This window comes from Cydia pomonella, chromosome 6, assembly GCF_033807575.1.
Source record: "Cydia pomonella isolate Wapato2018A chromosome 6, ilCydPomo1, whole genome shotgun sequence".
NCBI classification, from domain to species: domain Eukaryota; kingdom Metazoa; phylum Arthropoda; class Insecta; order Lepidoptera; family Tortricidae; genus Cydia; species Cydia pomonella.
In genome coordinates, this window is record NC_084708.1 from 17091544 (window position 1) to 17222296 (window position 130753).

The following is a 130753-nucleotide window of genomic DNA, read 5'->3' on the forward strand; positions in this document are numbered from 1 at the left end:
TATAGGCAACGAGCCGGCAGACTAAGGCGAAAATAGTGGGCTCAACATAGGGTCTCAAATATGACTATAATGACGATATTTCGATTTTCTAAGTGCATGGTAGACCCTCCACGGTAGAGCGAAACGGCCAAGCCACATATTTTGACTAAGGTGTAGAGTTTGTAAAATTATTTAGCTTGTAGAGTTTCTAAGCTTGGCTCTACATGAGATCTCATAAGTTGTTGACAGTGCGAGCCTTGTGGTTTCGTCATGGTAACATCTTACATGAAAATATTTTTAGTGGGATTTCACTTCTTTTGTAAGTTTATTTTATGAGAAACTTCCATCCCCTAATTTAAAGTAGGCGGGGGGGCTGATTTACTAAAAATCCTAAAACACATATTTTTTATTTATAACCCGAGGAGTCCCTATGTCAATTTTCGGACCAGGGGGCGATTTTTTAATTTCGATCGCTTGATTTCGTGTTCGCCCTTTAATAATTTATTTATTTATTTTTATTTATATATATATGTATGCATTATTTTATGGTTATTTTTCTATCTATGTATATTTGTATCAATGTGTATTCAAAACGTGCATTTCATTAATTTCAGTGATTGTACACTTTTGTTTGTGTTTGTCATTCATTCACCGTTACTTCTGTTTTACTCATTTCCTCAAAGGTTAACTGGAAGAGATCCCATACAGGGATAAGTTCGCCTTTGTTGTATTTAATTTACTTTGTGTTTTTCGTGTTTTTATTTCTATGTACAATAAAGTATATACATACATACATACATTGTATAATATCTCCACTACTAGGTATTTAAATTCTACTAATAGAATTGAAAACGAGTGGTAATTTTCACTGGATTCCCAATTTTTATCGCTTCTACGTCAAAAATATTATTTCGCCGTTTTGTATTTTCGAGTGACGAAATCAAGCGCTCGAAATTCAAACCCCTCCCCCCCCCCCAGGGGGCCTACCACAAAAACCGAAATCCACTAACATGTAACTCACTAAGACGTAATTAGAGTGACAGAGAAAAATGCCCGCAATTGACGAACTTTGAACAAAAAATACATGTTATTAGAATGTGAGAGCAATCATGTGAGCGTTTATGAAAATTTATCCCCTAAGGAGTTGATTTTTTTCTAAAAGGGTTGAGACTTTGAGAGGGATTATATCGAGATCATATGTGACATTATCTATGAAAAGGGACCTTATTGTCAGTGGCGCTTACACCATTATCAACGATGCTCTCATATTATAAACAACGCCGCGCTACGCAGTGCGCCATCGACAATAAGGTCCCTCTTCATAGAGAATGTCACATATTTCGTAGGTTCTAACCAGTGGCTCTAACAGACAAATGTCATGCGTTGTATAATTCCTTCCTTCTATCTTTTGCTGCATAATGTTCTATGCTCATTTAGAATCTGAGTGTAGAATATACAACCACCATCATGCAAATCTACGCGTACGAAGTTGCAGGCAACAGCTAATAGGTATATTCATAATTTCAAAACATTAGTTCGAATTTAAACAATGTGTTAAGTATCGAAAAACTTTTAAAATTAAATGAGATTATAGACTCTGAAAGCAAAGTATACCTAAGTTACAGCAGTTCTATTAAACTAAAAATACTGAACGTATTTATAAGACTAAAACCACGCGTAATTATCCCAAGAGAAAGGGTAATATAAAGTTAGTGGCTTTTAACATGTTCAAGCGTTCAGCAAACTGCGGCTCGCTGGAACTTCAAATGTAAACTCCGCGTTAGAGTTATCGCACGCGAAACAAAGATAATTTGAATAATTTTCAAGGGGAATTTAATTTATCTTATAAAACTTAAATTCACGAATTGAGCACAGACCAAACAAAAATATTTATACTACAAATGTACGAAAGGAACGGATTCTGAATAATTTATTAGAGCGTAGGTTTTGTTTAGCTGCTAGGTAACTAATTCGATGTGTTTCTACGAGAGGCTTTTCCGATGACTTGGAGGATGTGATGAACTGTTCATTTCCGTCAATATTAAACATTGTATTTTAGTAAAGCTTTCTAATAAACTGGAACCTATCTACATCTATATATGGCATGAGCCATTAATCGAATAAAATTTTAACTACATATTTATGTAACGCATTCACTGCCAACGTTTTCGTAGCGCTACACGCAGCAGCTGATTCTAGCGTTTTCCCAGTTTGTAGCGGAAAGCTACTACGAACAAAGCGCCCGCCAAGCGGGTTCCCGGGACTTAATGTGATAATATATGCAGATGTTTCAGTTACAAAGTTTGGGTTCCACTAAGATTCGAATCTTATAAGTGATTATCAAAATAACTAACATTTATGATATGGCTTTCAAAATTCGATTTCACAGTCGAATTGTGTAATTTTATAATTTACTTTTATAATAAGTAGGGCATAATTGCATGATGGTGTTGAATACGAATATTGATTTTTCGGAATTAAAAAGTAATGTTATTATTTGGAAGAAGTTTATTTACGAGTATACTAAAATAAAATAAAAATACTAATAGAGTATACATATATAGCAGAAATAGTGTATCAATTTTTGATAGGGTCGTCATGATCGTTCTTTAGTAGCGTTCGGGGTATTTGTTGTAATACTTAATAACATAACAATAACTCTTAAATCTACTTACCCGTAGACTTTTCAGGGCGGGAACTTGTATGTAGCCGCTGAATGGTCTGTAAACAGACTACGGAAACATTTGAATAAGTTGAATCAAGAACAAATCCTTTTCCCCTCGCTCCATAGTTTTTTATATCATTTTATAAAGTACCATTTTCATTGTTTTTATCGTAGCAAATGTCTAAGTCGAGAAGCCTGTTTGGAAATTCCTGCTTATTTTTCTATCCAGCCCAACGATATGATGTAACCGTATGAACATTTAATCAAATCAAATAGAAATAAAAATAATTGTCTAACCTGAAACACCTACATGTAACACGCTGTAAATATAATGTACCTATTTTGACCAATATAACTTTGGGAGTCAGTAGTTCCAGTTGTTCTTGCCCCTTATGTGGCTCATTGGAAGTACCTTAAGAAATATTTATAAAAGCACTCAGTAAATTATAACGAATACAAGTTCCTCATGTTCATAACTTTACGTCTAGCAAGACATTCTGCCATATGCTCTTTGTAGGAACTCGCAAAAGCAGCGCAATTTATTTAATGGACCGGATAGTTTGTTTCTCCACAATTTTCACGACATACGAGGTGTTGCGGTGTTCTATACTTAGCTACCGTGGCTTATTTTCAAGAAAATATTTTATTGCCCACGCAGTAAGTTGAATGGTATACTTTGAAATATTTCACAAGTGTTGCTCGAGTCATTTAATTGTTATATATGCAACAAGAGAGCAAAGTTAGTTTTTTTATAGCGCTGATAGCCTAACGGAGCGTGTGACTTGTAATCCGGCGTTCGCGATTTCAAACTATGGCTCGTGTGACCAATGAGTTTTTCGGAACTTAAGTACGAAATGTCATTTGATATTTACCAATCGCTCTTTCGGTGAAGAACAATCGGGAGGAAACCGGACTAATCCCAATGAGGCCTAGTTTACCCTCTGGGATAGAACAAGACGAGCAAAATTCGTTTTTGCTGTGAGTACTGATTTAGAATCCCGAAGTAGCGAAAGAAGAATAGAATTTTGAACAAAAAAACATTGCTATGGTGTAGCACAAACAACTATTCATCTCAACAGTGACTTCGCTTTCTATTCTCTGTCCCACTGCAATCCCATTTCCATTCATGTTACCTTTTTAAATCGAGAGTGAATAGACATCTTAGACTACATCGGCACTTACCATCAGGTGAGATTGTGGTCAAATGCTTACCTTTTCCTAATTAAAAAAAAACTGCCCAAGAGGGTTTGACAATTTAGCAACAATGCCACAAGGGGACTATTATATAATATGTACATTATACGCCTGTACTTCAAATCAAATTCAAAATATACATACGTGGTACCTAAATCGGAATCCAGAGAGAGTTTACTTGAGTTTTGTATCTTTTACAAATAGACATCGTCAATACATTCGTGTTAGATTTACAAAAGCTACCCTAGTAATGATGAAAACCCTTAATAGCGGAAATTTTTAGAAATATCGTTGGTGTCTGAAATACATGAATAAATACTTACATCAAGCGCATGTCAACCGTGCATCTTGCATGCACGTTTTGCCGCGGGCGGTTTATTCCACATTATTTCTCCCGGTGCGCGGTTAATATTCCGGACCAGTCTCCAGAACATCCCAACGGGGAATACAAATTCATACAATTCCACACTAAGAGTATGAAATGGTTTGGCAAACGTCGCGAATGCAGTTGCACACGAAAGGTGCAGTTGAGCTAAAGACTTAAGTTACGTGTTCGGTTCTATTCAGAACTTTGTTCGTACTCGTACTTATATTTAGTGTAACAGAATTCTGAACCGTTCGTAAAATAGAGGGAGTGTCTTCCTTTCAGGCTGTGAGTAGGTAGGTAAAAGGATGGAGTCTGCTTATCTAATTAATAGAGGATATTACGCAAAACTCTGTGTAGGGGGCGCCACTAACACATACTAAGGGCCTACCGGAAAACATGAAGATCGAAATTTCGTTATCTTTCCAACTCTATCTATACTTTGTCAAGCCATTTCCTTTAGTAGAAAAAACCGGCAAATTTATAAATGTAGGCGCGATTGGTAATCGTCCCATTGAAAAATTGCATTTCGCGCCTTTTTCTACTGACAAAGTGGTTTGATTGCATATTCGAGCGATAAAGAGGCAGATAATGAAACTTCGATTTTTTCGTTTCGCTGTAAGCCTCTGTAAACAAACCGCCTTGATGCATCAATATCATTGTGAAAACTTCTCAAAAAACTGATTAAGGAATACGGCCCAATAAATGTCACACCGATAAGATAGTCAGTGTCAAAAGTGGCGTTTTTGGTTTAAGAAATGTCACTTTTGACACTGACAGATCTGAGGGCCTACCTCGAACACTGAATACGCAAATTGCGGGCATCTGTCTCTTTTACTCCAATGAAAGCGTAATTATAGAGTAGCAGAGAAAAATGCTCGCGATTTGTGAACTTCGATTTTCGCGGTTATAATCCAGAATCGTATCAATGTGACATCTTATATAAACATTGTTCGAATTGGGCCGATAGTATGTAAGTATACATAAGTTACTTTATAGTTTTCAATATGTGCTAGTGCTGCTCTCTGGCGGCAGAACATTGCAGTAAAACCCCTTATTATCAAAATACACGTCATCATTACTTACATTAACATAGTCACATAGTACAATAAAAATCGGCCAAGAGCATGCCGGGCCATGCTCAGTGTAGGGTTTCGTATTCACCATTCTGTTATTATTAAGTATCATGTAGTCTCATATGCGCTATCTAGACTTGCAAAGATAGTCAGTAGGGATGCGGTTATGGCTGCGTATCATGATTATGTTGTGTCTACTTTGAGGTATGGAATTATCTTTTAGGACAACCCTACAAATAGAGAATTAGTCATTAAAACCGAAAAAATATGTCTAAAAGCAATTTGTAGCGTAAAAACACTCGATAGCTGCGCCCCACATTTCAAAAGTCTAAAAATTATCTCTTTATTTATGAAATTGCTGTCTTTGTTAAAACAAATCCCACACTTTAAAAAAAAGCATCGCATTCATGAAATAAAAGAGTAGTAAAAATCGACTTTCATACAGAATAAGCTTATACTGCCCTTAAACTAAAGAGTTGCAAGTATCTTTTTTCAGGTTTTTGCCCATATCTCAAATATCTTTACCAATAGCATTATAATAACTTTGGAGATAAGTTGCCATAAAATTTTCTACACATTTGGTTATGTTTATTTGTATTCTACTCGTACGATTAATACTTTAGGAGCTACAGGTTGTTTAAGTCAACAAATAGTTACTCAAATGTTCAAGCATGTCGGGCCGTGCTCAGTGTAGGATTCCATAGATAGGGCCGTATGCTTGTTTTCCACCGACGTAGTATGCAATAACTCAAAAACGGCTAAACCGATCAGGTACGCTATAGATTTCTTTGAAAGTATTTCCTAAACTTTAGTTTTACGATTTTTACGGTTCAGAAGTTAGGGGAAATAAAGGGGCAAACATAGTTTTTATTTCTTTTCAGAGCGATATTTCCGAAAATATTACGCTTATCATAAATGGTTATTGAAGGGTTTATTAGTTTTGAATGATCTATCTAACGACACTCCACACTATAGTGTTAAACCGAAAAAAAAACAATCCCAATTTTTGGTGTTGCGGAACCACTCTAAAAAAAATTGGTCTAGTTTTTATTTTACGATTTTGTCGGCGTTGTTAGGGTTCCGTAGTCAAATATTCCTTATAGTTTCTCCATGTCTGTCTGACTGCCTGTCCGTCAGCGGCTTTTCTCCATGATTGTTAGTGCCAGAGAGCTCAAATTTAGCAAAAATATAGTAATCAGTTACACCGACAAAGTCGTAAAATAAAAACTAGAAGATTTTTTTTTAAAGATGGGTCCCCTACATGGAATGTGGGTATGATTTGTTTTTTTCGGTTCAACCCTCTAGTGTGGGGGGAGTCGTTAGTTAGGTTTTCAAAACTAATAAGGGTCTTCAAAAACCGAACTGAAAGAAAAAAAATATACCTCTCTACTTACCCTAAGTTCTGACCCATGGATCCAAAAACCATCACAAAAATCGTAAAGGTAAAGCTTTTTGATATTTAACAAATCCAACACATATCAGTGAAAGAATGAGGATCAAAGTCAAATGGCGTTCTAAAAGTTTAAATCATGTGTCGAAAGATGGCAGTAAATTTACTATGGCTACAAAGTTTTCTTTAACAATCCACCTCTATTTCAAATTCTCTTTGGCATGACGCATCTGTCACTACCCTTCGATGACATTATATGTGGATTCCCCTGTACGGAAGGTGGAGGTAAGGAAATAAATCTCCATGTACCAAAAAGTGTCATCAAAAAACCTTAAATAGGTGGCGCTACAATACCTAGAATACTTGAACAAAAAAATCAAATCATAGACAGCGCACTTCACTCCGTCAATAGCGCCTAGGTTCTTAGCTACTCTAGCGCTACTCTGGAGAGATTTGGAACTATTATTTATAGCTGACAGCTGGACACTTTTGCAACAGTTCTACCATAAGAGATGTCACTCCTCTTAATTCCACACTCCATATTCCCCTGTATCAAAAAATAATAAAAAAGATGTAGACCGAAACTAATTCTGTTTGCAACCCCAAGGCTAAAGGCACCTTTAAACGCTCTACATACCCCATGTTCAATCAATCCCTTTCTTACTCGAACTCGAACCCTGCGGCCGCGGTGTCAACGAGCAAACGAGATGTTTGATGTAAAATATGTAAATAAGGAAGGAAACGAAATTCAATCACACAAAAATACGCCCTGAGATTTAACGTTTATTCAAAATTAGGCGATGTTAATTCTGGCATAAAGAGAGCGCAAGGAGAAAAAATAAAAGTCACAACCTTGTTGTTTTCTATTAATTAACATTTTGACTTAAAAATAAATATAATTCTACCTTGTATAAAATGAGCAAGTATCAGTAGGTATTATTACGTGGGTCTTAAACGCTATCGATATTTTTGTGGGTCAAAAGTACACAGATTTTACAAGTTCTCTTTCCTGTGGGCTTTCGTTAGTGTGCATATATTTTAAGTGATAATTTTATCTCAGAATTAATGCAAATCCAATCAGAAAATCAAACTTTATAGCTCTTAACTTTGACCGTCTCCACAAACGTAAATCTAAATGGTGTGTTAACCCATGTATGTATTACGCAAGTTCTTTTGTTTTAACTATACCACAAGTTGAATTTACTTTTGAATAAGACAAAGTGTTTCTGGTTGTCCCCTAATATTATTTAACCAATCGCCTATGACGGCTATGACTTTACAAGATAATAAAAATCTATAACATAGGAACTACTATCTTATTTTATTCTAGCTTAGTACAAATGATAACATCTAAGTATAATTTGTTACAATAACAAATCCCAAAATTCTAGCAAGATCTAAAGCGCTTCACACACCTTACTTATATCAAAGAGAATTTATTGTAGTAGAGAGGTAAAGTCTAAGAAAAAAACGTGCCCCTTAGTTTGACATCCAAAACAAATGGCGCTGTACTGCGCCATATGTTTTGCGGTCACTGAATTGTCAAACGTCAACTTTTGACAATTGAGTTACCGAAAAATGTATGGAGCTGTACAGCGCCATCTCGTTTACCTGTCAAATCCGAAACACGAAATTGTCTTAGATTTTACGCATCTTGCTCAATCAATGTATCTTATAGCTTATACCGGGTGTTTCCTGTAACACGAGCAACAAATTAAACTGTAGGGTGTACTCCTCAAACTCACCAACATTTGTTCAGCAACTTTTAAAAATAACTTATGTTTTAATTTTTATTACACATTCAAGTTAATTCTAAGACGCAATGTATTGCGAATTTTGTTACGTTTAAAGCGTGACAACTTGACAAGCAACGTCAAACACACTGATGTCAGCGTACATTGAAAATAATATTTAACTTGTATGAAAAAGATAAAATCTTAAGGATTCATAATTTTAAAAAGTTGTTAATCAAAAGTTATATCGTTTTAGGAGTACAATATATGGTTTAATTATTTGCTCGAGTTACAGGAAACACGCGGTATATACAGCAATACGTAGAAGTGAGATGCAAATATCTCTACCGTGTCTGACGTATAGCTGCCTCCCTGTCGGCACTTACTAAATTAAGAGGTGTGTGAAACGCATAAGAGCCAAAATTCAAGTGTCACAGGCACCATAGAGAAAAAAATAAGCTTTGAGTGCTCCTTCCATACATAGATAAAACCCCATTTATAACAAGTCTAAAGGTCTTAAGCGAGCTCTTCGAAAACTTATTTGTGTTAAAATTTTAGTTTGATAACTATGAAGTTTTAAGCGAGTGTAAAACGTATTAATAATAAGTTTTAACATACCTGAGTGCATGAGGACTCCAAGCTTACTTATTTTTTTATGTATATATATGTATGTATATATGGCACCAAGCAAACAAAATCATAATGGATAGTGAGATAAGTACACACATAAACATTTTTGACGACCGGTTTGGCCTAGTGGGTAGTGACCCTGCCTACGAAGCTGATGGTCCTTATAGATATTTATATATTATATATATCGTTGTCTAAGTACCCTCAACACAAGCCTTATTGAGCTTACTGCGGGACTTAGTCAATTTATGTAATAATGTCCTATAATATTTATTTTACAAAAAAAAAAATATAAAAAAAAAAAAGTGTGTAGAACTCCGAGCACCAACACAAAATTGTTGTTTGAGCTGCAACATATAATGATGACTTATTTGTCGATACTATCTAATTTCAGGATACAGCGCGGCTTATCCTACAACTGGTTCCCAAAAACCAGTGGAACGGCGGGGTCCCGAATTAAATATACATTTACTTTTAGACAGCCTTAATATACTAGCTATAAGGCGTAAAAATGCTTAAAAATACTCTTGTCTATATTTAATATTACTAAGTATAGGTATTTCGCAAAGTTTTTAATGAAAAAAAAAAACAATATTAGGCTAAGTAGGTAATTTTTTTTCTACAATGAGTTAGTTTTCTTACATAATTTACACTTGTTTTTACAGGCGTTATAAAAACTTTTTCTTTTGAAGTTGAATGAATAAGTTACATCGGATCTTGCTTGTACCAACATAACTTATACAACAAAAATACATTGGTAAGTGGGATTTTCACTCTCGTGATACCTTGAGATAAAAACAAGGTAACACTGAAAATTATATTTGTATAAAAATATCAGTCCACGTATATCAGATTTTACATTATATAAAAAACCATCCCAGAGTTATGAGTCATGTGATGAGCTTCAAGTAGTGTCATTGAGCAACTGCCGCTTCATACAAGATTAAATTTTCCTGGTCGTGTCTTGGTAGAAATCACATAACATATACCTTTTCGTTTAGGCACGTCCTGACGTCCCAGCTCCTGTCGCTAACAAATCGTCAAATGACAATCAAAACTCACTAATTACTAGTAATATGGTTCATAATGCCTATGAACATGTAATTAGTGAGTTTTGCTTGTCACCTGACAAAATTATGTAAAACGGCACCTTGCAATAATTCTCATGAAAATATAATTTATAGGCGAAGTTGGCAAAGCAAAGAATTAGTATTTTATCGTATTTCACGTCGGTTCCCCGAGAGCGTAGGGTTTTTCTGCGTTGGTCTTGAGGTAGTAAATTCCATCTTTCCTGGAATGAAACAATGGACCTTGATCTCAAAGATTTAAACTAATGCTGTTACTGTTTTACAAACGAGTGTTCTTTGTTAATTTAAACGAAAGTTACCACCGTTCATGAATACTTAAACTTACTTCTTTTGTTGTCAACGGCTTTCAAGTAAAACCGGATGACAGGGGAGGGACGCGTGGTGTTGTTCTTGATTAAACCATAAATTATGCAAGTTTGGAAAGCTTTTGTAGGTAATTGTTTCAGGTTACCACACATTATAAGGGTTGTGATAGTATGAGAAGTAGGAACGGTCACATTAAGTTTACTTAAATTGCACACTGCCTCTTAACCTTTTCAACGCTTTCTCCCTCGCATCAAAATGTGGCATACACGATGCATACACGCCAATATGTCAACTATTGAGAAACGAATTTAAACCTTATCTGTCAACAGTAAAATTGCTTTGACAGCGTCTGCCATGACCTCTTTAGTGGTCGTTGGGTTGGCGTGGTAGGCACGACAGCACACGACCACTTTAGTGGCTCTTGGCGTTCAAAAGGTTAATACGGGATCCAAAAAAGGGATTCGCAACTTGGCACAAGCTTACGAGTATGTCATCCTCGAGTTACCACTTTGTAATATCAAACAAATAACGTGGAAAAGATTTTCCGCCTTCATTTATATGGAACAATTAAATACCACTGTAGCATTTATTTATGCATTAAGATACAGTGGCAATTGTTTGTCTTAGCAAACAAAATATGTAGGTCAAAAATCTTTAAATCAGAGATCAATAATTTAATAAAAGCATCCCCTCTTCTATCGATTTCATACAGATTTCATGGGAGTCAACTCTCGAAAAAAAAACGAATTTGGGAAACAGTCACTTGATGGATCAAATAACTTATCCTCGTAATTAATGGATCCTAACTCACCCGTAATCTATGTCGAAGCCTCCCCCATGATGATGGTCTCGCGGATGCCCTCACACGAGCCACTGTAGTACAGCTGGTCGCAATCGCGGCACCGGACTGCCGTGAATGGCACGTCCGATGTGATGGACTCGAAATAGTTGATGAATCAAAGATATCCGCAGAGGCATAAAGTTAATGGATCCTAGCTCACCCGTAGTGTATGTCGAAGCCTCCCATGATGAGGGTCTCGCCGGTGCCCTCGCACGAACCGTTGTAGTAGAGCTCGTCGTAATCGCGGCACCGGACCGCCGTGAATGGGACGTCGGATATGATGGATTCCGCGAAATACATGTGCGCCCGATTGTGGGCACATAGACCTTGGAAAAAGATTATATCTATTTACAGTCTTTACATTTAATTATACAACAAATGGTGAAGATGCAATTTCCTTTTGAGGAGTTGGCTTTTTCGAAGGGGAGCCAATAAAGTTTTTGATACGGAATTTAGACACAAAGCGAAGGCAAGTTTTGCTATGCGGTCAACTCTGCAAAAGGAACCATTTGCCGTATATTGCACTTTTTGTCGTGTACAGATGCCAATTCAATTAGGCTGCACTGTAATAAGCTTGACCAACTGCATTAATAATCGCATTAATAACATGAAATGAGATACACTCAGAAAAGCGGGCCTGTTGATTGCATTCAGACGCATATAGATACAAGTATATACACCGTGTTTTTATTGCATTCCGTTAACTTCGGGGCATGAGTAAGTACATTAATAGAAACTAAATGGCAATGGTAATAAAAAAAAAAAAAAAAAAATCTTTTATTTTTAGAGGTTTTTATAAAAAGTAATTAAATGTTGCATATAGCGTTGTTGTAACAAGGGCATTACATTGAACTCAATCAAACAATTGAAAACTGTGACCTATCAATGTCATATCGAACATCGCTCGTCCGAGATAGTATACTTACGTTTACTAGCAAATGTATCGTACTAAACACTAATCAATATGTAAATAAGCCCTAAATTAAGTGTACACGCTCGTAGCCTTATAAGATAAAAAAAAAACTATTGACTATCTCCGAAATGGAGTTAATTAGAATACCGGTGTCTTTGAGACTGCACCCTTGAAATTAACGGAAATAAAAAAAAACACGGTGTGTATAATATATATATTGAAAAAAGTAAGATGTAACATGACAGTAGAACAAGCAAAATCACTTCAGAATTTAAAATTAAAACTAACTTAGTTACTAAAGTTGGCCTGGTATGTAAAAGGAGGTTAGACCAGCGTTCCGGACACTTCACATAAAGGATGACTCACGCTAGAACGGTCCGGGCCCGGGCGTCCGAACCTTCAGTTTTCTATAGAAACTATCACGTACTCACCGATCACCTAGCTGTCATAGAAAATGAAGCTTCGGAAGCCTCAGTCATGGCCGATATCCTGGACTACCCAAAGTACCTACATGTTGCACCCGGCATTTTAACCCTTTGAACGCTTTATCTCATAAACACAAACATCACTCAAACGCCAAGATTCCGGGCGCAAGGGAACTAATGTAAACCTTACTCGAAAATGTGAAGGTTACTCTGACACCTATAGGTGTCCTTGGCGCTATGAGCACGGATAGTAACGACGCCTTTAGGTGTTCTTGGCGTTCAAAAGGACAAAGTACATTTGCAATAATTTTTTTGACACTTTCACTAATATTTTATACTAAATAAAAAGTAATGCACCGATTAAAAACATGAAGGTTTCTAAGGTCATCAATGTTATTTGATCTGGCCGTACTTAAAGACTTGTACCTATTGGTATACTACTTTCAAATGAACACCCGAAAATTTGCAGTTTATGTACCTACCTGCCTACCCATTTATATATGGAACGTAAATATGTTCTTAGACGTAATTTCTGACAGTGGGATCAAACGCACAGTGCGTCTTTGTAGTCAGCGTACCACTGCCGAAATGGTTAACGACGGGAACGGGTTATGCTCGCTTTGTGCCTCTCCACATAATTGACCTCATATTGAGAGCTACATTGACGTAGAATTATGCACATAAATATATGAAGTAGAGTAAAATGCCAAAACAGTTATTACCATACAGTCCATTCATTTACTAATTATGTTGAAACCAATTTCAGTATCTTTCAGTAAACTCGTCGAAAACATAAAAGACGAATAGGGTTATCAATTTTTAACACATTCACCGCTGAGCTACGATCGTAACCGATAACATGGGTTTCCCGGTATGTAGCGAAAATTAAATGCACCGTAGAGGCAGAACGATATTGTTGTCAACTTGATACTTCCAAAATTCCACTCCACTGATGTGAAATGTCAAAAATATTCCAAATATTCTCTTAAATCTCTAGCGCTTTATGCGTTAAAAGTTGAATGTCCTATTCGTCCTTTATGTTTTCGGTGTAAAATGTGAATTATTTTGATGTATAATATGAATTATAGATACTACAATTTTATTGGTTTCAATATTATTAACAAATTAATAATATGTGTTTTTTCTCCAGTCATGGGATTTATGGCGCTAGCGCCATTTATTTGAAACCTAACAGAAATCAATGAAAAATTAAACTTAAGCATCTCTATGGCTCTTGTTCATGGTAAAATGTTGCCAGTGCTTAAAAAATGATGATTAATACTTATTTTAAAAGATTTCCATACCATCCCATTACTGGTACCACGTCCATTATAGGGGTGTATACTATATCTGCCACTGAATTTATTACACTGTATGTTTACATGTCGACCTATGCAGGATTTTATTATTGCAATCCAGCATTAGACATAGTTAAGTATCTGTGACAACGGTCGGACAGGATATGAAATGGTTACTTTCTGAACCTCGTATCCTCGTATTCTATACTTGCGAAAGCAAACATGTCTATTACAGGACAGAGTCCATTTTCTGAAAAATATGATTCAGTTATAAGATGGTTAATATACTTGTTCGATATTATGAGGGTTCACTCGTACATTTAACATGAAGTCAGGACTAATTTAACGAGTAATTCGGTTCACATGACTTGTGAAATACTCATAAAAATGGGAACAAAGTAGCATTCGAAACGGAATGTTGTTGTAACGTTTATTTTTTGTAACATGTCTACATCAAAAGATTAAAAATCGCAATTGAGTATGAGTGCATCAATGGTTAATTCACTGGCTTATCCTCGGATCCTCGCTCGTTGCACGGATGGGATTTGTTGCGAAATAAAATGAAATTACTTACAGACTTTTCCTCATTTTTTCCGATTTTTGTACCTACTTTTGTCTACCACCTTTAAAATAATTTTTAACAACATAACAACAACACGCACAACCAGAGCCCGTACATTTCATGCCGCTGAAGTAAAAATGACGTATGTATAGCCGTCCTATGAATAGCGTCAGCGAAATCATAAATTTAGAACGGTCTGGGCCCGGGGCGAACGAGGCTTCCGACACTTCTATTTCTATGATATGAGATCAGGGATCACGTGATGCTTTTTCTATAGAAAACCGAAGTTTCAGACGCCCCGGCGCGGGCCCGGACTGTTGTGGCGTGAGTTGTTGCTGCTTCAAGTTCCAGTTCCAGTACAGTGAGCAAGGCGATTCCGTTCAGTGGTTCCTAACCTGGGGGTAATTACCCCCGTGGGGGTAAAACTGGTATTTCACGGGGGTAATAAGCTTAATTAAAGATAACAAAGATTAGACCTATAAGAAAGACTATTGGTGATTATTGGGAGGAGGGGTAAAATCAAGATCCCTATTTAGTCTTAGGGGTGACAGGACTGAAAAGGTTAGGAACCACTAATTTAAACATACCTCTATAATCAAACCCGCAGCCCGGCTGCCGCGTGCCACCGTTCGGGTAGAAGTCGATGTGCCCCAAAGGGTCGGAAAATCCCAAATAACCGCCGCAAGTGTGGATGACCTCGACGTGTCGCGCGTCGTGCTTGTCCAAGCGCGCGTCTTTGTTACTCAGCGAGAACAACGGCTTCGCAGGATCTAGACCTGAGGCAGTAAATAATTAGGAACGCAGAAAACTTAGACCTAGGTAGATAAGAGAACCTCTTTTTTTAACCCGGTTAAAAATATTATATGGATAAGGGGACCATTGTCAAATAAAATACTGCGAAAATCTAAATTTCGTTATCTGCCTCTCTATCACTCTTGCATATTCAAGCGATAGGGAGGGAAATAAATGCTGAGTTAACTTGTAGGAGTCTACGTTCAAGCTCCGAGCATTTCAGAGCTAAGGAAGCGGGAATACAATGCGTGAGGCCCTCACTGCATGGCGCGATGTACTTACTCACTCTCGCTTTTTTAGCTCAGAAATGCTTGGAGCCTAAGCGTGGGCTATGCTAAACATGAGTAGAATATTTAAACGGCCTTCATTACTCTACCTATAGACTCCTTCACTAAGAATTCAGATGTCCATAACTATAACACTAGAAATAAAAATAAGCTTTCTATAAGAAAGTTTTGTGTCCGCAAAGTACAAAAGTCATTCGTTAGACAATGCATTCATTTTTATAACAAGTTACCTGACGATGCTTTAAGATTACCCTTGCCAGCTCTTAATAATTACTTAAAAAAGTCATTGATGTTGAAGGCTTATTACAGAGTCGAGGACTACTTGACAGACAAACATGCATGGTCCAAACCAGAAACTGTAAAAACAAGTATAGCAATTAAAATCATTGTATTATGTGTATACAATGTAAAATCATTGTATTTACCTATACAACACAGCTCAGGTAAGAAAGCACATCAATTTTTTTGTGTAGGTATAGCAATCTGTCAGATTTATATAATGTATATTCTCATTTCTTTATGAATTTTATTTTTCTTTTCCTCTTGTAAGAATTCGATATGTTTTCTGAAAGAGCTACGTATTCATATGATTTGAATGACATACATGTTTTTTTATATCAAATTTCTATAAAGAAAAGTAGCTACTGTATGTAATTGCATGATTTCTATAGTAATCTAAATTGTATTTTTTTTCTTATTTAATGCATGTTAATTATAAGATGTAATGTTTTGAAAAGATGTGTCCCGCCGAGTTTCTTGCCGGTCCACATTGGGATACCCTCCTCCAATTGAGGGGGGATTTAAATCTTCTCGGGTCAGAGGTGTAGGGTTAGAGCCGATGTAGCTTTATTTGACCTTCATAAGCGCATTGTAATATGCATACCTGAATAATAAACTATCTTTATCTTTATTAATACCTCTACTGTTGTTGGCAGGTATTTGACGACGTCATTAGTCAGGAAATCGTCTTTTTCATAACTATTTGCGGACTGTTTTAGAGGTCTGCATTATGTTTTATCTTTTATCAATGATGTGTCTTTTATGGTCGTCAAATTACAATGGGTTTAAAAAACTGCTTGGTCAAACTGCCTAGATTTCCATATATGGATCGGCAATCTCCTTTGCATATAATTTTTCACACGCAGTCGCTACACGAAACGAAATCACTGGTGTTTTTTCTTTGCAGAATAAAATATCAGTTATCTATCCTGTTAATGTTCTACTACACTTAAGAAAATTTAGACTGTTTAAAAAACCGAGCCATCTTGTTCTTGTTGCTCAGCGTAAACGTGTGCGCTGGATCGAGACTTGAGGAAACAATGGATTAGGGAAGAGGAAAACTTTAGATATACATAGATTAGGCAGGTACTTTGCTACAGTAGATATAACATCATTAAAAAACATGTTAGGCTGGGGAATTAATATTCATACAGTTTGGGCAAGTAACAGGTATTAAAATTATATATTTTATAAAATATATGTTTTCATGTTTTTAGGGTTCCGTACCTCAAATGGAAAAGACGGAACCCATATAGGATCACTTTGTTGTCCATTCCCTTTATGTTGGGAACGCGTGGAAGTATCGAGTTGAAATTAAGACCATATTATTAAACTAAACTCTGCAGCCCCTTGAAGCTGTGAAAAAAACAAACTTCTAATTTAACGTAAAAAAAAGATAGGGCCGTTTATGTTGCAAAAAAACGTACATTTTGTTTCTCAAGGAAAACAAAATTCATATGGTTCTTTCCGTTGACCTGGAACTATGAAATTTAGCAAATAATATCTTTTTACACAACAAATACAGGGAACAATCTCAAAACTATAGTTTTGTAAAAAATAACTAAGAAAATATATTTAAATTTGTACGGAACCCTCGGTGGGCGAGTCCGCCTTCACTTTCACTTTTTTATTGTAATATAGCACTTGGGGTCAGCAATGAAATAATGTCAGACAAATGTCCAACTACTATGGTAGTACCCTTTAGTATGTACCCTTTTCATTGCAATTACATTTTTAACTACATATTTCCTACGTTATCACAGCATGTCTCTGATACTTTGTTTGGTTCATGGGCCTGTTACCTGTAAATTAGCATAGACACGTCCCAGGGCGCGTAGCCAACATGCCAATCGTTAACGGTCCGTCTTCCTCTCTCTATCATTCTTCCATATTAGTACAACAGTGACAGTTCCGTTTCGTTCGCTACGGAGCGTTAACGATTGGCATGTTGGCTACGCGCCCTGGGTTCTTGAGGGCCTGCCTGCTACTACTAAATGCAATTTTCTCATTAGTTTTTGAATAATAAAGTCTTAAGACACGTTAAACTACCTTGTTCAGTCATAAAACGCTCCATAACAAATTTGCCATTTCTGCATAAAATAATGTTCCGTGTCATATTTGGCGCCAAATAAAAATTTCGTCAAAAAGTTGTAAGTATATAGGTGCCTCCAAATTGCCCATTCTGTATTTTTCTCCTAACACGCCTTAGCCACGCTGCTGTAACTGTTTTTGCCATCTTAATTTTTAAACTTGCATTTAATGTTGAATTTGTATTTTTGTTAGAAAGTGGCGTATCTGTTTGTGGTAAGTGTGCTTTAATCAGTACTTTAGCCTACAAGGTGTTCGTAGAGTTTCGTTTTAAACCATTATAGATAAAGCTTAGCTTACGTTACACAGTTTTCTCTTTATACAGGAGGTGTCTTAGGTTCTCGTGTAAACTTCCAAACTTTATCACGCGATTTTTACAGTATAATATTACAGTCTATTTTTATATCTTAAGCTTCCTTATTCTTCCTCCTTACTTTAACCTAAAAAAATGCGCATAGTTGAAGTTTTAACTAAATACTTCAGTTCCGGTACCTTTAAGTTCCTTTTAAAGGTCAAACAATACTTGCCAACTATTGGAAATTGATTATATAATACATAAAATATATTCAGTATTATACAAGTCATTTAAACTGCCGTTTACAGCTGCTGCTTTAGTTATGTTCCAAAACAGTGAAAAAAAAAAAAAAGTCATTTTTTGTCGCAAAAAATAAATAAATAGTACATACAGCAAGCAGCAGCAAACATTATTGACTAATCGTTTTGACTGAGCAACTTGATTCGACTAAACAATCAACCACTCTATAAGCATTAATTACAGCACAGTAGCAATAACTATACAGCTTTTTAGTATATAGGTACCTAGCATGTTTATGTTTCCACTGTTAAAATAACGATCTATGTAACGATAATATACAATGTGGTTATACACGTATAATGGAGCCGTTAACCACGTATAGTCCGATATCACGTGTATCGTCATCTCGTTCCTATTTAACCATATTTTGTTCACTCTATGTTATTTTTAGTATCTCTTCTTCTTGTCTGTTACCTTTCGTGATAGCGTAGCCGTTAGCCACGTATAGTACGATTAATATTATTGACAAATCACCCCCCACCTATGTTTTTTTCCAACCGTTTTAAATAAATAAATAAATATTATATGATAACGGCACCAATCATGGGATATTTAAGAGAAAATTTGGAGTATTTTTGATATTCCACCGACACCTGTAAAATTTCTACCGCTTTACGCTTTAAAAGGTAAATGTCCAATTCGTCCTTTATGTTTTCTATGTATTTAATGAAAGCTACTGCTATCAATGAAAAATTAAACTTAAGCACCTCTTTGGCTCTTGTTTATGGTAAAGTGTTGCTGGTGCCTGTTCCATTATAGGGGTGTTTACTATATATACTTAAATACATAGAAAACACCCATGACTCGGGAACAAATATCCGTGCTCATCTTACAAATAAATGCCCTTACCAGGATTTGAACCCGGGACCATCGGCTTCATAGGGAGGGTCACTACCCACTAGGCCAGACCGGTCGTGTCGGTCGCTTTAAAAATGCACTCTTTTGATGGCACCAAAACACGATTTTGGTTAATGTACCATTTACGTAACTCCTAAGACCTAAGAAGATAAGTCCTAGAGAAAGTCATCTCGGTAGTGTCATGCAAAACTTACTAAGTACCTGACGAATATATATCTGAATTAAACTAAGACCGCATATTTATCTCAGTCCAAGTAGGTCGTAGACTTCTACTCTGAAAGTTAAGTCGTTGTTGTTCTAAGAAGGCGTTTTAAATGGATTTATTGTAGAATTTCCATTCTGATACGAGTATTTAACTCTCCATAAAAAACTAAATTGTCCTAAATTGTCAATTGAAAGTACCCTCGTGAAATACTATTAAAATTTATACAGACATGTTTTTTTTAATTCACATGTTATCCTTTCCTTTTGTTCAAAATGAAAAGTAGAGTGTTTAACTCGGGTGGTAGATAGCATTTCAGTGTCGTCAGGCGTTCGAGCGCCAAACTACCTCGACAGAAATGGGTGCCTTTCTGCCTTTCATCCCTTGGTTAACAATGATTCTACTTTTGAGAATTAAATAATTTGGAATTTGAATTTTTTAAGGTTTAAAGAGTAATATGTAGTTACTTTATTTGTAAGTTATGGCTTTCCACTCATACCCACTATATATTAACATAATCCCCAAGGCGTTGAAGACGAGGGTAGAGGTTTTTATGCAATACAAGCGCAATTCTTAGGTAAAAATTAGCGACATAACAGGCTAAATTAAGTGTTGCTATCGCCACGTCTCGAGAAAACCGGCAAGTTACATATAAAAAATAAAAATAGGTAAAAAATATCTGGCTAGGTCGCCTCTGCCTCGGCCCGGTAAAATGGAAAGAGGAAAGCCCTGTAGGTGATGGGTGGACATTGCGAGATAATGGCATGCGTGCTATGGTATAACGGTCTTACAAAAAAGGCACTACGATTGAGAAAAAGTCGGAAAGCCGATCCATTTTAATATGTAGGTGACCGAAAGAACTAGAAAGACCGAAATAGCTAGAACTATATCGAGTTTGCTTCTTTGTCAGATTCTATAATAATTTCATCAAAATTTCATACATTTTAGAAAACTGATCTAGTAAGTAAACTAATTAGTATTAACATAATACAATCAACGCTCGTTTAATAATAGGTACGAGTATACCTACTGTAAAAATATTTTTAGAACAGCTGATTTATCGCCTGTCTGTTATTGAAGTTATATGAATCACACTAAATTTAATTGGATTCGGTTAAGCGTGAAACAACATACTCGGGACTCTATTAAAATTTAGTCAAATACCCGAGTGTTCGTGGTTCAAGAAAATTTTGTGCTGAATAAATAAATACACCAAACGAATAGCTAACAAAATGTGAAAAATACACCTCGGTATTTTTAAAACAAGTCATCAGATCAACCCACTTTGTTTGATAAAATTGGGAGTATTTGTTCTGAACAGTTTTTATTAACAACGGAGAACGAAACCGGAGAATGGAGGTGGAGTGTGTGTGTTTGTACGAATGTCAAAACGGACCCTTGGATTCCGTTACAATTTTTGCATGATCTTTTTTAGTGACATTGAAACGGCACCTGCGGCTGCGTTATGTAGTTGTAACATTACTGCTGCACTTGCTGCAGCGTTTAGGTTGCGCAGCCGATAACTTCAAAGGGTCATCTCATTTGGTGTTACTGGCTGCGCATCCTTGTATGATTACAATTTTTTATGTAAAGTTGCAGAGGCATGCAACGAATAGTTTGTACACTCTGTTGTCTGAATAAGGTGCATAAATTATGCATAATTATAGGTAGGTAAGTATCAGTGGGTCTTTATTTTTTTTTTTTTATTTCCTGAGGGTTTAATACAACTGACTGCGCTACTTCTTGTCCTGTAAAAAAAGATCTTACTTCTTTCTAATTAGCATCGGATAAGAAAGACAGAAGATGGCGGTGCTACTCGCAACGTCGATTTTAGTCTTCATATGTATGTATAAACTCCACATGTGAGTTTGCTTAAGCACAGCCTGTTCCAAGACCCTATTTTTCACGCCTTCCGAATTGAGGTGTTACATGCATATTATACAATATAGATAGGAACATTATAGTATTTCGTCTATAAGTATAATTATAATAAATAAAACCGGCCAAGAGCATGTCGGGCCACGCTCAGTGTAGGGTTCCGTAGTTACTCTTCCGTCACAATAAGCTAAACTGGAGCTTAAAGTATAGTAAATTGTTAACCAAGAGATGAAACGGTACCTTTCACCCGAGTTAAACAAATAGGCAAATTTGCATAATCAGTACCTAATTAAAGTAAGTCTTTTTACTATAAAGGGAAAACTTTTTGCGATTACTCAAAAACAGCTAAACTGATCATGTCCGCTATAGTTTTCATTTAATGTCTTTCTTAAGCTCTACTTCCACGATTTTTTTCATATTTTTTGGACCTATGGTTCAAAAGTTAGAGGGGGGGGACACATTTTTTTTTTCTTTCGGAGCTATTATCTCCGAATATATTCACTTTATCAAAAAATGTTTCTTGAAAACCCCTATTAGTTTTGAAAGACCTTTCCAACGATATCCCACACTCTAGGGTTAAAGCGAAAAAAAAAATTCACCCCCACTTTACGTGTAGGGAAGGTAGCCTAAAAAAAATTAAATTTTTAGATTTTATTATACGACTTTGTCGGCTTTATTGATTTATATATCCATGCTAAATTTCAGCTTTCTAGCACTAACGACCACGGAGCAAAGCCTCGGACAGACAGACAGACAGACGGACATGGCGAAACTATAAGGGTTCCTAGTTGACTACGGAATCCTACAAAGCGCGCAGGTTACTTATGCAAAAACCAAAGTTAATTAAATGCTAACAAATTACTGAAACCGGTACTGGTTCACACACTAACTAATTAATACCTACAAACCGAATCTGTTTGTTTTTGGAACTAAAAATGAATCCCAAAATTCCTGCGCGCAGAAATGTTAGATAACTTTTCGAACAAGTTTGGGATTTAGATTCACTGTGACGAAATTCACATGTTGATTTTTGGAACGCTTGTTTTCTAGGTTATAACCGTATACTTTTGCAAATTGTTTAAACGCTCTCTCGCTCGGATTTGGTGTAGGCTATAATAAGGACGAGACGCGGGCAAGGGCAACATCCGCTAGGTGTACCCCTTACATTTCATTTAAGTGTCAAAAGGGCCTCTACGTGTTGGCTTCGGCTCCGCGCACGCCTCCCAAAGGTCATAATAATACACACACACACACAAGGCGCACACCTCTCCACACCCTGAGCCTCTCACGCAATGTTATCCCCTTGTCGCTTCGTGCGAGCGGCCGTTTTCGGGGACCCATATTGTGAGTTGGCGAGTCACCACCTGTGCACTTTTTTTTCATGTTTTTTAACATATGATTAGGGCAGGTGCCATAGTCTTCTTCATAGTCCCGGTTACCAGTCCACTAGTATTTCAACCCAATAGCCCTGTTTCTTTTTGTCTAGGGATTGCAATCCGGTCCGGCGGATCCGGTAATCCGGCCGGCACTTTTCAGGAGCTGCCGGATCCGGTAAAAACCACCGGATCCGGTAAAATTAAAATACGCCTAAATACAGCACGCGCTGTGCGTTTTAGATGAAGAAAAAGCGACGGATGAGAGGTATGAAGTTGAATAGAACAAAAAACGAATGAAGAAGTTTTAATTTTGTGAGATGAAAATATATTTATTATGACGATAAATGGGAACAGGAGAGAATTTCTTCTTGTTTCACGTTGGTGGCATGATATGACGACTACATAAATACTGTAATAGAAGGAAAAATTTAAGGATGGAGATGCCATGGAAGGCATTTGTAATTTATGCTATAGAGAAGGCTAATGTTATGTCATTATGTTGTGATAAGAGATTAAAACTAAACAAATGAACAGGATTAAATCGCCGGTACTCAACCGACTTGAGTCGAGCTCATCAATATGTGTGAATAATTATATGATAATATTATTGATAATCTTTAGTTTACTCCGATATATATATGATAAAATATAGATTCTTTTCTATTCAAATTTAAGAGAGAATCTTTTGTCTTCTCAATTTCATCCAATTTTATGCAATTTCCTTCATCTTCGTAGTTCTAGCAAATTATTTATTTGATCCATGTAACTTTTCTTAGGGAGTCCCTTTCCGCATTGGTTTTAATCCTACACTCTATTATTTTTGCACGAGATCGTCGTGTCGTGTTTCGTTCCCTATAATTTGCCCTTCTATCCCTAAAAATCATTTTTTTTTAAATCATACATTCTACTACTTTCTCGCACAAAAAAATTAGAGCAAGATAATATTGGAGCGCATTTAATATCATTTTGGTTAAAAGTAAAATATCTTCTTTTGTTACTAGAATGCATGTCAACGTTACAAAGAATTCAATCAAAGAACAGTTACGAAAACTTGTCCTTTCAAGGAGTTCCATTCCCCACCCCACATCCCATCATCAGGCTTTGGAAACTAATCAAATTCATAATTATAATAGAAAATTCGAGTACTTGTGAATGGTTGAATTTAATAAAAAACCGATTTCATATTTTATTTTTAAAGTGATATTGACATTGTAACACTTTTTACTACTAAGTTCTATTTTATTGTTAAGAAGTTATTTATTAACTTCAAATTATAGATTTAGGAATACGTATAACGCAAAAAACTAGAAAAATATGTCATTTAATTAACTTTAATATCCCTTTACCAATCCGGATCCGGTCCGGCCGGATCCGGCCGGATCATGGCCAAAATCCGGCCGGATCCGGCCGGATTGAAAATCAAGCCGGTTTGCAATCCCTATTTTTGTCCCTTTTTAGGGTTCCGTAGCCAAATGGCATAAAACGGAACCCTTATAGTTTCGCCATGTCCGTCTGTCTGTCTGTCTGTCTGTCTGTCTGTCCGAGGCTTTGCTCCGTGGTCGTTAGTGCTAGAAAGCTGAAATTTGGCATGGATATATAAATCAATAAAGCCGACAAAGTCGTACAATAAAATCTAAAAATTTAATTTTTTTTAGGGTACCTCCCCTACACGTAAAGTGGGGGTGAAATTATTTTTCGCTTCTACCCTAGAGTGTGGGGTATCGTTGGAAAGGTCTTTCAAAACTAATAGGGGTTTTCAAGAAACATTTTTTGATAAAGTGAATATATTCGGATATAATCGCTCCGAAAGAAAAAAAATATGTGTCCCCCCCCCCTCTAACTTTTGAACCATAGGTCCAAAAAATATGAAAAAAATCGTGGAAGTAGAGCTTAAGAAAGACATTAAATGAAAACTATAGCGGACATGATTAGTTTAGCTGTTTTTGAGTTATCGCAAAAAGTTTTCCCTTCATAGTAAAAAGACTTACTTTAATTAGGTACTGATTATGCAAATTTGCCTATTTGTTTAACTCGGGTGAAAGGTACCGTTTCATCCCTTGGTTAACAATTTACTATACTTTAAGCTCCAGTTTAGCTTATTGTGACGGAAGAGTAACTACGGAACCCTACACTGAGCGTGGCCCGACATGCTCTTGGCCGGTTATTTATTTACAATAGCCCTACACTAACCGGGGCTTATCCTTGGGTGCATTGCTATAGTGCATACAGGGATAATCGTCGGTTGGTGTCACATCACATTTAGTAAATTGTCTATTACAAAGGGCCTACGTGTTGGCTTCGGCCCCACGCACGCCTTCCAAATGTCCGGGACCCCATGGTCCCGAGATAAAGTAAAGACAGACAATAATAATAATAAAGTTTTTATGTGGGGGTCCATCTTGTGGAGACGAGTCACCGTCTGCCGGAAATAAAATTGTATACTATTATATTAGACAGACGTCCAGTTTTATATCCCATAGCCTAGTTCACTTTAGATTCCATCAATTTTCAATAGTTCTTACACCCTGGCGGATGCTGCCCAGCGGCCGTCCGTCCCATGAAACGGGCAAGGGCAGTACCCTGCTCGGTGTATTTACCCCTTACATTTCATTAAAGTGTCAAAAGTCTCTAAGCCAACAGGCTTCGGCTCTGCGCACGCCTCCCAACGGTCCGTAACACCATTGTTCCGTAATGGGACAGACAAATTAAAGTTTCACCTTAGCCTGCTTGAACGTTCGACTCGCCAGTCTTCTAGGGCGCTGTAAGCATTAAAGCGCCATAGAAGACTGACGTCTTCTCCAACTTCTCATACAATGTCAAGAAGAGATTGGAACAATAGCCAACACCCGCGCATCGCAACTGCGACATATCCTGATAACTTAACTTTTAAAATTCATCCGAGTCCTCTTTCTGTTTACTGCCACAGTTATAAAACCTAGCCTTTTAGTGCCGTATAAAACTAGGTGCAATAAAAATGTTATCTACTACATTCCGTTCATGATAGTCGTTATGGATAATCGTATAACTAAGTGGTCGTATTAAATTGCATACGTACTCGTAGTATATTCTACAAGTACACTTGCAAGATTTAACTTTATACCTACATTACAACGCCACAGAATGGGTAACAAAAAAGGTTTCTTCTAATAAGTAGTAAGAGTAGTAATTTGGATTTGAGATTTAATACGAATACCTACCTCAGCCTTCTTACAGAAAGTTATAATAATTTGAAGTAGGTAATAAATAAATAATAAATTATCATTTATTTCAGATCCTTTCAATCCATAGATTTTGTTAATTTACCTAAGCTAAGTACCTAATAACTAGTGTTAATATTTATTTAGTTATAAGTATACCTACTTCTAGAGAGATGGAATAAAAAAGCTAGCTAATAAAAAATATCATTCGATAGCATATGAATTAGTGCAAACATTTCTAGCATAAATGTTACAGTGAATTTTCCACATTTATTCGAGAATTGCGTAAATGGTACAAAACCAACACAGGGACCCACGTCTTATTTGCTTTTAGGATTACAGAGGCTTATTTATTGTATACATAAATAAATTAAGAAACTAGTACCTATTGCCTTACACTGTATTGTTATTGCCTAATGATATAGGTATCGCGGAAGGTAAAATATACATGTGTTGGAAGACTAAAATTAGAATTGAAGGATAATTAATGTAAGTACTGTTTGCAGTAGCAAAATGTCACCCCGCTTGCCCCCCAAGCCTTCGCGACACATACTCCGCCCGCAGCGCAAACCCTGCCACTTCCTCAGGCCCCGAATCCACGGCTTGTGTATTCGAACTACATGTACGTATTTTGTTTCGTGTAAATACATACCTGTAATCGTATCTACAGGTCCATATTTGACGTGATCGCCCGCGATGCCAACAACATGAGCCCCGAGACTGTGCCCGATGAGATGCACGTCGTCCATGGACACCCCCTCTTCGATGAGAAAATTCAGAAACTCAGTCAGCAGGCGCCCCACCATGGCAACGTTGTAGCTAGCCAAGACGTAGTTCACGTTGGCCGCGTTGCCCCAATCCACCACTATAATGTTCAAGTCGCTTATGTTGAGATATGCTGGAAAATGTGAAGTTATAAATAAATAAATATAAATAAATATTATAGGACATTATGACACACATTGACTAAGTCCCACAGTAAGCTCAATAAGGCTTGTGTTGAGGGTACTTAGATAACGATATATATTATATAATATAAATATTTATAAATACTTAAATACATAGAAAACACCCATGACTCAGGCACAAATATCCATGCTCATCACACAAATAAATGCCCGTACCAGGATTTGAACCCGGAACCATCGGCTTCATAGGCAGGGTCACTACCCACTAGGCCAGATCGGTCGTCAACTAGTCGGTAGTTGATAGTTAATGACTGGTCGGTAAACGGTAACCCTCTGGTCATACTCACATTTCAGTTTTTTTTCTGTTCCTGAAAGTCGTGGAACACTCTCAATTTGTAGTAGTGAAAAAAGGTGATCATTGATTTTTGGCCCACTTGGTACTATTGCGTTTAAAAGTGTATGAACTTCTATTAACGAAATACGCATTTTATTACGCAAATTAGATATAGGTAATTTTCTTTTAAAAAGCCATTATAATTTTACAGTATAGTAAACGCGTATTTGTGTATAAAAGTTTTTCTTGTCAAGTTCGAGTTTTTATTATAGGATTTCTCCAAATTCCCGTTATATTTTGTAATTCTGTTATACATTCAATTTGTCGAGGGGGCTCAATCACTTTAGAAAATTGACGAACTCCTTTAGGCGCCAGCATTGCATTGTTAACTTTCGGAGTTATGACCTAAGATATTTCTAAATCAGGGGTCTCAAATTCTAATAAAATATCTAATTGGTATTTTAACTTAAAACAATTTAACCAGTTGATCAAACATATACGTACGTAAGCAACTAAAGTTAACATTAAGATAAAGTTCCTTACCTTCTTTAATCGATTCTGGCATAGGACCATCGGCGTTGTTAAGCCATCCGTGGGCGAGAACTTTAACTTTGTTATTAAAGTCGAAATTAGAGTCCCATAAAGATAATGAATCGTTAGTCTTCAGAACTTGGAACTCGTAAGGGTTACGCCTGAAAACAAGGTAAGATATTAATGCCTACGGAATCATTACATTTGTGTAAGCACCCACAGTAGGTAAGTACAGTCGAGTTCATAAATATGTAGACATTTTTTTTACCTTATTGCAGTGGATTAAGGTGAAGAAATGTATACATATTAATGAACTCGACTGTACCTACAATCGGAATCATCTACATGAATCCAAAATAGTAAAACCACCCCAGTTTAGTCCAGCACTACAACAATGGTCCACAACTCCACAAGTTCAATTCATACTCAAGTATCAATACTAATCTTCCTTTTAGTTTTGTCTATTTTTTTTTCTTTTGATTATACAAATACGAGTATTTTGCCTTGGAACTACAAGATTCAGAAGATACATGAGTTAATTTTGGACATTAAGCTTTCAGACAATAGTGGTTTAACGGAACTCGTTTTGTGTTACGCCTTACTTTGTCATATTTGAGATTTTTTTATACCACGACGGTGGCAAACAAGCATACGGCCCGCCTGATGGTAAGCAGTCACCGCAGCCTATGAACGTCTGCAACTACAGAGGTGTTACATGCGCGTTGCTGACCCTTTAAAAACCTGTACACTCCTTTTTTGAAGAACCCCATCCTGTAGACCCTCTGAAAAACCTCGGAAGGGAGCTCATTCCACAGCCGGAGCGTCCGCGGGAGGAAATTCCTCTGGAACCGCACAGTACGCGACCATTTAGGTTCTAAAGTGTGAGGACGAACACCCTGCCGACGGCGAGCGGTGCGGTGATAGAAAGTGGCCGTTGGCCATCATGTCAAACAATTTCTCAGAGCACAGCCCATTGTACAAGCGGTAGAACACACACAAGGAGGCAAAGTCTCTCCTTAGACTTAAAGGTTCAATACCGCTTGTGAGTTTGGGTCCCAAACTTTGGGATCGTCAACGACTCGTACAGCGCGCCTTTGGATTCAGTCGAAGGGTCCAAGCTGGCATGCAGGTGCTCCTGCCCAGAGGTGACAGCAATACTCCATATGGGGTCTGACTTACGATTTATATAGCAGCAGTCAGTATTCAGTATTTATTTCTTGCAAACCATGGTACATATTTAGTTCTTATACATATCATATGGTATCACATGGGACCCTGAATAGGGTATAGCAAATATCAGATATTCTAACTCTCTTAAATATCTGAAGATACTTAATATTATTATTAAATAGTACAATCTTTAAACAGCTTAAACTAATAACATTAGATTATACTTAACGAGATAGTAGGTATGAGTATTATATATGTATGTGCATTACGTGACAGTGTGCCATATGGGTCTGAAAGTTACGATTTTTTCTCTTCTATGAATTCTGCTATTGAATAGTATGCTTTTTTTATTAAATGATGCTTCAACTTTGTTTCAAATAAATGGTAATTTTCCTCTAATTTAATTAAACTAGGGATATTGTTGTAAATTTGTATGGATGTGTAGTATGGGCCTTTTTTGAAAATATCAACTTTTGGTTCCGGTAGAATTAAATCAAGTTTACGGCGGGGGTTTTTATTGAATTTGAACAAGTCGATATTTTTCTTTGCCCCGGAGTAAAGTATCGCCTCGCTTTATTGAGCACACCGAGTTTTTTGGATGCTAAAGCAGCCTTCCCTTCCAGGTGGCTACAGAATTATTATAGACCTTAAATGAAAAAGAGTCACAACACTAATAAGCACCGAATTTGATCGAATAATTAATAATGGGAAACTGCCGTATCCTACAAGTGGGACGCAATAGACAAACTTGTCGGCAAAAAGATTTTTTTTATTTTGTAAAATTATAATTACTGTAGGTATGGTTAATCTTACTTATTTATGCAACATATTTATGACATCAAATCGCCTCATCCTCTCTAGAATCACGCCATACTTATATGCTGTTATCCCACCAGAGCAAGCGGGTTTTAGAAGAGGAAGGAGCTGCACGGACCAAGTATTGGTACTGACCACACATATTGAAGCTGGGTTTCAGAAACAACTAAAGTCTACTGCAGTATTTGTGGACCTGACTGTGGCATATGATACAGTCTGGAAGCACAGCTTAATGTGTAAGATTCTCAAAGCGATCCCAAGCAGAGAAATGATAGACATAATCATGAGTAGGCTTAGCGATAGAGAATTTGAGGTCTACCTTGGAGATACCAAAAGTCGAAAGAGAAGACTGAACTGCCTGCCTCAGGGCTCTGTCGACTCTGTCTGCCTCGACTTTCCATTAACTGAGTCCACTAAATTCATTTACGCTGATGATATAGGGTAAAGGCACCTATTACCGTGGTAGTTAAGGAACTTTTTAAAAGAGATCCAAAAATTAAGGGTATCAATGCTGTCTAACAGCCAGGAATATTTTTTTTTCATCAGAGCATTTAATGAACTTTCCGTTTCACACGTTTTTGGATTCATTTTGGGTTATTATATGTATTAAAATATTTTTTGAAGCCAAAATGACCAAATCTTCTATTACCGTGGCAAGGGACAGACTGTGATTCTATTATCGCGAATTGAGCTTTCATTACCGAGGGTACAATTGGCATGATTTTTCTGCACTCGTTAATAGAAACCAAACTCAAAATTCGAAACCTAATACCGAGGGTTAAAACAATAATAACGACGTGGGTTCTGTATATTATTTTTGTGTCATTAAGTTTAATAATGACACAAAAATAAAAAATAAAACTATAGGAGTATGTTTAAAAATAAGAGATATATTATATTCGAAGAGATTATAATTACACTTTGGCACAATCAAATACTATTAAATAGTTAACTTACCAAGTACCCACGAGTACTTGTATAACAAGTTATAAGTTTATTGTTTATTATTATTGTTTATTGTTGAATGTTTTACATGTAAAACAACAAAAATTATTGTTAGTAAAGTTTTACTAAGGACGTATATGACAAATAGGCCTGCCTGTTATTAAATAAAGTAGTTTTTAAATGCTATAAAGATTGATAAGAATTTGTCTTACTGACATAATTAGCTGCACAAAAAAAACAAGTAAGTAACATTTTCTCATAAGGCACAGCGTAAATTATAGTCGAAATTTTATAAGCTGGACGTTTACCACCTGAGTGACAGTTTACCACACTGAAATGGTAAACGTGCACCTTATAAAATTTCGACTATATATAAAAACATGTTTTTTTTTATTTCTAATATTTTTGATAAGGTAATGAAGTTAAATAAAGTCTCTCACATATTATGTGTTATAATTTACCCGTTTATAACTAACAAATCACAGTACTTATCTTATTGCTGATTCTTATAGCTAAAAAAAATCATGTGTGAGATTTTGGACTACTGTATAAATAAAATTATATAAAAAAAAAATCTAATCGGAATTGTCCGGCAGTTGGGTACCCTTCCTTGTCAGAGTAATAACTGAATCAGAAAACAGAAGAATTTAAATCTGATAATGATAACTGAAGTCTAAATTTTATCAACGAAATCTGTACTTGCGGTACCCTAAATGCGATATTTCAATACAATACCAAATAGTCACTCGGTAATAGATAACTCTTTAAGAGCCTATTACCGACCCATTCGATATTTCTCTGGGTCGATAATAGATTTCTATACATTCTATTACCGAGGGTAATCTGATCATACCATCGGTAATAGGCTTAATTTGGAGTTTAATCAAACCTAATTCCGACCCATAAAAAGAATAAAACACAGATGGTTATTCAAATCAAATCAAACACGTATATTACAAGCTTCTTGTTAAGACAAAATCACATAACTGGCAAGTAAATTTAGGGTTTTAACTCAAAATAAAAAAAAGTTGACAGATTAAGGGTTCCCATAGAAACAAGGAAATCGGTGCTGAAGTTTTTGTTAAAAATTAAGGGTTAGTTGAATACTTTCCATACCACGGAAATAGCTCTTTAATAGCGTGAATAGATCAAGATTGGAATAAATAAAAGAAATTTTAAATTGATAATTTGTACCAAAACTAAAGAGTAAATAACAAAACTACCACTTTTTCTATTACCGTGGCTTACCACGGAATTACTTACCATAGAAGTAATTGGCGCCTATCACCGCTGTATTTTATTTTCAATTTTAAACGTATTTCCCGGTCAAAAACTAAGTTAAAAGTAATTCAAAATCGTGTAGAAAACAATACACAACCTCTTAAAAGGCATTGCACTAGTTTATTTGCCATAACTATTACGTAAAACACTAAGTAAGCTTGGAGTGCACTTACCTGTGGTGTCACGCGTCTGTATGGAACAACCGGTTCTTGCGCCGCCGTCGCACAAACTGACGAATCGCGAGTTTTTTGTTACACTCACACAAATGCACACTAATGGGCACAATAGACCAATGAATGAGCTTGTTTTGTGTATTCTTTATTTCTTAGGGAATAGATCTATTTGCTTGCAAAATGCGTATTTGTAAACACCGCGGTGTTAGACGTCGATTTTGATACCCGCGTTAATAGCCGCCGTTACCCTAGCACTTGTTTACCAGAGTAAAGATTTCAAGTCAGGCGAGAAAGTATTGTCGTCGGATTTAGTGAAACTCGGTAAGTACTTCAGCGCTTAATACCCAGTTCAACCAAGACGGAAGTGGCATGTTTTCACCTTAACAACCGGTTTGCCGACTACCAGCCCGCTGTATATTTCAATGGAAATCAGTTGAAGCACAACCCGTATCCGAAGTACCTTGGAGTTGCGTTGGATAGGACGTTGACCTACAAAGATCTCCATAAAGTAGGTTTAAAGGTTGCCTCGCGGAACAATATCCTCCACAAACTCTGCGGCACTACTTGGGGCGCATCCGCTGATTTCCTACGTACGTCGGCTACGGACCTGGTCTTCTCGGCTGCAGAATATTGTGCTCCAGTATGGCTAGAGAGCGCACATATTCAGAAAGTGGACACTAAGCTGAATGAAGCTATGCGATGTGTATCAGGTACAATTAAATCAACGCCACTTCATTGGCTCCCGGTGCTCAGCCATATAGCGCCGCCGCATCTACGGAGACTGCAAGCGCTAAACAGATAAGCGGCAAAAATACAAGCGCAACAGTCTTTACCTTGCCACCAGCCCTTCTGCTACCCTCCCCCCCAACGCTTTAAGTCTCGCCACCCAGCATGCATTACAGCCCAAAATCTGAAGAATTTTGACGTCAAACAGAGCTGAAAGTGCGAGTGGAGCAAAATTAATGATGGAACTAACCCTACAAGCCATAGATTCCACAGCGAAACCAGGCGGTTTTGACCTGTCACGAAAACTCTGGTGCCGTGTAAACAGACTGAGGACAGGTCACGGGCACTGTAACTATTTTCGCTATACATGGGGCTGGCGGGACTCTGCGCTCTGCGACTGTGGTGAAGAAGTTCAAACCATCGAGCATATTATAGAGCGCTACCCTTTGCACTCTTTTCCAGGCCCCCGGGAAGATCTGTTTATATTAACACCTGATGCAATCTCGTGGCTGAGACCCTGAATGTGGATTTATAATTATTTTACTTATCTATATATTGTTTGAAATAACAAATTGGAATCTAGCTTTAATACTGGGGCTATTCTCATATCACCTTAATTCGAGATTGTTGGTTGGCTTGCCTATGTAAACTAAATACCTAAGTAAGAACTTATCAAGGGATCTTTTCGGCTGGTGGAGTAAAAAAAGTTCACCTGATATGAACTCACCTACCTGTAGGTATTCAAAATAGTACATATTTCGGCCGGACGGCTGTGTTTTTAAATTCTTTTGTTGTCAACTGAAAAGGCCTACACCGCAAAAACAAAGAAAAAATGCGCAACGCTGTCACTTGCCATGCATCGCTGTAGGTATTGATATGAGGGGCGAGGGATTTTTAAGTAAATGCCTATGCCTACTCTGTCTAAATATATATCTGACTGTCTCATTGACATATTTATATACAATCTTGGACAAGTTATACAATGTAGATGGTAAACAATCCACCGGTCAAGTAATATAGTCGCGCTCATGCCCCAAGGGTTCTGTAATCTGTAATCGCACTTTTTTTTACAAAATACACTTGTAGACCCTTAAGATCGACTCACCCTTGATATTTCTTACATATTTTCCTGTAATCTGTGGATAATAAACTATATTATGTATAGGTTTTCCAAACATTAGGCCCCGTAGTTTCGGGCATGACAGGGGAATAGTCAATCAATTTAAACTTATTTTCTTAAATAGCTTCATAATTATCTAAAATCGAAAATCGAAAATTTGTCCCGACCTAGACCCCAATAGGGTCAATAAAATCATAAGAGCGGGAGGTAGAAAATGTCGAAAATGAGCATCCGAGTGTACAACGCCAAATCGGCTCACTAAATTGCGCGATAATTTGTGTGCAGCGATTTCTACTTTATATAATAGAACGTGTTTTCAGCCTTATCTCTAAGACGTAACCAAATTATAATTGTAATAAATTGTAAACGAAGCTTGGAAATGTTTTTTGTTGAAAAAAAAAACAATACTGCGGTGTAAAAAAAAAAACATTTTCGTAATATTGTATGATAATAAAGTTCTCATCTTGTTAACGGCGAGTACTTTCACAGGCATAATCTTGTAGTCAGGATTATTCACCAGCAACTTGCTCTTCTATACAGCCTTGTGGACCGCGAAGTATCGTACTACACGTACTCACCAGCGCAAGTTCTCGAAAATGGTCTTGCCACGCTCTATTGGGATTGATATATCATCACTGACAGGACTATTGTAGCCAATAAGCCTGACATTGTTCTGATAGATCGATCGCAGCGCCGGGCCTTGTTCGTCGACATCACCATCCCCCATGATGAGAATCTCGTGAAAGCCGAGAAGGACAAATCTAGTAATTACCTAGACTTGGCATACGAGATAACCGCCATGTGGAATGTTGATTCGACGATCATTGTCCCGATAGTCATTTCAGTGAACGGTCTCATGGCGAAGACTCTCGACCAACATCTTGAGAGACTCTCGCTAGGTGGTTGGATCAAGGGTCAGATGCAGAAGGCGTAGGCGGTTGTCTTGGACACGGCGCGGATAGTCCGTTGGTTTCTCTCTGCGGCCCTGACCACCAGCAGCTTATTGGGACCTGCCCCGCTGCCAGCGACACCCTAGGTTAGGTTTCTTATAATGTGTTTATAAGTATTTTTTATTGTTTTTTATGTATTTCAATATTTTAATTTTATAATCATATTGTAAAGAACTAACCTAGAGAAGAAAGATGAATAAAGAAATAATGTATAGCCCAGTATTTAGTCCATCGGTTTTACCCAGTAGCCTAGTCCATTATATGTAGATTCGACCAACTCTCAATAGCCCTTACGGGTGTAATTAATTAGCTTTTTGAATCTAACGAAGTAACGGTAATTTTTCTATGAAATTCCATTTTGGGAGAAAATGTTTTCCACTAACTAAATCTTAACAAATCACTTTGATTTTTATGTCGATCGCTTCATATACAGGATGTTTATTTAATCACCTGCAATCAGTTACGGGGTGTATATATAGGTCATACTAAGCAACTTTTACTATGGGACCAACCCCGAAATCGCGAAAAAAAGATTTACTCTCCCATACTAAATATCAAGGTCCCACAGCCAAAATGTACGAAACAGACAATTTTTTCTTTTCCGAGATCACGGTAATTCGTCAACCTTACCTATAAGCAATGGTTATTCCGAAACTCGTGTAGGTATCTGAATTTAAATCCCGGAAAGACAAATGTGTTCCATAGCTCACTGTGCTAATAGATTCTGCTGATTTGTGCTCGAGTGATGGGTGTCTCTATATTATGGAGGTCACTGTACGTGCATGACCATATTTAATAAAATTAGTATGAGTCAGCGCTATGCGTTAGTACTGTGGGTATAATAAAATAAACGTACAGTAAAATAATTTAAATCCCGCACCATTTTGTACCTTGTCACGGTGACAATCAATATGAAAGTTGCTAGGGATCTATAACTATAGGTATTTGTCCCTGTATCAAAGTACGAAATGGTACTGAAATTAAATTCCTTGGCCGTGTAAGTACCTACTTTAAAGCCTAATTTTCCTACTGCATACCTTCTGCTTTTTAAAGGCTGTTAGTATGGTGAACGCCTTAGTATATATATGCTCTTGACCGTTTTCGGCCACGGTGACTGCTTCAACTCCTTTGTTGGCGTTCATGTGCTCTCGTGTGGCAGACGTAGCTGATCTTGTTGGCAAAGACCCGTAAGGTACGTACAACGGGCACGAGAGAAGACCATCTACATAATTATACTTGATCACCGCTGGTGGTCGGGCTTTCAGCTCATCCCTCTTGTCATCCAGTTCTGTTCGACGACGGGATTAAAAAATATCAATTTGTTTCCTGACCAAAGATCTCCACCCAGGGCAATTGGTGGCCTGCTTCTCCCACTGTAGGGGCTCAATATCGCAAGAAAGCTTTAGTACAATGTGTCCAGATCATTAAGAATCCTGAACGTTATTGACCTAAGCAGATTTTAGGTTTTTTCCGGTTCTCAAAATTTAAAGCATTGGTCAAACCAATCCCCAAAATTTTTATAGGGCCTAAAACTAGATTGAGACCAGGTTAGAGCGGTATACCTAAATCACAAATAAAAATTAGCACAATTTAAAAGTGGGATAACTGAAAAAACTATCTCGCGATCACAAAGTTGATAGGACCGAAATGTAGAATTAAAAAAAACCTTACCTAGTAAAGAGCTTGAACTGCACATCTTCTTCCTTAAACCAACTCCAACTCCATCCCCAAAACCAGAACCTAGTCTCATTTAGGGAGGGCACAGAGCCAAATTGCTCCACGCTGGCCAGCCACACAGGGTCATAGGGCGACGGCGCGTCCCATTGAATCGCCGACACTAGAAAAAAATGCGCGTAGTATTGATACCGTTCACATCCAAGTCACAGTCGGCAACTATCACATTTACGAACTTGCTCATGGCTCGTCGTAGGTAAGCCTGCAATCAGGAGCCTAAACGTATAATGTGGCCTTATTTCACGCAATTGTGGCCATTACACACAAATGCGCGGTATCTTCTGTCTTAATTTGCATTTAAGATTTTTTTCTCCATAAGTACTCTTCATTGTATAGGTATTTGACTCCAATTGCAACTTTAAGTGCTGAGTAAAGCCTTTTTGTCATTGTCAGGCCACTTCTAGGCATACTTATTCATTTCCCTTTTTTGTACTCAACGGCCTGACAGCCACGACCTTTAACACATCGTCGGTCCGTTGTTTTGTTTGTACTATTGTTTATTCTTTATTATAATACTATAGACGGTTTCCCTTTACTTAACTCTTAAATCAAATTGTCTTACCCTACTACCATTTACTACTTTCATGACTACACACAAACATCTTGAGTCAAATTGCTTGCAACTGTTTCGTTTCCTTCCAGTGATTACTGGACATGTTCCATAAACTTCTAAAGTTAATTTCAACGAAAGCTTATACTCCAGAACTCGCCTGGACGTGCACTAACACGGTAAAGAAGTTAGAACTGGAAATTCCAGACAACACAGCTGACCGACTTGCTCATCAGCGGTTGCGGACTCGAGGTGAATTAGTTGCCGTTATTTAAACTTAGGCAACTTTTATACGCGAAATTGTAAAACTAGTTGTAGCTAGCTTATTCAGTTTAGTTGCAAACCTACGTCAGAACTAAGCTAAAGGTAGTACCAACTAAAGCGTACATTCTGTGAATCACGCTTATATATTAAAATAAATAATTGCATTGCCTGCCGCGGAGCTTATTTTGGAGTTATTTTACACTCGAGATACTTATCTTATGTAAGTTCGATTTTATTTATAGCAAGAGTCTACTTTTAAGATATAAGAGTAGAAATATTTACTAACCTCTAGGTGTTTTCTTTTAATATTTTTACAGAATTTGTAGATACTTTTTCACTCAGTACATTTAAACTAGTTTTCTTAGTGTTCCACGGCACTCACGAAGCTCGAATAATACCTACCATAAGAAATATCAAGTGAAAGTAATCGCAATAATCGCAATCGCATATATTTGTAAGTTTTACAATAAAGTTTTCGTCCTAATACAAATGTAAGCCTAAAAGACATAAAAAATTTGTTGATGAAATTACATGAAAAATAAAAGCTAACGAGGGCCACAAAACTTTCTACTAATGAGTAGTTATAAGTAATTGGTACCACAAACCTGCACAAAAGAGCAGCAACAGAATCATTCCCGCAACGCTCACACGCCAGAATTTACCGGGCAAACTATTTTCCACATGCCGAGCAAAACTTTACTAAACTCCAGAGTTAGAGCGCTCATTTTCCGGTTAGGCTAGTACTAATTGGTGAACCGTCAACGAGTACTCACACATTTTCACTGACCGCTGGCGGTCGAGATTGAATTTAAATTTGTATAGCGGTACTATACACATTGCAATTCACGGGGCGCCGTGGCTCGCCCATCGATCATATTAATTAAACACGAGTTAAACTATCCTTTTGATGCCTGCGTGTATTACGCGTATTTGTGCTAGAAAGACTGAACGTATCCTGTTGAATATATGCGGATCTTTGATTACAGATATGCCGGGTAATAGGCAGGCGGCCTCGCCCCTTATAAACTATGGTTCTATATTGCCCTGACGGCTTAGCCTAGCAATGCGACTGAACCATTCTAAGTGATGTCGATTGTCATAACAATTATACTTAATCGGAGATCAGAATTATACTGGTATTTCCCATCGCCTATCTACGTAAATAAATCATAAATCCTATGATTTTATGGTTCCTTTCACTGTGATAATAATATTCATGATGTTGTGCTATAATTATCCCCGGTACCGGCCTTCGTTACTTGCAAATAATTTAATGACTAAAGTACCTATTAATATTTAGTGCCTTAATTAGCACGAATCTGAAATGGCTTCATATAGTTCATATATACAATTTTCATCTCAAAGGAAAGTACTTACCTACCTACCTATTTGCGCAATAATTTAGCCAATTGATTATAAAAAAATAAAAATAAAAACATAAAATTCATTGTTATTATTTAGTCTAAAACTTCTTACTTCTTGCTGGACGTGGGCGCAGGTCCACTCCCGCTACGTACGCGAAGACTTGGGTTGATGTATCCACACTGGCGGGTTGGAGACTTCACATGCATCATACACCTTTGAATTTCTTCGCGAATGTAATTACGGTGTTTTACTTCGCCGAAAAGCAACTGCTAAACATCAAATGATATTTCGTACTTAAGTTCCGAGAAATTTATTGGTACGAGGTGAAGTGTGTGTACAGGTTTTTGAAAGGTCGGCAACGCGCATGTGCCTGCTTACCATCAGGCGGGCCGTATTCTTGTTTTGCCACCGTCGTGGTATTTTAAAAAAGGCCGTATTCGAACCCATGACAAATTTGAATTCAAATTTCGCGCTACCGGTGACACTCGCGTCATACTCATACACAAATAAGCCTTTAAAAAATATGGAAACTCAAACCCTTTCCGATTTCCGAAGTATTTGAAATGGTTCAAGTCTCCTACACACTGAAGTACCAATGTTATAAAATGTGAAAGTAACTCTGTCTGTCTGTCTGTTACCTCTTCACGCTTAAACCATTAAACAGAGTTATTTATGAAATTTGGTATGAAGACATTTTGAGGATATAATATTCCGGAATATTAGGGCATAGGATCTCTAGGATTTATTAATTCGTGATGATGATCATCATCCTTTCACACAGGCGAATTTGCGGTCAGAAGCTAGTTACGTAAATGCGGGCGGTGCATCTCGGCCTTCTTGGTTGTGTCGATGTCGAGCCTATAACCCTGGCCCTGGACACTGTCAATAAGCAATAATTATTGCATACCTAAATAAAATAAGGCAATGAGGGCTTTTATACTTTATAGTGGTCGTCGAAGGTAACAACACGATTAATCTTGACAACAAAGCAGAAGGCCTATCGCGAACACCGAAGTTCGCAAATTGCGAGCTCTCTTCTCTGTCACTCTAATGACACCTTAATTGGAGTAAAAGAGAAAGATGCCCGCAAAATGTATGAAAATGGAGTTGCTTTTATACATTGTCCACGATTTATCGTCCATGATATTACATTGTTATTAATTGTAGGAATGTCTTTAAGTGACAATTACATCCACACTCGCTATCGCCTGATGTCAGGCCCGACGTCGGGCCCGAGCGAGAGTATCTTTCCGTTTCATCAAATATCAGATTATCGTTTACAATATTTGAAAAGTAAAAAAATAGTTCATATGCAAAAAATATGAAATATTGAACATTTTTGACAATTAGAGACAAAGTATTTTCTATATTTCAAATATTGTTAACGACGAGCTGATACGAGGGCTGATCCAAAAGTTGTTAGTTGCTCCGGCTCTACTAATGGGATATAAAAATTATTTATACTATTGTGAGGGATATTTCAATGCTACTTATGGCCATCAATTTTTTTTTTAATTAATGCAAATAGTTTTTTTATCATATATTTTTAACTGAAAGCTGTTTTGTATGGAGTTATGAATTGCTTAGAAAAAACGGCAATTTTGGGCACAATTAAATGAATTTCGTATTGAAATCTTTGAAAATCGAAATTAAATTTACCCGGGTCTAATTATTATCTTCCTTCTGCTATTTCCAATGTATAAATCAATAAATAATCTTATATGCATATTTGTATATTTTTTTAAACATCAGAAATGTTTACTTTTAATGAAAGGACTCATTTTTGACACCTATTAAACCATAATAATATTTACTCAATCAAAACGATTTATACGTAAAAGAACGGCCGAGATTCGTCATTAGTAGCACCTAAAAAACTTTTATTTTTTTTTACAAAAACTGTCTATAAAATGACAGCACATATGGAGTCTCAATTACTGATTTTCATGACTGATGGTTAGGCTTCGACGCATCGAAGTAAAAAGAAAATAAAAACAAAAATAAGCGTTTTCTAAAAAAATATTTATACCACTTTAATAAGCACTGAAAAATCCCTCACAATAGTATAAATAAAATTTTAATCGCATGAGTAGAGCCGGAGCAACTAACAACTTTTGGATTAGTCCTCGTATTCCGTGAAACGGGCCCTAAATCGGGACTGATTTCGAGTCCGATATCGGGAAGTGTGGATGCAATTGGCGCTTAATTGGTCCTACTAATAAATGCAGAGCGGCGCCATTAACGTATTTTAAAAATACACGAAAATATGACATCAAGTTGGCGATACCAATTAATATTCATAGTTACTACAATTTCTACCATATTAAATTTATTGTACAAATCCTTGTTTTAATTAGTTAATAATATTAAAATCATAATTATTAATTCATAATTCATAATAATTTATTTGCGAAAAAAGGAGTTACAATAGTTGGTACATTGTATTTTCAAGATAGTCCATCCTCTTAGCCGTCCATACACAGCATGCAAATCTTACTAACTAGCCTAAATATGAAATATTTTATAAAATAACAATTTTATTTACAATCATACCTAAAACAACAACATAATTTAATAAATAATTTACAACGCCTTCAACACGAATTAAAAAATAAAATAAAGAAGGGGGTGCATAACCATATAAAATTTTAATTGAAATGTAATGTCGAATATAAATAATAAACTAATAACTAGAAACAATAATTTGATGTCAATTTTTATTAGATTTACTTTAATTTATGTTGTCTAAAAGAAACGTCCCCACATTATAGTACTGTTTTTTCCGCAACAGTTCTGCTAAATTTTTTCGAAAGCTATTAAAAGGTAGCCGTTGAATTTCTGGCGGTAACTTGTTAAAAATTTTTATACACATTATATAGCACTGCTTTGAGAAAAATGAAGTCCTTGGAACGTAATCGTGTGCCAGTCTTTCGGGGTTTCTAGTGTTTCGAGGGTACTTCTTTAGCCGTCTTAAAAAGATACATGTGTTTTTTAACAAAGACGCAAACCTCTAAAATATATAAACAAGGCAGGGGTAATATATTTAGTTTTATAAAAATGGGTTTACATGATTCGTCTGGGGCCACACCAAATATTGCCCTCACACATTTCTTTTGGGCTATGAACGCCCTTTCAAAGTTTGTACAGTTACCCCACAGAATAAGTCCATATCTTAGTTGAGAGCTAACATAACCATGGTAAGCAGCCAAAGTCGCTTCCATGGTGGCAGTGCGTCTTAACCTACTTAACACATACACAAATCTATGGACTTTGCTACAAACGCTTTCAATTTGAGAATCCCAATTTAAGGAGGAATCAAGTTTTAAACCTAAAAATGTAACACCATTCACTTCATTAATTATTTCTTGATCATAATTCAAATTTAATTCATTATTTATTCCTTTTTTTACATAAAATTGTACGGCATTAGTTTTACTTATGTTAATTTCTAAATTTTGTTGTTTTAACCAATTAATTAATGATTCCAGAATTGTATTTATAGTTTGTCAAAGGGCTATCTCATTTCAAACATAGACAGAGGGAGTCATACTATCTTTGTCTTACACTAGTACTAGCATCCAAAAGAAAAGGATGAGTATAGTTTTTTTTGTTCTTATTTACTGACAAATTGGTTTGACCAACTATATTTTACTATTATATTCATCGTTTATTTCATTTTTTGCTGCGGTAATGATTATTGAGATGTCATCTGCGAATAGAACTGATTTGCATGGAACCACGTCAGGCAATTCATTTATGTAGATGTTGAATAACAGGGGGCCCAATACACTTCCTTGAGGAACGCCATATTCGTTGAGTATAAATTCTGATCGATGTACAGTTTCCTCGTTTTGTTTATTGAGACTAGTTATTTAAACGCATATTTAACAAATTACTTAAAAGATATCAGAAACGTAATTTGAATATAGCACTAAAATAGCATAAGAAGGTAATTAATTTTAGTAGTAAATGGATATAATTACTACCACAATAGTATCTTTTTAACATTGGCAACATATGCGAGTGAGACACAGTGCTCTGGTTGTGCTATCTCAAGGGGGCCGTTTTCTGTAGTCTGGTACGAACACCTTTCTGGCTCGGTGATAAGGTTCAATTTGGTATGGCAAAAAAAGTCATTGCGCTCTCCACTTTAATATAAACCTTCAAGGTTCGTACGTATCGACCTATGTTCGCTGTCAGGGCTGTGCTGTGAGGGCTGTCAGTCAGCAACTCAGCACAACCCTATCCATTGTCAAAGTCAAACACGTCATAATCATAAAGCCACTTTCATTCAAAATTTCGTTTCTTAGGAAAAGGAATCACAAGCCTTGGAACGGAGTATAAAAGTGACCGTCATTCGAATTTTCTTTATATAAAATATTCCACGAGTAAATTAATAATAATGGCCCTAGTAGAGAACAAAAAGATCCTTGAATTTCTAGAACTCGTCGGTCGTTTGAAGGTATACCCATATACCATTCTTGCAATAAAATTTTTTAGCAAGAAAAGATGTTCTGTCTTGTTTAAAAATTATATGAAATTTGTATTTTCCAGCATGTGAAAAGAACTGGCTGGGTGCTGTGTGATATCGACGATTGCGAGTCCATCGCTGGTCACATGTATCGCATGGGCATGATGACTTTCCTGCTTACTGAAGAGAACAACCCAACTAAATTGGACCGCTTCAGGTGCCTTCAAATAGGTGAGTTTTCTAATTGGATTTAATTTTAGAATTAGATTCTAAGATGTATAAATGAAGAGAAGGACTGCACTATAGCTAAATTTCAGGGTTGATGTATTTAATAGAGAGAATAAATATATTCCTCATATGGAGTCTCCCGGCTTAAGCTTATAACAGTTATAACGTGAAAAGGCATGGCATTAGGGGAAAAACTTATTGAAGATTTTCTGTATAAAATTAGGTTTCACTTTCTATCTCATTTATCACAATGGGTATTAAGACAACCTATTAAAGTGTAACAATTGTTGTGTAATTTAGTTTAGATATTGTAGTTGTAATTATCTGGAGTAATAAAATAAATCAAACATCTCTTTACGGGTGTTAGTGTAAGCCAATTTCATATTGGGTCATTTACTAAGGAAGTAAAATAATTTTTCTCACATTGTTGCTGTTACCTTCTGTAACAAAGATCCTAGTCCACAGGTCCTAGCTAATCTAATAAGTTAATATTATTATAATGACTCCAAATTTTGCAGTTAAGACTTCATTTTCCATCTTATTAACATTGTAAACTTATTAATATTAATACTCATTCAAGGTTTTTAGTCGCACATGCAGTAATAAATTTGACCACTCATAATAATCATGTGAAGGTTACTATGAATATATATATAAATATAAAAATACACATTGCACAGAATTTACTTGTTGACTTTACTTGACATGTCAATGACCAGTCAATGATAATTACCATACATGGCGGGAACATGGGGGTTTCCGTGCATGGGGTTGATAACTCGATAAAATTGAAGAAATTTGAACCTCATGTAATTCTATTTTTACCTTGAGTTAGCAACTTCTTCCTGCTATGCTCTGATTTGCTTCCTACTGAATTTCTGGCTTAAGTTTTAGATTAAATGTTAATTTAGAAATGTCATATAAAACAAAATATCTTAGTAGTCTTTATTGTTCATTGGCGTTATTTGTTCATGGTTGCCTTACAAAAAAAACATTATAAATCACCCAAAACAAAGTTACTTTATAATCTAAACACAGAACACATCCAGAACTCTTAAAACATATTCATTACTAAAGTGCCACTCATAAACCTTTTCATCAAACTTGTTAATTGCCTACTCACTCTTAACTTCTTCAGTTTTTACAAGTCACACACTGCATAGCCCTCTTTGAAATGAAATGTATTCAATTGATTCGGTTTTTTAAATAACCTGTTAAAAGAGTTTGATTTAAACATTTGTTAAAAATTACAAGCTTTTGTTTAAATTCACCTGTTTCGGCATTTATAATCAATCTTACAAGATAAATTTTATCCACTTATTGGTTTACCTTGCAAAATCATCTGAATAATGTAACAATGCAATGATATGGTTACGCTATGTCTAATGTAAGGTGATTGGGGGGAAAACCGTATATAAGACCAAAATGCGTTTTATTCAGTTAAGAAATGCCTGAAAGGGTAAGCTTATTATTTCAATTATTTGCCTTCCTTAATTAATGAATTGGAATGGGGTGTAGTTATTTTATTGACAATTAAATTTTTACAATATTTACCAATGATTGAAGCCCTGTTGGCCTACCAGTAAGAGTGTGCAACTTGCAATCCAGAAGTTTTTTTTTTAATACAATGTTGGTGGCAAACAAGGGTACGACCCGCCTGATGGTAAGCAGTCTCCGTAGCCTATGTACACCTGCAACTCCATCAAACCCAGGGATGATGAGGGGGATGAGTTTTTGAGAACTTATGTACGAAATATTATTTGACATTTACCAGTTTCATGAAGAAGGTTTAGGTTTAGGTGTATAATTTATTAAGGTTTTGTGTAACTCAGATTTATAACAATATATGATCAATACAATTAAAGAAAATATATTTTTTTTTGTCAGGCAGGCCAACATACTTAGGGCATGACCAATAAGAAAGGAAGAGCTTCGCTCCTTTTGCCTTCTGTTGTTGGAGTATGAGTATATAACTAACAATAAAGGATTAAATTAAACACAAGAGTTAGAAACTACGAAAGAGCCCACAGTCAGTTTTTATCACATAGACATACCTCGAATATCAAGCAGGTCTGATGATGAAGAGTGAAGCTAGCCATAGGAACATAAAACGTTTTTAACTTACCTTAGTGATTGCCTAAGTAAAGTCTGAAATAAAGTAAGACTAAGCTAACTTGCCAGCATTTTTGATAGCACAGACGATTTTAAACGTCATAATTTAATAGAAGTTTGATGTTTTGAATAACACTTGCACAGTCTGATAATCAAAATCGCTGCCGAGTTAGCTTGGTTGACTCTAAACAGTTGCATTGAAAATTTAAATCTTTTTACTCGTTACTGCCTATTCCAGCTCTCGTCCATGACTTGGCCGAGTGTATAGTCGGAGATATCACACCCCATTGCGGAGTCTCCCCCGAGGAGAAGCACAGGCAGGAAGATGAGGCTATGAAGAAAATCGCAGAGCTCACTGGCTTTGCTGGCGACAGGATGTATGAGCTTTACAAGGTGATTTAAATTTTGATAATAAGTATACTAGCAACACAGACAGACATTCTGGCCGAAATTAGGCTTTATTTTTTGAAATCTTATAGGCACTAAGTAGGTATATGTAGGTACTAACAATCACAATTACAAATTTTGCGAAACAGGTTCCAAGTCTACACACGGAAGAATACTTCAGTCTGGCCAGGCTTATCCACCTGCCAGTCTTTGTTGTGAATTTTAACAATTCAGGGACTAATGTAACTTTTAATTAAACATTTAAAACCGGGTATTTATTTTGTTAGCTTTATTTCCGAGGTTTCGACGCAAGTTTCCCGCGCATAACCCGATAAAATTATTCGTTATTTCAAATTCGCAATAGAGCCGGTTTTAAATGTGTTCAAAACGCGAAAGTTTCTCTAATTTAACTAGTACAACATTTCATCAAAATCAGATCATTTGGGTTATTCCCAATAGTTACCACCAAATTGTTTTCAGTGGTAATTACTGGGAGTTTTTTATACTTATTTCTTTAAAACAAACCTCGTTTAGAATAAGGGTTTCCGTTTCCTGCCTTACATTATTAAACTCAATTATACTTTCCCGACTTTTGAAATAGTTTACATAACTAGTATTATTATTTTAATACTCACTACAAAAGTGTATATCAATCTATTAATAGGAATTTTAATTATAAAACTCCCATGGGATTAAGTAAGTAACAGGGGCGGCGGCTCCATACAACTCGATTCCCACCGGCTTGCCTAAAATTTATTGCTACATAAACCAAACTTATAAATCATCATTAAAATTAAAAATATTATATCCATAATGAAAACACTACATAATACATTACCTTGGAATTGTTAACACGATTTACTAAAGCTTCACTATTGACTAAATTTCAACTAATCATAGCGAGCGCGCAAAGAGAAGCTCAGCTTGACTATTCATTCATGCGCCACTACACAGATACGAAAACTCACGCACACGCTCATAAATTTTGCTATAGAGAGTACGCGCGAATGAGCTTCAAAGCAACTCGGTCTTGTATCGAGTTATTCATTTGAATAAAAACCTTAAACGTAAGAGTATAAGGTTTATATTGGAAAAATGCACGCACATATTCATAAAGTCCGCGAGTACTGAGGGGCCTACCGCGTACACCGCAGTACGCAAGTTGCGGGCAACTTTCTCTTTTACTCCAATAGCGTAATTAGGGTGACAGAGAAAGATGCTCGCTATTTGCGAACTTCGTGGTACGTGGCAGGCCCTCTGTACACGGCCGCGATAACTTCAGTTATATTACCATGCTGCTTCATTTGAATTTAAACCTTAAATACAAACAGGTAAGATTTATATTAGAGTGTAATGTTTCACAATTTTGAATCGGGTGCGTTTGCCGCGCGTATGCTTAATATTGCCATACAAAAACATTGAATTGAATAAATGGGTAAAATTTTATGGTATTTTACTATTATTAATACCAATTTTAGTAAAAACCTTTTAAAAAAAGGTAAATTTTAATACTAAATCCAAGTATCTTATGTAGTCTCATCTCAAGTTTAATTATTTGATAACGAACGTTTCTTCAAAGAAAGTACTGTTTGTAGGTTTGTAGTAATAGGTTTTAGAATTCGTGGGTGAAAATGGAATTATGTTATGATAACACTCGCGTCGCGGTTGATACCAAGGCTTGTTGTTATTATTAGAGTTTTAAATGTTTTTATGTGATTTTATTTAGTTTTGTGCACAAATTTATATATAAAGTTACTAAGCCCGTGAAATTTTGTATGTTTTGGTGTATAATAGTATGGCAAAGATGGTTATTCACTAACTGCAAAAGGTTGCGCCCAAGGATACACCTAGCGCACGCTTCACTCTTATCATGAAAAAAAGTACATAATGATAAATTAGGTTTTTTTTTTGTTCCGAGTTGCCTAGCCAGAATTTTCACGCGCCGCTACTGGTAAGTAAGTAAATATTCTTTATTGCACCAACAATTATACATTGTACATATATGTAAAACTACAAATGAATTTTAAAGGAAAATAGAACCATGTAACAACAGGCGGTCTTATCGCTAAAAAGCGATCTCTTCCAGACAAAGATCAAAGAGCTAAAAATGGAGACTATTAAACACAAACACACATACTACTTATATAAGTATTAAAACAATACCTAATATACTAATAAATATACAATATAATATATTAAAAAATAATAAAATATAAAAATATATATTAAAGATTAAAATCAATTTAAACGGGTTACTCACGTATAATTAAGTCTATCGATAGCAGTTGAGAAGCATTTCATTGAAGTGCATTGTTCTCTTAGTCAATAACGTTGCTTTGTCGCCACTATATATGAATACGCGCAGTTCAGTATTACACAAATATATGTTACGTACCTATGGTTACATTTTAGGTAGGTAAGGAACATATGTTTTTAATTTGTACAAGGCAGCTATCCAACCAACGGCGAAGCAGGGCAGCAATCGGCTATTTACTCGCGGAAGAATTTGTAAATGCAGATCCTGTATGAATAATTGAGTATGAGTAAAGGAGACCCATATATTAATCGCTAACGCTGGCTGTTCGCATCGCCGGCGAGCACGTTTTTAAAGAGTGTGTTCTTAACCCTTTATATCATAAACACAAACATCACTCAAACGCCAAGCTCCTGGACGCGAGGGAGCTAATGTAAACCTTACTCGACAGTGTGAACGTTACTTTGACAGCGTCCGCCATAACACCTATAGTTGTCCTTGGCGCTGTGGCCACGAGTACTAACGACACCTTGTTGTTGTAGGTGTTGTTGGCGTTCAAAAGAGTAAATAGTGTGTTTTTATAGACTGACACTCACCGGTATGAAAAAAAAAAACCGGCCAAGAGCATGTCGGGCCACGCTCAGTGTAGGGTTCCGTAGTTACTCTTCCGTCACAATAAGGTAAACTGGAGCTTAAAGTATAGTACATTGTTAACCAAGGGATGAAACGGTACCTTTCACGCGAGTTAAACAAATAGGCAAATTTGCATAATCAGTACCTAATTAAAGTAAGTCTTTTTACTATGAAGGGGAAACTTTTAGCGATAACTCAAAAACAGCTAAACTGATCATGTCCGCTATAGTTTTCATTTAATGTCTTTCTTAAGCTCTACTTCCACGATGTTTTTCACATTTTTTGGACCTATGGTTCAAAAGTTAGAGGGGGGGGACACATTTTTTTTTTATTTCGGAGCGATTATCTCCGAATATATTCACTTTATCAAAAAAATGTTTGTTGAAGACCCCTATTAGTTTTGAAAGACCTTTCCAACGATACCCCACACTGTAGGGTTGAAGCAAAAAAAAAATATTTTATTTTATTGTGTTGACTACGGAATCCTAAAAAGACCTATCACTACTCGCCGATCGCCGTCGGTCGTAACACCTACCTATCTCTGTGTTCTTAACAATGAGTCACTGTTAAAGAAATTTCCTTTTTTGCAGGAATATGAAAATCAATCCTCACCCGAAGCAAATTTCGCGAAAGATTTAGACAGGTACGATATGATCTTACAAGCTTTCGAATATGAGAAACGTGAGAACGCTCCCAAGAAACTACAAGAGTTCTTCACAGCGACAGAAGGAAAGTTCTACCATCCGTTTATCAGGGACTTGGTAACGGAATTGTACAGGCAAAGAGAGGAATTCGAAAATAAATTTGTGGTGAATGGTACCACATAACTCATATTTATCAATTCTCTAGTATTTTTAAGTTATAAGCCATAATTATAATCGGCTTGTGAAGCGCAAGAATGTATTTAAGATTTTTATTTTTTCAATGTCTAACTAGACTGGTTCTACGTGATGACATATCTGACGTCATATCTCGTCTCATCTCATCATATCAAGAGCAGTTAGGATTATAGGGCACGACCACCAGTGTCTCCACTCTCTACAGAATTGTGACCAAAATTGTAATTGTACGCCGTTGGAACAAGTTTGTAAACAAAAATATTTAGGTGTTATAATTGACAATCGCTTTAACTGGAGTGACCACATTGACTCAGTGTGCACGAGATTGCGAGCTTTAATGGCAAAAATATATATTCTACGAAATAAAATTCCATATAATATTAGATTGGATATTTATAATGCACTCGTGGAAAGCATAATTTCCTATGGGTTAAGTAGTTATGGCCGTACATTTAAGTCATACCTTGACAAAATATATAAGCTGCAAGTTAGGCTGCTAAAGTTAATAGTACCCCGTAAAATGAAAGAGAACCTTGTGTGTGATAGTGACCTCTTTACTTTATGTAAGGTCCTACCGGTTCACACAAAGTTTAAACACCATATGCTAAAAGAGCAATACTTTAGAAATGAAATCCAGCATTTAATCTCACATCCAATAAATACGCGGCAAGTAACAAATCAAATGCTTCAAAAGCCCCAATTCAACAATTTTTATGGCAGAAGAACATCAGAATACATCATACCAGAGTTAATAAATAAGTTACCTAAAGAGTGGAAAGATAAGATAACACCAAACAATATAGCATATATTCTTAAAAAGGAAATGCTTAAACAATTAAATATTTTTAACTAATACATATTTATGTTATTTCATTTAGTGCAAATGGAGCAGCCTGTATCGAGTAAGCGGGGACCGGTTCTTGTTTTGCTCGGCCGGCCGGTATGATAACAGACGCGCTCAGTTTGTGATATTTGCAATTATAATGTCATTTACGAATTGGATGTATATGTGTATTGCATTGTATTTCTAATTATTAAATACTGCGGAATGGAGTATCGAGACAAACCATTGTGGTTTAACGATACTTTTTGATCAAATATTCTGTAATTGTGTTTTACCTGTAATAAATAATAATAATAAAAAAAATAATAAAATAATCTGATGTCCAGACGGTACAATTTTTCGCACAATTTAATCAGTTTGTGATGACGCAAAAATGAATTTGGTTCGGGATATCAATTATTCGATTGTAAGATTATGACCGATCAAATAGAGGTGCCGACGCAAAGAATGCCTATTTTCGCCGCTAGTATGCACTTGTGGTAATTTGACCATAAATCTAAAACTGGTATTAAATTGTGTATGTGTAAACGTTAGGTGAAATTGACGCCAATTTAATTTCTGATGAATCAAAATTGACATTTGATTGTCTCGTCTGGACGCCCCCGCTAAGATATCTCAGTGTATAATATATTAGTTCATGTCATTCACGATGACACGCAGATTTGTGAAATCTAACCTTTAATACCATGTACCATGTACCATGACCAATACGGGTCAAGGCACGCGTCGTCGTGAATGACACGATCTATAGAACGCTGCATACTAAAACAAAGTGACGTTGGAGTCCTATATCAAAAATATTGAAGTGGATTTAAAAGTTTTTTTTTTTTTGCTTTTTTACAAGAAACAAGATAAAGAGTAGTCCTCAAAAAGTTTACGAACATTAACACGAACAGTTTCTCAAATAATTCGCGTGAATAATATTTAACCCTTTTCCAGGCCGCACTAATCTACAAGGTTTTCCCAACAAAAAAGCAAATGTACCTACTAATTCCCAATTAATCCAGCTTTAATTATTCATCCATTTAAAATAAGCCATATGTCCTGAAAGTACAATCTAATTTGAACTTTTAATCGGATTGTTAGAGTTAAATTAAAATTATATTAGCGCATATGTGGTCGATAAATTCGAAAGGTCGGTTAACGTGTAGTACCTAGTGTTTTTATACTTTATTTGAGAGAAAATATTATAACAAAAAATATTACATCATTATTGGATGTTTCATAATTTTAATTGTTTGAGTGATTCGTTGATTTTTATGATTATTTTACCATTATTGTTTACCGAATTGTTAGTTGTTAGTACAAACGTGCAGAATAATTTCATAAGACAAAGGTGAGATATAAAGGTTTTATTGTATAGTTCGTTTTTTATAACTAGAAAGAAGGTAAGCGATCTTGACGTCTTTTTATAATATAAAAATAAAAACACTTTTGAAGAAGTCACAGCACATTATGTGTACGATTATTTATATTCTTTTGCATTCATATGGAATATAAACCAATTTATAAAAAGCGTTTTTCAATCATTATCAAAATAAAGACACGTCAAGATTGTTTACCTATCTTTTTTCCAATACTAAAAAAAATCGGCCAAGAGCATGTCGGGCCATGCTCAGAGTAGGATTCCGTAGTTACTCTTCCGTCACAATAAGCTAAACTGGAGCTTAAAGTATGGTAGATTGTTTTCCAAGGGATGAACTGTGGGTGTACGTCTTTTTACTATGAAGGGGAAACTTTTTGCGATAACTCAAAAACAGCTAAACTGATCATATCCGCTATAGTTTTCATTTAATGTCTTTCTTAAGCTCTACTTCCAAGATTTTTTTCATATTTTTTGGACCTATGGTTCAAAAGTTAGAGGGGGGGGGGGGGGACACATTTTTTTTTCTTTCGGAGCAATTATCTCCGAATATATTCACTTTATCAAGAAATGTTTGTTGAAACAAAAAAAAATATTCACCCCCACTTTACGTGTAGGGGAGGTACCCCAAAAAAAATTAAATTTTTAGATTTTATTGTACGACTTTGTCGGCTTTATTGATTTATATATCCATGCCAAATTTCAGCTTTCTAGCACTAACGACCACGGAGCAAAGCCTCGGACAGACAGACAGACAGACGGACATGGCGAAACTATAAGGGTTCCTAGTTGACTACGGAACCCTAAAAACGAACTATAGGCAATACCAAAGAAACGGGCTCACCGACTCCGAGGGTTCCGTTCTGTCCCTTTGCTAAGAGTTTACCAATTAAAAAGCTAATTTATAGGTAAGTACTTACTCGTAACAATTTACAATTATGTGGGTCCTTCCATTTTTTCCTATTTACTTACTCTACTTGATTTTCCACATCACACCTAAGGCCCTTGCATCTGACTACATAAGGTAGTTACATGGAAAGCCACATATGCTTAAAGCTAAATAATGTCCGCGACAAACTCCAGTAGGGCTATCATGGTCGGCTCTTTATCATAACCATGCTGCCACCGCAGAAAAACGTAAATTTGTATAGAACTATATCTACAGAGTATACATAGACGTTATAATTGTTCATAAGTGTATTAATTAATACGAAAATATTTTTCGAATAAGTCCAAATAGTCAAATAATATTACGGATAGAACCAATATAAAAGTTAAAGGAATTAGATATAATTTCTGTTGTACATATATTCCTATGCACCGCAGGCAAGTTAATCCTTTTAAAAACCTATAATCCGCTTTCATAGCTTTTATGAAATAATGCAAAGCCAAAAAATGTAGATCAGTGTTTTCATTGTATTTGTTTTGTTCCATTTGTTGATTTGTTTAATGATTTATATTGTTTCCTTTAACAAACTATGAGTTTGTTTTAACTTTGCTATAATTAAGGCAATTTTATATCTAAGTTCGCAATTTTATATTCACGTTGTCTACCAACCAGTATTCATTGTGATTTATGATAAGCTGAATTTGGTAGTACTTATTACTCATAGAAACCGAAACGTAAAGTGCTACCTCTATTATTAAAATTAAAATAACGATTTGTGTATACATGGATTTTTATTTCAAGTGTGCACATGACCAATTACCGTTGGAACCGTTTACCGGATAGTGTTGTAACTGCTCCGTCGGTCAATGTTTTTAAAAACAGATTGGACAAGTGGCTTTTAAACAATAAGTTAGACTGATGTTACTTAGTGATGTGATACGACTTTACAAACTTTGAACTGTATAATACAGGACACTGTGTGACATAGGCTCATCAGCTAAATAGCTGCTCGCCTATAATTATATAATAATAATAACTTTACTGGGACAGAACTATAATTACAGACAGAACTATCCACTACAACAGACCTGATATTACCCTTTATGACAAAACCGCAAAAACTGTATATCTGATCGACGTTGCTATCCCTAACACCCACAACCTCACCTCTACACACACCAAAAGATCAGTAAATATACAGTACCCCTAGTGTAAATTTTATCGACATCATAACGTGACGAACGCGTTTGCGTTAAGTCTCATTTTGTATAGGATTTTGAGTTTCCAAAACGTCCCGCTTGGCGCGCTCTTTCTAAATCCAATACAAAATGAGACTAAACGCAAACGCGTACGTCACGTTTCAAAATCGAATTTATTTACACTAGGGGTACTGATCTATCTATAGAGATTAAAACCCAATGGCGAGTGAACACAGTAAAAACTATTCCAATTATCGTTTCATCTACAGGTGTTATTCCTCGCACTCTGAATTCCAGCCTCAAGACTCTTGATATTCACCCACTCACGCATAGATTTATAACTAACCTAGATGCCTAGTCTGTACATCCCTAGTGAAGCCATTTCGAGTACGACATTATGTCGCCCTCGTGTCATCGTATCCGAACGGCCCTCGCAGTACTCAAGGTCGAGTTGGTTTGTGTACACCTCCCGGTTATAAATTAAAAAATACAAGAAAGATGGTTGTTTGTGCGGTGAATTGGTGTCACAACACATCAGTGAATAAAAACAAACCGCCTGATATAACATTTCATGCGTAAGTATCCAGTTTAATGTGATATTTTTACGTAATTGTAAATACAAAAATCCAAATTTTCGTCAGCCGCCATTACTTATAAATGTTGCCAGGTGATATGAATCTTTTTTCCTCCAAATGAGGCATGACGATTACATTGATAAAATTAATATGCTTACTTTAAGTTCCTTGTATGACTATAGAAAATATTCTTTTTTAGTTTTTCATTCTTTTATTTCAAATTATGTTTTGTCTTTTATAAAATTACAGTTTAAATTCATATTTTTATTTTGTGTGATATTCGTTTTAGATTTCCGATTGATCCGCTTCTGTCTGCGAGATGGACGGAAAAAATTAGATTAAATAGGAACGATGCAATATGGAAACCGACTAAACATAGTCGAATATGCTCTCGCCATTTTGATGAGCAAGTAAAGTAAATTTTATGTGTGGAACACAGGTGTTACAGTTAAGGTCTGTAAAAACGAAACGCAACTGTCACTGTCGCACTTATATGGAAGACTGATAGAGAGACACAAAGCGTTTCGTTGTTCGAAGCAATAGCGATTGCCATCTTGGCTAGGCCTGCAGGTACAATTACTAGTACTGACGATAAATAGTTATTTGTTTTACAAGTGGAAAAGTTGTTGTTTAACCGCTCGTGCTAATATTGCTACTCGAGCTAAATAAAGATCCAAAATGTCGAAAAATGGAATCTTGAGCGTTGCGAGGGTTTCAAGTTACGAGAGTTAAACAAATTTTGCCCCAAGTGAAACACAAAACTTTTCACCACACTAACCCGAAGAAAATATTAGTCAAATAAAATCAAACCAAATCAAATCCAAATGATCGTCATTAAATATTTATCATTTAAAATCATTATTCCGAAGTCAATTCTACCAGCTATTATCTGTGTACATTTGTAAAATAAAAAAAATAAACGTTTTTTTATTTAAACATTATTTCACAAAGTACAGAAATGCAAAGTCCTTAAAAGAAACCTTGAAAGCTTTTGCTACAAATTTAATATCTACATACACACTCCCAAATGATTGATAGCCAAGTATAAGGATGTGGTTAAAATCCATCTACTTTAAGGGGAATAAATGAACTCTGGCAACCCGTTTTTGTATATATGTGTGTGTCGCTGAGCGTAAGACACGAGCGTCGCACGCACACATCGATCGAGTTTCGGCTTCACTTTTGGCAGATTAGCCTTATGAGGACTAACTGTCTGTGTGTGATAGGTCAGTGCACTCACGTATATCCTCCTACAAAAAGCTGCCATTATGAACACATGCAGAATAGTCCGGAAATTTCTAGCTTTAGAACAATAAAGACTAAATGATATTTCTACATTCGTTTGGCCAAAAGCCCGCGGATATGGAAACAAAACATCCTCCAATTGGAGAGAAAAACAAAGAAATACCAAAAATAATAATAATTATTATTCCATTACAATTACATTATAAATACAGCTACAAAAGTAATACATACATACCTATATAGTATCCAATACAGACTTTCAACTGAATATTACCACAATACTTATTGCTAGGTACCAGCGCACACAGTTAACTTACGATTCGTAATCCTTATTCCAAGGATATAAGGTCCACAATTGATCAAATAAGTGTCTCGCTGCTAGGTCAAGGGATTAAATATCGACATGGACAAAGTGCCAATAATATATGCACACGACTTTATTGCGCATGGTACACGAAGGTAGTGTGTGTGTACATGTAGTTGGCACACCCGTGTCGGTTATATTTAACTTCACTTATTATGTTTACCACCAACCAATACATCGTAAACAATTTCACAGACACGTTAACGGCTTCAGTTGCTCTCTCCAGTGGCGTAGGCGAAGCGGCCCCTCGCCCACAGCCTCGTGGGAGGCGCCCTTATTTTCTCATACGCTTTGGGAATATATACGCGCATTGAAGGAAAAAGGCCTGGCAGATGCGATTTCGCCTCCCACGGCTAGATTTGTTCACGCTACGGCACTGGCTCCGTTGCCCGTGTCTTGGCTTTGTTTTTGCCAGCTGGACTATTACGTTTGCGTTCGGATTTCCTCAACATCATGTCTGCAGGTATAGGTTTCTGGCCGTACCTGCAAAAATGCCGAATAGTTTAGAGGTGACTTTCTGAAATAGTAATCCGGATACTGTCTAGTAGCAATGATAAAATCCCACCAATGACTTTCTACCTGGCAAAAATGATCAAAATAAAATACATAGTTAAGTCGGACCACGCTAAGTTTTCATGCTATGGGTTACGTCAAGTATAGAGCTTATAGACTGACCACGCTTACTTTGCAAAAACTGCCAAGTTTTTGCAAAGTTAGCGTGGTCAGAGTCTATACTGGTTTCAGCTTGTTTTTTTAATCCTGCACTTAAATGACTCGGAGGCACTGTTGACGAGCTATATATTATACATATTTTAGTTTAAACCTTCATTGTGCCTAAGACTTAAATAATGATTTTGTATGAAAATATTATGTTAGCAGGTTACTGCTTACGAAAAACTACAGAAGCCAATGATTTGTCTTAGTCGTATGTTTGGTCGCTAGATAGGCCTTTGGAACTATTCGAAGTTCCTCCGTAATTAGGACGCACCGGGAAAGTTGAAAGATTGGGCCTGTTGTATCATATGGGCTAGGTACTCGTACCTAGTTGGTTACTAAATTCTGTTACTGCAATAATCTTTATCTACATAAAATATACGAACGAAAGTTGAATAAACTATATATTAAAATGAAGTACACAAAATCAGGAATTTCATATGACAATATCATACAAAATGGCCTCCTCTGGCCTTGACACAGGCCCTCAAACGACGAGGCCAGTCATCAATAGCGGCACGCACGATTGTCATGTCTAATTCCGTCACTGTCTTAACTATATATTTATTTACTTGTATTTGTAAAGTCAATTTTGTTCCTTCGAAACCAGGCTCGAGTTATTTTTGCCTTATATGCTATGGATATGGAGCGGAGTCCTGTTGAAAGACTCATGGCTGGTTTTGAAATAGGGTGTGGCTTAAGGGCTTCACTATTGGTTAGTCTTTAATCGTCCATTAAGCAACCTTTTTGTCTGCGGTAAGCGTGTAGTCAAAGGTCTTCATTGATAACTTTTTTTAGGGAGCTTCTCTTCACAGACATCTGTATTGCCAACAACTTTTGCTTCCGGACGAGGTTTCTTGCATTTCTCGCCTTCACTGCCTTTATGCGGTGCGTGGTCTTCCAGACCTCTTGCGGTCATCGAAGCTCTGAGTACTATTGTATCTATTAATTGGGCGATAAACAAATTGTTTATTGATTTTTAGGTTTTCAAGCAACTTCAGAATCATGTTTGGCGGGTGCCCACATTTGTGCAATACTGCGATACGATTCTCTTTTAGGCCCCAATTTATTATAGATACGACGAGATAAGCGTTATGTGTGGTATATAATTATAGCTCACAAATCCACCACATTATGCTATTTTTTCGGTAGCATTTGTTTTAACGGAAATAAACAGGTTGCAAATCGAGTAACAGAACTTAATAACCAACTTGGTACAGTCCGTACACATTATCCGAGGAATCGTAGGGGACACCTTCTGGCCACCACGAACCCGCTCCCGGTGCAAGCGTGGCGCACACCCTCCCGTATCCCCAGACATCGTGCGCGGATCGTGGAGCGCAAGGAAAAAATCCCTTTCTTACTTTCGTTACGCTGGTAATTTTTGTTGCTCATAGCCAACGTCAAGTAAAAGGGTAGCAAATTTAATACGAAAATTAATTTAAAAAATCGAAGTTTGGACTAAATGGTCAAGCTACATATTTTAACTGCTGTCAAAGAAGTAAGAGCTAGTTACGAAACGTCTAGAATACGGAAATATGAGAATAGGTAAGAACGTACTTATCAACGCCGGGCCCTGGCACTAGGTGACGACGGAACGTCGGGAAGTTGGCTGGCGACTGCGACGCCATTAGCTTGGTACAGCAGTTATGGAAGTGGTAGTCGCTGTAGGTACATGAAAGTTTTCCTTTAAAAAATGAAGGTAATTTCGCGCATTTCAGACGTTATCTTTCGATTGACTGGATTATCTATGGTCTTGTACAATAAGCCAATGAGATATTTTGATTAGTCGTCGGCGTAGGTAATGGTCGCCAACGAAACTTCTGGCCAAGATGAACTTGCTGGTTTTCCCCAACCGAGGTCAAGGTGATGACAGCTGTGGAAAGCCTTTTGTTGTGACATTGTTGGTTACCAACTGTGTGCTGATTTATCACCAAGGCTAGAAGTGCAAAGCGTAACGTAGATAGCGCAATCGTTAAAAAGCATACAAGAGGGCCTACTGCGAAAACTGAAATTCGCAAATTGGATCTTTCTCTTATACTCCAATGAAAGCGCAATTAGTGACAGAGAAAGATGCACACGCAATTTGCGAACTTCTATTTTCGCAGTTATAGCACTGACTTGGCTGCAGTTGAAACTAGAGGGTCTACCGCGAGCCATGTTCGAAGTGTTGCCTCCCTGTCACACTTACTTAAGAATTTACAAGTGCGACAGAAGGGCAACTCGTCGAACGTGGTTCTCAGAAAAAAGAGTGGGATTTTAACCTTATTGCAACTTCAAGGAATGTCAGGAGCTTGGTTGCTCACCATATAACACGGCTGTAGATAGCAGTGTCAGGGTCGTATGCATCAAACTGTCATCGCTATATGAACCCAAATAAAACGTATGCAAAATAGAGTACGAAATGTCTTGTTTCATAAGTTCTCTGCTGACTATCCGTCGATCGTGGTTGATCCAATTGGCCCTAGAATCGATTTATTGAAATACCTGACGACATTAGGCAACGTCCTCATGCCCCTGTCGGATTTACCAAGCAGCCGGTCATGCCACCGACTGCGCAGCTTCTCGTTCGTCCTCATGGAGTACTGTCGCGTACGCACGAAGGCATTGTACTGACGTTCAAACAACGGCAGCACTTCGTAGCTCATTGACAGGGTTTTATTGAACTCTGCAACTGTGTTGGTGATACATTAATTAATACTCGGCCGAGGCACGTCTACACTGGCCGGTTTGTGCGTGAGGAAATTGCCTCGCGCGTATGCTCGCTCTGTGTGGACCCTAATGAACACCATTTCTTCATTTGATGATTGGAACTGACCGTTTAGCATAACTTGCGTTAATAGCCGGGTCAACACAGAGCGAGCATACGCGCGAGGCAATTTCCTCACGCACAACCCGGCCAGTGTAGACGTGCTTCGGCCGAGGCGGCGCGTGCGTTTACCTCGCCCGTGGACACCGCTCTGTGCGGACCTGGCTATTGTCGTGCGTACTCCATACCATAGGTACTTGAAGTCGCGTGTGATAACGCAAGATATACTAACATGGACTTTACACACTTAAGAGTCCTTATTCCTACAGACGAGCGTATTTTGTAAAATGCTTCCTTTTTCATTCAAGATTACGACGTAACTATTAGTATTTATTCAAAAACTGATAACGTACTTAAATAATCGTTTCCTAAACTAGGGGCTCCAACAGTTCAAATTTTCATTTTCTCTTTTAAACCTCTTTTTTAATGAGGTTTTTTGGGAGTCTTTTCCAAATTTTGCAGTGAGATGTGGCGTTTCGGTTCTCAATTTTGCTATAAACAAGAATCATTTGGTACATGAATGACTACAATTTGATTCAACATATCTCGTACGAGGGGCTGGAATGATTAACAATCGAAGATTCATTTGAAAAAACTGATAAAATACCTTCCGAGTTTTCTTCATTTTTTTGGCGAAAACAGGGTTTTATTATATTTTATTTCCGCAAATTGTACGCATATTTTGCTTTAAAAATAATATTATAGCAAACTGTAACTTTATGTTAACCTATAAAAAAAAATCGTAACTATGGGACCTACATTGCCGTAAATTTATATTTTTTTAAAACACGTATAAATCACGCAGCAGCGACGCCCCGCTCTCAGTCCGCGCGGAGCGCGCTTAGAGGACGGACCTGTGCTCGATTGTCAGGCATTCGTTGCGATCGTAATCAGCTACGGAGTTCCGAGAAGTGCTATATACTGCGATTAGAAAATCTTAATAAAAGTTCATTTTTTACAGTATGCCTAACAGACTCGCTTATTGATGGATTTTCAGTGTTACTTTTTTTTTAATACTAAGTCGGTGGCAAACAAGCATACGGCCCGCATATGTACGCCTGCAACTCCAGACGAGTTACATGCGCGTTGCCGACCCTAACCCCCTCCCGCCCCTCGTTGAGCTCTGGCAACCTTACTCACCGGCAGGAACACAACACTATGAGTAAGGTCTAGTGTTATTTGGCTGCGATTTTCTGAAAAACGCATTTTCACTTGAAATTACGTTAGGGTTTGCATTATTATTTTTGACCCGGATGAAGTCCAAGTTCTCATGATGGAGTCAGGAGTTGGTCACCAGAACTCCTAATCTACTAATTATAATCCCATCGTGTTTGGGCTCAAAAGATTTGCCCTGACGAACACCATCGATCTAGATGAGGTCCAGGGTCTCATGATGGAGTCAGGAGTTGGTCACTAGAACTCCTAATATACTCATTATAATTCCATCGTGTTTGGGCTCAACAGAGTTGCCGTGATGAGCACCTTCAATCTAGATGAGGTCCAGGGTCTCATGATGGAGTCAGGAGCTGGTCACCAGAACTCCTAATCTACTCATCATAACTCCATCGTGTTTGGGTTCAATAGAGTTGCCCTGACGAGCACCATCAATCTAGATGAGGTCCAGGGTCTCATGATGGAGTCAGGAGCTGGTCACCAGAACTCCTAATCTACTCATCATAACTCCATCGTGTTTGGGCTCAATAGATTTGCCCTGATGAACACCATCGATCTAGATGAGGCCCAGGGTCTCATGATGGAGTCAGGAGTTGGTCACCAGAACTCCTAAACTACTCATCATAACCTCATCGTGTTCGGGCTCAATAGATTTGCCCTGACGAGCATCATAAATCTAGATAAAGTCCAGGGTCTCATGATGGAGTCAGGAGTTGGTCACTAGAACTCCTAATCTGCTCATTATAATTCCAACGTGTTTGGGCTCAAAAGATTTGCCCTGATGAGCACCATCGATCTAGATGAGGTCCAGGGTCTCATGATGGAGTCAGGAGTTGGTCACCAGAACTCCTACTCTACTCATCATAACTCCATCGTGTTTGGGCTCAATAGAGTTGCCCTGACGAGCACCTTCAATCTAGATGAGGTCCAGGGTCTCATGATGGAGTCAGGAGCTGGTCACCAGAACTCCTAATCTACTCATCATAACTCCATCGTGTTTGGGTTCAATAGAGTTGCCCTGACGAGCACCATCAATCTAGATGAGGTCCAGGGTCTCATGATGGAGTCAGGAGTTGGTCACCAGAACTCCTAATCTACTCATCATAACCTCATCGTGTTCGGGCTCAATAGATTTGCCCTGACGAGCATCATCAATCTAGATAAAGTCCAGGGTCTCATGATGGAGTCAGGAGTTGGTCACTAGAACTCCTAATCTACTCATTATAATTCCAACGTGTTTGGACTCAAAAGATTTGCCCTGATGAGCACCATCGATCTAGATGAGGTCCAGGGTCTCATGATGGAGTCAGGAGTTGGTCACCAGAACTCCTAATCTACTCATCATAACTCCATCGTGTTTGGGCTCAATAGATTTGCCCTGATGAACACCATCGATCTAGATGAGGTCCAGGGTCTCATGATGGAGTCAGGAGTTGGTCACCAGAACTCCTAAACTACTCATCATAACCTCATCGTGTTTGGGCTTAATAGATTTGCCCTGACGAGTACCATCGATCTAGATTAAGTCGAGGGTCTCATGATGGACTCAGTAGTTGGTCACCAGAACTCCTAATCTATTCATCATAATGGTAATTTGATGGTGCTTGTCGGAGTAAATCTATTGAGCCCAAACACGATGGAGTTATGATAAATAGATTACGAGTTCTGGTGACCAACTCCTGACTCCATCATGAGACCCTGGACTTCATCTAGATCGATGGTACTCGTCAGGGCAAATCTTTTGAGCCCAAACACGATGGAATTATAATGAGTAGATTAGGAGTTCTAGTGACCAACTCCTGACTCCATCATTAGACCCTGAACATCATCTAGATTGATGGTGCTCGTGAGGGCAAATCTATTGAGCCCAAACACGATGGAGTTATGATGAGTAGATTAGGAATTATGGTGACCAACTCCTGACTCCATCATGAGACCCTGGACTTCATCTAGATCGATGGTACTCGTCAGGGCAAATCTTTTGAGCCCAAACACGATGGAATTATAATGAGTAGATTAGGAGTTCTGGCGACCAACTCCTGACTCCATCATGAGACCCTGGACTTCATCTAGATCGATGGTACTCGTCAGGGCAAATCTTTTGAGCCCAAACACGATGGAATTATAATGAGTAGATTAGGAGTTCTAGTGACCAACTCCTGACTCCCTCATGAGACCCTGAACATCATCTAGATTGATGGTGCTCGTGAGGGCAAATCTTGAGCCCAAACACGATGGAATTATAATGAGTAGATTAGGAGTTCTGGTGACCAACTCCTGACTCCATCATAAGAACCTGGATGGACTTCATTCGGGTCAAAAATAATAATACAAACCCTAACGTGATTTCAAATAACACTGAAACTCTATAGCACTAATGTGCGCAAACGATTGGCATCTTGACTACGCAGCATGGGTGCGTAGCCACCATGCCAATCGATACGACAACGAAACACTATCTGTCTCTCTCTCGTACTAATATGCACAAACGATTGGCATCTTGGCTGGGCAGCATGGGTGCGTAGCCAACATGCCAAACGTTTACGATACGACAAGGAAACACTATCTGTCTCTCTATCGCACTAATATGCGCAATCGATTGGCTTCTTGGCTAGGTATCATGGGTGCGTAGCCAACATGCCAATCGTTTACGATACGACAACGAAACACTACTCTCTCTCTCTCTATCGCACTAATATACGCAAACGATTGGTATTTTGGCTAGGCACTAAGCAAGTGTGTGGCCAACATGCCAATCGTTTACGATACGACAACGAAACACTATCTGTCTCTCTATCGCACTAATACACTTTATTTATACCTGCAGTCATTTAGTAACTTCTTCATTTTCCATTGGTGTGAAAGAGACAGAATAAAGAGCAAGGGTTATAGTACACTCTGTAGTCTGTACACTTAGTAGTAGTGTAGGTACATAAAAAAAAAACTACTGTGCATATACAATAAAATAAAGAGTGCCCATATGATATCATATGACACTAAAATTAATGTTGCTTGAAATTATATTGAAAACTATCAAGATTATTCTAGTCTGCATTGAAACGCGCGTCGCGTTGCCGGCGCTCGCGTACCGAGCGCCAACGCCATCTATCGAGCGTTATTTCGTGAAATCGGAGAACGCTCCAAGGATTAAGGGCTCTTAAATTCGGACACTGATGACAGGGACGACTCTATATGTTAGACACGGTAGAGTTATTTGCATCTCACTTCTACGTATAGCTGTGAGCTGTGTCCCTGTTAGTTACTGAAAGGTATGTGAAGTGGTTATATAGACGGTCCGATGTCTCTTTGTTGCCATCTGGATACGGATACACGATAACATTCCCATTAAAATATAGAATGCAAGAAGTTACAGTAGGTACTCACTTAAATTCGAAAAATATTACCTAGTAAAAAAAAAACATCGTTTTTTTACTACAGATTATGTAGTGTGACAGTGACATTATGATTGTACCAAGTGGACAATCCATCATAAAATTCACATTTATTTTAAATAATTGAAATCCGGACAAGGTCCTTCGTACCGGATGTACCTACTTTAGCCATTACATACTTTCATATTTATTTATTGCAGAGTGCAGTATCTACAAAAATGCCAGAGGATTAGATTAAGACTGATTTTTCTAAGTGCTGGAAGTTGAGGGGTTAAAGGAACGTCCGCTTAAAATGAGTAGCACTGAGAAAGTTAAGAATGAGAAGAAATAAAAAGTAGGCCTTATATGGGCCCTCACAATTTTAACGCTTATACGAACGAACGAAGTGGTTTGCACTAGGGCCTCGGTTGAGTGATGGGGATGGGTCGTGAAGTGGAGGTTAACTTACGTTCATCGCCTGTTTCAGATTGTTGCTCGACCCCACACACATTTAAATCATTTGTCACTTGATTAGACATATTATGCAATTATAATCCTATATTGCTTACAAAAAATAAATATTACCAAATATATAAACGTTACGAACAAATAACAACGTTACAAACTGACAATCAACTGTCATAGTGATTAATTTACTTTTTTTTTACTACTGACGTGAGTATTGTATTCTTTCTACTGACTAGATTCTTACAGGTACAAAAAAGCTCAGATTTTTGTATCTAGAATTAAAATGAAAATTCTAATAGACTGCAGAAAGAAAGAATCCTGGAATGTGAGGGAACCAATACATTCTACGAAAGATATGAAAGTATGATGTTTACATATTGACACTCCTGGGCTATCACAATCGCTGCCAACTTATCTCGGTCTGACTCTTATAAGGATATGATATAATTAAATAATATACACAGGTACTTTGTACTTATTCTAATACTTTATTGTACAAAAAAGGGGTATTTTGAGTAGTAGTATACATACATACAAACATATTCAGTCAAATTAACTTGAATTGTTGCATAAATGCTAAGATACAGAGGATGCTAATTAGCACGATATTCAGATCATAATAGTATTATGAAAGCTTGTGAACCATAGTTGCTTACTTAATATAATACAAAGAAAAAATCTTAAAGGTGGTAATATTAGCTTTATGTTGGAACTCAGAATTTAAAACATTTCTTATTTAAATTGCTTGTTATGTTATCACTTGAACCATTTCACCTCTTCAAAAAACTTAATTTCCTTGTGATTGTTCATAAGAATGAAATATTAATTTACGGCTTGTTTCTGATGGAGGCCTTCTTGTTCCTCCTTTTTCCGTTGCTTCTCTCTCATAAGTTCCGCATCCCTATAAAAAAACAAAAACTATTTTTAACATGTTCTGTATTCAGGAGTTCACAACTTCTAAGCAAAAGCACCCTTGGACGTGTGGCCTTGTCGTATCACTTTGTATGGGGACAGTGAATGTGTTAAGTGGGATTAGGGATTGCAATCCGGTCCGGCGGATCCGGTAATCCGGCCGGATCCGGCACTTTTCAGGAGCTACCGGATCCGGTAAAAATCACCGGATCCGGACCGGATCCGGTAAAATAAAAAAGACGCCTAAATACAGCACGCGCTGTGCGTTTTAGGTGAGGAAAACGCGACGGATGAGAGATATAAAGTTGGATAGAACAAAAAACTAGTAAAGAAGTTTAAATATAGTGAGATAAAAATATATTTATTATGACGATAACTGGGAACAGGAGAGAATTTCTTCTTCTTTCATGTTGTTGGCATGATATGACGTTTACATAAATACTGTAATAGAAGGAAAAATTAAAGGATGGAGATGCCATGGAAGGCATTTGTAATTTATGCTAGAGAGAAGGTTAATGTTAAGGTTAATGTGTCATAATGTTGTGATAGAAGATTAAAACTAAACAAATGAACAGGATTAAGTCGGCAGTACTCAACCGACTTGAGTTGAGCTCATCATATATATGTATAATGTATATTGATAATCTTTAGTAGATTCTTTTCTATTCAAATTTAAGAAAGAATCTTTTGTCTTCACAATTTCAACCAATTTTATGCAATTTCTTCCTACATCTTCGTACGTACATGACGTCTAGCCAATTCTTTACTTGATCCATGTAACTTTTCTTAGAGAGTCCCTTTCCGCTGTGTCGTATTTCGTTCCCTATAATTTGCCCTTCTATCCCTAAACAACATTTTTTAAAATCATACATTCTACTACTTTCACGCACAAAAAAATGAGAGCAAGATAATATTGTAGCGCATTTAATATCACTTTGGTTAAAAGTAAAATATATATCTTCTTTTGTTACTAGAATGGATGTCAACGTTACAAAGAATTCAATCAAAGAACAGTTAGGAAAACTTGTCCTTTCAAGGACTTCCATTTCCCACCCCAAATCCCATCATCAGGCTTTGTAAACTACTCAAATTCATAAATATAATCGAAAATTTGAGTACTTGTGAATGGTTAAATATAATAAAAAACCGATTTCATATTTTGTTTTTAAAGTGATATTGACATTGTAACACTTTTTACTACTAAGTTCTATTTTATTTTTAAGAATTTATTTATTAACTTCAAATTATAGATTTAGGAATACGTATTACGCAAAAAACTAGAAAAATATGTCACTTAATTAACTTTAATATCCCTATACCAATCCGGATCCGGTCCGGCCGGATCATGGCCAAAATCCGGCCGGATCCGGCCGGATTGAAAATCAATCCGGTTTGCAATCCCTAAGTGGGATATATGTCTAGGCGGGTCCACACAGAGCGAGCATACGCGCGAGGCTATTTCCTCGCGCACAAACCGGCCAGTGTAGACGTGCCTCGGCCGAGGCGGAGCGCTCAAGCGAGGATAACGCGCGCGGCGCCTCGGCCGAGGAACATCTCCACTGGCCGATTTGTGCGCAAATAAATTGCATCGCGCGTATGTGCGCTCTATGTGGACCCGCCTATCAACTTTTTTTTTTGCTGTTATTTTATTCCTAGCCAGGGTACAAACATGTTTGAGAAAATGTATTAACTGCTGAGTATATAGAATATATGATAATAGAATGGGCTTGAAGTACTGCAGTAAAGAATGATTAGTGAATTTGTATCCTTTAAAATCAAAGATTCAATTACACTACAATCTCACTAATCTGGCACTAATTAATGCTGACACAAGAGAGCCGGATTACTGGAAGTTAGAGCAATTCTGCTAAATATTCTGCTGCAATATAAAGAAAATTGTTTTTAGGTATTTATAATGATATTCAAGAGTGATAATCTGATAATTTAAGCCGCAATGCAGCCGCAAGCATTATTTTAGTGCCGGATTACTGGGTGTACCGGACCATTGAAGTGCCAGATTAACAAGATTTTACTGCAAAAATAAAATTACCTATGTTTCCTTTCAGATAAAGACAGCCCTGTCTTATCATTAGCATTTTTCTTCTTGGCTAACTCCTGCTGCTTCTTCTGGTTCTTAGCACGGGCCAAATCTCTTTGATTTCCCCCTGTAAACAAGTAAAATACACCACATCCATCAGCCTGTTCCTTTTTTCTGTATTAATGTTTCTGCTTATCCTAGCATAACTTTGATTAGTCACAGAAAATTACTACGAAAATTATTATAGTTTTTAATGAATAATGCAAACATAATGTATGTATATGTTATTTGTTTAGTAGTTATACTGTCCATATGGTACATTTATGAAATTCATGTACACAAACGCAGTACAATACAAAATTAATAGTTGTAATATTTTTCTAGTGACGAGTGATATTTTTTTAGTGTGTACGTTACTCAGACTCTAGATTATTCCATGAAATTAGATCATAAGGAGAAAGAATGATATCTGTTGTAAGGTTTTCTGAATGATTTTCAACCAAAACAAATATTTTCGTTTACTTAAACAAATTCGGGGAATTACTTACGGGTCATCTTTACTTGATTATATTAGTACCACAAGGTCGAAATCTCGAAATTTGGTCTTCTCTGAAGTGGCACAAAGTCCGGACGATACGCTAGTCCGGCCGAAACCTAAGACAACGCACCGCCCACCCTTTATGCACAATGAAAGGAACTTTGAAAACAACTAAAAGATAACAGCTGGCTTGGAAATAAAAACCACCAACTAGCCACAAACAATAAAATGGGCGACAATGTGAAGAGGAAAATGGTGGTCAATCCGATGAAACGAGTATTGTTGCCAGTACACGACTATTAAATAAAACGCCAATATGTATTAACAGACGATCAAACATGTCGCATTTGTAGGTATGGGGTACATGATTGTTGATGTCCGTGGTCTTTCGGTTAAATCCGGACATATGAAAGCTTTTTATACCCGGTATAAATAAAGCTTAGCAAACCATTTCCGTCAGTAGAAAAGGCGGCAATTTAAAAAAAAAAAACAGATTTCGTACTTCTCGCAATACTAGAGTGAGACAGTGAGACCAAGCTAAATTGGCAGCCGTTTTAATAGCCCAGACGGTGCAAGTGTTAAGACTGTTAAATCATTGTTAAAGTGCCAATTACATCCACACTTCCGATAACGGGCCCGAAATCAGTCCCAATTAGAGTGACAGAAAAAATTGCCCGCAATTGACGAACTTCGATTTTCGCGGTTATAGCCCTAGGGGCCTACCGGGAAAACCGAAATTCGCAAATTGCGGGGATTTTTCTCTTTTACTCTTACTAAGACGTAATTAGAGGGACAGAGAAAAATGCCTGCAATTGACGAACATCGATTTTTATTTTATTTAATCATTTATTTAAATAACTTTAGACTCATAAATGTGTTAGTATGCACTTACAGCTATGTTAATATGTACAAACGTATCACTAAATAATTACTAAGACAGCTATGTTTCTAGAAGCACCTACTTAGTGGTTAGACATAATAGGTACTTCTAGAAACATGCATATCATCTTTTTTTTTTTTTTTTATCTTTATTTATTGAGGGTTTTTAAATAAATGCCACCCTCATAATGCATATCATCATAATGCCTCAAATATGGGCAATAAAACCTCTCGGCAATCGAGCGCAGGATTGGGTTGGGGCTGGCCCACACCCGGCGCACCAGGGATGTGCATCGTTTGCGCATAGTTGTATAAAAGCAATCGACGCGCGCTTCAGCAAACATCCCTGATGCGCTACAGAAGCGGGGCAGCCCCACCAATACCCGGAACGCGTTGTTATATTGGACCCGGAGGGCCCCGTAGGCCCGCTGAGTGTAGTACGTCCATAAGCTGCACGTATACAGGGAGGTGCAATATGCTCTAAAAAGAGTTAATTTCACCTCCCTAGTACAGCGCGCAAACTTACGCGCAATCATGTTTGCCGTTACCGACAGGGCCCTCCGTTCGCGCTCGATATCCATGTTATCTTTTAAATCTGAGGTGACAACATGGCCTAAGTATTTAAAAGACATTACCCTTTCTAGAGGACTACCATTCAAATTGATGGGAGGTACCTTAGGTATTCGATAGCCGGTAGGCTCAAACACCATGTATTGGGTTTTATCCACATTGTACTTTAGCCCATGTTGGATGGCGTAGGTTTCGCATATACTTAAAAGTTTTCGCAAACCACGAGCCGATGCGCTCAACAAAACCATATCATCGGCGTAACTCAAATTTAGCATAAGAAAACACACTGTTCAAAAGGCGGACTTAATGCCATAAGGCGAACTTAATGCAAATAAACTTTATTTCTAGCTATTATTTATTTGTAACAACTAATTTACCATGATTCGCAATAAATTATTTATTTGATTTAAGGCATTCTCTATTAGATTCTCTATCAGTCAACAGTCAACCTTAAGACAAAGACTTAGCACCGTCTACAACTTATGTGAAGTTGTAGACGGTGCTAAAAAATGTGGTATAATATAGAATATAGATGATACAATTAGGTACCTACGTACGAACACAAGTGTGTACGTGTACGTACGTAAGAATGAAGGATTTTGCTTCCATAGAAAAATCAAATTTTGCGTTTTTTCTAAAGCCCGACCAGAAATATATATATGATCATTGTCAAGGCGGCGCTGGGGGCCTACCGCGAAAACCGAAATTCGCAAATTGCGGGGATCTTTCTCTTTTACTCTCACTAAGACGTAATTAGAGTGACAGAGAAAAATGCCTGCAATTGACGAATTTCGATTTTCCCGGTAGCCGCCCTGTTATTCTCTTGTATAGGGTGACGAAAGTATGAAAAATTTAATTCCAGTGAAATTCCGCAATATGGCGCGTGATCATATATTACTGGGCTAGAACTGCGAAAATCGAAGTTCGTCTATTGCGGGCATTTTTCTGTCACTCTAATTACGTCAGTGAGAGTAAAAGAGAAAGATCCCCGCAATTTGCGAAATTCGGTTTTCGCAGTAGGCCCACTGGTCAGGCTTTACTGTTAAAGTGTGTGTGTTGCCACTTGCCAGACTATCCTGAGACAATCTGGAAATTTAAAATGGAAATGGCGTGATTTCATTTTTAATTTCCCAAGAAGTAATATTTATCGTCGTGATATTTATTTTACATTCCATAATCATTAAATTCATGAATCAACATTATCCGCCACCTTTGATTCTTTAGTAGTTTAGGATTGGACATGCGCCGGATCGATTTCAAAGGTAGTGAATCAAAACAAAGAACTTGCAATCTGTCAAAATGTCGGTCAACGCTCAAGTACATTTGACCAAAAATGAAAACATTAAAATAAACGATAAAACTCTTAAACCCCTATTTTCCAAGCAAGCGGAGTGTTCATATGTGTCTTGTTATTGGTAGGAAATATACTTTTCTGGAGTATTTTGGTAATGTTTGGGTTGTTTGTCTGATATATTTTATTGTTGTTACAGCGAAGAAAATGTATGGAAATTGTGTCAAGATGTATCACTAAGAATACCGGAGGAGTTAGATCGGTGCTTTGTGGTATTTATATCCAACCCTTGCCGCACGGTGCCTCTCTGGAAACAAAGGGCTGGGCGCGAGGAAGATCGTCTCGTCATATGGGTGTGTGCAATTATTTGTGTCAAATTACTTTAAGTTGCGCATCGTGTGGAGGCGCGCCAGATAACTCTAAACGCCAAAGCCTACATTTTTGGTAATTACATATTTAGTAATTTTTGTAATTTTGCTCTAATCCTGAACTGGTTTTGGTTGTTTTACAGGACTATCATGTGATATTCTTGTACTCTTGGGACTGCAAGACTTGCCTTGTCTACGACCTGGACTCTGAATTGCCTTTTCCAACATTCTTTCATAAATATGTCACTGAGACATTTCGTACAGATCAGGTGTTAAAATCAGACTTTCACAGGTAAGCAATTAACAACACAACTGCACATGTTGGCTAAAATTTCAAACCTATTATCACCTGAAAAGAGAATTGTGACTGAAAAATATTTTTTTTAGATTCTTTCGTGTTGTGCCTGCAAAACAATTCCTGCAACACTTTGCATCTGATCGTCGCCACATGAAGAGACCTGATGGTTCATGGATTAAGCCCCCACCTCCTTATCCAGCCATCTGCACCTCAGGTGAAACATTATTATTAATGTATTTTAAGATTTAACCAGTAGACCAAGAGATGATTAAGATATAGTTTAAAAACTGATAATAAAATAAGAATTGTGTATTTTGTTGCTTGATTAAGTTATTTTAACTGGCTGTACTTTCCCAGAAAATGTTATGCAAACTTAAAGTCAGTTGTCATTATGAAAATGGTTAATCAGCATAATTTTTCAATTCATTTTTATTTATCAAGTAACATGACTCATACAATTTGTTAGTATACAATACAATATTAATTCTTATATCTAATGTTAGTATATAATTAATAAATTAAACATAATAAGGGCTGCAAGACACATGCATCTCACAGCAACGCCTCAAGTATGGACAGTCGAACCTGTCCGCAATTGAGCGCAGGATGGGGTTGGGGCTGCCCCGCACCCGGCGCACCAGGGATGAGCATCGCTTGCGTATGGTCGCATGAAAGCAATCCATACGCGCCTCCGCAAACATCCCAGATGCGCTACAGAAGCGGGGCAGCCCCACCAACACCCGAAACGCATTATTATATTGTATTCGGAGGGCTCCATAGGCTCTCTGCGTATAATACCTCCATAAGCTGCATGAGTATAAAGATGTACAAAAGGCTCTAAACAATGTGACTTTTACTTCTTTTGTACATCTAGCGAACTTACGGGCGATCATGTTAGCCCTCACAGATAGGGCCCTCCGTTCCCGCTCTATATCCATATTATCCTTCATATCAGATGTCACAATATGGCCTAAGTATTTAAAACTATTCACCCTCTCCAGTGATGAGCCATTTAATTGTATTGGAGGTACCTCCCCTATCCTGTATCCTCTCGGCTCAAACACCATGTATTGAGTTTTGGTGATATTATACCTCAGGCCATGCTCAGTCGCATACTTCTCACATACGAGAAGTAATTTGCGTAGTCCACAGGCCGACGCGCTGAGCAGAACCATGTCGTCTGCATAGCTTATATTATTAACACACACCGAGTCAATATGGCAGCCGACATGCATTCCGCACAGCGCCTCGAGAAGCCCATTTATATACAAGTTAAAGAGTGTGGGCGAGGATAACCCTCCCTGCCTCACACCACACTCCAACCTGTATGGACTCGAGAGAGTACCTGACCACCTTACGCAGTTGACCTGGTTTCCATACCAATACCTTAGAATACGCACTGTTTCCGGTGGTATGTTAGTGGCTCCTAATTTTTCCCACAAGATATTGTAGGAAACCAGGTCAAAAGCCTTAGATAAATCTAAGAAGCAAGCGTAAACCGGGGTTCTTCTATCTACATAGTACTTGACAGTGTGCTTAAGGCACAGTATAGCGCTTTCAGTGGATAAACCGGGTCTAAAACCAAACTGGTTATGATGAATACACACATACCTATTCAACTGCGCATTAAGAACACTGTCAAGAACTTTCGCCACTATAGTCGCAAGAGATATGGGTCTATAATTGCTAGAGTCCGATAGACCTCCCGTTTTACTCTTGACTACAGGTATAACAATGGTTTTCATTAAGTCCATAATGTTGGGATAGTGCAATACAGCATAAGGCACTAAGTCAAAAGATTTCAAAATTTAAACAATGTACAAGGAAAATGGACCTTACTGCATTTGTTACTTACATGCTATTGCACTATCCCTGATAATAAGGGGATAAAAGATATGATAAAGTCTTTGGAAGAGAACCTCACAGTGTTTAAGACTATTTTGTTTTTCTAAAAATAAGTGCATTAGTTAATTTCTACTTATAGTTTCCTGATAGTTGTTAACTACCTTTTACATTTGTTAATCTGAGTTATAATTTTTACTGTTTCCAGTGGCAACAAACAACCTAGATGAGTACATCAACATGGATATTGGATCAGGATTGGGCCAGGTTTTGAGTCTGACAGAATTTGTGAAACGGTTTTATAAGATAGAAAAGTAGTACAAATAAGAATCAGATGTGGTGCTTGCCTGCCTGAGAAAATCAGTAGCAAAATTTTATCATATGAATACATTTTGAATGTAACTATGAACATTGTAAGAAAATTACTACTCAGGCAGACAAAATCATTAGATAGTCAAATGGCGCATTTGTTAATTTAAAATTTTCCATGGCAGAGATCATGGTTTTAGTTGATTATGTTATAATAATCTTTGTTAATTATTTTGTTGTTCCTGTGATTATTATTTAATTGTTTATTATTTCAAAAACAATTTTTACCTAAACTCATTCTATAGCTTATCAATATACTGAGCACAGTGAATTTCAATTTTGCCCACCTATCACACAAAGAAGTGTCTTGCACAAGAAAACTATGAATAGCCACTAATTTCAAAGCCACTTATTGGTCAAATTTCTATGTACTATGTTAATTTGTCTTCGTTTTAACCTTTTATTTACATTCTATTCATTCAATTTAAAAATAGTGTATAACATAACACGCATAGGATTGTTGACCAATGAATAATTCTCTAATTATTGAATTGAAATATAACATAAATGTTATCAAATATTTCTATTCCTTCGAAGATAAGCTGATGTATTTAGATAGAACAATTCTAAAATAACTTAGTAGTTTTACAGAGATGCTAGTGCTTTACATCTCAATTTTATAAAAGCATGTAAGTAAGGTTAGGGGAACCTGTGCTAACATTGGTCAGCCCTCCAAATTTCAATCACCTATATATGTACTCAACAGTAATTTTGGTGGCTGATATCAGAAAGGTGGCTGATGTTAGGGCATGTTAGCTGACAAAATATTATATCATATGTCTGTAAAGTTAATTGTTCGTCTGTTTCGTTGAATTATGAAGAGTATATTTTATCTCTACCTCTTGTTCTCGTTTTGACTGAAAAAGTAATCCTTATTTACGGATTGTATGTTACCTTGAGTGATAAATTAAAGTTTAAGTAATTTATTATATGTAGTAGCGTTAATAGTCATGAAGTAGCTTTTGTATGTTGTTAAATCTATTGAATAATTTTTGTATCAACTTTTATACACTCTTTTTATCCTGCCCTAGCACCCTTAGCAGTTAATAAGAGAATAATCTCAAATATTGCATAGTGTAAGTTAAAAGTGAAACTGCTTATTGTTAAAAATATTTGCATAAGTGCATCAGGATAAGTGTTGTGTTATGTTACATAAATTTGTCTATTTTATGAACACATATGTTTAAGCATCGAGCGACATGTCATTGACATCAGACTTTGCAATTTGGCACTCTTGTACGTCGCAATTCCCTTGCTCATAAACTTTCGTCCTTTTAACCATATATTAAAAAAAAAACTTCGATCTGCCTGCCATTGATCAATTCTAAATCTTTTTGAGTCCATAGGGCGGGAGATATAAAAATAAAATACTTTATTACTTATACGTATTATTACATCTAAATAACTCTTTTCAACTTGGGCATAGGAAAAGCCCCTTCGTACTTGTATAACACTTAATAAACCTTAAGATATAAGCCTGTTAAATAGTCATCCTTGTTCTGATATGAAAGTGCTTGACGATGATACCTTTTACATAACAACTTGTAACTTTTAGGGCACTTTTACCTAGGGCTAATTTAAGCTAAGCTTAAGGTCATATGGTGTAGAGAAACAGTTTAATATTGCCCCATCTAATCTTATAATTATAACAGATTTACTGAACCATCTTTACAGTATGGGTAGGGTTGCCATCCGTCCGGGTTTCCCCGGATTTGTCCTAGTTTAGAGCCTTAGGCCGCCCGCGACACACGCACAACCTGTTTAAAAAAACCTGTTGATATGTCCAACCCAGGTTCTGGACTCTAAAATCCGGGGGTTTCACGCATCTTGTCCTGGTTTCCAAATTTAAGAGATGGCAACCCTAAGTATGGGGATTCCTAGTTCGTTTTCATCAGAAACGTTTTAAAAATCTATGCATGTTTGAAACTAGATTCAGAATTGAAAATAGCTAACTATGAGAACTGCTGTAAACGTGCCCTATAACATAACACACAAGGAAGTGTTTTCTGATAAATAAAGTTGTCAGGAAACTTCAAGTGTAGACAAGTGGCTATGTAATGGACCTTAGATTTGAGAGAAGTGAATATTTTCGCAAAAGCCCCTCTATATAACTTCCAATATAATAGTAAGATATTTAAAATTAAATATAAGAAGTATAGCACAAGTCTTTCATTGTTGTACTTTTAATATAATTAGACTTTGCATTTATTTAAAATATTTCTGCAGGGTTAACTATCTGTGTTCAAGTTTTACTAGTTTAAGTATATAAGTATTGGTCTTACCTTATTAGATGTGTTTCGATTGTTGCATTCTACAATATTTTCGGCCCTCGATATGCTTTTGTGGCTTATTTGTATACAAAATGTACTCAATTTTATTACAATTTACTGATCTAAAAATCTATTAATCTAGTCATAATTCCTCTTCTCTACTTTTAAGGATATATTGTTAACACTTTAAATAAGCACCTATATTATGAAGGCGTAGCTGGTGTAATAGTTGGGACCAATCTGACGACTGTGGTGGAACCCGTTGTGTAGAGAATCCAGTGCCGGGGGGTGTAACGTCCCACTGGTTACGCCTTTGACCTATAAACATTAACTAGAAACCAGTACATTGTAAAGACTGTTTACCTCCGTACAACTTTGCCTTTCTTTATAGGTTTTTTTTGTGATAGTTAGCAACAAGCTGCCTGATGGGAAGCGGTCATCGTCGCCTATGGACATAAACGTTACAGGAGCCACTGAAGCGTTGCTGACTCTTGAGAACCCTAAATACCCGCTTGAAGAAATACCCCAGGAGGCAACTCATTCCACATTCTGGGAAGAAACTAGCGAGATGCCCGCTTATTATTGGTGTGCTATGTATCTAAGCTTTGCTCCTTAGTTATAGATGTTGTCACTATTCCGATACTTTTTACTTGCGTCAAAAATACGTTTAAAAATTGTTTTTTTTTATTATATATTTTTGAGCACTGACTGTTAGCAAAAAGTTATTCATGGTTTTTAAATTAAGGTCCTGTATGAAATTTAAAAACCAATTTTCGCTAAATACAAAAACGCTAACAACCACAACAACAGTTCGAAGGAACGCAGAATTGTATGAAAGTTGACAGTCTTATATTAACTTGTTTCTACATTAACCCGCAATTATTGTTGTTATGAATTCAATCGATACCTTCCTTCTACGCCTTTAAAATTTTATCTATTGACTGACTGAGTGATAATTAAATTGTGCTTGTGCTTTTAATGTACCAAGTTACATGTTTTTATTTTAAGATTGCAAAAAATAAAACACCACACGCTGATCTTTATGGTTTTATTTACATAAAATTGACTACTAATGCTATGTAGGCATACAACAACAAGTATATAGGTAACAAAGAACAACTACATTTTTACAATTGCACTAAAGATAATTGGTATGATTTATTTGGCAGTTTTGCTATCATATATTAACCTAACTTCAACATACATTTCAGACCTCTCGTGCAACTCTTACTATCAAACATAACAGATCAGGTACTATGAGTACATAAGGGACAATTACATCCACACTTTCCGATATCGGGCCTGATAATAGTTTTCCGTTTCACGGAATATCATTTATTCATCAGCACGTCGTTAACAATATTTGAAATGTAAAAAACCGGGCAAGTGCGAGTCGGACTCGCCCACCGAGGGTTCCGTACTTTTTAGTATTTGAAATACATCATCTGTGAAAATTTCAACTGTCATCACGGTTCATGAGATACAGCCCGGTGACAGACGGACGGACAGTGGACTCTTAGTAATAGCGGGACCCTTTGGGTACGGAACCCTAAAAAATGGTTCATATGCAAAAAATATCAAACATTTAATTAATGGCAATTAGAGACAGTAATTTTTACATGTCAAATACTGTATAAATGTGCTGATATTTGGTGAAACGGAAAAATACTCTTACTCGGGTCCGTTTGCATGTGGATGTAATTGGCCCTATAAGGCTCAACCGCGAAAATCTAATTTTCGATATATATCTGCCTCTATCACTCGCATAGGTGTTGGATGGTTCGCGGTAGAGGTCGTTACCCGTTATTCATTACCGCGCGAAAACTGAGAATTCGGGAGTGATTCTTATATTAATAGGTCAATCGAGTGTATTTCGATTCCTCTGAACTCGCGTGCGGACTGCGCTATTTCTTGCCTATAGGCAAGGTATGAACATAACATGAATAAATTAACAACAATACGCTCTACTTGGTAAGGATCTCGGCACCATCCTCAGTGACTAGAACTGTGTGTTCCGCTTGAGCGCTCCTAGCCCCGTCTTCTGTGACCACCGTCCACCCATCAGGCAGTATCAATGTGTGCTTGCTACCGTGCGACAAAACGGGTTCGATTGTGAACGTCATACCTGGCCTCATTTGCCCGGGGTAGCGATTTACTGAAATTAGAAAAAAATAGGTAGCAACATTTATTTACCGTTTAGGTGGGATGGGAGATAATGCCAAAGTAGGATTAATATATTGATCTGTTCTTAATCAGTGGTCCCTGGAAGCACTTGAACTGGTCCTTGGCAAAAAAAAACCCGACAAAAGATATGCCAATTTAATGAATTTAATTTATTTTTTAATTTATTTATTATGTTTCCATAAAGGTTGAAATTCCATTGAAATATAGTGCACAAGTACGTCAGCTGCAGAGATAACTGACCCCTCTGCATAGAAATTTGTATGCAGGGGGATTAAAGTATCTTTTCAGCTGACTGTAGGTTCATTAGGCGGCACGAGATTATCCACTTACTTTACTCCAAAGAGCATATAATCACTACGTTTTAAGAGACGGGACTTCCATACTAGCGAGTGGAATCCCTTTGTTTCGCAAATCATTACCAAAATGTACGACAAAGAACTGTCAAAGAACCATAGTACCAACATAAGTAATTTAAATAGTGTAGTACGCTACACGCTTGCGTTTCTTATCGATATCGATAAAATGGGGAGGGTTGAAATATAGACTCTTGTCTACAAATTTTGTACTCGAAATCAAGTTAGGATCGATAGTCCACATTTAAGTTGTATGTTATATAGTGGATAGTTCTATGAGTGGACTAATACGTGGTCGAGCTTAATGTGGACTCGATTTTTTTTTAGAACACCTTGTTGTTCTTCACCACTAGGAAGGATCAAAGTAGCACTTTTTTTCCCTACTAGGAGGGATCACTTTTTTCCTCTTTTTGCATACTTCTTAGGTTAAATTATTTTATTTAATTACCATTAATTAAATTTATTTATTTATTTGTACCATAATAATTTCCTCATAGGTGATGTGAAAAGCAGTATTTTTTATTTTTATTTTTATTTTTATTTTATTTTGATAGGTACAATAACACAATGCAGGCAACAACATTTTAAAATATTCCATATATAAGTATCTTATACACTACCCACACCACGATTACAATTGTACACAACACAACCACGGAACAATTATTAAGCTAAATACAATTTTTCACTATAAAATCTTGTTATTAAAGGCAGTAAAGAATATAGTAAAATATAACAAACTGTTACGATAAGATATTTACTTACAATTTTGGGACAGCAAAACATTTTTGAACTTAGGTAAAGACACGTTCAAAATATCTAAATCAATATCTAAATTATTATATACACGACACATTCTAAAGACAGGCGCATTATTGGATACATTGTTATTAGAAACCATAGGCAAGGCAAACAATTCTAGATTCCGTGTTCTCTTATTGTTGGCTCTAAGTGAAACATAATCCATGAGATTACTGTCGAGACCACCATGCACAATTTTATGAAGTATGTCAATTTATCACGTGGTAGCAAAAATATTTCCACCTTAGGGTGGTATTCCACCTATCCAATTTCTTGGTCCAATGTCATTGCGTCTCACTCTGTCATTAATCAAAATGTGAGACGCAATACACATTGGACAAAGAAATTGCATAGGTGGAATACCACCCATAGGCGTTAACACTTGAATCCCTCACTACGCTAGGATTCTATTTTAGAATACCTCGTTACACTCAGATTGTAATTATAAAATCCTTCACTATTTTTTTTCTTAATTTTTTTTTATTAAAAGCACTATTTTCAAAATGATCTGCAGAGACATATATGTTTCAATAAATGTAACTTTTCTATGGGAAGATGTATCAGGTCTTCATTCCCAACAAATTTAACCCACTGCCTGCATCTGAAAACATACAGCCTTGGTTATGTACAGTTTATATTCCAAGTGTTTGCTAATGAGATGATCAACTGATTATTTAGCGCTAATATGCATCTATAAATCAAATCAAATATGTTAAATAATGACCATTAATGCATAGAGATGATAGATAATTTTACACTGAAAATCTTCGACGAATTAATTTTGTGTCATATTGCATGCAAGTTCTCAGGAAATTTCACATATTTTATTTAATTACTTACACTGATATACAAATAAACATACAATTATCGATAGTTTTAGTACATACCTAGTTCACAACTAAAAATAATATAAAATATCAAATTTTCGATGTTTTTAAAGCCTGCTGCACCAAAATAAGGTCAAAAGTATCTAAAGCAATACGTACCGGTCTTTATCCAAGAGAAATTTGGCCATAAAATTCCTTTTTTCGTGATTTTCTCGAGTGGCTCGCTTGCCACATATTTCACACTTAGTAAACCGTTTTCTCGGTGGCATTGTAACAAACTCGTTCTTTACTCTGATCACGGTTCACTATTTTCGCTATTTTCACTAAATAATAAAGAAATTGCACGAAATACCCAAACAAAACATTGAAGCCTTCATAACAAACAAAACAATTAGGCTGACAGTTGACTTGATGTAAACTTGACAGAATAAATAGCACTGACGTTTTATTTTTCTTCGTTGGCAAAGATTTGCGAAACAAGTTCCATACAAAACTTATTTTGTTCCTAGTTGCGTCAGCCTGCTTTACTCTTTGAGATTATCACTGATCGGACATACTGTCAATTTGACATACGACTGTCATGCACCAGTGTCACCACTATTCCCTTGCAATTAAGTTCAATTTCCCAATACTTATTGCCCACAATTAGCCCAAGTTACAAATATGAAGATACGTGATGCGATAAAAAAGGTAGGATATGTTTTAGATTTAGTAAGCACATTATTTAAAATCAAAGATAAAGCACGTCCACCTCTTCCTATTAAGACGAAAGTGGACGACCAGCGCGAAATCACCTTTTCATACAAACGTAGTCCTCATTTTCCTCGCTGGATATCAACAATATTGAAACTCTTTTGATATAATTTGTTGTATATCGACCACAGTTTTTTTTTCAAATTTTTAATTAATGTAAGAGTTAGGAGTTTTGAAAAATTTGTATGAAAACTGTTTTTCGCTCGTAATTTTTACAGAAATCTGAAAAAGTCAAATGTAGGGGCATAGCTATTGTTAATATACATCAAATTATGTAAAAATATTTTCCATAATGTCAATATCCAGAGAGGAAAGTGGGGGACTACGTTTGTATGGCGAAGTGGTCGTCCCCTTTCCTCTTAATCAAATGTTGCCAGAAACAAACGAATGAGTTATATCTTATCGATTGCGCGATACTCGTGATGTTTGTTGCACGAAACAAGAGAGGGATGTGAACATGTTCTGTAATAACATTTTACAGTGGTAAGCAGAAGATGGTAATAATACAAGGTACCCGTGAGCATTGCGAGACATTTTAACTAAGCATTCCTGGTAATATTTAGAAACTAAAATGTCATATAACATTTTCTGGATTAGGCCTAGTTTCAGAGATAATTAAATGTTTTTCGAAATCATTCTTTCACCATTAGTCGGTACAAAACCAATTTTGACTGCGGTATTGCCACTTTGAGGTCTAGTCTGGACATACCTATTGATTGACATCGAAAAATTAAAAAAATGTATTCGAGAGGCTTCAAATTTAAAAAAAAGTATAGGTAATTTTAGGTTATGTGTTTATCAATAAAAATTACGTTTTATGTACAGGAGTGTTCAAAAAAAGGGAAAAAAAAAATTTTTTTTTTTATGTCGAATTTCACAAAATGTCTCATAACATTTTTTGCTTCTGTTGCCATCAGGAATGCACCGTTAAAATCTCTCGCAATGCTCACCGGCACCTTGTATACCTAATGATTGACAGTATTAGGCGGGAGCAAAAAAGAATCTGACCCAAAAAAACGGTCATAAATTTAAGAGGTGTAACATCTAAAATTGTTTTGTTTAAAAGCAGAGCTAGATGGCGCTATACGGCGCGTTTTGTGGTAACTGAAAAAATTAAGTCCAAATATACATATGTCCTACTTACATGTGTGGTAAATGTCTGGGGGGCCATGGAAATATTGGCCAATACCGTGGCCTATGAAAGCTGGCAGCACTGTTAGCCCATTTCTTTTCGAATGTCTAAATATCGATGCCCCTATTTCGCTAAATGGTACCTCTGGACCACAGGTTTTGATTGCCTGTAAAGTAAATATAATCGTCTTTATAAATTATTTTATTTCTTGCATGTCGGGAATCGTGGGGGTATTATACTAGCGACAGCAAATCAGAACCTTCAATAGTGGATGACGAGGGCTTTCAATGAAATACGATGTTCAACTCGCAGTCTTTACTGGACAAGACTGATAACAAATCATAGCACACGTTACATTTCTTATCATCAGCCAGTAGCGAGATTCCGTTCTGGCGTGGTTCTGGCAATCACACCATAGAAGTCAAATATATTAACTATATATAAGCAACTTACAATATTGAGGCACTCTTCCGTAATACTGATAAGCTCTAATCCTCGATCATCTACTTTTCCAACAGGAAAGGTATTAGAACAGTCTCCATGGAACCCTTTGAAGAAAACCTAGGAAATAGTTATTTGTTTTACAAGGGGGCAAAGTTGTTGTCGTGCTTTGATACCTGAGCAAGCGAAAGATTCCAAAATTTAACCACAAGCGTAGCGAGTGGGTCGAAAAGTAGAATCTTAAGCGTTGCGAGGGTTTCAAGGCACGCGGGTTAATCAAACGTTGTCACCGAGTGAAACACAAAATTGTTCACCATACTAACGCAAGGAAAATACTAACTGTAAAATTTCAACAAAATCAAACCAAATCAAATTAAAATTAATGTTATTAAATATTTATCATTCAAACTCATCATTTAAAAGTCAATTCTACCAGCCAACATAAGAAAACAACTCAAAATTAGCATTGATTACTTTGCCACACATGTGGGTAAATGCAACTTTTCTCATCAGTGTTGGAAATAGGTACTAATAGAGCCATACCAGCTGGTGTGGTGAAAAAAAAAATTAACCTTTAATACATGTGATTTCGTTTACATTGTGTCTTACTTAGTCTCATAATAACAGAAAGAGATGGATAAGTTGCGAGGCGAATTTAGTGAGCCCTATTAATGTCATAATCATAATGCCGTTAAATCACGCTACTATAAATGACTCGTACCAGGTTAAAGTGAATTTCAAGTAAGTTTACATAAGGCTCACTTTCAGTTACTGCTCAAGCAGATATGAATCATTATGGTTATTTGAATTATTTATTCACATCACAGTGGTATTATTAATGTAAATGTTTGCTTAGCTTAAATAAGTTTAAATAATTCAATGAAACACCTCGGGAGGGAACGCCTTACTGAACACTATGGCCTTAATTAGGATAAATGCAGTAACTAAAACGAAACTCATTCAATTATATACCTAATTAAAATACGATAAGGTACACTATTGAATGCATTTCTGCTAACTATGGCCGAGCACCCAATTTAATTTCATTGAGATCATACTTACTGTTATATCGACATTGATGATGTCACCATCCTGTAATGGTCTCAGGTCGGGTATGCCATGTACCGCTACATTGTTCACAGACGTGCATACGCTTTTTGGAAACCCTTTATAATGCAGTGGGGATGGATATGCTCCAGCTTCCACTGTTAACTTGTGTACCAATCCATCAATTTCGTCAGTAGTTATTCCTGGCTGAAAGTTTATAGTAAATTTAGTCAACGCATTCACTGCCTGCGCGAGCTACGCGCCACGTTCGTAGGCCATAGTGTGGGTTTTTCGCTTTGTAGCGAAAAGCGCCGAAGAACAGACCCTGCCCAGCGAGTTGCTGGCAGTCAATGTTTAAAATAATTGAACATTCAGAACTGAGCATGTGTCTAGTGAATATTGTTCATTAACATTATTGGTATAGGTGTATACATAGTGGAAAAATAATAATTACACTAAAAAGCAGTGGCGGAGGCATTTATCATAATACATATTAGATAAGCTGACTACTTTGGCTTGCTTTATATACCCTTAGATGTACTATAGAAAATTATTTCACTGTAGGTAAGTTGGTAAGAATCAATACCCTATTAATGCGTTTTAAACTGCTAAAAATAAAGTGGGGCTAAAGGAAATGGTCCCACGGAATAGAATGTTAGCTTTTAATTAACCTATAAGTAGGTAAAAAAAGTATTAGTGAAAATGTTTGAAATTAATAATATTATATTAGGTTTGTATTTGTAGACACTCTTTTTTTCTAAAGCTAAGAAGTTTTATTTTCCACTTGAAATTTAATTTTCAGTGTCTAGTAATTTCAACCACATGCTAATAATAGGCTTTACTTAAGTTTTTTTACCTATACCAGGAGTTCCCAATCTTTTTGAGTCTGCGGTGCACTTGCAAGTTTAAAATTGAATAGGTACATGGTGAGGAGGATTACCTCATGGTGCCCCACTTCACTGTCTATGGCACACAGTTTGGGAACCCCTGACCTATACATTTACACAAGTAATTTTACACATTTATACAAGTAATTTTAGACTAACATAGATATTCTTCTGAACATGAGATAATATATTAGCAGCCAATTTGCAACTTCTCCTCATTCCCCGTAATTGATTGACATCTTTAACTTCCGCTTGGTCTGGTAACACCATTGGCTGTTTCTGTAACACATACTCTGGCTTCTCAATATGGTCTGGGACTGTTCTGCTTGGAGTTGTCTCAACAGGATATACCTTTTCATATACTCCGAATCTTAATCTGAAATTATTTGTTGATTTTAATTTAACAATTATAACATTGTGTTGGACATCCTTTGTGACACCAGAATAGGTCTCAAGAGATCTGAACCGTGCAGAGTGGAGAGCCTTGGTGCACAAATTAGTGACCTTAGGTGGTCACAAGGAAAAAAATTAGAAAGAAGAATAATTGTAAGTAATTATGTACTTTATAGAATTATTTTATAAATGTAACTAATGCCTTTAAACACGCAATTGTTGTTATTCTATTTATATATTTCGGGGATCTCATATACAACTAACGATTTCGATGAAATTTGCTATATAAGGGTTTTCGGGGGCAAAGAATCGATCTAGCTAGGCCTTACCTCAGGAAAATGCGCATTTTTGAGTTTTTATTTGTGTTTCAAGCAAAGTTTGGTCATCCAGATATTTATTCAATAACACATAATTGTGTGATCATATTTTCTTGAAAATTGGCGAGTTATATACTCAGAAATAAGAGTACTTTTGATGTAAATGTAAAAATGTTATAAAGTTATGAAACATAACAGTGATAAAAGAAAAAACACAAAATAACAACAACATGCAAACTAACAGTGCTATAAGTCAAATTAATTGTTAGTCAATATACTTACAAAAGCTGCTTTTGGAGTCTTGGATTAAGTGCTTTAGGTACTCGCATTGTTGTGTTGTGGCGGCTTTAGACCCACGTCTGTCTTCCTTTTTCTAAACTAATACTAACTAAAACAAGCTTTTCTACAGAATAAACAGCTGTTTAAGGTCTAAACTAAATCAAACAAAATGTGCAATGAAATCCTTTCCCTGATTTAGCGAGGGATAAATATTACGCCACTCCAAAATCGCTTACACATTGGTCTTCCAGAATTGGCTCAGAGAACCAATTATTTTTCGGGGTAATTCCATGCTTTTACTTTCAAATCAATTCAAAATAAGAGTGACTTTTATTCATAAAGATGTAATTAAGGTATTATTAACAAAGATAAATACAAAATTCAATTATGCAATTCAAATCTAGTTCCCCTTTGGTGACATTTCCGTGACGATGACAACATTGACAACACAACACCGCTTATATTGTATGTCTATGAACACCGCCGATCGATCAGCTGTTAACATCCATTTGAGTCATTTTTAAAAACTTCTTTTTGCTGCGCCCTATCAGGGTCCACGTACTGTACACCTAGCATTAAGTTGTATGTGTTTTGTACTTGGTTGCAAATAAATAAATTGAAATTGAAATTGAATGTCATAAAAAACTTCCCTTTTGTGTACATACTGCTTTATATGGCAATCAAAAGCTGTAACAGAGGGGCATACCGGACCGCGTCCTTGTCCGGTCCGAGGCCTGTTCGTTCGTGTCTAAGGTAGTCCGCTGTACATCTGTTAAAGACTCAGGTATAAGGTGAGTATTATATTCTTTGGGTATAAGAAGTGAGAGCAAGAAAGTCATTTTGACCGGATGAAGTACGCGGTCCTGGGGGCCTACCGCGAACACTGAAATTCGCAAATTGTGGGTATCTTTCTCTTTTTCTTTCACTAAGACGTAATTAGAGTGTCAGAGAAAAATGCCCGCAATTGAGGCGGTTATAGCCCTGTACGCCCGTCTGTTGTGGCTTTTACAGCTAGAAAAGTGACATGACATTATACTTTATCTGTGCCGCCTGTGCCGGCATCGGCAAAAGCAAGCAAAATACTTCATTGATTCAATTTAATTATTGTTTGTAATAATTTTAACGTATGTATGTGTTGTTAGCTTCTCATACATCAATTGTGCAGTATAAATCTTCACTATGTCACAAAGTACGTATAACATTGATTTCCTCCCTTGGGTCGTAGAATCTATCAAGTAAAAGAATTCAGGTTTCTTTTTATTTTAGACTCTGAAAAACCACCCAACAATCAAGATGTGGATCCAACGGGTCCTGCGGTGCGAAAAGGAGTCCTTATATCCTTTAGAACGGGAAAAACAATGGAAATACCAGAAAAAGACATAGTGAGTAAACCGTGTATACATAACCTTTCGTCCAATAAAAGAATATTATTACAATACATATCGTTCAAATTATTACTTAATAATATACGCTTATTTTTCTTTAGCTGGGAAGATGCAGATTTGTTGGTGAATTTGAGAAAATAAACCGGATTGGAGAGGGTACCTATGGTATTGTATGTAAGTATGAAATCGGTTTTATGCTTTTTAGTGTAGTGTAACTGCCTTGCCCGAACCTACAATTTTTTTTAAATTACAGACAGAGCAAAAGAGAAAGCAAATGGTAATATTGTGGCTCTCAAGAAAGTGCGGATGGAAGTGGAGAAAGATGGACTGCCACTCAGTGGTCTCCGTGAGATTCAGGTGCTTATGGCATGCAGGCATGAGAACATAGTTCAGCTTAAAGAAGTTCTGGTGGGGCGGTCCTTAGAAAGGTAAAAGAAAATATTATATTGGTCTATTATTAAGCTCTGGCAGTTGTTTTTGTGGTTAACTATGGAATGGTTGAGGGTTTGACAACAAGCAATGGATTTGTGTCATGTCTTTGACAACCTGTTTGGCCTAGTGGGTAGTGAACATGCCTGGCCTTCCTATGAAGCTGATGGTCCTGGGTTCAAATCCTGGTAAGGGCATTTGTTTGTGTGATGAGCACAGATATTTGTTCCTGAGTCTTGGGTGTTTTCTATGTATATAAGTATATATATTATACTGTTGGCTAAAGTACCTACAACACAAGCCTTATTTAATTGAGCTTACTGTAGGTTTTTAAACTGGTTCACATTTTGTGTTGAAACCACATCTTCTGGGAGTTTGTTCCAAGCCCTATCTTGTAGTAAATTTTTCTGTATTTAATGAGAATAATAATGAGATTTCATTCCATTCACTTGTTTGATAATATAATATAGGGTAAAATGCACTAAAGTCAACAACTAGACAGGGTGGATATTTTAAATGACGCACTGAGGGCAGCTACCTGATCCTATGCTGCTGGATAAAAAACTCATGGACTGATGGATCTTAGGTGGATGATAAGTATGATTGCTGCTTCTTTAAAACATATTATCATTATTCACCCTTTCAGCATATTTCTCTCCATGGAGTACTGTGAACAAGACCTAGCATCCTTGCTAGACAATATGTCTTCTCCATTCACTGAGTCGCAAGTAAAGTGCCTGATGCTGCAGGTGCTCAAGGGGCTCAAGTATTTGCACGCCAATTTTATTGTGCATAGAGATTTGAAGGTGTCCAATTTACTTTTGACTGACAAGGGATGTGTTAAAATAGGTAAGTTATATTTTTTTTAAATAAAATCACTGTGTAAAATACTTAAAATCCTCTGGTGAAACGGCTGTAATCCCTGTATTGCAAAATCAAAATAGGTATTCCTTACATATTATAGCACCTGTTGTATACACCTTATTTTCTCTTACCTATTATAGTATCAGAAAAATTAGGTGTTGCCAAAAAAACCACTCTGTAGCCCATAGTTATTGTCACTGGCTTACATTTGTGCTTGGTATGAGTAATGGATGGGTTGGTTGAATTTATCACCAAAAAGAAAGAAAATCAGCTTTATAAAAGCGCAATTTTTTAATTCTACTTTTCCAGCGGATTTCGGACTGGCACGTTGGCTCGGCGCGCCTGCCCGCTGCGCCACCCCCCGCGTGGTCACGCTGTGGTACCGAGCCCCCGAGCTGCTCCTACAGTCGCCCAAGCAGACCCCAGCGCTGGACATGTGGGCCGCGGGCTGTATCTTGGGTGAACTGCTCGCGAACAAGCCGTTGCTCCCAGGCAGAAGTGAAATTGAACAACTGGAACTCATTGTTGATTTGCTTGGTAAGTTTTCTTACGTAGATACAGTAAAATCAAGTATTGTAATCCTATATGTATATTTCATGAATCAAGTTCCTAATTAGGTTAAAAACCCACATATTATACTAGTTCTAACTGTAACCACAAGTCGATTAGTTTCGGTTTAATAAACTACTCAACGATATTTATGTTTCTTTGTATTTGAAATGACATGTTATGTTTTTAAACGATTACAGCGCCATTTGCCTCAAGTTTTGCGTGTTTTGTTCTGCTATAACTACCTACCATGAAAATCATCTAAAGTCAGACCAAGCTAAGTTGGCAGCGATTTTTATAGCCCAGCCTGTGCAAGTATTAAGTAAACGTCATAATTTCATTGATTTTTGACGTTTAAAATAACACTTGCATTGTCTGGGCCATAAGAATCGCTGCCTACTTATCTTGGCCTTATTCTAAAAATAATACAAATTACCATATAAAGAAATCCTTTTGGGTCGTGATATCCGTTTCTTAAAAGATCCGTTCTCAAAAGTACTTTCCCGTCATTACGGTTTCTTAAACGAGCAATTTCCTATATTAATATGCACGAACATTCTTTCTTAAAATCCGCTCCCGTCGACCTTTTCAACATGCATATTACAGGAGCCGATTTCTAAATAAGGGATAATAAATCTCACATTATTGGTACTATGGCGCTTATCCTGAGTCGACCAGTGAGCGTTTGCGATCCTATTGAATTTATTTTCAAATACATATTTTAGAAAAAAAGAGGCTTTAAAATAGTTTAGGTAATAACTATTTTCATCGAAAAAAGTGTTTTGGCTTAAAGGATGGATATTTTGGGAAATGGATGCTATGAAAAACGTGTCCTTCTTTACACTTTGGGAAAAAATGACATAACTACCTACTGCTTTGAATCCCACAGTTGTTTTGGTCACAATTGATCTTTTTGGGGATAGAAGAATTGGAATTAATTCACCACCGTAAAAAACTAACTTCTGCCCGCCACTTCGTCTGTTTGGGATGATGATGATGATTGATAAAAACTATCCTATATCCCTAGATCATCAAACGACTGTCATACGAAATTTCATCTAAATTGGTTCAGCGGTTTAAACGTCACGAGGTAATAAGATTATGGCGCCATCGCTCGAAACGTACCGCCATAGCTTTGGCCTATCATCTATTAGATGGCGCCACTTTTTGATATTTAACAAATTTAACACGTATCAGTGAAATAATAAGGATCAAAGTCAAATGGCGTTCTAACATGTAATCATGTGTTGAAAGATGGCAGTAAATTTACTGTGGCTACGAAGTTTTTCTTTGACAATCTACCTCTATTTCAAATTCTCTTTCATTTAAGGGTTAAAATAAAATGAACCTTAACCGTATCTTTTCCCAGGTACCCCATCGGACGCGATCTGGCCCGAGTTCAGCGCGCTGCCCGCCCTGCAGAACTTCACGCTGAAGCAGCAGCCCTACAACAACCTGAAGCAGCGCTTCCCGTGGCTGTCGGCCGCCGGCCTGCGGCTGCTCAACTTCCTGTTCATGTACGACCCCAACAAGCGCGCCACGGCCGAGGAGTGCCTGCAGAGCTCCTACTTCAAGGAGCAGCCTTTACGTAAGTTACTGGAGTAACTTTATGTCTATCAAAGGTTGTAATCGAATTGAAACTGTTGTGAGAGATACTAACATTAAGATAATTTTACGGTGTCACTCACTTGTTTTTTAGCCACTCGCGCGACATGTTTCGAAGAGCTAGGTCTCCATTTTCAAGCACCAAGTGAGTGAGTTAAGTCGTTAAATTATCTTAAAGGATTAGGGTTCGTATTGGCACAAAAATCATTGTGCAATCGTTAACTGTCAATAGTGAGTGCTTGCAAAAATAACTTTTACAGTACATATGGTGCTACTTTCCCGCACGCGTGCGGGAATGAGCACTTTCCGTGCATATGTCGAAACTTTAAAGAACCTGTACTGTAAAACGTACGATACACGTGCAAATAGGTAATTCGCAACTCGTGTCGATTTAAAACACTCCCTTCGGTCGTGTTTTAATTTATTACCACTCGTTGCGAATTTCCTATTTTCTGCACTTGTATCGTAAATAACTATACTATTTTTACAAACAAGAACCGTGCAACCTTGAGATGATCATTATTCATTACTAATGATTCATTAGATTTATGGAATATTTGTCGTAAAAATTATAAATAAATAGATGATAATGTAGACTGCCTATGAACATCTGCCAGATGCCTGGATCCAGTAATTTGGATAGTATATCAAACTAACTATACAGGTTTTGTGGCTCCAGAAATGGTTGACCATTTCCTGGGGCTAGCTCAAAGTCGAATAATTTGTTGAAAACATGGCGCATGCCTCACATCACATAAACCAGGTTACATACATCATATACATATTATCATAAATTATTAAGTTATGGTTTCTACAGCTGCTAAGTGAATGTTTTTGATCACACTATTTTTGTTGCAGCGTGTGATCCTAAGCTTATGCCAAGCTTCCCGCAACACAGGAACATGAAAGGGCAGCAGAAGAGTTCCTCCAACCAGTTGAACATACCACTATCCAGTCTAAACACGGGCGCTAATGATCAAACCAACAATTTGCCCGCAATTTCGGACCTTCTAGGGTCTCTTGTCAAAAAACGGAGACTAGATTAAATGTTTCATCAACTCCACAGTTTAGCTTAAGGTTTTCTTAATAAATTAGCCATAAGTATGACACATGTTTTATTACAAAATAGTTGTTACACTTGAGTTTCGTGTTTTAATTTACGTGTTTACGATTTTTTGTATTTTTATAGTTCATTTTAATCAGTAGACGCGTCTTCGTCACCAGAAAGGCCAAGGGCTTGATTGAATTTTTGATATTTTTGAATTTGAACTTTGTCTGGTGTTACGGGCTTCTTTTTCTCTTTCTGAAAGAAAAGAGATGAAATAAAAATGCAGTTCAATTTAAGATAACTTTATGCATTCATGACAATTTCATTTAAACATATTACGAACATTTTTTTACCACACTGAAGTAGAACATACTAGCATCCCCGGTAAAATGGTACAGGCACTTGCATATAAAACATTACTTATGTTTGAAATTGCATTAAAACCCTCAGTCACCAATGGACTAAGGGTCAGTTGCACCAACCACAGTTAACAGATTGATCATTATCACGCAGCAGAGATCTATGAAACTTCCCATACAATAAAATTTAGCGAACGCTTTAACGTGACAGACGGTTTGGTGCAACCGGTCCTAAGTTGGCCCTATTTGCAAAACCTACTCACGATTTCTTTTTCTTGTTTCTCAATATTTCTCAACGAACGGATACATGTTGAGCAAAGTATGACATCTTCCATGTGATTTACGGTCTTCTTTCGGTGATGGTGTTTTAATCTGAAACAAAAATAATATGCTGTTTTTGTTATTAATACGGGAAAAAATATATATCTTACTAGCCGATGATAAAGGAACTTGCTTAATTGTATGTTCAAAGGTTGTCCGGAGGAGATCGTTTTTTAGCGTTAAGCTCGCCTGTTGTCTCCCTCTGTCTTCAATTGTCTTTTATATACTGTTTCTTTTATTGAGGTGTTATTCTATCAAACTTGGGTATCAGTGGCGGGACAACAAACGTATCTTTTGACAAACCCGGAGCTAAATTTTAGGTACCATATTTTTCTCTGATAATATGACTCATATATACGATGGAGTCCGTTATTATTTGAAAATAAGCAAGCCGGTGGACAATATTGACGCCCTCTTACTGCTGGTACCCAATTCGCTAGGCTGTGCAAGGTAGGATCTACATTTACAAAATCGTTAAGGCTTTATGATTATGAGTCTATCCTTTTATTAGGGTCAGCTACGGCTATTATGTTAAGTAAAAATCTCATGTATAAACGGTTGTCCCAAATTTCTGCTATTTTCTAAGTACTAGAAAATCACCGCGGAACTTAATCAAGCGCCTGAGGTAAATGCTGCGTTACCAACTTACAGTTTCCCACAATAATCACACTGCAGCTTATTGACCTCCCGATGCGTGATGATGTGGCAGCCGAGCTCGTGGTAAGTGGGATAGCGCTCCTGGCAGCGTGGGCACAGGATCTTGCCCTCCGACCGCCCGCCATTGTTCTGGTGGTCGATCAATTCTTGCGACGATTGGAAGTTAGTGTGACAGCTGCTGCACCTTAAAAAAAAACAGCCAAGTGTGAGTCGGGCTCGCGCACGAAGGGTTCCGTAGTTCTCAAAATTACTTTTTCGTATGGAAGCTCCCTTAAATATTTCATTTTATTCAGTTTTTAGAATTTGTTGTTATAGCGGCAACAGAAATACATAATCTGTAGAAATTTCAACTGGCTAACTATCACGGTTCATGAGATACAGCCTGGTGACTGACGGACGGACGGACGGACAGCGGAATCTCAGTAATAGGGTCCTGTTTGACCCTTTGGGTACGGAACCCTAAAAAACGAAGTTCAACTCGCTTCGCTTTTTTTCATTAACTTTGAACGCGAACAGTAACTCTGAGAATACGTATCTCTCTTTTTTGATGTACGGTCTGAAACTTTTAAATGACTATTGGTAGATCTTGTCTTTGCAATAACGTAAGTAGAATCCTAGCTAGGTAGCTATAAGAAACTAAGTAGGTACACGAAGACACCTTTTTAAAAAGGGATACTCATTAAAAATTTAGTGATATCATATTTTCACGTGTTTTTAAAACAGGCCACCTCAGTACTAGACGAAGCATTAAACAATCGAGTTGACCACTGGTACAAACTTATAATGGGAGCGAATCAACCGCTTATTTTAGTTCCGCCCACAATTACGACCAGTACACGTGTACATTTTTTTTGCTAAAGTTAAGCTTTAGGGGTGTACCTGGGTCGTTAACTTGTTATGGTACCTATAAAGTGGTGTAGAATACAACTTAGTTGTGCTACTCAAATCGTACCATTTTACAAGTCAAATTGCAGCTAAATGTGGTTATCTCGTGCTCTTTGTAAAGCGGTGTCTGTAGCTTAAAATGATCGAGTAATCAAGTAAAACTACGTTGGTGAAGGTAGGCACATATTAGGTATCTATTTGTACCTACATAACATCAACTTACATCAGTGGTTCTTAACCTTTTCAGTTTGCCACCCGGCCCACCCCTATGACTATCTAGGGAACTCGATTTTACCCCTCCTACCAATAATTATCAGTAGACATGTGTAAGTAATGCGCGTAACATCACAAATGAGATATCACTCAAACGCGTAATATTGCATTACGCATCACTCCGAGAAACCAAGCATTACTTCAAACATCACTCGAGCACATGACTGGCCGAAGCGCGCGTAAACTCGTAAAGCATCAATATAGATTGACGCGCCGGTAGTCGGTACGAAAGGTCCGTTCAAGTCTATATACAATCCGCGTAATGTATAATGAGCAATGAGACGTGATGGTGTGATGTGTGATGTTTTTTTGCCATGCTATATTTATCAGCATTCTTTCTTACAGGTCTAATTTTTGTTATCTTTAATTCAGCTTATTACATCCGTAAAATACCAGTTTTACCCCTACGGGGGTAATTACCCCCAGGTTATGAACTGCTGACTTACATGAATATGTTTTGTTGAAGGTGATACGCCATATGCTCGATAATCTTCTTTGGGCAGAAGTAGTGAAACTTTTTGTCACAGCACTCCACGTAGCCTGGCACTCCGTGTCTTTCTTTGTAATGTTTCATTAGCGATCTATAATTGAAGTCATTTTGGTGGCAGATGCAGCATTCCATCTTGTAGAACAGGGTTATTTGCCTGTCTAAGGCCGCTCCTTGCTTGGCTGGCCGACCATCGATGATAACTACAGGGTCTAATACATCTGTGTTACTGTCATCTATATCTTTACTTGCTTCCTTTTTACTCGCTTTGATTTTTTCCGGCGGTTTGTTTGCAGCTGCTGTACTACTGAGCAATGATTCGTCGACGTTTTCAGTTCGCACGAATTCCTCTAATGGCATTGATTCCATAAATTTCATTTCGAGAGGTGATTTCTTTTTGAGGGTTTTGACTTTATTTGAGTCACCTTGGTGTTGCGCTGATTCCGATGGGGGGTCGCCCTTTGGTTTTTGCTGAGATTTTTTTTCTGCTTCTGATACGTTTTGGTTTAAATGACTGGCCGGTGCTACTGCTTCCGTATTTTGTTTGTTAGCCTTTTCAACCAGCTTATTTTTGCGAAATTCCAAAAACTTTTGAGTTTTTTCGACTTTGACGGCAAATAAGTGTTGAATGCCAACTAGTTGGAGGCAGTCGTGGCAAATTGCTTTCGGGAGAGTGTCGTCCGATCGTATCTGTAAATAAATAATGAAGTTTGGTTTAATTAAACTAAATGGAAATGAGTTTTAATCTTCTTATTAGGTAGTACATTAAGCAAATATGTGTCAGTTATGTAACTTCTGCTTTTTAGAAAATTTTATTAGTGGCTATACAGATAAGTTCCTAGTTACCTACTTTAGTGTCCGTAGTTTACCTACTTAGGCACCTTATACGGAACAACCAGTTTAATTATTTAGTTGTTTATAACTTTTCGCTAATTCGCAACTTGTGTCGATATTAAACATTCCCTTTGGTCGTGTTTTAATTTATCGCCACCCGTTTCGAATTTCTTATATTTTCGCACTTGTATCGTAATGTACTATTACGTTTATAAACTTGTTCAACAGTAGTAGGTATGTTAAGTAGGACAAACCACACATAAACACAGCCATGTGCCAGTGGCTGTATTTATCTCTATTAGGTGCCCTTATTTTTGGTTTAGATTGTAAGGTGAGTAAGACAGCAACAGTTACTTATTTATTGTCAATGTAAATGGTTAAAATGAATGATGTATTTACGTACTACAACGCCGTAGAGCCGCTTGATCTTCCGTTTCAGTTCTACGCTAAGCGGTTTAAGCTTTACCACGTCCGTACAGAGACACAATCGACATGACAATTCCCGCACTATCGTCTTCTCTAGTTGGGTAAAGTCGTTCATACTGCTGATTTGTACCTACTTTTGATACTTAAACGGAAATGTACATTTTAGTACCTGCGATAATATACACTTTATACTTCAAAATGTTACTTAGACATGACAAATACTGATTTTAATTACAAATTATATTGTATTGCTTTCGGTGATAATTTTGATCGAATGTGACAACTTTACGTTTGTTTATTTTTTCCTGAAGGACGTAAGAAGCTGCCAGCGAGTGAAATTAACATCTGGATAAGTAAGTAGGTATACATATATATTTTTTCGAAAGCACACGAACTTAGCCGCCGCTATACAATTAAAGTTACGCTCTGATTTCAAAAAATCATTTTTCTACTCGTCGACTGTAATGGTTGTATTAAGATTGGGTACCTATACCAAACTATAATTACATATTTTACATGTATGGGTTTCCAATTCAACTATAATATTCATTTCGATACGCTGTAGTCAACTGTAAAAAATTGACCAATCACGTGCCGCCATCGTACACATCGCCACGTGCTTCCATAGAAAAGTCTAAAAGACTAAACATGCCACAATAGTCGCGCGTTTATGTCCTTTTTACTACATTTTTGTCTACTGAGATACTTACCAATTTTAATAACTTAATTATTTAGGTTTTACAGTAAAAAATATATATTAATTTAGGCGACTGGTAGAAAAAGTATTCAATCAATCAAGCTTTTCAATCTTGTACCTTACTAAGGCAGCTCAGCAAGCTTCGTTGCCTGAACACGGTATTGAAAAGCTCTCTATTATATCACGATTGTATAAAATACTAAATTTAATAAATATGCGGCATATGGTCAAAATATTCCTTTACAGTACATATGGGGCTACTTTATAGCACTAGTGCGAGAAGTAGCATATTACGTTACTGTGTCGAACATTTAAAGGGCCATATGTACTGTAAAACGTTGTACGATACATGTGCGAATAGGTAATTCGCAACTCGTGTCGATTTAAAACACTCCCTTCGGTCGTGTTTTAATTTATCGCCACTCGTTTCGAATTTCCTATTTTTCGCACTTGTATCGTAATGTACTATTATAGAGTAAAAAGCATTTGTACCAAAAATTCCGATAAATGTTTCCTAGAGTAGAGGCATTTCAAACAATTTGGGTGTCATGCAATAAACACTTGCACGCAAGGCTGTTTTTAATTGCTGATATGAGATTATGTGTCGCTGCCGTGCACTATTATACACAAACACACATTAGTACACAAATTGACTAAGTCCCACAGTAAGCTCAATAAGGCTTGTGTTGAGGGTACTTAGACAACGATATATATAATATATAAATATTTATAAAAACTTAAATACATATAAAACACCCATGACTCAGGAACAAATATCATGCTCATCACACGAATAAATGCCCTTACCAGGATTTGAACCCGGGACCATCGGCTTCGTAGGCAGCGTCACTACCCACTAGGCCAAACTGGTCGTCAAAATATTATATCATATTATAAACAGGAAATTAATTAATTTTTAACAAGCAGAAACGTCTGCGAACGATGCTATTAAAATTGATGAAATTAATTCATATTTAACATACATAGTAATTTCAAAAATATATAAACATGGTACATCTGTATATATTTTCAAATTATAGGTATAGTGAAATGATGGACGTGGAACGTACACCATGTTCGTATAATTTTATGTTTGACGACCGATCTGGCCTAGTGGGTAGTGACCCTGCCTATGAAGCCGATGGTTCCGGGTTCAAATCCTGGTACGGGCATTTTTTCGTGTGATGAGCATGGATATTTTTCCTGAGTCATGGGTGTTTTCTATGTATTTAAGTATTTATAAATATTTATTTATTATATATATATCGTTGTCTAAATACCCTCAACACAAGCCTTATTGAGCTTACTGTGGGACTTAGTCAATGTGTGTAATAATGTCGTATAATATTTATTTTATTTTATTTGTATTTATGTCTTTACCTGTACGTGGAAACGAAATAATGGGTTTGGGTAACTAATGCAATCGATATAATAGGCACGTCGCCTTATGCCCTGATGAAATATAATTGACCAAATTCTGAGTTTGCAGAGCTGATTTTGAGTTTTTAAATTTCTGCGCAAAAAACAAAAAGTACGCTAGTAGTAGAGCTCTCTCGTGGGTGCTCGCAAGGCAAACCCCAGCGATAGCAAGTGAATCTGATTGCGTCTGCCCGCTGCGTTTGATTTACATAATGCTTACGTAGGTACCTTAAGAGGGATACCACGTGACCGCCCATACAAAAAGAGAAAACGTTTTTCCACTTCTAAATATTTTCCATTCTCCATGATTTTTTAGTTAGTACTTATGTTATTGACACGATGAAAAACTAGGTTTAAGTATAGGTTTTCCTCTTTTTTTCAAAATTTGTAAACGAAAAAGACTTAAAAAAAAAAACTAAACCTATAAACCTAGAATATATTATGCTGATGCGATCGACATTAAAATCAAAGTGATTTAACATATCACTTTTTAGTTAGTGAAAACCGTTTTCTCCCGAAATTGAATTTTATAGAAAAATTACCGTTATTTCGTGAGATTCGAAAAGCTTTTCTTCCCTCTTAAGGTTTTTAATGTTTCTCGCCGGTAAATGATTTCTTTTATCTTTGCTTATTTTATAAAATAAACTCGGAATCGATCCCCCATTTGTTTGTTTACATTATGACGGAGCCCGTGAGCGATGTACAGATAAACAGCTCAAAATGACAACATTTATAAATATTTACATATCAATAAATTATTCATAAAATGTATTTACATACAATTAAACGAAGGTTAGTTATGCAATGATTGCCTACTTAATAAATCATACAAATAATGATTGTTTTATTATGATTGCACTCAGAATTCAGATACAACCAATTAAATTCGCGTCAATTTTCACGTCAACAGCTCGAACAAGGGTAATTTGCTGCTTAAAAACAATGAGCTAAATCGTATTTTGCTCACTGAGTGAGACAAAATAACATTCAAGTGATCTTTATATTCGAATGTCATTTCAACGTGCAGGGCCTAATACAAGTTCAAAATATTTTGTTTTTACTGTATTTGTCCCTTTCACGTCATTAGCGAAAAGAAAAAGAGACAAAAAAATTGCATACGTAATTCAACGGTATATTGACGGTTTACAATAGATCCCCGAAATAAGTCAGACCGCATCGTTCCAGAACACACTACGAGTCTTTATTCGTAATAATAAATTAATGAAATAAAAGTTTAAAATGTAATTAAAATACCATATTTTACGTATTTTATTATACAATCAAAACAACGAATTTAAAAAATACAGAGAGTAAATAATTATATCTCTATTATATTTGACAATAGTTGTATCCGCAATTCGGACCGTATCTTACAAAGTTTTTTTTACAAAAAAAGTTGTCGATTGATGTTCGTTATTTCTATAGGAATGGAATCTCCATGTACCATAAAGTGTAATCAAAAAACCTTAAATAGGTGGCGCTACAATACCTAGAATACTTGAAAAAACAAAAACAAATTATAGACAGCGCACTTCACTCCGTCAATAACGCATATGTTCTTAACAAGTCTAGAGCTACTCTGGAGAGATTTGGAACTATTATTTATAGCTGACAGCTGGACACTTTGGCAACAGTTCTACCATAACAGATTTCATTCCTTAGTTATTTCATTATATCCGTATTATTTTATTGACTTTCGTTTTGTTTTATTGCGGTAATTAAACTTAATTGTTAGAATACGAAAACATGAGTGAAATAGTGATGAAGACAGATAACATTTTTTCAGGTTGTATTTTAACCTTCCAAGTATGAAGACAGATAACATTTTTTCAGGTTGTATTTTGACCTTCCAAGTATGTTCTCACTGCTGCCGTGAAAAGTTTTGTGTACTGGACGAGATCAAAGTATTTACATCTCGTGCGTTTTTATAGAATCTTTCGCTTGCACGGTAAGCAAGGACTCAAAGTAAGCACTTGAAGAAATATCAACCTTTGCTCTCTTGTTTTACAAGTAAATATTAACCTAAAATTAAAGTGTGTCACTTTACCGGACCGATTATATAAGTATATTAGATTCGCCACGTCACGCATAGTTTTGCATACTTATATATCACGTATATATTAGTATACATTCCCAAAACTACCTACTCTTGGTTCAGAAAATGTAACAGTAAAATCATTATCATATTTTAGTGAAACCATTTGTATATATTTTGTACTAAAAACGACAAGTTACCTATGGGTCATTAGAGTACGCGTGAGCTAGCGCTCAACTGAGCGCACCGCAGCAGACGAGACGTCCTGTTTCAGTTAAATTTCATTCCGTACCTACCTGTACTCGTAACATGAAATGTTTTTAATTCGTGTTTTTTGATTGAATTAAAAAGGCGGGAAATCTGTTGAAAAAGGATTTGATGTAAAGTTATTTAAATAGAGATTTGGATTTCTTCAACTGTGCTTTGTCAAGTAATATAAGAAGCTGTAGGTAGGTACACACCTACTTCGCCTATTTGCTGCTGTAGTTGTAGCTACTTATTTATATATATACGAACTTGTGGTACAAATGCATCAATATGGTTTGGTGTTTATTATTAAAATCCGATTTAAGAATATGATGATCACTTCTATAAATGCGCAATTTTATTATTCATCGAAATCATCAATGCCTTTTTTTTAAAATATGCATATGTTACTGAAAATTTTTAATAACAATGATATTCGCGATTCCGGACACGCTCCGTGCTTAGCAAGCTGCGACCTGAAGTCACGTTGCCTTAAATTAAAAGTTTAATTTTAATTGTATGACACCCGGGTACTTGTGACTCTTATCAATCGATATTATTTAGTTTGTTGCAAGGGGTAATTAGCCAGTGAATGCACGAGGGAGCGCCCAACTAAGCGCACCACAGTAGATGTCCTGTGTAAATTCAATTTAATTTTGTACTCCACCAGAAATGTGAAACGTTTTTACCTCACTGTGCCTGTGCTCCTATTAAGATGGAAATAACTCTTTTGATCCATTAAAATGGCACAGGCTTTTGTGGCAGCAAACTCGATTTAATATTCAGAAAAGTTGAGCTTTTAAAAATTCTTCAAATGACGGCAATTAATATACATAGATATATAGATAGGTATATGCAGAATCTATACTTATGCAGTATTTGTAAATATATGTATATATGTAGATATTTTTAGTGAGCAAAATGTTTTTAGATTACGTTAGGTAATTGTTATTTTAATTAAGAAGGAAATATACTACATGATTGTCCAAATGTCCATACAAAAAGAGAAAACGTTTTTCCACTTCTAAATATTTTCCATTCTCCATGATTTATGGTCACAATGAAAATCTAGGTTTATAGGTTTTCCTTTTTTTTAAATTTGTTAAACTATTTTATTATTTAAACCTAGAATATATTATGTTGATGCGATCGAAATAAAAATCAAAGCGATTTGTTAAGATTTGTGGAAATCGTTTTCTAACACCCCTTAATTTTCACATAAATAATAACCCACATTCAGATAACAGAGATGGAAAGACAATGCATATGTAACTTTTTAGGGTTCCGTAGTTTCGCCATGTCCGTCTGTCTGCCCGAGGCTTTGCTTCGTGATCGTTAGTGAAAAAGCTGAAATTTGGAATGGATATATAAATCAATCAATTTGAATAACTCGTAAAATAAAATCGTAAAACTTAGGGTACCTCCCATACAAAATGGATATTTAGATTTTTTTTTGCTTAGTCTGGAATATCGTTGGATAAGTCTTTCAAAATAAATATTGGCCTCCAACAACCATTTCTTGACAAAGTGATTATTTTCGGAAAAAATCGCTCCGAAAGGAAAAAATGTGTCCATCCCCCTAACTATTGAATCATGGGGCCAAAAATATGAAAAAAATCTAAATAGTATAGCTTAATAAAGACTTTCAATTGAAACTATAGCGAACCAGATAGGTCCAGCGGTTTTTGAGTTCGGTATTCTTCTCTTCTTAGTAAAAAGCCAAAAAGCGCTGCGAAGCCCGAAGGTACTCCCTTTATGCTTGTAATGTACATGATACTTATTAATTCAATTCAATTCAATTCAATTCAATATTTTAATTCGAATAATACAATCCATATTAGTGTTAGTACATAGCACAGTAAAACTTATAAATCTATGTTAGTGACACCTATAACAACAAACAAAAATAAAAATAATAATAAACATTAATTAAAAGCGGCGCGGTGCGGCGAGCGGCGGCGCGTGCAGCCGTACCCAGCGCGCGAACAAAGGCGAGTCCCAGCGCTGCGCCAGCACGCTTAGAATACTGTTTGGGCTACTGCGAAGACGGTTTAGTAATGACGCACACCGCTTTCTAACTATTGCGTCAAAACTATCAGTGTGCGCCTCAGCAAACATAGTTGACGCACTGCAGTAACGCGGCAGCCCAAACAGCACTCTAAACGCGTTATTGTATTGCACGCGCAGTGCGTTGTATGCCCGCTGCGTGAAATTGACCCACAGATTGCACGTGTAGAATGTTTGGCAGTATGCTTTAAAAAGCGTTAACTTCACTTCAGTACTACAACGAGCAAATCTGCGGGCCAGCATGTTACTACGAACACACAACGCCCTGCGCTCCCTCTCCATGTCATCATTATCTGACATGTTTTCTGTTACCCAGTGGCCAAGGTACTTAAACTTCTGTACAACTTTTAAAGCGGTACCACAAAGGGTAACAGGTGTCATTTTGTATGATTTTGGTCCGGCTTTAAATTGCATTACCTCGCTTTTCGAGGTATTGTACCTCAACCCATGGGCAACTGCATATGATTCACATGTCTTCACCAATCTCTGCAGTGCACCAACCGAGGGGCTCAGCAGCACCATATCATCCGCGTAGCTGAGGTTATTAACACACACCCCGTCTACGTGACATCCGACATAGGTACTGCTGAGCTCCTCGATTAGCTCGTTCATGTATAGATTGAACAGCTTAGGTGAGCTCAACCCCCCTTGCCTAACCCCGCAGTTCATCCTATACACGTCAGAGTGCACGCCGGCCCATTTTACAGTATTCGACTGGTGGCCGTACCAATATTTAAATAAAGCTGTGACCTCACGAGGTACGCTGGTACGTTCGCGTAACTTATGCCATAGCTTGTCATATGCCACCATGTCAAAAGCTTTTGACAGATCCAAGAAGCAGGCGAAGACTGGCGTCTTACGAGTGGTGTAGTAATGGACAGTCTGCTTGAGACACAACACTGCGCTTTCAGTAGATAAGCCCGGCCTAAAGCCAAACTGAGCATCATGAATGTTCAAATGGTTTCCCAGCACGTCGTCAAGCAAACCATCCAGTACCTTAGCCACAATCGTGGCAAGCGATATAGGCCTGTAATTGGATATGTCAGAAGCGTCTCCCGTTCTATTCTTTACAATAGGAACTACAATAGTATGCATTAAATCTTCCGGCAAGTAACTATGGCTAATACACATGTTAAAGAAAAGAGATAGAACTCTAGGCAGGTGACTTCCAGCGTACTTGAGATGCTCGACACTGAGGCCATCGTGGCCTGGAGATTTCCCTCTAACCATGTATTTAATCTTAGAAGCCACTTGCTTCGCTGAGAATCTTATACTGGGAGTTACCACTTGGTCCTCCGTCTCGAGCGTCTCTGTTGACTGGGGTAGCGGTGAAGTAACAGTAAAATGGTCTTTAAAAGCGTTAGCAATACCGCTCAATTCGTGCATGCCAGCCACGCTCACCGGAAGACTCGACTTAATGTTAAATTTGTTAGTGTTTTTCCAAAATTTGTTAAAATCTCTATTCGTATGGTTTTTAGCTAAGATGTCCATTTTAATATCTTGTTCGTGCTCTTGGCAGTATTTAAGCTTTGATTTAAATACCTTTTTCGATTCGTGCATTTTATCATAAACAAACCCATAAGCTGGTTTACCGTACGATATCCACCATAGCCCCCGTTTAGCCTCTTTTGAAAGAATGGTACCTACGGAACCCTACACTGAGTATGACCCGAAATGCTCTTGGATGATTTTTAATATTTATTACTCCCTTGTAGTCCTGATTTTATTTATGAAATTCTATAATATGATACAATTGTAAACAACTTGGACAACTCTCGGAAGCGTGGCAATTAGGGTTTAGAAACCCCGATTCATAAAACACCATTTTCATCACAGAATATCTAAGGTCGTAAGTCCCTTGTATTTGACTACTTCATCCGATCTTACAGACTGAAGTACTGTATCAATCCATTATTCATTTTGCGTATAATAAAACGAACGCATACTAATGAAGCTTAAATTCGCTACAGGATATTTTTTATTGAACTTGTGGGCCACGACCAGTCATTAGTACGAGTAGGTCTGCGAGTTGCTAGGATGAGATGTCTTGAAACCTTTGCGTTCGTAAGGTCTTAACGATAACAGTTTCGTATTAAATTAAGCCGTTTTGCTCTTAGGGTATGAATATGAATAAGGGCGAATATGCAAGATTTCACGCCACTCGCTACGCCCTGGAAATAAGATTTATGTACCTACTTGGAGAATTATGTTCGAGTGTAAGATTGATTTATGTGGTGATGTTAAACTTATTTGTTGAGTACACTTTAATGTCTCATAAACTCAGATAAATGAAGTTCAATACTACATCTATAGTCCAATTGCGAAGTCTATTAGAATTACACACGTCATATTTAATTTCGAGTTTAGATAAACTAATGCTGTTTCCAAATCATCTATCTACACCCTGTAATATATTCGTTAGACTAAAAAATATGATGTGCATATAAATTTGTGCCATGGTATTGTGATGTAGAGATACCCTATAGGTGGTTATGGTAACGCAATGAATTAAATCACAGTCCGTTCAAGTGAAACAAGATATTACGGGCCAATTTTAGTTATTAGATCTGATTCCGATACTGATCTCATAACTAAAACTCGATTTGGCCCGCTGATTATTATAGGTATGCAATATTTTTTTATTCAATTTCCTTCGTTTTAGTATGCGAAAAGCCACCACGCCTGCAACCCAGCTTATCATAGGCGCGTTGACATTACTGAAACCGGAGGCTTATTCTGATTGTAATAACAGGTTATGTATTTAATATTTCTTCAACCAGTAATGCGAATCTTGATAACTATATATTATATATCAAAAAACAAATCCAGATCAAATTCATAACCTGTTATTATCGCCAGAATAAGCCTCCTTTAATTAATTATACATAATCTAAACTCAAAATACGTAAATTATCGGTAAACGTAGCTAAATTAAACACCTGAGACATCGTTTTAAACTATGCCAATTGTTCGTCTGCGATCGTAATAAATCATACGGCACCTGAATGTTTTAATCAATTTAATCAAAATTTGCATTCTGATGTTGAAATATAAAATATGCAATTTAATAAAATTTGCAATTGAAGTTGACCCTGCACTTAATTAACACCTTTCTAATTAATAACAACACTAGGAATAGAATAGAATAGAAATCATTTATTGTTTACCGTGTACGATAAGATGGAATACAATGTTATATACATAGAGTCACAATGGCAACCCATATCGGGCATACAATATTACATTTGCTACTTAACTAATAATTTAACTAATAGGCTCGATGACGTAATAAAAAAACCCCGCATGTAACCAACATATAAAAGTGCCCATTTTAAATGCGCACTTGCGGCCTACTTGCAGAATAAATGTTAGAATTTTGACTTTTGAATTGAATCTTTTAGAGAATGTGTCCTGAACAGTACGCTAGGTATTTATTTTTCCCGGATAGGAATAATGTGTGTACGAAAAAACATTCAAATATCCAAATACATAATTTTACATTTGTTAAGAGTACTGGGACAAGAAATTTAGTTTTAATCCCCGTAGAATACTAAATTCGTGTAGCTTTTTAACATGAGTGACTTGTATGATGCGGATAACCGTTAGCAACATTTATAAGATTTGTCCGGCTTGGAGCTATCTTTTTACTTTTTGAGATTGTTGGGCAGGATGTCATGAAACCGATTCGTCCCAAAGGCCACTTATCTAGAGGTCTGGCCCCGAGGCACGTCCCATGCTCTATTACACATAATTGAATAGACCTCCCTTAAAGTGTTATTGTCTACCGATATTTACTTGTACGTTATTAAAGACAACGTAGTCTAGTATAAAATGTTTTAGCCGAGGGTTTTGATTCGTCTTTATTTAATATTTACCTGCCTTTATTTTAATTTTATGTCGGTTCCACATGTTATATATTTTAAGCGTAACTTGTACTTGATGACCGTTTTTTTCTTAGTTTTAGCCAATGCTATGGAAAATGGCGTCTTTGCGCAGTTGCGCCAACGTTACACATTCACCGCTGAGCTACGGTCGTAGCGCTACGTCGTAGCCGATAACATAGGTTTCCCAGTATGTAGAGGAAATGCTTCGTAGAGGCAAAACGACAACGTGTCGTGGTTCGCGCTGGATTAAGGGGTGCGATGTTAAATACATTTAGATGCGGTTGTTACTACTTGTGTTCGCTTCTAAAAGCTAGCAGTCTATAATTAGATCACCGAACTCATTGTGATTACTTGACCTAAGGGCAGTCCGGTAAGGGTATCTTCAGACGGACCAGCTACACTGGCGCAAAATGTTGTTTCCGATTGACGTTGGTCAAATATAGGCGTTTTCTTACGTTTTCGCAAACTTAATTGAGTAGGTAAGAAAATGATAGAAAAAGCCGTACTAATGTTGAGTAGTTTTTTTTTATTTATTATGGTAGAGGAGGCAAACGAGCAGACGGATCACCTGATGGTAAGCGATTACCGCCGCCCATGGACACCTGCAACACCAGAGGGGTTGTAAGTGCGTTGCCGGCCTTTAAGATGGGAGTACGCTCTTTTCTTGAAGGTTTGAAGGTCGTATCGGTCCGGAAATACCGCAGGCGACAGTTCATTCCACAGTTTAGCTATGCGAGGCAGAAAGTTCCTGGAAAAACGCACAGTTGAGGACTGCCAACCATCTAAGTGGTGAGGATGGAAATGTTGTCGCGTAGGGCGATGGCGAAAAGAAGCGGCAGGGATTAATCCGAACAATTCCTCGGAGCACTCCCCGTTGTACATGCGATAGAAAATGCAGAGCGAGGCCAAATGCTGGTCGAACCGAAATGCTTTACCTAAGTAAAAGCTGTGTTGATCGAGCTATATACGTACCTTCCTACGTCATCCATGCAATAATAGTAGTATATATGACTGCTATATATAAATAGAAATTATTTACTGTCATAATGGAAGGCATAAAAATACGTCTGTGGGTTTATGAAACGAGCTGAAAGCGAGTTTCATAGAAATATCACATAAGCGTTCTAATGCCTAATTATGTACAGTTACTTTTTTTTATATATATATATATACTACGTTGGTGGCAAACAAGCATACGGCCCGCCTGATGGTAAGCAGCCTCCGTAGCCTATGTACGCCTGCAACTCCAGAGGAGTTACATGCGCGTTGCCGACCCTAAACCCGCCCCCCTCATTGAGCTCTGGCAACCTTACTCACCGGCAGGAACACAACACTATGAGTAGGGTCTAGTGTTATTTGGCTGCTGTTTTCTGTAAGGTGGAGGTACTTCTCCAGTTGGGCTCTGCTCTAGATCTGGAATGACATCCACTGGCTGTGCCCTACCACACAAAGCGAGATGACATTCACAATGCCCATACCTCTCTTTTGGACGTAGTTTAAGGACGTACCCGGGTCCAGGTACAGACCACGTACACTGCTTTATCTACATATTACAATAAGCTCTCTATGATGTGTTCAGGAGGCGCGGGCAGTTGATTCGGCGAACGGTCTCACAACGTAGCCTCGACTCGATCTAGCAAGTAGGTGGCTGTATCAAGGGTCAGATACTATAGGTTATCTTGTTTTTATTTTATTTCAACTATATTATTCTTTTACAGTGCATATGGTGCTACTTTACCGCACTAGTGCGATAATTACCATATAACGAAATTATGTCGAAAATTTAAAGGGCCATATGCCTTGTAAAACGTTGTACGATACATGTGCAAATAGGCAATTCGCAAATCGTGTGGACTTAAAACACTGCCTTCTGTGGTGTTTTAATTTATCCCCGCTCGTTGCGAATTGTCTATTTTTTTATGTACTATTACTTACGTTTTGTTTTGATTTAAAATAAGAACATAAACCCAGTACAATTGTACGTGTGAAGACCTCGGATCCGTATTAAGTAGTTATAGTTGTGGGGTCGGCGGTAGGTGATTCGCCGGATTACAAGTTCGGTTTGTCCGGCGACTTGCGGAAACTTTGCGGGCGGACCCACGGGCGCGGGAAATTAAAGGCGCCGCTTGAATAAATCAACACTTGGACAAAACAATGTACTCGAGGTATACATATTAAGCATTATTTATTTATTTACAGTACATATGGTGCTACCTTACCGCACTAGTGCGAATATTAGCATATTACGTTACTGTGTCGAACATTTAAAGGGCCATATGTACTGTAAAACGTTGTACAATACATGTGCGAATAGGTAATTCGCAACTCGTGTCGATTTAAAACACTCCCTTCGGTCGTGTTTTAATTTATCGCCACTCGTTTCGAATTTCCTATTTTTCGCACTTGTATCGTAATGTACTATTATTAAATCTTTATTGTACAATACATGAAGGTACAAATGGCGGACTTATTGCCGTAAGGCATTCTCTACCAGTCAAACAAGGGGTTAAACCAGAAATATTAAGTAGGTGCAGTGGCTTTTTAAGTAAATGAATTATGTACTTTGGATCCTGCCAGTATACCATGGGACGTGGTTTTATAGTTCCTAGTAGTTTGAAGGTTTACTTACGGTACACCGTTCTGATTGATAGCGACGTCCGAGGTGCTCTCGTAAATTATAGTTAACCTGTATTCGAAATTATCTTTAGTTTTTGTTTTTAGCCTTAAGTAATACTAACATTATTTTTATTTCGTTTATTGTTTTGTTACATTGTTACTAACCAAGATATGGATACCTAATGTGTCTGAAATAAAGCTTTCAATTTCAATTAGAACTAAATTTGCATCTATAACATCGAAATTTCCGCAAATATACGTAAGGACGGTAAGCACGAAGAATTTCATACTCGTACATTGCCGCTCTCACAGTGTCATTGACGGCCGGCATCATCGGGGGGATAGCCATATACATATATACAGTGCGATAGATGCTGTGTAACTAATCTAAATAATAAACATTAAAAAAAATAGAGATAGATAATGGCGTGTCTATGTTACGAAATTATTAGCGTCCTCGCGTATGACATTTTATTTATCAAAATTATCATATACAAACTCGAACGCTGTTCGCATATGTACCTCAATATCTTTGACATTTATCCTAATCTACAGTGTGTATGGGTCACTGAAAATAATGCTTTCTTCAATATGCTCAGAAAAGTTTGCCTTTTGTTGAAAAAATAGAACGGATATTTGTATGAAATAATGACGTTTAAAACAACACTTGCATACTCTGTGCTATCATATAAGATGCAGTGTTAGCTTAGACGGATTCTATAATATAAACAGAAACATATGTCATAGTTATACTAAAAAAACTATTTAACCTAGACTTTCAAAGATTGCACATACTTGACATACTTGTCGGGTACCGTACCGCTGTGGTCGGGTGGGTGGCTGAAGACGCCACAATTTTAATGTTTTACAGTTTTTTATTTTCTCCCGCGTATGTGTGGTGAAAAATGTTATGTTCACTCGGTAGCAAAATAGCCTTTTCAAAAGCGCCTTGACACCCTCGAGATTTCACTTTTCTGAACCACTCGCTGTGGTTAAAATTGTGATCTTTCGCTTACTCGGGTATCAATATTAGCACGAAGAGCTAAACAACAACTTTGCTCCCTTTTAAAACCATAACTATTAAATGCGAATTAGAACTCTCTCTCGTACTCGTAGACTGAACCGAAACTCTCGAGATATTATATCTACAAGGCGCCATTCATTTATTACGTAAGACTATTTTTGCTAGTTTTTGACCCCCTCCCGCCCCTATGTAAGAAAAAGTAAGAATAGGCCGACCTCCCCCTATATTACGCAAGAAAGTAAAGGAAAAATATACAAGTTTTTTTTAATACTACGCCGGTGGCAAACAAGCATACGGCCCGCCTGATGGTAAGCAGTCTCCGTAGCCTACGCCGACCCTAACCCCCCCCCCCCTCGTTGAGCTCTCTGGCAACCTTACTCACCGGCAGGAACACAACACTATGAGTTCCCCAGTTGGGCTCTGCTTAGATCTGGAATGACATCCGCTGTGATGTGCCCTACCACACAAAGCGAGATGACATTCACAATGCCCATACCTCTCTTTGGGACGTAGTTTAAGGACGTACCCGTCCAAGTTTCGTTTGTCTCAGTATTTATTTTCATAAAAAAATATTTTTGGAATGTTTACGTAATATATGAATGATGCCTTAGTGTTTGGAAAAGTATTTGAGGGCCGTAGATACTATTGGTGCGTTGTTTCATAGGCTACTTTTGAAGCCGATTGATCACCTAAACGTATTATGAAACGTTGCGTTGCGGAAACTAGCCCGCGTAAACCAATAACCTGAGCTTATTTTATTTATTACCGCCTTGGGGCTTCGTTCACGTTTAACCATTATTGCAAATAAATTGCTCTTCGTTTTTGTTTACATTGTCAATCATTTTTGCCTGTGTTGAATATATCTAAACTTCAAGTATACATTTGGGCCATACCTAAGATAAGTTTATTAAGCTCAAAAGTTTTACACCTTATACATAGTTTCTTATCATACCTAGACTTTTAAACACAAATGGTTTCTCCTGTGGGTAATATTAATAGCTTACGAGTATGTGCATTTCATCGGTCTTCTAGCCTGGGTCCGTAGTAACCATGTCGCCGAAGCAGGAGGCCCCAGGTTCGAATTCTGGTAAGGGCATTTGGTGCGTTTACCACAAACATTTGTCCATGTTATAGATGTTTTCTATGTATATAAGTATTTATTGTATAATATTTTTCGTAGTCTAGTCCCACAACACAACATTGACATATATCTAATTACGGGCCTTACGGGCAATAAGAATGGGGCCAGTACAGTGGTGTCACGCACACGAATTCGAGCCAATCGTGAAGTCTAACACCACAGCGCGTTTGGGTGATGAGTTCGCATCACGCGCGCAAATGGTCGAAACTAGTTAATTGCGTTAGACCGCACGATTGGCTAGAACTCGTGAGTGACACCACCGAACTAGCACCCTTCTTAGGGCCCGTAAGGCTTTTTCTTAGATACATGTCAATGCAACACAAGCCTTATTGAGCTTCCTGTATGACTAGGTCGAATTGCCGGTTGTAAAATTGTCCTTATAATATTGATTGATTTATTTAGGTATATGTAATAAGTATTGATTATAATTATCACAAATGTTGAAAGATTTAATACTCTTGAATCCCGATATGGGCTGTCACAGAACATTAGGCTTTATATCTCTTCCTCGGGGAGGCGTCAATCTAATTGCAGTGTATTGTGTATTGTAATTGTGTGTAATGTGGGTTTAGAAGGTTCAACGTGTGAAGATAAGTACTTACTTAGTTCAGTCAGTAAAAACACTTTAACTGAGTAGGCAATTTTGGCACATTCAATTTAACCGTAATGGAACCTGGTCCCGAAATACAATTTGTATAAGTAACTTAAGCACCTTTTACCTACTGGGACAGTTTCCTGCAATCCTGTAAACATTGAAATTCTGCAGACTGTTTGTTATTTTGGTATTGACTGAGCGTTGTCATTAATTGGAAAATAATGCCATATAACATTCTTTTCTTCACGCTTTGTGAAAGCTTTATCTTTCTAGAAGTTTCTTTGAATTTTTGGGATAAATCGTAATTAGACCGTCCTGAATGTTGTTTGAGTGACCTTGGGACTTATTTCCCAAAATCTTGTTATTTGTCCCAGACCTCCGATTAGTTTGTATTTTCCTGTCGGCTGATACAGTCCCCTTGTAACGTTTTATGACCCTACAAATACTAGCTTTTAGCATCTTAAGCAACTTAGCTGTCTTTGTCCGGGATCGATATAAATCGAAGTATTTGTTCACGATCAATCTCCTGTTCTCAATTTTCATGGTCGAAAACTTTAAAATGCATAAAGCTAGAAAAAAAATATTTTCACCATTAATACTTTGAAGGTTGGTGCTTGAACTGTAATTGTAATTTTTTTTCCCGCCATGGAATTATTATTTTTTAAACATTGCTAATTATGTGCCAATTCAATATGAACTAAGCTTTATATTTTCTTAGCTCAACTGTACACTTTCTTAATTATTTGATAAATAGTACATTACGATATAAGTGCAAAATAGGAAATCCGCAACGAGTGGCGATGGTGGCGATAAATTAAAACATGACTCAAGGGAGTGTTTCAAAATCGACACGTGTTGCGAATTACCTATTCGCACATGTACAACGTGTTACAGTACATAAGGCCCTTTAACCTTTTAACCGCGGTAGTCTGATATATAAGACATACAATATCTAGCTCGTTTCACCGCAGTCTGATAAATAAGACAAAACTTCATGTAACTTTGTACCGGCGGCGACACGAGCACGCTCTATGAAAAATTATAGGCGGTTAAAAGGTAAAATTATAGGCGGTTAAAAGGTAAAATTTTTGACATAGTTACGTAATGTGCTAATGCGTATTGCGGTAAAGTAGCACCATATGTACTGTAAAATAACTTAAAATGAAAATTGCTAATGATAAAAATAGGTTCATAATGCTAATTAGTAAAATAGGTCCTAATTACTTAATTTATGTCGAGCCATTATCATAAAACCATCTACTTTATCGTATATTAGCATATTCATAAGGTACCTTCAAAAGTTTTGACATACTTTATTGTGCCGTCTGTAACTTTTAACTTCGTAAGCATGTACATCTTTTTAGGATTAAAAAAGTTGTGAATTTGTAATCATCAAGTTATTTGTTAGATTTGTGTTTAATAAGAGATTTGATTCAAGTAAACTCAATAATTTTGAACCACGTGCGTCTATTGGGTATCTTAGGTAGGTTAGCCTCAATAAATAGTGTCGAACACGTGTAAGAACACGAAATCGAGCGATTGATATTCAAAAATCGGCCCCTGTTAATGTTTAGCTAAGACTCATTAAAAAGAAAACGACGCCTTTAGTGGAATGGGGTTGGCCGGCCGAAGTATTAAACAGATGGCGCCATCATAGCTTGCCCTGTCAATCCCTAGAATTGTGTCAAATTCTTGTTTTTTTTTGGAATATTGTGACCTGGATTCCAGTACTTTAAGCCAAATCTCATAGAACAAAACTAGAGACAGGGGCAAGCTATGATGGCGCCATCTATGCAAACCTTTGACAGTTGCCAACCCCATTTCTGCCTCTGCTCCGCGGATAAAAACTCATGCTGTGTCTACGAACGTAAAATAGTATAGTAAAAGAGAATTGCTACGACATCCAATCATGTCAAACTGAAGCCACGGTAAGATAATGAAGGTATTCACATTAATACGTCTGGAAGAGATCGCTTCTTAGCGATAAGACCGCCTGTTGTTACCTAACTTTTACGCGTTTTTTCATTTCCTGTCTATTTTTAAATGTATGGTGCACAATAAAGAATATTTACTTACTTACTTACTTACGTATTAATACGGTGTAGATAATTGGGTAAGTATTAAATTAATCTAACGAGCGATCACAACAGATTATCGAGTTTAAATTAATTACATTGAAGACGTTATCAGTACCCCTAGTGTAAATTTAGTCGATAGCGAAACGTGACGTACGCGTTTGCGTTAAGTCTCATTTTGTATGGGTTTTTGAACAGCGCGCCAAGCGGGACGTTTTGGAAAGTCAAAAATCTCATACAAAATGACACTTAACGCAAACGCGTACGTCACGTTTCGCTGTCGAAAATATTTACACTAGGGGTACTGATTTGTTTCAGTTTCGGTGTAAGTACATAAATCAAATTTTTAATTATTATGATGAATATTTATGTGCTGTAAACCAAAATTTTAATAATTTACTGTTGATATAAACTAAATTAATGTTAAGTACTAAATTTAGGCGTGGCTGACGCTCTTAAATACTACGTATAAGTGTATTGGAATATGCCTAAATAAAATAAAAATCGGCCAAGTGCTAGTCGGACTTGCACAGGAAGGGTTCCGTACCATTATTTATAAAAATGGTCACCCATCCAAGTACTGACCCCGCCCGACGTTGTTTAACTTCGGTGACTGGACGAGAACCTCGAGATTGGAAAGAAATATTTATTTTATTCTGTTTTGAGTATTTGTTGTTATAGCGGCAACAGAAATACATAATCTGTAGAAATTTCAACTGGCTAACTATCACAGTCTATGAGATACAGCCTGGTGACAGACGGACGGACGGACGGACAGCGGAGTCTTAGTAATAGGGTCCTGTTTGACCCTTTGGGTACGGAACCCTAAAAATATCAATTTTTATTTTTATCTTTATGGCAGTTTTTTTTTTCAATAGTTGATGGTTATTAACCTAATCCTTAAGATACTTACTAAGAGAGTCATAATAACTCGAAACAAGGTAATACAATACAATCAACAAATACGTATATACGTACGTGATAAAACGAACGAACGAAACTAGAATAATATGAATAATTATTAACGCTGATTTCAGCAATCAAACACGTTATTACGTTACTTTAGTATTAACAAATTACGGCTTGTCATTAATATGAATTGAGATAATCTAATGTCTATTCTGAACCAGATAACAATGAGGGAGCTGTGTTAGGGAGCAAAGACACAAAACAGGCTAAAGCCGGCACGAAGTTGTAAACCGGGGACCTCTTAAACCCTTTCATTTCTTAATGGATTTGTCCGAGACACTCAATCAATGTGATCTAATTTGAGGCGTGATATTAATTGATATAAAATGCTAGTCCTGTGACTCGTGCGATAAACTTGTGTGTAATAAACAACTTACTTATATAATTGTAAATTGTGGGGAAAAAATTGATACACCGAGAATCGAATTTAAACTGTCGTGAGTCATACTAACACTAAGTTAATTATACGACGTAACTCACGCATTTCCTGTCACTCGCGCGACATATTTCGGAGAGCCTAGGTCTTCTTTTTCAAGCACTAACAGTGCGACGCGGCGTGCAGCAGTACGCGAAGCGCAGTGATCATGAACGTTACTCGCACTGTTAGTGCTTCAAAAAGGAGGCCTAGGCTCTTCCAAAATTTGTCACGCGAGTGTCTAAAAATACATAAGTTATGTCGTTTAAGTAACTTACGCTGAGGTTTAAAGCTCACAACTTAATGTCAGTAGTCAATGAATGTAGATGAGTAAGTAAATTTTCTTTATTGCACCAACAATTATACATTTTACATACATGTAAAACTACAAATGAATTTTAAAGGAAAATAGAACCAGGTAACAACAGGCGGTACCATACTTACCATAGGTAGGTACCATAATTGACACAATTTACTTTTCATTCGTAAAACTTATTGCAATGCGGTTAAAACAGTCAGATCCTACGTATGATGTTATATTCTCATTACAAATTATGAGTGAGTAGCTCGGTAGTGCTCGGTAAATAAATAGCTATGTACAGTCAGCGTCAAATACTTTGTAGCAACCAAAGTAGCCAAATAGTTCGGTACACCATATATTTAGTATGGTGTACCGAACTATTTGACCACTTTGGCTGCTACGAAGTATTTGACGTTGACTGTACACCGTAATAGCTGCACGTTGTAGCGCATTACCTCAAATTAACGATAAGTAAAAGTACCGGAAAATTTGGCGTAGTAGGTACTTTAAAGCATGTGTAGTATACATTGCGTATTATTAATGTGGAGATCAATTACGATTTTTAAATTGCGACTCTTCAGAACGCATATTATATTTTTGAGTTAAGAGTAACGTAAAACGTAGTTGAGTACCTATCGCAAGTCTTGCAATGGGCTATACAATTTTTAGGGTTCACGTTATTATTTCTTGCGACGATGTTATCGCCAGGAAAGTCAGTTAAGGTTTTATGGCCATTAAACCAAAAGTCAATGTCGGGAAAGTTAAAATACCGCAAGTAAACCTCTAATAGTGTTATAAAACAATAAAAATTGTAGGTACCTACTGTAACTGCTAAGACTGATTGTGATTACATGACATTATATTTATCATAAAATGTCTAACAGGCCAATTCGAATGTACACTGATATTAGAATAACATCACACAACAAACTGATGTCATTCAGTTGTTGTGCATTTCGCTCGTACTTATTCGTACATGCATTAGCGCGGGCGAGAGGCTCGGTAACTAAATAACATGATTCATACATCATTCTGATTTCTGACATTCATTCGTCAGTGTACATTGAATTCGTCTGTAAATATCTTATGTAAGTAAATGAATCCGATGTTTCCATACTTTAACATTCTTCAGGCTAATTATTAGGCGGCTTTGGTGTAACAAAAATAGACATAACAAAATATTACTTCATCTATATAGTATGACCATTGACCAGTCGTTGCTGATGCTGGAGTACAAAATGAAGAATCACTGTAACTTTTTTACGCTAACTTTATTTCTCAAAAATGGTATTTGTATAGGTTTTTATTCTACTATAGGTAACTCTTTTCTAACATGTGATAATAAATTAATCGATTATAAAGAGAAAATTAGATAAAATTGCAACACACGGTAAGAGCAGGCCCATTCTCCGTAAAGAAAACTTTCTTGATGCTGCTGTGCTGTGTAAGGCTAAAGACACTAAGAAAGTTAGTTTTATTCAAAACATAAGCCCTTTTCTATTTGTTTGATAGTAGGTACTTGTCCCTAAGCGCAGTACGAGTACACGTGCACTTTTACAACCCACGTATAAACTCAACACGTGTGCATAATGATAAAACGCAGAGAAAATGGTAGGAAAAGGTACATTTAGTTGCTACCCAAACTGGAGAAATACATTTAAACCATTTTTCATCAGGCAAAATCCCCAACAAAATTTTACGTAGCACAATAACCTCCTAATCTATCAGGGCTTTCCACCAACATACTATGCAATAAAACCGGAAACCATTAATTTCGCACGATGGATAAAAAAGGTTTTAGACTTATACAATGGCGGAACTGACTAGCGGTAGTGATTAGTGACTCGAAGACTTCGAAGAGGCTGAGTTCATCTTTAATTCGACCAGATTTGGCCTAAGCCGACGTCGCCATTGTTCTAATTGAAGTGGTTTCAAAGATTACTGGCTGTTTGGCCGTGTTCCTATTGTCATTGGGTACGCGAGAGCGTGCGTATTCAGCACTCAGACGAACCAGCATAATGTTGTCTCAAAACTTGTACCAATTGTAAGTAATCTTAGAACACACTTATATTGGTTCTTTACAGCCTTCTTGAGGAGGATGTGGAATGACACTCCTGCTTATAGGGTTCAGTGACAGTTTGTGAGACTGTGTCAGATAAAATATATTATATTAACTACCATTCATGATAGCCGACTGTGAAATTAGATGCTGTTAAGTGGGTGGGGAAGTTTATCATTCTACCCACATGTTGATTTTTGTATGTAAGTAATTATACCAATGTAAATTTAACGTTTCCAAATCAGTGTACCTATCGCATGCTCATTCAAAATATTGCAGAAGCGTAATCTAATGATATTGAAATTAAGCTGTATCACCATTGAATTTCAGAAATCAAGTTATAACACACAATTTCGATGGTTCAAAGAAGCAATCTATACTCTTAAATTGATCGTTCAATAGACAAATTGAACGCAGAGTTGAACAATGGCCCCGATGGTTATCACACAAATCGATGACCGCGAGCTCCCGCCACACAAAATATGTCAGCTCAGAATTAAGTGCTTATTTTCATCTCTTACTAAAATAACATAAACGAACATGGCACGTTCCCCTTAAAGTCCCAAATATTCCGCTTAGCAGTGTTGCGATAGAGTATTTAAGTTTTATAGATGAGGATATAGATGATTTAGTAAGTAAGTAACAACAATATTATAATATATAACTATACTTAGGTTATACTTATACATAAGGACCACAACAAATAATTCCATATTTATTTCATTACCAGTGATCGGAACTATGGGAGTAAAACTTTAACAAAACTTATCAAGCGGACGTAAAAAGAGTGCTTATAGCCTTAAACATATTCGAATATCTATGAATGTAAATATTTTTATGGCTGTAAATACTATACTATTCCTATCCCTATGGACATGAATATTTTTAGGGCTGTATGCACTATTTTATGTCTGCTTAACAAGTTTTGTTAAAGTTTTACTCCCATAGTTCCGATCACTGTTAATGAACAGGTAATGACCGAATAACTTCTTTTCTGTTGATTAATTTCGCATATCAATTCATCTTTGTTTTATTCGTTTTTGAACATAAGCTTGTCTCTTTCTCTTTTGGTGTGATTCCCGTTAGCATATTCACATTTTTTGCTTGCCTAGGCATGACTAAAGGCAACTTGTACAATTTGGACAAGGTAAGCGCTTCAATCTTGGAACACCTATCACCTATGTAGTTGTAATATAATTGGTAAGTAAAGCCTTTGTAAAATAAATAGGGATAAGACAATCATGGATCTACATGGATTTAAATTGGCAATTACTTACCACTACTTATTTGATGACCCAGGTATGCTACTGACTGATGTTGAAGACTGGCGAGAAACTGCACAGGTCCGGGATCAGTGGCGAGCAGTAGTGTTGGAGGCCAAGACACACTTTGGGTCGCTGCGCCAGAGGAGTAAGTAAGTAGGCATGCTACTAGTACCATGCTTGGCTTGGCATAGGCCAAAGAGTAGTGTAATATATAGGACACAGTAGGCTAATCTAACGTATTTTTACTCTTTTTTAACCTTGAGATCAACTATAATACCTAACTACGAAGCGTTGAGAATTAAAAACGTTCTTAATCTAAAAAACATCTTAATAATGACGAGACTAAATAATTATTGAGTTAATAAAATTAAAAAATATAAGTACCTACTTATATGATAAAACTTATTACTCAGGGATGCTTGGGTTTTTTCTGGATAATCTGCTTGCCTGCGGCTGCCCGTGTAAACATGTTTTCAAAAGTTAATTGCTTTTGCGATATTAATTTTGCTGTTGTTCGCTAATCGTGATTAATTAAAATACTTTACACGCCACGTCACAGGTGTTTGAGATGCACTTTTCAAAACTTTTGACTACTTTCTTAGTTCTTGAATGCTTTTTAACAAGCATTAGTGTATTTAAGCTATTCGGCCCGATTCGAAGAATGAGATACGATAACGATAAGTTCTGGTTTAAATAAATTCTCATTTCGATATTTATTTATTTAATCTTTATTGCACAATACATGAAGGTACAAATGGCGGACTTAATGCCTTAAGGCATTCTCTACCAGTAAACCAGAAAGATTAAGTAGGTGCAGTGTCTTTTAAAGTAAATGAATTTGTAACCGAGACTATATATGAATATAAACTATATATAGATAAACTTACACATATACTTAATACAAAAATATATATCGGTAATAGATATCGGTTGTATGTTGGATAATTGAACTTTGACGTTAGAAATATCGTAGATAGATCTTATTGGGATAACAGCGGAATCGAAATAAACGTCAATTTTGACATGTCGTTTAGTTATCGATCTTTTAAAGATCTTAAACGTGTCTTAATCATTCTTCGAATCGGGCCGATTGTTCCACAGCAAGTCAAAAAGTTAATTATTCAATGCGATTTTAAGACAATGTAAAATGCATAGAATTCAAACCCAACCCAAGCTGTAGAAAAATAGGTCAATTTAGTAGGAGTATTAAGTTTTGTTTTCGAATTATCATAGTTAAATATCAGTCCTTCATTATACGACTCAGAAATCCAGTAGGACAGGAAAAAATATTAAAAAGTAGAGCAGAATAAAATAAATAACAAGGAGTACCTACTTAATACCATTTTTTAATTTTTTGTCATATTAGGTACCTTTTCTGTCCGTTTACGTGCTTGTTAAATATTAATGTTATAATGGGTAAGTTTTCCAAAACAAACGCGATTTTACGGGTTTGTATTTGTCAACGATAAAAACTAATTTTGTCGCTTCCTCATATAAGCACGGTTGTGATACGGGACGAGACAGCGTAATTATGAAAGTGTAAATCACGCGGTGTAAAGAAATGACATTTTAACTTGGTGGATAACATTATCCATCAGAATACGCCTACAGCCTGCTTAGTCAAAAATACTTGACTCTTGACAGTGACACATAATGTAGTCATTCCTCGCAAATAGACAATTATATATTCCTTTTTCATACATTAATGTCATAAGTTATTAAGTTTAATTTGTAAGGAATTCTGTTTTTAATTATTTTTTTGGCACCTATGACCTATGTATAGGTAACGTAAATGTATTTATGATGTGAAAAAATAGTTATGATATATGTTATTATATTCACTTTTGAATTATTCCGACAACATAACCGTTAATATTTAAATTAGGCGTTCAGTAATGGTATGCGGCTATTTCAGGAATTACCTTAATGGCTATCTGTCTGGAGGTGAGTGGGATCTGACAGTGACTGGCGTGCAAAACTTATGCGGGCCAGTCTAACAGTAGCCACCTTCTTTTCAACTTGATCTTAAGTTAAAACTATCAAAGAGTATTAATGCGCAAATGTTTCAATTTTTTTACTGGAAAACTTACCGCATTTGGGCTTGAAATGAATTGTTAATTAAAGGTATAGAGATAATTAAATAATTAGATAATAAAATAGGTCGTTCTGATTTGGAACGTCATACGGTCAGAATTCTCTGGCTAACTAGCTCATGAACACTTAGTTAGTTCTGACCAAAGTTCTGACATATGTATAGGTATGGGGTATGTGCGAAGTACCTAACGAGAGAATTGAAATCGATTACAAGGTGTAGCATAAAAATGTGTCCTTATGTTAACTCTAACACCTATAACGAATAGGTTCCGAAAGGTTCCGAAGGCACCAGGAGGTGGTGTCACCGTCGTGCAAGTTAGATTTGCAAAACATTTTAGCAGCCATCAAGAATAGCCTCGCTTTTTATTCCCTTCAGCCTTAGCTTAATATATAGCTTTAGCTTAGTTGAATTTCGTACCCAGCTCAAGTGGCTCCCTATTCGTCATCGCCGTAACTCTCATATTCTTGTACTTCTTTATAATATTCTTTTCACCCCACTACCCCCCTATATCTTAAAGAGCGTTTCAACTATCTTTCCTCGGTCCGCTGTGCGGAGAAATATCTCCTTGCTCCACCACCTTCATCATCTAAATTTCATAGCAACTCTTTTACTTTTCGTGCTGTTCGGTTGTGGAATGCTTTGCCATTAGACATTAGACGTGCTAAATCCCTTCCCGTTTTAAAAAATCTTTTGAGAACTCATTAACTTTCGCTGCCTTAACTTCCCTTTATTTATGATTGTATAATATATGTATGTATGTATGTGTTTATTTTATTAGTAAGTAGGTATGTATTATATTGTTTGCGTCTTCATTTTGTTGAATTATATGTACATATCGGCACTACCCGTTTCAATGTTGTAAGTTCATAGTTTCCTGCTATCCAAAGATTGTCTGGAAGAGATCGCTTCTTAGCGATAAGACCACCTGTTGTTACCTAACATTTAAGTGTTTTTCATTTCCTGTATATTTTTAACTGTATGGTGCACAATAAAGAATATTTACTTACTTACTTAATATTTTCAATAAAATTTCCAGAAATTTGATGGCGTTTGTAACATCGTGGGTAGTTTTGCAAGCGGGCCGGCTGGCCATGTCGTAATTGATTGGTTTCACACTCGACCGCTCGCCACGCTACATAGCACACGGCCGCGCCTCATCACAATGCCCCATTGCCAAGGTTTCGGCGAAGAATAATGGGCTATATAAATTCAATATGAACTGGTGTTGTGGGGGTTTTTACATTTTTGTAGTCTATATTTAGAGATACTTAAAATCTGCGTCAGTTAAAATTTTGCAGTCACAACCACCACTACCACTACCACTAGTTACCACTAGTTAGTAACCAGAATCATTACATTATGTACATGTACAACTATTAAGCGCCGTGCTGTGGAGGTTTGAATTGAACTCACACCATGTTTTTTTCGATTTAAGTCTCTTTTTCTTTCCTCCCTATTCCCACTCTATTCTAAAATTTTGTAACCTAAGTAAGAATTTTTTTTTGTCAACGTATTTTGACAGAATCCGGTACCTATTATGGCAGGCAACCCATCATACTTCATTACAAAGAACCGTTGACTCCAGGAAATTCTAAGAGTAGAGCAACCGGAGGGTAGAGAAATTTAATTATTTGTATAGATGATTCATATATTGTATGCTTAGTTGCCGCCTACATGGTATGCTTAATCTAATATATGTACATATTAATCATATTACATACCTACATACTACATAGGCATAGATGCGAGAATTACGATATAAGTTATTAAGCTATGTCTCTATAATCATTGTATCGCGAAATAAAATAAATTTAAAACTGACCGTTCGATATAATATTTGATGAGCAAACGAACTTTTTGAAGTCGATCGATCGATATTATATGAGTCACTTCATTTGAAGATATAATAATATATGTCGGCGGCCGACCGTAAGATCAGTACCCCTAGTGTAAATATTTTCGACAGCGAAACGTGACGTACGCGTTTGCGTTAAGTGTCATTTTGTATGAGATTTTTGACTTTCCAAAACGTCCCGCTTGGCGCGCTGTTCAAAAACCCATACAAAATGAGACTTAACGCAAACGCGTACGTCACGTTTCGAAATCGAAATTATTTACACTAGGGGTACAGGCAGATCGTAGTGTTCCTGTGTAATGTTTTGACGGTAGGTACATACGTTAAACCAATAGATATATAGAATAGGTTCATCAGGTTGCTTCAGAGGCCCGAACGGCAAACTGTACAGAAATAGTAGGTTTCACGATATGCCCAAGAATTTCACGATATATATCCGTGAAAACCCTACATATAATAATGTGATTTAGCTAATTGAAACTCGTGCGATTTACGTTTTATTCTCCAGAGTGTAATTTTGGTACTGCCGCTTATTGAAATTGATCGTTGTTTCCTTATTTAAGACAAAAAATTAATCATTAATTAAATATTAATAATTAAAAAATAAAATTAATAAAAATAAATAATATTAATTAAATATTAATATTTTAATATTAAATATTAATTATTAATTTTTTATTTAAGAAAAGGGTATCATAACAAAATGAAAAGGGCATCATCATGCAAGTTTATAACAAAAATACGTAGGTATAACAATTTTAGTCCACGAAAGAAAATCGGAATGTTAACGTCATACTTGGTCATACATACATATCACAAATCACAAAATGTCACAGTTGATGATGATTATGAATAGCCAGTTATATGTACATATATGTATACATATAACTGGTTATTCATAATCATCAACTGTGACATTTTCAATTAGAAGGTAACTGATATTGAATTATTTAATGAAATAAAGTATGTATAATTCGCACATTAATCTATTTGAATCGTTTGCGGTATGATGGGTTCCTACACTGAAATCGTAGTGAATACTTGACGAATTATGTTCATATAAAATAAACGAATGCCCTTTAGACCGTGGGCCAGGAGCATATTTCGTCAGTCATCGCCTCCCGGCTGATTCTTTGTGAATGATAGTTTAGATGCTGTTTTAAACTAAAAAAACCGTCAGCCAGTTCTATCGCGGTGGACTGACTGTCAACTGTAAAATGAACATGTAAAAAATATGCGCCTTACCACTTTATGTGCGGCAAAGTATGCGTAATGTGTAAATTGCGCAATCCGTTGATGGCTTTTCAGGCGTTTACGCCTGATGAAATGCTACATGCAAAGTTTCATGATTTGTTATGTCTTATGGCATACTGGCGTGGGGCAAAGCAGCTGACATAGAAACCATCTTCGTTCTTCAGAAGAGGGCAATCAGATCTATTTATAACATGGCTTCTCGTGACTCACTGAGAGAACGATTCAAGGAAATAGATATTCTCACAGTAGCTTCACAATACATACTAGATGTGATAATGTATACGCATAAGAATAGAAAGTCCTTTAAGAAACTGTCCGATATCCATAGTTATAATACGCGAAATAAACATAAGTTAGTAGTCTCCAAGTTTCGTCTACAGAAAGTTAAAAAATCGTTCATGGGAAACTGTGTAACATTTTATAACAAAGTACCCTTAGAGGCATGGAACCTGCCCTATACTTCATTCAAGCAATACGTCAAAAATGCACTTCTCAAAAAGGGATACTATAAAATAGATGACTACTTGGGAGACACGGAATCATGGCCAAGTATCCAGTCTCAAAAGCTGTAATAGTTTTGCGTGCAGTGTCCCGGAGAGGCATATGGCGCTGTTGTTTCTAGCTGTTCAACCTTATGTATTAATGTTTGTTATGTTTTAGTTATTTTGATGATGACATTGACATATTAAATACATAGTAGTTATGTATTCTGTAGAACTAGTTTTAAGATTGTTACCTTAACAGTCTCTTGACGTGAAATATGTATTTCATACAATTTTTTATTTTTTTTATTCTTTGACATTTGGAGAACCTTTACACCTCCAAATCTTATTATTGTGTATTATTATTTTTCTCAGACCGTGGGGACCTTATACATCTCCAAACTTAATGTATTAACCGTGGAGACTATACGTCTCTGTCATATTGTATAATATACTTGACTTGGTACATACTAGTTATGTACAGAATGTAGCATTAGTTTATGAGACTGCTAGTTTAACAGTCCAGACGCGGTTTATTTATTTAGTATAAATTTTATTTTGACACTTGGAGAGACTTTACACCTCCAAATTTTATTAATATTAGTACTCTGACATTGGGGACCTTTTACTTCTCCAGATTTAATGTGTTTTTAACCATAGAGACTATACATCTCTATTGTATTGTATTAATTATTTATTTTAAGATTATTATAATGTAATGTTTACCCAGGTATTGGCTGTTGTATTTATAAATGTTGTTATGTATTTTTCATGTCACTATATGATGTTACTATAAATGTTATATTGACTTGTAAAAGAGCCCTTGAGGCCTACTTGCAGAATAAATTTTTGAATTTTGAATTTTGAATTTTGTTATAGCTGTCATAAAACGTTCATGCGACAAGCTGATGTTCTTATCACCGCGATATAACCGGCTGACGATTTTTTTTATTAACAACAGCATCTGAACTATCATTTGACAAAGTATCAAACGGGAGGCGATGACATTTTTTTTTTGTTTATGTATTTCGGTGGCTGCCATTCCTCAACCCACCAAGGAAGCGGCAGCTGACGTCCACGAGGGACCACTACACGAGTTTTCAGCCGGGAGGCGATTGGTCATGGAATTTGTTCCTGGCTCGCGGCCTACTTCCATCTTATTATATTTATTACACTTATTTGACATGCTGCGTTTATTAAATTATTATCGATATAGTTCGTATCATCCACCATGACGCGCAGATTGTCAAATACTAGACAATGCGAGTCAAGTACGCGTCGTCGTGAATGACACTGTATTGGCTTTTCTATACGAAAAAGGGTATCTCACAAAAAATAAGCCTCCATCCATGTACATCATATTTAAAAGTACTTACAAAGGATAATCTTAACTTCGTTTAATAGTTTAAAAATCATTACATAACATGTATTCAAGGATAAGCGTCAAAGCGAAATATATTAAAACAAATCCTTTATGCAATACATTTCTGCAAAATATAATTAAAAAATAAAATTTACCGCTACACGAGAAACTTTATCAACTAAAAAGTTTTGCATTAGATACCTGCTGTACGGAGGAAGCATAGTTGAAGTTAACGTCTTAACGGGCAGAGATAACGTTTCAACATTTATTTTTTCATATTCGATAAAATACGGAAATAAAATCGGGTTCATTTAATTTAATTAGTTATAGACCGTTTACGAATAGAGGCCTTGATCCTCGCTCCGGGTCATTTTTGGGGCAGAGGTTATCCATCGCGATTCAACGTAATGGTAATGCGGCAAGCGTTTTGGGCACCTTTGCGCCTGGGATGACGCGGGGTGCGATTTTTTACTGACGGCCTTATTTTGGATTAGTTTGTGTTTTTTTTTAATTCTTTGTTATATACTTTTTTTGTAAATTAGTTTTTAGTATTGTAATAATTATGTGATTTTAATAAATTATTTTAAAGTATTGTTATATCTTTATTTGAATGTGGATTCTTATAAACTAACACAAATGTAATTAGTTATAGTGGAACAAACTGCTGTTATAGTATTTTATGCAACAGTTGTATAAGAAGGGTCAAAAAAGGCGAGTGGCGTGAGTTACAATGTGAGCCGGAGCCGAAGGCGTAGGCGAACATTGTAAAGGAATACGCCACGAGAATTTTTTGACCTACTTATACAACGTTGCATACAATATTTTTCCTACGAGTCAACAAAAATAAATCTTAATTTAGGTAAACAAATTACAGCAAAAGTATATAGCCAAGACGCGCGAGCATACCTTGTTACGCGCCCAGCTCGCCCCGGGCCGCGGCCGGACGGTCGGCGACACCTCCTCGTAACTCATGAGGCCCTGGTACTTGCTACTTGCTAAATTAATTTTTTGGATAGTTCTCAATTTTGGCCACCGTAGCCTACGGAGACTAACAAGCAACGCTAAGCGGTCTTCGTAGTCTATGGGTGTTGCTATATTACGGGTGTCACATGCGTGTTTCTGACTTATGAAGTAATTATTTTTACTATGCAACCAAATGAATATTTTGTAAGTTGGCAGCAATGCACTTAGTTTAAAACTGTATTCGTTTTGGTTTTGTTAGGTTGGTAGCCATTAATCGCAGTAACATTATAGCTTATAAAAGCACAAGAGCTTTTATGAGGAATAGACAATATAGACTTTTCTTGAAACCTTTTATGTATTTTCTTATATTCGTGTTAATGAATGCATAAATGACAGATAACAGTAGAGGGAGTGGATACGTAGCGTCAGTTCTGCGGTATGGCCTTTTATTGTGGGGTAACTCTTGTGAGGTTGATAGGCTGTTTATCAACCAAAAAAAGTGCATAAGAGCAATAAGCAATGCACCACCACTAACAACATGTAAACCCTTGTTCAAAGAACTCAACCTCCTTACTTTGCCATCAATGTTTATACTAGAAGTAGGTAAATTTGTAAAAACATATCCTGAACTATTCACACAGTTAAAGAGTGTATGTAGTTTTAATACTAGGTACCCTACCAAACTTGTGCTGCCTAAAGTAAAATCTAAATTATGCAGCAGGAATTGTTACTGCATGGCAATAAAAGTGTATAACAACATTCCGAGAGAAATAAGAGAATGTCCACAACCACTCTTCCTTAGAAAATTACATGAATGGCTCATAAACAAGCAATTTTACTCCCTACAAGAATATTTGTCGTATAAAGGTTTGTAGTAGCATGTTTTTATAATTTCATGACTAGATATAGCTAAATTAATTTAGTTCGTAGTCTTAGATATAGGTACTAGTACAATAAGATATTATATTGCGTGCTGGATCTCGGCAGATTGTGATGAACTTTTGTAAATACTAACACCTTTTGTACTCACTTTCATGCAATAAAAAATTATGAATTATGAAATTATGAATTATGAGGAGTAGGAAAAAATGTTTATTTCTTTCCATATATACATAAATATAATGCGTTTGTTATGCGAGTTGATTGGTGTTAAACATTGGACTAAGTGATACTTCTACAATAATATATGTACATAATTAAATTAAATATTTATACGAACTGCTCCCTTTTCCGTTTTCGTATTGTTTTTATCTAACGATACTTATTCTAATTGAACTACAAATTTAATGCATAATATCTAGATTCGAATTGTTATTGTATGTTTACTAATCAGAAACTTTATCCATTTTACTAGAATCACCAAGCATTGAAAAACATATCTTAAACGTTATACTACACTCTTAGTCAAAGCAATTACCTGAGTACTAATAATACTCGTATACTGATAATACGTTCAACTTAAAACTTCACCGTGATACGGTTTAATTTACACTAACTATTACTTTCCTAATGGAGCTCGACTTATGTAAATTGCACTAATCGCTTGCATCGAGATCTCGACGCTCTGCAATCTCACGCGTCATGGCTTCGTTAGCATGCTTCATTTAAAGCTGTTTCAGATATTTGATACACTTCTAAAAAGCAATAATTACTTACACTAAATCCAACCCAAAAAATATTAGACTAGTTTAGGCGATACTGTTTGTATGTACCATTGTACACCCTATTCCAAAAGTATGGAAACAAGCTTATAGGTATGACTATAAAAACTGTTTTTCATGCGTTTTTTAAAGCACCAACTCATTGATAATGAGAAAACAATAGTAAAAAGCACAATAGAACATTTTAAAAGTAAATAACTCAAATTCTGTTTACGATAATTGCACTTAGAGCTTTTAACCAACCGGAGACGCCTTGTCTGTAATTTTCTATCAATCTGTACAAAACAGTCTGCCAATTTTTGCGAGGGAGGGGCACGTCAAATGTATGTAGGTAACGTACAAATAGCCATGCCAGATAAACGTCAGTCCATACATTCGCCGAGGTTTTCGACAGAGGGGTGGCGACTCAGAAGCAATTTCCAGTTCAACATTTTGTAAGGAATTAAAAAAGGAAATGTGTAACTTTTCTTTTTACAATAAAAACTTATTCCGTTGGCTCAGCGATCCAAAATGAGATCTGGCCTCCGATACAAGACAGCGCCAATTTTCTCGGTCATGTGCGATTAATTGTTGACTCGAAGTTCGCGCAGATCCGCCTCCACCATGTCGCTCCAGCGATACCTGGGGCGTCCGATAGGACCCAGGTGGCCCAACCAACGGAGTCTGTGAGCTTTACTTTCTCCCATGATGTTACGTTAAGCAACTAGGTCTTCATTCTCACGGTTCATAATATATACGGTTACAATATATTAGGATGTTTTAAGTTGTGTGAGATGTTTTACTAAGGGTGTGTTTTTAATCTTTTGGGGTTGCCTAATGTAAGTTATGCCCTGACAGGTAACCATGCATGCACTTAATACATGTTAACACCTTAATGTAACCATGGTTCTGCAATAAACGAAATGAAATGAAAAGTTTTTTGTTACCTATACAGGTAGAACAATAGTAGAAGCATGAGATGAGATATTAAAGAAGACAAACGCTATTCCATACTTTGGCCTGGGGTGTTTTTTCTACTGACTTTACTCCATTTAAATTATAAATAAGCTATGTGGTTGAAGCACATTTCAACGCAAGTATCATGGGTGTGTGGAAAAAAGAAAGAGATAATATTTAAATAATATCATTAGTGTTAGAGTGCTATGCGAAAGTAAAAGCGTACATCTAGAAACTAAATTAATTTATAAAATCAAGCAGGCTGATTTAACCAAACCTTGTATTTATTATACATTAAGTATTTGCTATACGTGTGTAAAATGACGCAATTCTCCTGAATAAGACGATAAAAGAACAATAAAACTTCGTAAATACGATTTATGAATCCGTTTAGGTGTGTTTTCCGTGCCATGTCATGACTTTTACGCTCATGTGAATGGTGTAACCATATTATAATGTATGTACCTACTTGGTACTCGTTATATTTGTATTTGGGTGGTTGCAAGGCATAAGATAAAGCTTACTTTAAGCTTTCTTTATTTAGCGCGGGGAAGTAATTAACAGTATATTACTATAGATGCCGGGAAACGAAGGGTTGCAGGCCAAGTAGATATAGACGCGGCCGGCAACCACGTTACTCACCGAGATCTCTATAGTGCTTTTCTCAAACTTGCTGTGAAAAAAAAGTAGTCAACTTATTTTATTCGCACAGTTAAAAACAAATTACGAATCTACTACTATTTGATGGTTGAATTCCAAGACGTTGTGTCAATTTGACGTTCAAAAATAAAAGGAAATTGCTTTACAGGCTTAATGTGTCTAAGGCTGTATGAAATTCTTTTACATATCATCTTCAATCATCGCACCGGATACGTAGTATTTCCGGACCTAATTTAAAGTAAGTCATGTCAACATTTCATTGCAAGTTTGAGAAACATAACATTAGAACGGATGTTGTTGATGGGTTATATAATATATATATTACAATTATATATTTAGTAGTTTACATTGTAGAAGTGTTTATAGTTAACCTATCGTATCATTTTCAAGCCTATAGACAGTAAGCATGAAAATGGTTTAACTATAGTTTAAAAATATTTCCGTATCATAGGAAAAATTATCATAAAAAGATGGCGAAAAGTTGTAAATTATCCCTGTATATACGTTTATTTAATTTAAAAATACTTTTTTTTTTTATTGACAATAACAATATACATAATGGATATATACAGATGATTACTATAACTAGCTTATATCTAAAATAGGCCCTTGAGGCAAAAAATACTTATGTATCAATTTATAAACATCTTATTTGAATTTATGTTTTATAGTATATAGGCACATACATAAAAATATTCAATCACTGGAAACTAACTACCTATTAAAAAACTTATCATATTCCTAGGAGAAATATACCAAGTAAGTACGTCATACCTTCTATCGCTGCCAGTGTACCGAACGGTCGGCTGCCGACAATCACTCGCGTCTTGAACCGCACCGACTCGGTAAGTGGGTTTACTCCGGCGACAATCAATTTTTAGTTTAACATTTTGCTAGGAAAATTGTGCGTATTAAATAAATAAATAAATATTATAGGATATTAT

General features: G+C 36.6%; 8 protein-coding genes across 10 annotated transcripts; 3 read left to right on the forward strand and 5 right to left on the reverse strand.

Annotated features, from left to right (window-relative positions):
• Positions 1 to 7520: 7520 nt before the first annotated feature.
• On the reverse strand, positions 7521 to 38478 carry LOC133519131 (pancreatic lipase-related protein 2-like). The gene is made up of 7 exons (XM_061853078.1): positions 38124 to 38478; positions 36642 to 36807; positions 27802 to 27950; positions 26669 to 26914; positions 15052 to 15240; positions 11427 to 11592; positions 7521 to 10322 (listed from the first exon to the last, which is right to left on the reverse strand). The coding sequence occupies exons 1-7, from the start codon at positions 38149 to 38151 to the stop codon at positions 10256 to 10258; spliced, it is 1011 nt and encodes a 336-aa protein (XP_061709062.1). The 5' UTR covers positions 38152 to 38478; the 3' UTR covers positions 7521 to 10255.
• Positions 38479 to 42941: 4463 nt separating this feature from the next.
• LOC133519134 (5'-deoxynucleotidase HDDC2) lies at positions 42942 to 49871 on the forward strand. Its single transcript, XM_061853081.1, has 4 exons — positions 42942 to 43345; positions 43438 to 43585; positions 45933 to 46087; positions 49559 to 49871. The coding sequence occupies exons 1-4, from the start codon at positions 43286 to 43288 to the stop codon at positions 49793 to 49795; spliced, it is 600 nt and encodes a 199-aa protein (XP_061709065.1). The 5' UTR covers positions 42942 to 43285; the 3' UTR covers positions 49796 to 49871.
• A 6211-nt stretch (positions 49872 to 56082) lies between these two features.
• Positions 56083 to 65242, reverse strand: LOC133519139 (uncharacterized). Its single transcript, XM_061853088.1, has 4 exons — positions 64823 to 65242; positions 59488 to 59674; positions 58561 to 58665; positions 56083 to 56769 (listed from the first exon to the last, which is right to left on the reverse strand). The coding sequence occupies exons 1-4, from the start codon at positions 64890 to 64892 to the stop codon at positions 56655 to 56657; spliced, it is 477 nt and encodes a 158-aa protein (XP_061709072.1). The 5' UTR covers positions 64893 to 65242; the 3' UTR covers positions 56083 to 56654.
• Positions 65243 to 65506: 264 nt separating this feature from the next.
• LOC133519140 (putative SERF-like protein) lies at positions 65507 to 68576 on the reverse strand. Its single transcript, XM_061853089.1, has 3 exons — positions 68320 to 68576; positions 67784 to 67898; positions 65507 to 65722 (listed from the first exon to the last, which is right to left on the reverse strand). The coding sequence occupies exons 1-3, from the start codon at positions 68324 to 68326 to the stop codon at positions 65644 to 65646; spliced, it is 201 nt and encodes a 66-aa protein (XP_061709073.1). The 5' UTR covers positions 68327 to 68576; the 3' UTR covers positions 65507 to 65643.
• Positions 68577 to 71026: 2450 nt separating this feature from the next.
• LOC133519136 (protein N-terminal glutamine amidohydrolase) lies at positions 71027 to 77233 on the forward strand. Its single transcript, XM_061853084.1, has 5 exons — positions 71027 to 71173; positions 71249 to 71402; positions 71561 to 71709; positions 71805 to 71929; positions 73766 to 77233. The coding sequence occupies exons 1-5, from the start codon at positions 71058 to 71060 to the stop codon at positions 73873 to 73875; spliced, it is 654 nt and encodes a 217-aa protein (XP_061709068.1). The 5' UTR covers positions 71027 to 71057; the 3' UTR covers positions 73876 to 77233.
• LOC133519135 (methionine aminopeptidase 1D, mitochondrial) lies at positions 77230 to 86072 on the reverse strand. Of its 2 annotated transcripts, none has more exons than XM_061853082.1 (6): positions 85847 to 86072; positions 84781 to 84997; positions 83750 to 83941; positions 82700 to 82807; positions 82259 to 82412; positions 77230 to 78351 (listed from the first exon to the last, which is right to left on the reverse strand). In XM_061853082.1, exons 1-6 carry the CDS (start codon positions 85900 to 85902, stop codon positions 78161 to 78163), a joined length of 918 nt encoding a protein of 305 aa, XP_061709066.1. In that variant the 5' UTR covers positions 85903 to 86072; the 3' UTR covers positions 77230 to 78160. The 2 variants fall into 2 exon arrangements, with proteins under 2 accessions (XP_061709066.1, XP_061709067.1); XM_061853083.1 differs by lacking the exon at positions 85847 to 86072 and adding an exon at positions 85614 to 85840.
• Positions 86073 to 86666: 594 nt separating this feature from the next.
• LOC133519138 (cyclin-dependent kinase 10) lies at positions 86667 to 91584 on the forward strand. Of its 2 annotated transcripts, none has more exons than XM_061853086.1 (8): positions 86667 to 86799; positions 86877 to 86992; positions 87097 to 87169; positions 87249 to 87423; positions 88071 to 88273; positions 88598 to 88825; positions 90207 to 90425; positions 91301 to 91584. In XM_061853086.1, the coding sequence occupies exons 1-8, from the start codon at positions 86790 to 86792 to the stop codon at positions 91486 to 91488; spliced, it is 1212 nt and encodes a 403-aa protein (XP_061709070.1). In that variant the 5' UTR covers positions 86667 to 86789; the 3' UTR covers positions 91489 to 91584. The 2 variants fall into 2 exon arrangements, with proteins under 2 accessions (XP_061709070.1, XP_061709071.1); XM_061853087.1 differs by having other exon boundaries at positions 86904 to 86992.
• LOC133519137 (myoneurin-like) lies at positions 91545 to 96007 on the reverse strand. Its single transcript, XM_061853085.1, has 5 exons — positions 95710 to 96007; positions 94432 to 95162; positions 92820 to 93011; positions 92113 to 92221; positions 91545 to 91745 (listed from the first exon to the last, which is right to left on the reverse strand). Exons 1-5 carry the CDS (start codon positions 95845 to 95847, stop codon positions 91638 to 91640), a joined length of 1278 nt encoding a protein of 425 aa, XP_061709069.1. The 5' UTR covers positions 95848 to 96007; the 3' UTR covers positions 91545 to 91637.
• Between the last annotated feature and the right edge of the window lie 34746 nt (positions 96008 to 130753).

Bases quoted from the DNA above. Each gene is read 5' to 3' on its own strand.
- LOC133519131 (XM_061853078.1), bottom strand. From the start codon at position 38,151: ATGATTCTGTTGCTGCTCTTTTGTGCAG. The intron at 36,808-38,123 runs GTTTGTGGTACC...ATTTTTTTCTAG, and splicing joins GTTGCTGCTCTTTTGTGCAG to TGTCGGCGATTCAATGGGAC. The intron at 15,241-26,668 runs GTATGTATTTAC...TTACTGCCTCAG, and splicing joins ACCTGTAGATACGATTACAG to GTCTAGATCCTGCGAAGCCG.
- LOC133519139 (XM_061853088.1), bottom strand. From the start codon at position 64,892: ATGTCTAATCAAGTGACAAATGATTTAAATGTGTGTGGGGTCGAGCAA. The intron at 58,666-59,487 runs GTATTTCAATAA...ATGTACCTACAG, and splicing joins ACGTTGCCTAATGTCGTCAG to CGACTACCACTTCCATAACT. The intron at 56,770-58,560 runs GTACGTTCTTAC...GCATTTTTGCAG, and splicing joins CCAGGGCCCGGCGTTGATAA to GTACGGCCAGAAACCTATAC.
- LOC133519137 (XM_061853085.1), bottom strand. From the start codon at position 95,847: ATGAACGACTTTACCCAACTAGAGAAGACGATAGTGCGGGAATTGTCA. The intron at 95,163-95,709 runs GTACGTAAATAC...ATTTATTTACAG, and splicing joins AGCGGCTCTACGGCGTTGTA to ATACGATCGGACGACACTCT. The intron at 91,746-92,112 runs GTGAGTAGGTTT...CTTTTCTTTCAG, and splicing joins AGAAACAAGAAAAAGAAATC to AAAGAGAAAAAGAAGCCCGT.
- LOC133519135 (XM_061853082.1), bottom strand. From the start codon at position 85,902: ATGGAATTACCCCGAAAAATAATTGGTTCTCTGAGCCAATTCTGGAAG. The intron at 82,808-83,749 runs GTAAGTATGATC...ACTATTTCCTAG, and splicing joins TCATCAATGTCGATATAACA to GTTTTCTTCAAAGGGTTCCA. The intron at 82,413-82,699 runs GTAAGTTGCTTA...TTTACTTTACAG, and splicing joins CGGAAGAGTGCCTCAATATT to GCAATCAAAACCTGTGGTCC.
- LOC133519138 (XM_061853086.1), top strand. The intron at 87,424-88,070 runs GTAAAAGAAAAT...TCACCCTTTCAG, and splicing joins GTGGGGCGGTCCTTAGAAAG to CATATTTCTCTCCATGGAGT. The intron at 88,274-88,597 runs GTAAGTTATATT...CTACTTTTCCAG, and splicing joins CAAGGGATGTGTTAAAATAG to CGGATTTCGGACTGGCACGT.
- LOC133519140 (XM_061853089.1), bottom strand. The intron at 65,723-67,783 runs GTAATTTTATTT...GTTTTTTTATAG, and splicing joins TTATCTGAAAGGAAACATAG to GGATGCGGAACTTATGAGAG.
- LOC133519134 (XM_061853081.1), top strand. From the start codon at position 43,286: ATGGCCCTAGTAGAGAACAAAAAGATCCTTGAATTTCTAGAACTCGTC. The intron at 43,586-45,932 runs GTGAGTTTTCTA...TGCCTATTCCAG, and splicing joins CTTCAGGTGCCTTCAAATAG to CTCTCGTCCATGACTTGGCC. The intron at 46,088-49,558 runs GTGATTTAAATT...CCTTTTTTGCAG, and splicing joins GGATGTATGAGCTTTACAAG to GAATATGAAAATCAATCCTC.
- LOC133519136 (XM_061853084.1), top strand. From the start codon at position 71,058: ATGTCGGTCAACGCTCAAGTACATTTGACCAAAAATGAAAACATTAAA. The intron at 71,174-71,248 runs GTAGGAAATATA...TTGTTGTTACAG, and splicing joins TCATATGTGTCTTGTTATTG to CGAAGAAAATGTATGGAAAT. The intron at 71,710-71,804 runs GTAAGCAATTAA...TATTTTTTTTAG, and splicing joins TTAAAATCAGACTTTCACAG to ATTCTTTCGTGTTGTGCCTG.